This window comes from Podarcis tiliguerta (genome assembly GCF_965153285.1).
Source record: "Podarcis tiliguerta genome assembly, chromosome: 3".
Taxonomy (NCBI): domain Eukaryota; kingdom Metazoa; phylum Chordata; class Lepidosauria; order Squamata; family Lacertidae; genus Podarcis; species Podarcis tiliguerta.
Genome location: NC_139536.1, coordinates 58,355,963 through 58,500,141, shown reverse-complemented (window position 1 = coordinate 58,500,141; position 144,179 = coordinate 58,355,963). Strand labels below are relative to the sequence as shown.

Below are 144,179 nucleotides of genomic sequence, written 5' to 3'. Positions count from 1 at the left end.
GTTCCACAACTGTGGTTGCTACTGTATGGTAGGTGGGAAGCAGAGCAGAATTACACTATGAATTATGCCCACACTTGATATATAGTTGGTAAGAATATGGCGTGTGGTAATTAAGTGTATGTCTCATCCCATTAGAGGAATCATAAACTCAGCCATTGAAAATCAAGAGCCACCTCTTTCATTATTTCATTTTTTAAATTACGTTGTAGAACCATACTTTGTCTTTCACCATGGCCAGCCCAATACATTTTATTTTTTTTGCCTGAGGCAGAGCAACAAATGATTCCTCCTTCAAGTCAAGGTGCACAGGACACAAAAGCTGGTTAATTTTTCATGGCAACTGAGACATAAGGGCCTCTTTCTCCTCTCATGCAATAAACAGGGGTCACCCATGGGCACCAGTGAATCTGCCACTATCTCCTATGGCACCCACAAAAGGTATTCACAAAATATCACTTCACAAATTTCACAATACACAAGAAACTCTTTGCTCTTCCTGCTCAGTTCCTGTTTACAGACCCAGCCTTATCCTACACTGAACATGTTCAAATTTAATGGGATATCAGGAAAGAACACTCAACCGCAGCAAGAATATTGAGGGCCAGAAATGGAAACAGGAGGAATTACCTACGATAGAAGAATGGAGAACTAAAATGATGGATTATGCAGAACTGGATAGAATGACAGGAAGGATCCGGAATCGGCGAGATCAAAGATTTACAGAAGATTGGGAAAAGTTTATCCAATATATGCAAAAACTGAGTAATAATAAAATTACGTTTGTAAGCTTTAATGAAGCTCTGTGAGGGGAAAGGGTTAAAAGGGCAGAAATGTGTAAAAGGTAACAAAAGGAAGGAATGGCAGACAAATTGGGGGAAGTCAAAAAAGAGAAGTAAGATGTAATTAAGATGTATGGAATGTATAAATTTGTTTTTGTATTTGAAAACTAATAAAAATATAATATAAAAAAAGGAAAGAACACTCAACCTACCATTTTAAGTAGAGAAGTGGTGCAAAGGGCATATTGCACCTCTTGGTACTCATCACTTCAGCTCACAGTTAGAGGGAGTCATGTCATATCTATATGCATGGTCATGTAGATATATGACAAGGAAATGGTCACATAGTATCTTCCTCAGCTATATTTGCAACATTCACCTAATTAAAATGGGAAACTAAGCTGCATTTTGGATTCGTCTCTTTTCAATGGCATGTTATCAGGATATGAGCTATAATGACTTCTTCAAATGTTAACTTTAAAGTACAAGTAGACAGCCATGCTCCATACAACTATTTTTATGGGTGTGTTTTGTATAAGCAATCAGTCCTTTGTTTTGGTTGACAACTTCCATCCCAAGACATGTGCAAACCACCAGGGAATAGCTTCCTACAAAAGTGATTACTGCATCTAGTCCCCTGAGCTGTTGTATTATCTCTGTGCTTTTGCCTCTCCCCTTCTCATTTCAATTTTTATTACTGGTCAAATCCCTCTTCCCAAACATATTACATGAAATGTAATTGAAAATAAAATCAAAAGTCCAAAGTCAAGTGTTTCAAAAGGGCATTGCTCATCATAGCTAAAGGCTTCAGTTGTAGTTTCATATTTATGATAAGCAAAGGCAACAGGAAAATATAACCAATATTGAGGGGTGGGATGGAGTTGTATAGAATAAAAATAAGAGAGCCAACTGCTTTGCTCCTTTAGAATATGAAATAAATAAAGAACTACGAGAGCCAGTGTGGTGTAGTGGTTAAGAGCGGTAGACTTGTAATCTGGGGAACCGGGTTCGCGTCTCCGCTCCTCCACATGCAGCTGCTGGGTGACCTTGGGCCAGTCACACTTCTCTGAAGTCTCTCAGCCCCACTCACCTCACAGAGTGTTTGTTGTGGGGGAGGAAGGGAAAGGAGAATGTTAGCCGCTTTGAGACTCCTTCAGGTAGTGATAAAGCGGGATATCAAATCCAAACTCTTCTTCTTCTTCTTCAACCTTATTCAGACTTGCCTGTCTAACAACATAATCTTAACCATGTATACCTATGAACTCAGTGGAGCTTACTTCCATGCAAATGAGGTTAGGATTGCAGCCTTAGACCCATTAATCAACAGGAGTTATTTCAGAGAAATATTTGATTCATTTCTGTTCAAAGAGATCCTATGGCTCAGGTATGTCTAGATATGCAATCCTGAAAGTCCTGCTCTTAATCTGTGATCCTCACAGATGTTAGTGGACTACAACTCCCCTAATTGCAAACCATTGGCAAAGCTAGCTGGTGATGAGAAGAACTGGACTCTAAACAACATCTGGGGTGTCAGAAGTTCATCCCTCTTCTAAATAGTGATAGAAGAGAATTTTTTTCAGACTGTATTGAAAGTGAATTCAATGTAATTTTTTGAATTCAGCTATTGGATCACTGAATTTTGTGATTTTGGTTGAAAAAATCTCCAAATTTTGTGATTTTGTCTTGCAAAGATGCATATTATTTCTGGTCAAAATGCATATTTTAATAAAGAAGTCTGTACAAAATGTGTAGAGGAAACGTAATACAAAATATATACAAACTATGTATTGAGGGGGAGGGTGTACAATTTAAATGTGAATTTTTCATGCTTTTTTGTGAAAAATAGACAAGAAGACAACATGGAGTTATGAATGAATGCTTGAAAAGCTGACACAGAGCAGAAATAACCACGCCTAGTCCTAATTCTCTGACCAAACTGCGGGAGGCAGTGGAAGACAGGAGTGCCTGGCGTGCTCTGGTCCATGGGGTCACGAAGAGTCGGACACAACTAAACGACTAAACAACAACAGTCTAATTCCTGGGGTCTGTTATGGCTTCTGCCTTTAGCTACTCAATGGTCATGGAAAAATCATTCCACTTGCTCAGGGACCCCTTAATCCAGGATCAGCCACATCATTCAGAAGGGTTAACTTAAGTGACCTACTTCAGATGGTACTACGGGTAGGTAGGGAAATAGATGAATGGCAAGAACTGGGGTCTAGATGCAGCAGCAAGTTTTTCAAAGTATAGTCCTAAGTAAGAGGGAGGCACCATTTGGACTTCATTTCAGACAACAAAATGTATTGAGCCAACACTGTATTCTTACATCATAGGCTGCAGGGTTAAGCCGCAGTATGGAAACGAGATACCAGGGCTGATCCCTTTTGAGCTCTGGCACAGACTAAATCCTGCTTCTCAGTAACTACAATTAGGATCCATCTGCCAGCAAGTTGTGTAAACCGGCAATTAAAATTCACAGTGAACCTTCAGCTCTTCCAAAGTAAATAAACTCTCCACTCCAGTAGAAAGTAATGATAGCTAAAATTGTTGAAGAACTAGGATGACACCAATGATTAAGCCACAGACAAGTTGCATAATTATAGAAATCAATGACTGTAAATTATTATTTCAAAGATTGGCTTTGAAAAACACTCGTTTTGCAGCACAATAATCACCGTCTAATCTCAAATGCTCAGGCCTCTGTGCCATGAAAAGGTTGTTGCTGGCATTCCTTTCAAAGTTCTCTTCTTTCATTTTCTCCTTCTCTCTCTCTCTCTTTCATGCCAGTATATTAAGATTACTGAACAGGCTGCCTCTGAATTTTGAGGCTTGCCTCAGATAGATTGCGGTGCCATTCAAGTGAAAAGGTAAGTGATTTATGAAGGCATGAGGCCTCAATTCAAAAACACCACAAACCCTTAAAATCCTAATCAAACTGCAATCCAGATCAGTGGTGCAACTAGAAGCAGACAGGTGCACTTCCTAAAGCATCTGCTAAGAAAATGGCTCCAGGTTACCCAAGCAAGACATACTCCTGCTCCTTTGATATATTTCTCCTTGCACCATGCCGGCAAAAATTCAGATTTATCTGAACAAGAGATGTAGTGTTACTTGTGTGTTGTGGGTTTAACCCTGCATAGGTCTCTATTGTTATGTATTCAGTGGTCTGTGCCTGCCTGAGTTTGAGTATGGACTAAGGATTCTGAACACTTGTGGTCTGATTTGATACATGATGTCCAATCATAGAACATTTCAGGATTTGGACCACTGCCATTGGCCCTTGAACTCTGAGTCATGATTCACAGCTTGGAAGTTTAGACAGCCAATCATGTTGAGAGTGGGAATGGCCCAGGCTTTGAGGAATGTATATAAGCAGTTGCTTTGCCCCTGTTTCCCAGTTATGTAGTTCAATAAAGGTTCCCTGCTGTTATCTCTGTGTCTTGCCTCGTCGGAACCTACCTACACTTCATCTATGACGGTCACACAAGGTAAAATAAGGGGATACAGTTGAGGCTGCTCCACTAGGGCTACTGGAATACTGGCTTCCCAATAAGAATGTCAAGCAATTTAAAAATCTCAAATCAACACGCTGTTCCTCACACATTTTATACTTCATTGAATTTAAAGAGGCTTAGGAGGTCATTCTCCCCCTCCCCCCATCTGTTGTTGTCTGGCCAATCAGCTCTCTGCACCACTTCACCAATCCTAATCCAAAAGTATAACTATGGCAAAGAGAGCCCTCCCATGTGTCTCTGGCTCAAAAAGCCATGTGACTGATATTTCAATATTAGTCTGCTTTTCAACCCTATGTGGAAAGCTCCCACTCCATCCATTGTTAGAAGGGTTATCCAACAGTTAGGCAGGAAAATTGGATTGTGTTCCGTGCTTGTGTGCCCACTCGCAACCTGTTTAAACCCTATTTTAATTTTATGTTAAAGTAGGACACATATCGAGTTCACAATAACAGCCCTAATAAATATATATTTAGAACACAGTAGTCAAGTTCTCATATCCAGTTGATGGCAAATTCTAGCACTGCAATTCTATATCCACTTCCCTACTGACTCAATGTTATTTACATTTGATTAGACATGTATAGGATTGTGCTATTAAACTGCAGGTCTATGCATTGTGACTTTGAAATAAGCCACCTCAAACAGGCTGTGAGGTATTGCATCCCATTAACACAACATACCTGAAAGGAAGAGAGCTATATTTAAGGAACCTTCAGATCCTGATCTGATTCGGACCTGGGTTTGAAGTAGACAAGAATTTATGAGATTCTTATGGACCTATAAACTTTAAAAGCCTTCCAATATAAGTTTTTAGAATTGTTACTAATGGGATGTCTGTTCTTCTCTATTGGCCATCAGATGTTCAGCTCAGAACCTCTGAGACATCACTCAGGGCTTTTTAGCAGTTGTCACTTGGGACTTTACATCAGCCAGGGGATTTGATTCCATGTCTGTTCAAGTGCAACATTTTGTTTGGTACACAGCAAAAAGACAGGTATGTGGATGCCATAACCTGTCCCAGAAATCTCAAGTTCTTGGGCAAGAAACAAAGCAACCATCAGCTCACCTCAGTAAGCTCACCACAGGTGGTTGGGGCAGTTTCTTTCTCCAGCTTCTACAGCCTGGAATTATGAATGTTTTTTACAAGTAAGTTTTGCTGCATTCAGTGGAAGTGCTCACAAGTGAGAGCAGAATTCTAAACCCTTGTGCTTCAAAGAGCTTATATTTCATCTCTCCTGGCTCACTTGACTTCATTACATTCTCACTTAATATTTTGCATACTTTAAAATGCAGTGTCTGACAAGGCCTTTGGTGCAGAACAGGATCCCTGGGGGAACACTGAGCTTTGAAGTAATCTGGAGTGTTGGGCAGAGATTTTTGCCAGCCTATATTGCCAGACATGTCCTAGGGACCTACAATTGCCCAAATAACACTTATTCATCAGCATATGCATCACACTGTAGACATTATGCCATTTTTATTCTTTTTGTTTCCAACAGAATCTAATAAAACATATTGAAATATTATACCTAACCTAATTACATAACTGACATTGACATTAGACAGGTATCCCCACTACATTGTATTAGATTCCTGCTGAAACCCCTTTTTAGTTCAGCAAAACTACCAAGAAATATAATTTAGTTACCTGTATTTGTTTTTAAAGTTTTGCTGATTTTATGTGTATTTTAATTATCATTGGTCAAAGTGCATTTGGGTTGTTGTTTTTAAAAGGAGTTTTGTGGATTTTAGTTGTATTTCAGCTACAACTGTAGAATGTACACCACTAAGAGAGCTCTTTGATTAAGAAGTTTATAAATTTTATTTCAAAATAAATAAATAAGTAAATCCCACTGCAATGGATTAGCAGATATCTTATTCTCCAGTAGTGAATATTTGTCTCTCCAGGACCTAATTATTCCATTGAAGCTTTCAAAAGCCCTTTGAATACATATGTTGTTTTAATTAAATCTCACTAGACCTCAGAGCTAAGTTACTGTAACACGGACTTGATTACCGGTAGTTGAATTCCAAGTGTTTAAGACAAAGGCAAATTCCAGAAACGGTATGTTTAGAATGAACAAGGGGAGAACGGCTTGTCTCCTGCACCACTGATTTCTGGGCCAACCATGGAACTAGGCTCAAGATAAACAAGATAAATTAATGGGAGATCATTCCCCTAAGATGCTCTGGACAACAGAAGTGTCCAACAGGATAAATGAAGAAGAAATACAGAGAGGAGAGTGAAATAACACAAGGACGTGAAATAACAAGGTGAGGTGAAGTTTCAATCTCTGGAATTTCCAGCCTCCAATATATATGTCAGGTGCAGCAAACATGGTGCCTTCCAGTTGGACTCCCATCAGTCCTAACCAGGATGGTTAATGGTCAGGGATGATGGGAGGCGAGTCCAACAACATCTGGAGGAAACCACGTTGGCTACCCACATTGCACACTTTGTGCTGGCAATTGTGCTAGCAATTTTATAGTATAGCTGGACTACACTGAACTTTGGGTTTGAGACACAATCTAGCTAAGAAACAGAAAAGGAAACAGGGGTTGCAGACATCAGCAAGGAAGGACCAAAACCACAACTCATTACATTTTAATTTGCATTCAGATTTTCTATGAAAACAGCCCATTTTCTAGAGGCATCCTGTAACAATAGGATCTTCCATCAATGAATTCTGAGGAACAAGCTTGCAGCTTGCATCTAACTAAGGCAGCGCGGGGGGGGGGGGGATACAGTGTAAGTGGTCTTAGCTGGCAGTTTGCCAAGTAACAGCCACACTGGTACAGATGCTAAAGAGGTGGTTATGTATCTTCTGAGTTTTTCCATTAGGTCAGTTGGCATTAGAGACCGTTGCTTTCATGCAGGTTAGTGCAGTCAAAAAATAGCTAAGTCCTACAGGGGACATCATGTTTGAACTCATTGGTCCCTGTTTAAAAACCAATGAGATGTCGGATTATTTGACAATGGCTTTTGACTGGTTAAAGGGTTCTGATTGAAGAGAATAAAAAGGCAGACACTGCACTGTAAGGAGGACTCTGGAGTTGAGAGAAGCAGACAGAAGGAGAAGCTGATGCCCAAACAGGATGGACAGCTAAAAGGTCCTAATGGAAACGAGCTGAAATTGTGCTCTCCTTTTCATCAGTTCATTCCAGGTGGTATGGATACTATACTAGCTGTTGCTACCAGTAAGACATGCTGCGCTTGGCCCCCAAGTTAGTCTACCTGGGTGCTGACACAAAGGGGATATTTTCTCTTGTGCTTGAACGGCCACACCAGAGCAAGTGGAGGCTTGACTCCAGAAGGTAGAGTGTGGAAGAAGGAAAGGGGGCCCTGTTATATTAAAGAGGAAAAGCCCAGTTCTGCTTGAATGAGCATCATGTTCCCATCACCACCACTTTTAACTTCTAAAGGAGCGGGGCAGTCAGTCAACAGTAGTCTCCTTTTTCCCTTGAGGGAGTTGACCTGTGTCTTTTTTACTTCAGGTGGAAATCTTGTTGAAGCAGTCGATACACGTAGTTTGAATAATCTGACATTTAAGAGGCTTATTTTGGTTTCCTTAATTATGCTTGCTTTATCCAAAACTGTCCCTGAATTCACGGACTGTAGGTGGCTGGGGAACACAGTAGTATGAAAGGTTCTGTGAACTAATAAAGTAACCAACTGAATCTGAATATTCTGAATATCTGAATATTCTCTCTCTCTCTCTCTCTTTCTCACTAATACTCCAGTCTAAATGATGGAATTAACAAGAACATATGATGGATGGGAGATGAGTATGTTGTGATGTTGCCACTCCTAATGATGACTTCTAGAAGGAGTTGTTCAGATTATCATAAAGATGTGTTGATTTTTGAGGGTTTAAAAGGTGTGATAAGAGGGTTGTTTCTGCTTTCTTATTTTGTTTGCTTTACAAATGGAGGTTTGCTTTACATTTGCAGGTAAAGGAGATACAGAAAGGACCTTTTATTTATTAAATTGCTAGAACCCACTAGGGGTATATCTGATGGTGCCCCTCTGTGAAGAGGAGTCCTTCCATTTCTGGAAGGCTCTTTGATCTAGCAGGTCCCTCCATTAATGGAATGGAGGTTGCAGTTTCGCTGATTTCCCCCTAAAGAGCCCCAAACTACCTTCCATGCTGCTATGGAATGTCCCACAGCTCTCCAGAGCATATTTTCAAGTTGCACAGGGGACTAGGGAAATATACAAAAGTCATCTCCCTACCCCACACCTGGCTTTGGTTAGCAGAAGCCTCCACCGGCTAAAATAACTTTCCATGAATGGGAAAGATGTGGCACCACATAGCCCTCAACTGTCCTGATTTGGCCAGCCCAGCCCCAGAACATCTAAAGCCATCACAGCTTCTGAGTTTATCCCGGGGAACCCCAATTTCCTCCAGCCAGTGGACAGGGACCATGAAAGCAGTTCCTGGTGTGGCAGCAGCATTGGGAAGAAGGTTTGAGAGCTCCTTTCCAAAGCCTAGTTAGTGCTTACAAGGCTTTAGGAAGAACTTGGGTGGACTCTAGGACCTTGTCAGAGCCTTCAAGTCTCTTGCCCAAAGCTGTACAAGCCCTTCCTCTTGCTGCTTTCTTCACATGAGGGGAAATGACCCAGCCATCACACCACTCTCATGCCTGAATATTTTAAAATACTGTGTTGGACAAAATGCTTATTGTTTGCGATTGTATGTGGTAGATGGGGAGGGGAGCTTTGCCTAGATCCTTCAGGAAATCTAGCAAATTGATTGGAACTCTTCTCAATTTTTCCAATTCTAACAGGGAAACATAATAGGAACTTTATAAAGTTTTGCTTTGAAACTTCTGAGCGAGTTCCTTCTTTCCGCCCCAAGCCATCCCACTCAGCCTAAAATGCTGCAGATAGTTCATAAGAGCAGCCTATTGTCCATGAATTTTCCCTTTCACTCCTTTTAAAAAGAGGGTCCACTTTATTGCCTTGTGTGGGCTCCCTTCTGCTTTGGATATTCACTACCATTAACTTTGAAACCACTGAAAGAAAGTAGGTGTGGTAATTGACTCTCTCTCTCTGGGAAGAAAGGATACTTGAAGCTAATGGAGGGTCTGGTGGGGTCTGCTTTTCTTTGTAGCTTCTAAAATCCCTTTGTAGATGACTTCCTGCAAAATAAGTCTAAATGCAACTGCAGTGACGTTTACTCGTGCCCTATAAAAATATTTTGCCTCATTTTGCACATTCTCGCACCAACCCCCTCTCCCACCCCTCCTGACTTGTGTGTGTGTGTGTGGCTGTTTTCATCTGGCAAAATGAGCAAATCCAACTCTGTGTTGCTTTACCGGAGGTGAAAATTGCAACAGCAATCCCAAATGTATGTTATTTGACCAACACCAGAGCAGTTGTCGCCTCCTCTGTCTCAAGCACTAGGAACTAGACCCGTTCCCCCATCATGGGCAGCAAGAAATTTTGCAACACCATCTCCACAGATGGCCTTCCTCTGCCCTCTGCTCTCCTCTTCATTTGAATTTTCTTAGAGCTGCCTGGTCTGCAGTGCTTTACTGCCTGCACAGCCACACTGCCCAGCAGTGACCTCTACGGGGGGAGGGCCAGGGCTTTGCACGTGTGGATGAAGGAGAGGAGGAGAAAGGAGGCTGTGACTGCTCTCCCTTGGGTCTCCCTTCCCAAGTTCTCCCAAGTTCATTTCTGGAGCTGTGCAATGCCAAGCCTGGCAGCTCAAAGCAACCTTTCCCCAGAGACTGCCAGCCAACCAATCATTTTCAGCCCAGCATGCAGGGGAGTCCCCTGACTGAAAAGTTGCTGCTGCCACCCAGTATGCAGAGAGAGGGAGGCAGAGAGCCACTGCCACTGCTACTTCTGGGCCCACCTATGTGCAGCCCCCTAGACCAGGAGTATTTGTCAGTTTGCATTTTTTGGTGTAGGGAGCATTGATCTGATGTGCAGAGATCTTTCCTATTCTAATTGATTCAAGAGGGTTCTGGAAGCTTCTCTATGTGATACAAGCTAGTGCGAACTGAAAGCTTCTAGTCGCCAAGCAAGTTTCTATTCTGCCTAGAAAACAGGCAGAAGGTTCCTGATGTTTGGGTTATGCCTTCAGAGAAGCTGAGCAGCTGGTTTGGACTGGTTCTGTTACCTCTTTCACTCAAGGTCATGCTTATAATAATAGGCCAGAAGGAGCCTGAGTTTCAATTTTCTGTCTTTCTTTCCTTCTGGTGTGGTGTTCTGTGTATCGTATGCTTAAGTGCTAGGTTTTAGTCTTGTTCCAAGTTATTGTAAGTTTAGCTTAAATTTGCTGCAACTGGATTTCTTATGCACAGTGCCAGTCCTGAATGTATGGATTTGTGACCATTATGCTCATTTACCTTCAGTAGCAGCAGTAAACTCTGCTGGATAAAATACAATGGTCTCAGGTTTAGTTTTTGGGAATCCTGCAACGTATTTAAGTTTTTACTCTGCTAACTATACGTTGGAGTTCCACTCTGGGTCAATACAAGTTGTTGTTGTTGTTTAGTTGTTTGGTCGTTTAGTCGTGTCCGACTCTTCGTGACCCTATGGACCAGAGCACGCCAGGCACTTCTGTCCTCCACTGCCTCCCGCAGTTTGATCAAACTCATGCTGGTAGCTTCAAGAACACCATCCAACCATCTCGTCCTCTGTCGTCCCCTTCTCCTTGTGCCCTCCATCTTTCCCAACATCAGGGTCTTTTCCAGGGAGTCTTCTCTTCTCATGAGGTGGCCAAAGTATTGGAGCCTCAGCTTCACTATCTGTCCTTCCAGTGAGCACTCAGGGCTGATTTCCTTAAGAATGGATAGGTTTGATCTTCTTGCAGTCCATGGGACTCTCAAGAGTCTCCTCTAGCACCATAATTCAAAAGCATCAATTCTTCGATGATCAGCCTTCTTTATGGTCCAGCTCTCGCTTCCATACATTACTACTGGGAAAACCATGGCTTTAACTATACGCAATACAAGTAGAATTATATATTATATACTTGCTTGTTCCCTCCCCTCTAGCCAGCAAGCACTTGCACAATGCAGCTTCTGGGACTTCACTCCAGACCAAGTGCTCTTACAAGAGCCCTCTCATTTTCCCATTGTCAGCCTGTGCAGCTCCCAAGCTTTGCAGCCACTGCTTCGATAAGGCCCACTGCACTGCAGGGTCATTCTACAGCTGAATGGGCTGAAATGTGTGGCATGGCACCATGGCATACAATCCCAAACTTGATGTTTCATCGCATGCATGAAGGGACTCCTCTCAGAAGGTCACTCAAACCAACTAACAAAATCTTACTAAAACCATTTTGAGAAGGGGGGAGAGACAGAATGACAGCTTTAAAATCTGCAGTGTCTGGATGTTCCTATCTCCTTCCAAATGCCTGAACAAATAAAAGCGCCTGTAAGTTCAATCTGTACATGCTCAGGGAAGGGAACTGACAGATCTCCCCTGGGAGTCTAAAAGACAGTGGCCTGCCACATCAGTCATAAGCTCCACCAATTGTTTTCCAAGATTGCAGAAGAAGAATTCTCTGGAGGACTTGTTGATTTTATCTATAATTTGCCGAACTTTTTAAGGTGAGGTAAACATAAACAAATAAATAACACTTGTAGAAATTATAGCACGGCCTTTCTCCCTAAGGTAAGGAACCAACTAAATTTCTTAAGCAGCAGGCAAGGCAGAGCCACTTAAAATTCATCACAGCAGACCCAGGAACTATGGGATGTGTCTGATCAGATAGAGCCAAAATAAACACTATGTTTGCCTAAACCCATGATGAAACGTCTAAATAGCTTTCAATCCTGCTGGGAATTAGAGTACTCAAAGCAGTATGATGGAGGGGAAACCTCTTTATCAGCTTAGGCTGCTGTGCCTTTCCTGGACAGAGAAAGTCTGGCCAACGGTATCATAGCCCTGGTAAAATCCAGAGTTGGATCCTGTAATGTAGCAGTGGAGAACTAGATCCAGTCAACCTGTTCCTGATAAGCGGATTGGGCCCACCTACCTGTTAATATCTCAACATCAAGGAACCCATTTTTTTCTTTGTAGTGCATCAAGCCATACTAGAAAGGGAAACCCAAGCCCAGCCAAAGAGGGGATGAAGTTACCACCAATCAGCTGACTTTGTCCTTGTGGCTGCGATTCAAAATGAATCCAGAATTAATGTTGACTTTTTTGGCTGCAATTAACTGCTTATAATTTCACTGTAGAGTCCGTTTAGTAGTCTGGCTCTCAGGGTGCGCTAAAACTTGGATTTTCCATTATCGATCTTCTCAATTTTACTTCTCAATAGTCTGCATTCTTTATCAAAACATTAGCTCTTCACGGGCCCACCTGTGAGGCCTGGTGAGGTGACCACCTCAAGTGGCAGGATCCACAGCGGCAGCAGATCCCAGTGTAGATCTTTATTCCTCCCTTGTCCCTGATGTAGATCTTCCCTCGCCCCTTCTTCCCTGCAGGTGGGGAGCACCATTTGGTAGTTTGTCTCTTGTACTAAAATGTCCTGGGCTGGGCCTGCGTGCACCTGTGAACTGCTTCTCTCCCAATACTTTTGCATTACTACAGAGAGCCAAGAAACTAGCTGAAATCTGAAGGATTCCACTGCATGCATACACTGGTGAATAAAGTTTTAAAAAGAGACCCCAAATGCAAAAATAGGGGCAATGCTTTAGCAGGTTGGGTAGCAGAGATCAGGTTCTGTCTGTGGTGAGCAGGGACAGTTGACCCATTGGTAGTTCTCCTGTGATTTCCCTTCCCTGAAATAAAATGCTTAAATATGTCTACTGCTCTTCATACACAACAGCATGTGTCTCACCTACAGTCAATAGTTTTACTGATGAATCAGGATGTTCATTCAGCATATAGAGAGCAAGTGGGGAAAATTTCAGAATGACAAATGGTTGTGAATGACTCAGCTTTCCAAAACAGGAGACAGCAGATAACCTCAGCAAAAACCTCAGATAGAGCCAAAATATTTGCACACATTGTGCTTGCCTGTATGGGAAATTGAAATGCTGCTGGTCTGGATGGCTTTGTTACTTTGCTTTGTTGCTTGCTCAAAGGCATCATATATTGGTTTCCAGTGAATGGCATGGTTCTTCTGGCCGTACTGTTCCGTGAGATAACACAATTATCAAACTGAAAAAGTTGTCAGTGCTTCTTTCTGGGTCTGCATAAATGCGTGGGCCTGGGCATTACAGGAGAGGAGCTTTGATTGGATATAGTTCCTGATTCAGTTGGAAATGTACACAGGCACTTCAGCTCAAAAGTTCTGCCTCTGAAATCAATCTACCTTAGAATTTCTTGCTGAAGTGACTGCCAAAAAACATCTTAGCATGGGCTGATAAATAAGACACAAATATCACTTTTTCCCCTTTTACTGCACAGCTGTCAACTTTTTCCTTTTCTTGCGAGGAATCCTATTCGGAATAAGGGAAGGTCCCTTTAAAAAAGGAAAATGTTGACAGCTCTGCTGTACTGTTGTCATCTACAGATAAATCCTGAGGGGGGGGTATAATTAACTTAATAATGCTTTTTAATCAGGGTGGCAAAAATTATGATAAATCACAGTTTATATATGGCAAATGAGAAGGGAAGAAATTAAAACTCACTCAGTTCAGCCCCACCACAACCTTGAAGGCATTGGGGGGGCAGGGAATTTCTCCCTGAACCTCCTGCTCATATCCACACTCAAAAAACCATTATAGCTGCCTGATAACAAGAGTTCTTTTGGCAGATCACAAAGCTCTGGGTGGCTGACAAAATATTTGCAGGAATCCTTATTCTCAAGAACCTAAGTAGTTCTCTGAAATATAAAGCAGAGTTATATTAACAGTGAGTCTCTTACCTTAAAAAAAAAGTCAGCCCTCTGGTTTTAAAGTAATTGCTCCTGTTCCACACCCATCAATACTTCCGTTAAGTAAAATTAAGCATTTTCCCATTGGATCAATAGTTCCTATATGCTCTCTGCCTATGCTTCCAAATCCTTGTAATTACTTCTGCTTAATTTGTAGTGACTTGGGAGACAGCCAACAGATTCTTGTTGCCATAATCTTCAAAGCAAGTCAGGATATACGTACGACCTAACTGTTGCTTGTTATTGACCAGCACACAAGCAAACATATAGCAGGAGGAAAAGAAAGCTGACTGGACTGGCAGTTTTTATCTTAATTCAGCACTGCTGAAGAGATCACATCCTCTATCACACCTGAAGCTGTAAGCTAGTTTAGGGAGCCCAGGATATGCAATGTAGCATACACACCTCTGTCCTCTAAAAGGGAAAAATGGCTATGACAGGCTTAGGAGGAACAGCCAGGGAGCTGCTATCACTGCCACCCGAGGCGGTTGCCTCAGTTTGTCTAATAGCAGAGCCAGCTCTGTTAGTGCTGTTAAATTTGTATTATTGCAAATAATTGAGATAAATATAGGGTATATATGTGATAGATAAAAATGAATACTTAATTTTATTTCTTGCCCAAAATCTAAATTCCATTCCAGTCAAACGAACAACACTCAGGATTTCTTTTAATAAAAAAAGGTGATTATAGGTTTCATGAGCCTATTTAAAATCCTTTCTGAACTATGTCAACTATTCCCTGTGCAGGTCACTACCTAGATTGATTTTGTGTCTCACTGACACAGTGGTAAAATCTGCTAGAGAAATGTTTTTTTCCATCCCAGGCCAGTTCCCTTGCTGAATATAAAACACACATTCAGCTGAACTTTACAGCTTCCTTGAAAACACTTAAGACTTTAAACAAGACTGTTCTCAGAATTTGTGAGACTCTTAAATTATCAAGGGGGAAACTGACTTACCCATCTCTTGCGCTGCTATATGAGGAAAGTACCAAAAGCAGGGGATTACTGAACTATAAAGCCAGGAAGGAAATGAAGTTGATGGAGTCTGTCCTGCAGCATGCTGATGAGCTCCTCTGTACCAAACAGGGCTAAATGTTCAACAAGTAATACAGAAGTGTGTGTCCTTCACAGGTACATCCCTGGCCATATATTATCAGAGCTCGTAGAAAATTCCTTAAATATTCACAAGGTGATCCAACTCTCTTATTTTCTTTTTTCTTTTAGCATTTTCTGCCCCAACTGTCAGTTCTTTGAATTTTCAAGGCAGCTTATACTTTTCGAGAGCCAGTGTGGTGTAGTGGTTAAGAGCGGTAGTCATGTAATCTGGGGAACCGGGTTCGCGTCTCCGCTCCTCCACATGCAGCTGCTGGGTGACCTTGGGCCAGTCACACTTCTCTGAAGTCTCTCAGCCCCACTCACCTCACAGAGTGTTTGTTGTGGGGGAGGAAGGGAAAGGAGAATGTTAGCCGCTTTGAGACTACTTAAAGGGAGTGAAAGGCGGGATATCAAATCCAAACTCTTCTTTTAAAAAGGCTTTGGAACACTCTTAGACAGTGCTATTTTTCTAGAAAAAGAGGGGCCAGAACTCACCATGCACACCTCCCCCCGTTCTCTTAAAATGGCAATGGCACCTGAGAGGTGCCAGAACTGAGTTCCAGCAAGTTCCAGCTGAAAATAGCCCAACCCAGCACAGATAAACTTTGAGACCAGTTATTGCTCCCTTAGCATATTTTACAAAAAAAAATAAGCACCCTTGGTTTTGAGTGGTATCCAAATAATGCGCCCCATTAGCACAAGAATTCCCACTTACCCAAGAGAACTGTCCCCCTCTTTCTTCACATGCTCCCTAAATCTGTTCCAACCCTTTGGATAAGTTTTGAGGAGGACTTAGGGAGGAAAGAGAGGGGAAGTTCCATTGTGCAGGTGGAAATCCCTGTGCTGACAAGACATATTAATTGGATACCATCCTAAGTTTCGAAATGTGTGGTGCCAGGGTCAAATGACTTCGAAAATAATTAAGTTTCCCATGTGAAATTCATGAGAAACTCCACCTGTTGCTCTAACCAACATAGGCTGTACTACAGTATAGCAACTGAACAGAATGCAAGCTATATAAACATACCAAGGAAAATGTAATTTTTAATTTTAAAATACATACATGTTTATCCTGGTATTTTTCTGTCATAGAGTCCAGTGGTCACCCATCCAGGAGCAAGTCAGAACCAGGTCTACTTAGCTTCAGCCAGTTGGTGGCTTCTTTTTAGCCTTTGGAAAATATAACTGGGAGTAGAAAGCTAACCCTTGCACTTTTCCTTTTATCTGATGACTGTAACGATATAATTGTATAAGTGGGTGTTATAAATCAGATAATAAGGTTTGTGATCATACTGTGAAAGCTAAAGATAAGTTAATAATGTACTTGAGTTATAGCTATGTAGAAGGCAGGGCATCATAAACCAGAAAACACAAACATGCCAACAGAAAGCTCATTATAAATACAAAACAAATAGCTTTATAAAAATAGGACTTGTCAGCTGTTTTCACTGCTGCATGCAACTGAATTCCAAAAATCTGAATGACACCTTCTTGACTACCCTAGACTTCTTACCAGTATTGCAACTGGAGGATCAATTTATTATAAATATATCTAAATGCCACTCATTCATAAAAAAAATATCAAAGTGGTTCAGAACAACTTGACATCACTGGCGGAGGAACAGGGGTGCGGGGGGAGCGTACCGCCCCCGGCGGCATGATCCCAGTGGGCTGCCCCCCCCCCACGTGCGCTCGGTGCCACCCCCCTGTGGGTAGTGTGCCATGCCCCCAGTATGTGTGCCACGCCCCTGCGGGCGGCATACCATGCCCCCAGGATGCACTGCTCTCCACCGCCACCCTGCCGGAGCTTGAAGCTCCGCCACTGCTTTACATAAAACATATACAATGAAAACCATATTGAAAAGTTAGCTATTCCTTCAGAAGAAGTGCAACCCCATCCAGAACAGATATGTATCTCCCGAACATGGGACACACCCACCTAAAGAGCCTGTCTTCCCAGGACTGAAGCACAGGACTTATTGACTCTCATCCAGTCCGCCACTGCATACAAACACTGTTCCAGAGCCTTCACAGCCTTTTGCAATTCACGTGTTATGGAGAAGTAGAGCTGTGTGTCATCAACATACTGGAGACACCTTGCCCCAAAATTCATAATGGCCGCACCCAATTGTACTTTTACAATGCAGTTCAATCCCTGCTCATTCAGAAGAATGTCTTCTGATGTTCAACATGTTCACTCCCATGGAAGTTTGGCTGGATGGACACCATATTAGACCACAGGTTGGAAATCTATGGAGTCCCAGCCAGCATTTCCAATTGTCTGGCTTGATGAGAGTTGCAATCCATAAGCATTTGGAGGTCTACAGGTTTCCTACCCTGCCTTAAACACACAATACCCTCCCCCCTTTCTTTTTCTTGCTGGTTTTTTGGTAGCAGTGCCAAACATTTTTCCAATAGATACCTCACAAGGTCCACAATATATTTGAGCCAATAAGTGTAATAACTTCTTTCTCACGGAATTAACTCCCATTCTCAATGTTTTGGATGTCTGCCTGTATCCCAGATAATTTTATTGGACCACTAGTTTCAATTTCACCCATGACTTTTCTAAAACATATAAAGTCAGCACTTGCTATAACCATTAACGTACTAGTAAAATGAGGACAAAGGGGGCAGTTCTGGGCATTATTTTCCTAGACATGAATCATGGCATTTTAAAAGAAATCTCTAGTTTCATTACATTTTCAGTTTTCTTCCCTCTTTTCTAACCAAATTCAGCTCTGCATAGAGATAAGTGAAATGGTTGCAATATTTCCTATGCGCCACCTGTCCTTGGACAAACTACTTAAATTTTCCCAATAACTTATTTGGGTCCAACAATATTATTTTGTTCCAAGTCTTGGGACAACAAGACTTTCTTCTGATGGTGATTCTAAGAGAGACACTGCTGGAGACAGGAACATACTGGGCTCATGAGTTAAATACCACATTTGAGAGGCATACTAAATGAATTTTGCTTTCATGGTTTGGATTTAAACATTATCTTGTGGATAACTAGCAACTCTCCTATTTTTCCCCTCCATTTGCATGGGTTTCCTGCATAAACTATTTCTACTTGCTTCCTATACTGAGTCTGGCCTGCAACTTCACCACTTCTGTAGCTGCCCTGTTCTCAATAGCTAGGAAACAGAAATAAAACTGATTTTTAAAAAACCTAAGCAGTTATCCTAGTCTGAAAGATCAGATTTTCAAAAATGTTTCATTTGCTCTGTATAATATCAGCTACTTTATACAAAGGACTACTTTTTCACAAGTTTCAAGGTGGCTAACAATCAGATAATGCAAAACGTTTAATTCTTTTCATAAGCACAGGTTGCCTAAAACTTTGAGAAGAATGCATCCTTATGTGCAGTCTGTGATTGTAACAAAAGGTTCCGATTATCAGGCTGCATCCCTAGACACATCGACTGGAAAGAAAATCCTAATGAACTCCATTGAAATTTATTCTAAGTAAACTTGCCTATTATTTCATTTCACGTCAAGTGCATAGGGATTATTATTGTAGTTATATTTTAAAACTGCCCTTCAACCAGAGGTTCCTGTATACAAATATATTCCAATAAAATACATGTGAAAAATACAAGATATCCAGGATTTGAATTATTGTCTCACTTGAATCCTTATCTCAGCAGAGTAGCTGATGCCATACAGGGCAAATCAAGCATTTTTGAAGATGTGTGATTACATGATTCATACTATTTGGGATGTATGAAGGGATTGCAGACTTTGAATTAGCCTCTTCTAGGAGTTATGCCGGTTACATCCACATTTGCTTGATTGAGAAATTGGGTCCTTCCTTAAAGAGGGCGCGTGTTGCGGTGAGACCTGGCAACCAAACCCTGTGTTGTGGGTGGGTTTGATTGAATAGCCACAACACCCAATTGGTAGGTCCCTTGATGCTGGGTTTAATCAGGCCAATGGGATGCAAGCTAAATGGGTCAAGGGACCTATATATACCCATGCACGTGACCCAGAGCTTCCTCTTTCGGTGCGTGCATTGGAACACTCACCCACCTCTGCCTATATTTAGGGCTGTGCGCTTGACCTTGCTATGCTGTCATGTTTCATCTGTTGTTGGGACAGGGGCACGGCAGGAATTTTTGCCACTTGGCTGATTGGCTGGTGCCATTTGGGTTTCGCCTGCCACATAGCAAATTGACACAACTTGTAAGGTTGCAGATAGGCTCTGGTTCAGGTGATAGGGATGGGAGAACGCTCTCGCCATCCCTATGTGAAGGCTTTTCCATTAAAGGAATCCAGGGACTCGATGGTTTGGTCAACCCCTGTGAGGGGGTTGTGCCCGTGCCTGAGTCCAGGGGGGCATTTGGGGGCAGAGATTACCTGTTCCCGGCTTTCCACTTATCCAGGTGTTCAGCCTTGGCAGACCTATGCTGGTGCCCTGGGTCAGCACTACCTGCAACGGTGCAGGGAGCTAGTCGAACCAGAGCCTATGCAACCACTCACTTACTGTAATCAATAAAGCTGTGGCCTAAATTCTGCCAAAAACCAAACCAAAATTTGAGTCTTGTCTGAATTTATTTAAGGGGGAGGTATAAAGGTCTGAACATGCAAACAGAATGGCTGATCCTCGATTTTAAAAGATTAACATTCCAGAAGGGGCTGGAACTACAAATATCAGCAGCCCTGGTGGGAAAGTAATGCTATACACACCACAATCGGTCATGGAAGGCTCTGCTCAGACTGCACATAATTATTGGAAATTGAAAAGGGCAACTCATTTTTTGTGACTGCTCCATTCCATCATGACATCTCTGACCAGAATCGATACACCTTTACTGCAAGGTTTTAAAAATAATAGATGCCTAAGGCTCTGTTTCTACTGTGATGTACTTGGCTTGAGTGAGAAACCTACTCTGAAGTCCTGAGGCAATTTAAAAGTGATACTAACCCAATTTACTGTGGCATAAGATTTCATAAACTTCATCAAGTCTATGAGATGCATGAAATATTATTCTCAATTGGCCACACACACACACATGGTGGGGAGGAAATAAACTGTTGCAGATAGTGGGCCCCAAAAGCCATGAAATGCAAAAGGTACAATCTGTTGACATTTGGACATAGCTCAATGTCCATACGCAATAGCAGTAATTCTGTTACTGCCAGTCTTCCCAGCATAATATAACTAGGAAACTTGTGTTCTTGCCCATTACTGCCCTTCAATTAGAAGAATCATAATGTTACAGGGCAAGGTAGAAACTGAAGGTTACATATTCCAACACCATAGGCTTTGTCTCATGGAGAACCATTCAAATTTGTAGTCTCCCTGTCCTCCTTTGGATTAGGTCATCTGAGAGGTGGGGAGGTTAAAAGGCGGGGCATTTTTTAAAAAACTAGAATTGCTCCTTATTTTGCAGATTAAAGAAGGGTGCTAGGTCAGAAAAAGCTGGAAGACAATTTATCTATATTGTAGTGTGTCAGACACAGAAAATGGATGAAACAAAAATAACCCATACCTGTGGCACGTTCAGGGCACATATTTGCTTTGATAATATGTATATAGCCAAATTGTTCAAGCAAGCAAACTTATCACATGATACAAGGGCAGCTTAAACAGTCGTGGTTTTTGCTCTTCACCTACAGAGAAAATTCCTCACTTTCTTCCTACTACAAAAATGGATTCCTTTAATATTTGGTACATAGAAAGCGGGTTTGTACCAAGTCTGGGTTCAGCTGAGTCAATATTGTCTGCATTGGCTTTCAGCATCTTTCCAGGTTTTCGGATAGTGATCTTTCCCAGCCCCGCCTGGAGATCTTTAGCAGGCAAAAACCATGACTCTGCCACTAAGTTGTGTTATTTACAAGTGAAGTACCAGAGTTCTGACCCTATGTATTGTTGTAATGAGACAACAGCAGCTTAGAAATAAGAATCTGAAACAAAGCTTTCAGATTTTAAGGAACTGGTTTTATTTTGCCACTATCACATCACTGCTTTGTCCTTTTGGTGCAGTCTGAAGATGTACTGAAAGTTCAACTATATTTGCTAGTTAAATCATTCTAAAATGCTGCAAGTTTGGCTTAAACAAGATTGTCGCATGGAGAAAAATGCCACTCAGCTAGAAACGAAATTGATGATGATGAGACAGGAAATGTATTTCCTTGCTATTTGCCCACTATTGAAAAGTGAGTAATTTTAAGAATGACATAATGAAGATAGAAAGGAAAAGGAACACATGTTCACTTGACAGTTCGGGGAGGCATGCAGATGATTTGGTAGACATTTCTGTCTGAAAGAGTTTGATCATGTTATCAGTGCTAACAGGTCTGTTACAAGAGTGCCAGGCTGCCTTGAAGTGAAATTGAAATGAGCCGTGAATTCCATCTCATTTGGATTTTATTTTTATTTTTTTAATTCTTTTTCATTTGTGATTTGTTATATCGCAAGCCTGCAGGGAAGCCCAGCCACTTGCATAGCAGCCAACATTTGTCAGATTAAGACTGATATACCCCTCCTATCCTATGTGTGAGAATAGTTCCTCCATATAAAATGGAGAGTAAGTGGTATGAACACCGCTCTCTCTGGCCCCATCTGCACATTTAACACAGGCCTAGGAACTGAAGTTTGTTAAGGGTGCTGAGGGTTATTAGGAGACAGCCCTATTCGCCTCACAGAACTACAATTCCCAGAGTTCTCAGAGAAGAGGGATTGTTAAATGGCTCTGGGAATTGTAGCTCTGTGAGAGGAATAGGGCTCTCTGCTGATAACCCTCAGCACCCTTAACAAACTTCCCAGGATTCTTTGGGGGAAGCCATAATTGTTTAAAGTAGCATGATACTGCTTTAAATGCATAGTGCAGATGGGGATACAGTGGTACCTCTGGTTGCAAACAGGATCCATTCCGGAGCCCAGTTCGCAACATGAGCAGAATGCAACCTGTGTCTGCGCATGCGTGGGTTGCGATTCACCACGTCTGCGCATGCGCAAGCAGCGAAACCCGGAAGTAACCCTTTCCGGTACTTCCAGGTCGCTGCGGGACGCAACCTGAAATCATACAACCTGAAGCAAACGTAACAAGACATATGACTGTATATTAATTTATATGTACATATTTATAAATAAATTTCCACTGCCTTGTGGATGTCATCCAGCAATGACCTATGCTCGGTTATGGAGAAGTATTCTGTGGTGACGTTCTTCTTTTTCCTTCTATGTTGCCAAATATCTAGTGGGCAGACAAGAAAGAAGGGTTTGATTGTTGAATGTTATATGCTTACCTATAAACCAATAACATGTGTGTGTGTGTGTGTGTGTGTGTGTGTGTATTTCTAATACCAAAGCATCACAGATAGCAAGCAATATGTAGCAGCCTGATGAGGAAATGTACTTATGGGTGGATCTTGAAGAAACCATTTCAAGTTTCATGTATGCTTTCAGCTATAGCCTATACATGCCCAGTATTAAAATACTAAAATTAATATTAGAGTTTTAAATATGTTGCTGCTGCAGCATTTAAATTAATGGTGAATCAGTAAATTAGGTTGCTCATGATATGAGAAGTTTGAGAGCAAATGTGCAAGTGGCAACACATCAGTTTAACCAGTGCTTTTTTTCTGGGGGTACGCAGGGGTACGCATACCCCTAAACATTTTGTGAATTTAATGGGAGAAGAAACAATTTTTTAAAAAAATAGTTTCTTCTCTAGCACGGTGAATTGTCAGTTCCATTGCTACCCCCGATGGCGGCCTCATTTCCTGTCATGGTGTTTCCTGAGTCTCAGACGGAAATGAGCATTTAATGTGTAAAGTAGGAGTTGGAATCTAGCACTGTGATTGGTCAGTTTCGCTGTTAACACCTCTGATGGTGGCTTCATTTCCTTTCGCTGTGTTTCCTGAGTCTCAGATGGAAGCAAACCTTTAATGTGTGAAGTAGTGTGGAATGTGGGTGTGTGATAATATGAGGTAATATAAGGTAATGCATGTTCTTTGTACTTTTGTCCAATTACTGTATTTATTTTCCCCAATTTGAACTATAAAATTGTGATTTTCTTGAGTCAAAACAACCCTAAACATTTTTTTTTAGAAAAGAAGTACTGAGTTTAACTGTCACAAAGTACGTGTATCAGCTTCCACAAGCCTGAAGACACCACCTGTATTTGGCTGTTATGCTGTGCTAATGGAACGGCATGAGAGGACTGCCACAATCTGATTTCAACCTGGTTGGTACAACATTTTGTAAACCACTGTATAAGGGCCATACCCCCTGAAAAGTGGATTAAGCCTTTTAAAATCAACAAGCTTTCATAATGGTTTTTTGACCGAACAGAGAGAATTGTATTTAATAAGTTCTAACTAATAACTTTCAGGTAACATATGTTTTATTCAAACAACATAAACAAATTTCTAAACATTCAGTGATAAAATAAAAGTATGTAACCCTCGTTCATGAAAGATTCTTCCTTATCTGTTCTTAAGTATGTAAATAAGTCTATCATGAACAAATTTAAATTCTAACACATGGAACAGATTTTCTGTGAAGTAGGAAGTACACTTATCACTGCAAGGAAAGTGTCTTCCAAATGATAAGATTGTATTTGTTTCACTGGGCTATCTTGCAGCAAATCTAACAGCACAGAGCAAACAATCCATTGTGGATGAAAACTCATTATATCTAACCCAGTTCCTGAAATAGAAGCAGATTGGTGCTAACTAATATTCAAGTGTCATTTAATCTTCCATTGCTCTGAAGAAAAGCATCAACTTCTAACTTACCTGAATTAATAGCATTACTGGAAAGGAAATTCAGTACAGACAATGCATTTTAAGAAAGCGACATCCAATATAAGCATGGTTACTTTTTCAGAACTCCTTTTATACTCTTTAAAATCCTATTTATTTTATGTAAATCTATAATTTCATTTGGCAGAAAAATATGTAAATGGCATCTGCCTCTGGACCACAGAATGAAGGTAGATATGAAAGACAGCTCTAGTTAAAATGAGGTCGCAAGTTTATTCTATTTTGTTTCTCCTACAAATGGCAACGTTCAGTTCATAAGATGTCCATAGGAAGCCCACAACCAGGGCTTGAGTTCAACAGCATTCTTCCCACTTTCAATTCCCAGCAACTGATGTTTGCCTCTGACAGTGGAGGTACAACACAGTAATCTAGAATCCACCGACATGCTTCCCGGATTCTAGTGGTCAATAGTAACAAAATCTAGTTATGCCTTAAAGGAGAGATGTCCTGAGAGTTGTAGTCCAAAACATTTGGAGAGTCATAGAATCATAGAATCATAGAGTTGGAAGAGACCACAAGGGCCATCAAGTCCAACCCCCTGCCAAGCAGGAAACACCATCAGAGCACTCCTGGCATATGGTTGTCAAGCCTCTGCTTAAAGACCTCCAAAGAAGGAGACTCCACCACACTCCTTGGCAGCAAATTCCACTGTCAAACAGCTCTTACTGTCAGGAAGTTCTTCCTAATGTTTAGGTGGAATCTTCTTTCTTGTAGTTTGGATCCATTGCTCCATGTCCGCTTCTCTGGAGCAGCAGAAAACAGCCTTTCTCCCTCCTCTATATGACATCATTTTATATATTTGAACATGGCTATCATATCACCCCTTAACCTCCTCTTCTCCAGGCTAAACATGCCCAGCTCCCTTAGCCGTTCCTCATAAGGCATCGTTTCCAGGCCTTTGACCATTTTGGTTGCCCTCCTCTGGACACGTTCCAGTTTGTCAGTATCCTTCTTGAGAATTAGGTTGGCAAAGGCTTCCTTAAAGACTAATTTATTATGGCAAGAGCATTCATGGATTCAGCCCTGCTGCTCCTGGCTGGAAGGTGGGATTGGATCCTAAATTCCTGGGAAGAAAACTTTGCTCATGAGATGCGGAGAGAGGCTGAAAGGAGGGGAGTGTGATTTTCACTAGCTTCTTCTTCCTGCTGAAGCTCTCAGGGGAACAACATTTACCCTAAAATAATACAGCTGATGGGTTTTTTAAAATGCCACGTTATAGCAAGCAGTTCTTAAAACAAAAGCTGCACAAATTCATCTTTCACCTAAGAAGAACTTGGACATGCATTCAAGTAAGCAAGAGTCTGTGCATACCAGAGTACAAAGGTCCCTGGAACAACAGAAGCTGGTGATGAATATAAGTTTCTCAGTTATTTGTTTCTGACTCTGCTGTATAATATCTACATTAACCGAGCATGAATGAAACCCAAGCAGAATTTCAATTTGGTTTTACAAAAGAAGACAGAGACACGTTTGATCTGTCTGGAAAGTAGGAAAGCCATTGCAAAAGTTCTTGTTGCACTCTAAAAAGTGATTTGTGCTGATGGCAATACGTATCTTTGTGTCATGTCAAGAATGAACTAGACCAGAGGCTTCCTTTGTTTCTTATTCCATTTTGTGATATCAGAGACAAACATATCAATGTGGCTGGGGAAAGACATTTAAGGTCAAATAATTCACACTGCCAGAGGAAGTAACAAGAATACAAATTGAAGCAGCATAAAACTCTGAAATTATATTTTTGTTCCATGTGTTCGTTCCCCTTCCATATACAACACCCAGGGTAGAAATGCAACAGAGCAGAAATCTATAGCTGGGAATAGTGGGAGAAGATTAGCTAATATGAAATTTACATCTGCTGCGATTCAAGAAATAAGCTACACCAAGTGCTGCCAAAATTATTCCTGACATATTTCTGAGCACATAACTCCACATACATATGTTGTAGTATAAATGTACATCAGTGTGACCCCAGTCAGTCCAGTGGTATCCAATGCTAGCCTTACTCAGAGAAGATCCATTGAAATATGCATTACCATCATCCAGGCCCAGGCAGAGATGTCGGAGATTGAGGGGGACAGCCAGGTACACTTGCCCTGGGCCTCAGAGGGCTTTGCCAGCTGGGGAGCTTCACCAGGGGCCGACTGTCAGTGGGTGCACATCAGTCGAACATGTGAAAAATTGTCACTGCCTGTACTTACCTGAGAGTAAGTCCCATTGAACTCAGAGTAACTCTGAGTTACTCTGAGTTAGACCAATAGACCGACATTGGATTGCTCTATGAATTATTTAGAAGTTTTCTAACATGCATTCCAGGGGAAAAAATCCATGGCAGCTAACATTTTTTAAAGAAACGACTCAAAATAGGGAACATTAAGGAGAGATGTAGGCCCCGGGGAAGCCTAAGCTACCTCTGCTTCGCAAGGGTAGCACTATGGTATTCTATATAATAGCAATTTAATGATCTCGCCTGGGAGAAGATAGAGCCTAAAGATGATGGCTGCTGTCTGTGTAATTACGTTGGTGCTGGCAGTATTGGTGTCCTACCCCATTTAGAGGGTTGCCAGTTGATAAATGAGTTAACTGACCCATATTTATTTAAAAAATAACATGAGTTTTGGATTCACGGTAAAGCATGATAATAATTGGCAGTGTACCTTTAAGAGAAGACTGCTTGATTAACTCACAAAGTGTCCCTACCCCAGGGAACCTCAGGGCCAGGGAATAAAAGCATCCCCTCTCCCTGGCCACTTTGGCTCTCTTTGAGTGCTTTTTCCTGACTGAAATGTGTCTTTAACTCTGATAGTGACTCTTATTTATTGCTGTCATTCATTCATTCATTCATTCTTGCTTGCTTGCCAAAATGAAGGACAGAGAGGGCTATGTGAGTGTGCATAGGAAATAACCACTATACAAAGATAAAATCCAGCTTCATTGCTCTGCTCCCTTTTGCCTTTGATACCACCCACCACTGTCATGTGACCCCCTAAAATGTTGCCCAGAAGGAGATGTGGCCCTCAGCAGACCAAAAAATGTTCCCCATCCCTGCCCTGGCTGATAGGGGACAACTGAGCACCAGCACGTATGTAATACTGCGTAATAAATAAATGTGCATTAACTCTGATATGTTTTCATAGAGCGCAAAACCTCTGAAGCACAGAGGTAATGCTATTCCACCCAGAACCTATTATGTTCCCTGAGGTATCTGTGCTGTAAAATAAAGCTGTAAAACTAAAGATCTGTTGCTTCCAGGCATCAAAGTGAACTGCTTTCTGAAGGGCAAAGATGTAATATGCCAAAGGAAAACAGGGAAAAGGTAAGAGATGTTGAGATAAAAAGCAAGCTCTCTGAGGAATAAAATAGGAATGCTACAGTAGTTCCTGGATAAAATAGTTTACAGAGGGCTGCCCAGGTATGAGAGATTATTGTTTGGATGTCAGTAGAAGGTGGCTGGCAGAAGGTGTCCTAAGCCCCCTGAAAAGCCTCACCTGATGGTCAGGAGACCTTTCTGGATAGGGTAGACTGTGACACAGGGGGTTGAGGGCTACTGGGAAAAATGGGCATACTTTCAATGAGCAAGCCTCTGGGACTGAGAGGAGCAAAGAGTGCTGAAGAGGCACCTTCTGACATCTCCCTTCCACCAGAACCTCTCTGGTTCCAAGTCCTGTCCAAGTCTTATTTGTTTCAGAGCCTGACTGAGTGTTCTTCCTTCCTTCCTTCCTTCCTTCCTTCCTTCCTTCCTTCCTTTCATCATTTTTTTATTAAAAGTTTTCAACATAAAATACGATAGAAGTCAAAGTAATCTAAAGAGAAGGAAAGAATAAAGAAAGAGGAATAGAAAGTATTGAAGAAAAAAGAGGATAAATGAGGGAAGAACAGAAAAGGGTAAAAGGGACTTCCAACTATCCATCTGTCAATTATATATACATCAAACCACTGAGCCTCTTGGGCTTGCCGATCAGAAGGTCAGTGGTTCGAATCCTCGCAACACGGTGAGCTCCTGTTGCTCTGTCCCAGCTCCTGCCAACCTGACAGTTCAAAAGCACACCAGTGCAAGTAGATAAATAGATACTGCTGTGGCGAGGAGATAGATGGCATTTCTGTGCACTCTGGTTTCTGTCACTATGTCCCTTTGTGCCAGAAGCAGTTTAGTCATGCTGGCTACATGACCTGGAAAGCTGTCTGTGGACAAACGCCAGCTCCCTTGGCCTGAAAGCAAGATGAGTGTCACAACCCCATAGTCGCCTTTGACTGGACTTAATTGTCCAGGGGTCCTTTACCTTTACCTAGTTTTTCAGAATAGTCAAATGTTGAATGTACATGGGTTGTTCATGGCATGTCTGGGCAGAGGAGACTCAGAATCCAATTTACTCTTGGGCTCTGCCCTGACAGAAGGTTGCATCAGGAGCTACTCTACGGCAAGAGGTATCTGACTAGAGATGTCTGATGTCACAGAGGTGGACCATTCCTGCTTGGACCAGCCTCTGGATCCAGGTCTTCTGTGCTGGTCCCGGGGGTAAGGTACCTTGGGTGTAGCAAAGTCCACACGAAGAGGGGCAAGGTCCGAGGCAGAGTGCCGGGCGGTGAACAGGAACGCTGGAACAGGAGGCTGTGCAGGGAACAGGAACACCGGATGGTCGGGAACAGGAGGCCGAGCAGGGAACAGGAGTACCGGATAGTCAGGAACAGGAGGCCGAGCAGGGATCAAGAACGCAGGAAGGTCCGAAGCCAACAACGACGTTGCTCCCGCAACCTGGGGCCGGGCTGACTGGGCTTTTATCCTCTTCTAAGGCCAGGGGCGGTCCCGGCCCCCAGGAGCCCCGCCTCCTCTGGCCTTAAGGCGAGCACTCCTCCTGGGGGCAACCAGTTCCCTTCGCCTCTCTGCTCTAAACCTCTGCAGATCAGGAGAGGCCGAAGGGTTACTGGGCCCTGGAGGAGGCTCACCTGTGGCCACTGAGTCGTCAAGCCTCTCTGGGGCCAGAAGGGCTTCACCTGGGGCCAGCTCCTGATGCACTGCCACAGGTGCAGGCTCTTCAGCATCTAGGCCTGGCCCCAGTTCAGCCGGCCCTGGAGGCGGGGACTCCTGTGCAGGCCGGGATTCCTCTGTTTCATCCTCCGAATCGGAATCCCAGGCCATCACACCATCCCCCCTCCCAGGCCCCCCCCTCAACCGAGGGTCCGGACCCGGCTTGCCGGGGTACGTCGCATGGAACTCTCGGAGGCAGGCAGGTGCGTGGACGTTGGCCGCTGGTTCCCAGGAACGGTCCTCCGGTCCGTACCCCTTCCAGTCAATGAGATACTGCAGCTTCCCCCTGCGGTATCGGGAGTCCAGGATGCGTTCCACCTCGTACTCAGGCTCTCCCCGAACCAACACTGGCTGCGGTCGGGGACGGTTCGGGTGGAACTCGTCGGGTGGGGCCACCGGACTCAAAAGGGACCTGTGGAAGACCGGGTGAACCTTCAGGGTTGCGGGTAACCGGAGACGAAATGCCACAGGAGAGACTTGGTCTACGATAGGGAACGGGCCGGTGAAGCGGGCGTCCAACTTCCGCGAAGGTCGAGAGGGGTGGAGGTGGCGAGTGGAGAGCCAAACCAGGTCACCGACGCGAAGTTCCGGCCCCACCTGGCGGTGGCGGTCGGCCTGGGCCTTGTACGCTTCCTTGGCCTGATGCAGTTGCTCCACCAAAAGCTGTTGCTGGGACTGGAGCTCTTGAAGCCACTCCGTCACCGCCGGGACTGCGGATGTCGGCAGCACCTCTGGAAACAGCCGTGGATGATAACCATAACTGGCCTGGAACGGGGTCTGCTGGGTGGACGCATTCACCGCGTTATTGTAGGCGAACTCCGCCAATGCCAGGTGGTCGACCCAGTCATCCTGCTGGTAGCTGCAGTAACACCGGAGGTACTGCTCCAGCACCGCGTTCGCCCGTTCCGTCTGGCCATCGGTCTGTGGGTGGTAGGCTGACGAGAGGCAGACCTCCGTCCCGAGGGTCTGGTGTAGTGCTTGCCAGAACCGGGATGTGAACTGAACGCCCCGGTCGGACACCACGCGCTCAGGTAGGCCATGCAGGCGGAAGACATGCTGAAGGTACAGCTGAGCAGTTTCCTTGGCTGTGGGTACAGATGGACAGGGAGCGCAGTGCACCATCTTGGTGAAATGGTCGGAGAAAACCAGAAGGCAGGTACAGCCACGAGACGGGGGTAAGTCCACTACAAAGTCCAACGAAACCGTGTGCCAAGGGTGCGGTGGAACTGGCAATGGCTGAAGTAGGCCGGGGGGTCGCCCGGTAGGTCCCTTGGCGCGCCGGCAGACATCACAACCAGCAACGTAGCGAGCCACGTCAGCCTTCAGGCGGGGCCACCAAAACTCTCGACTGACCAGATGGGTGGTCCGATACCGTCCAAAGTGCCCCGCTGCTGGGGCATCATGGGCCATCCGGAGAACCTCCAGCCGTAGTGGCCCTGGCGGGATGTACAAACGACCGTGGTGCAGCAGAAGGCCCTGATGCAGGACCAGCCCCGGATACTGTGGGTTGGACCCTTCAGCCAGCTCCCGGAGTCGTTCCCGGGCCCAAGCGTCGACCCGCTGCTGTTCCCGCACCCGAACCTGCAGTGGCTGCGCCTCCTGGGTGGCCAGGAATGCAGCCGGAGGTAGGATCGTGGTGGGTTCTGCTTGCTGTACCGTGTCTGCGTTGTCGTCAGGTTTCCGGGACAGGGCATCCGCCTTCTGATTCTGAGAGCTAGGGATGTAGCGGATCCGGAACTGGAACCGGGAAAAGAACAACGCCCACCGGATCTGTCTTTGGTTCAGCTTGCGGGTGGTCTGGAGGTACTCCAGGTTCCGGTGGTCGGTTCTCACCTCCACCGGATGTCGTGCCCCCTCAAGATGGTGGCGCCAGACCTCAAAGGCTACCTTGATGGCCAGTAGTTCCCGCTCCCACACAGTATAGTTACGCTCCGCTGGTAGGAGCTGGCGGGAATAGAAGGCACAGGGTAAGAGTGGCGCTTCAGGACCAATCTGTTGAGACAAGACGGCACCGAGAGCCGTACTGGAAGCGTCGGTCTCCACCACAAAGGGTCGAGAGGGGTCAGGATGTTGTAAGATTGGTGCCCTCTGGAAACAGGCCTTCAACCCCTGAAACGCCTCCTCTGCCTCCTTGTCCCAGGAAAACGGCGTCTTTGGGCGCAGTAGCCGGGTCAACGGGGTGGTGCGATGAGCATAATCAGCGATGAAGGTCCGGTAGTAATTGGCGAACCCCAGGAAACGCTGTAGGTCCTTGCGGTTCCGGGGTGCCGCCCATTCTTGAACCGCTGTCACCTTCCCCGGGTCCATTTGCACCCCATCTGGAGAGAGCCGGTGACCAAGGAAGTCCACAGTCCGCTGATGGAACTCGCACTTGCTGAGCTTTGCGTACAAACGGTGCTCACGCAAGCGCTGCAGCACGGTCCGGACATGTCCCTCATGGCGAGCCGGGTCACGGGAGTAAATCAGTATGTCATCCAAATACACCACCACGTACTTGTCTAACAGGTCCTGAAACACGTGGTTGATGTAGCGTTGAAACACAGCAGGCGCGTTGCACAAACCGAAAGGCATAACCAAATATTCGAACTGCCCGTACCGGGTCCCAAACGCTGTCTTCCACTCATCCCCGGCTCGGATCCGAATCAAGTTGTAGGCCCCCCGGAGGTCCAGCTTGGTGAACACCTGTGCCCCTTGCACCCGCTCCAGCAGCTCCGAGATAAGGGGCAAGGGGTACCGGTCTGGGACGGTAATTTTGTTCAGGGCTCGGTAATCATGGCAAGGGCGGAGTTCCCCACATTTCTTCTTAACAAAAAGCACCGGCGCCGCGGTGGGCGAGGTGGAAGGCCTAATGAACCCACGCTCCAGGTTCTTGCGCAAGAAGTCCTGCAAAGCCTCGCGCTCTGGCTCTGTTAGGGAATATAAGCGACTCACTGGTAAAGGCGCTCCGGGTTGGAGGTCTATGCCGCAGTCAAAAGGCCGATGCGGCGGCAGCTGGTCTGCCCCCCGTTCCTCGAACACGTCCTGGTAGTCCTGGTACACGGCTGGGAGCGTGGGTGCTGCCTCCTCTGAGGGCGCGGCCGCCAGCGTTCCGGATTGAGCATGGGAACATGGGTCTGGGAAGTGCACGGTCCGTTTGACCCAGTCAATCTGAACGTTGTGGGCCTCCAGCCAGTCCATCCCGAGCACCAGGGGGAAGCGGGGCATAGAGGCAATGTCCAAAGTTCGCAACTCCCGGTGCTGCTGGAGACACAGGACCAGAGGCTGGGTCTCCTGAGTAACGGCACCTGAACGCAGAAGTCGTCCGTCAATCGCTTCCACCTGGACCGGTACTGGCTTGTTCCGAAGTGGCACCTGATGATGGGCGGCAAAAGCAGCGTCCATATAGGAGCGGGTTGCCCCTGAATCTACCAAAGCATGGGTGAGGATCCAGGGCCCACCTGGAGGGTATAAACGTACCGGAACCATAAGATGTTGCAAGTCCATTGGTGCGGGCCCATTCTGTACGGTTTGGGACCCCCGGTAGCTAGGGCCATCAGCTACTGGGGTTGGCGGTTTCCCTGCGGCTGGCGTTTCTCAGGGCAGGACCGAGCGAAGTGTCCACTTCCGCCACAGTAAAGACAGAGATTTCCATCCCGACGCCGCGCCTTCTCTGCGGGGGAAAGGCGTGGCCGCACTGCCCCGAGCTGCATAGGCTCCTCCGTTAAATCAGTTGTGACCGTGGGGCTGCCGGAAAAAGCTGGTGCCGTGAACTGGAAGTGTCGGCGACCCCGGGCCTGACGACGATCCTCCAACCGGTCGCCTATTTGTAGACTCCGTTGAATGAGAGTGTCCAGCGTGGTGGGGCGTTCCATTGTGGCCAACTGGTCCAGTACCTCGTCCGAAAGCCCTTCGAGATACTGGTCCCGCAGTGCCGAGTCATTCCAGGTCAAGTCCTGTGCCAACAGCCGGAACTCCGTGGTATATGTGGCCACCGTGGACTTGCCCTGTTTCAAATGCCGAATCGCCCGGTTGGCTTGACTCTCTTTCTGGGGGTTGCCGAACGCAGCCTCCAAACGATTGCAAAACCCCGTATAGTCTGCCAGCAAGGGGGAGTCTTGCCTGAGTAGCGGCAACGCCCACTTGGCCGCCTGGTCCTTTAACAAACTAATCAAAAAGTGCACCTTGGTACGGTCGTCAGGAAAGTTCCGGGCTCGCCCCTGAATATACAGTTTGGCCTGGGCCAGGAACATGGGAAAGCTGGCCGGGGCTCCATCAAATTTCTCAGGCAAAGCCACTGGGTACTTGCCCGGAGCCGGGGCGTCGGCCCCAGAAGCCGGTAGGGCTTCCAAGCGTTGCTGAAGTGCCTCAACCGCGTCACTGAGCTGCTGCACGGTGTGAGACAAGGCCTGGTTCTCCTGGGCCAAAGCCACCAGTGCAGCCGCCTGTTCAGCCATGGCCTCTGGCTCTTCCCGAACGCACCCCGACGAAGGGGGAGTGCGGGAGGTGGCGGGAGCAAACTGTGCTGGTCCCGGGGGTAAGGTACCTTGGGTGTAGCAAAGTCCACACGAAGAGGGGCAAGGTCCGAGGCAGAGTGCCGGGCGGTGAACAGGAACGCTGGAACAGGAGGCTGTGCAGGGAACAGGAACACCGGATGGTCGGGAACAGGAGGCCGAGCAGGGAACAGGAGTACCGGATAGTCAGGAACAGGAGGCCGAGCAGGGATCAAGAACGCAGGAAGGTCCGAAGCCAACAACGACGTTGCTCCCGCAACCTGGGGCCGGGCTGACTGGGCTTTTATCCTCTTCTAAGGCCAGGGGCGGTCCCGGCCCCCAGGAGCCCCGCCTCCTCTGGCCTTAAGGCGAGCACTCCTCCTGGGGGCAACCAGTTCCCTTCGCCTCTCTGCTCTAAACCTCTGCAGATCAGGAGAGGCCGAAGGGTTACTGGGCCCTGGAGGAGGCTCACCTGTGGCCACTGAGTCGTCAAGCCTCTCTGGGGCCAGAAGGGCTTCACCTGGGGCCAGCTCCTGATGCACTGCCACAGGTGCAGGCTCTTCAGCATCTAGGCCTGGCCCCAGTTCAGCCGGCCCTGGAGGCGGGGACTCCTGTGCAGGCCGGGATTCCTCTGTTTCATCCTCCGAATCGGAATCCCAGGCCATCACATCTTCATTCCCAAGACTACTGGTCTCTTTTTTGGGTTCAGACACTTCTTTAGGTCCACCTCCCCCATCCAGCTAGGACCTTCCTCACAGTTTCCAGCTCCAATTCCTTAGGTCCACCTCCCCCATCTAGCTAGGACCCTCCTCACAGTTTTCCAGCTCCGACTCCCTGAGCTCTTCGCATTCGTCCCAGGAATCCAACCATCCCTTCTATGACAGCTCCATGGAACTCCTAACATCACTACCCCACCTTGATTCTGTATCCTGACCAAGCGCTAGGAGGCAAAGAATGAGTTGTGCATATTTTATATAAACCCAACCAATCAGAGGTTGGAGGAGGCAAACATGGTGGCCATTCTCATTTTTTTATCATTTCTTTTCTTATTGACTACAAAAGAGGATATTCATTGACATTCCTGAAAAAGGCATTTCCTTTACAGCTCTTTGGATAACAACTTCATCTCTAGAACAGCAGAGGCCCTACAGCTCGGAACTCAAAATGAAAAGCCCATATAACCGATGCTGTTCATAGATACTGCATTGTTATGAAATTAGATCTACATTTTGTTTGGGGTAAACATGAAATAATCTACCATACAATTCTTCTTTTATTTTAGTATTAATAAAAACAAGGGCTCAAACACTGAACTGCGACAGCTGATTTCCTGATAAAACCTTTGTGGTGTTTCGTTGGAATGAAAATGTCCTATCTATAGACATTCAGCAAAGATATTGGTATATTTATCAGGGAACACCATCTCAAAACACTGGCTTATTGGCTGATAATGCCAATATTCAGAAGAAGAGACATGAGAGCTGAGGAGTCCTGATGAAGTGGTATGTATCAGTTCTGACTGGGGCTTCCCCATTCACCTCTGTCTCAGGGAATGCTCCATTTCCCCATTGTGTTCTGCTTGCCAGAGACTGAAATGAATGGGCAAGTGTCTACTGACAGAGTGGCATGTGTGAATTGAAGTCTCATGAAGCTTTGGACATGACTCTTCACACTTGGGGCCAAACCTTGGGGCTTTAATGTGCCTTTGCATCTAATGTGCATGTTTTAAAAACAATTATGAAGCACCCATGGAGGGAGGGCAGGCTAATAACTATCCGGATTGCAGCATCAAAGCAGCAGGGATTTAACCCCTTCCTGCCCCACTGACATCTTGAGGAATTTTTCTGCTGCTACTTGTATTATAGGATGGAATCCCCCCCCCATTAGCATCTTATATGCTTGCTACTTGCATTTTCTTAAAGCACATTAAATGCAAAGCCACGTTTAATATTGCACCTAGTTTGCCCTCAGGCATTTAGGTATCTAAAGCAGCCAGCTATGTAGTATATTGGTAGAAGGGCAAGTTAGTTAGCCATTGGCTGGCAAGGAGACTGGATGGTTATCCCATCTGATCCACAAACCAGGAGAATGCAGGGCTGGCTGTGGTGATATATCCCAGCTTGAATAGCCTGCACATCTTGAATTGGATGAGATGTGTCATAGAATGTGTCGTAGATAAAGAAAGAAAAATACACTTGGGAACAGCAATTGCTGGAAAATATAAGCAAACTAGCTTCCCACCATTTCGGGAGGCAGGGGATATACTGACATTTCTACCTCCTTTGCAATTATGACTCTGCTTGGTGAATGTTCCTATGCTGTTCATTCAATACTGCATCAATTTGCTGAATAGTTTATTTAGGAACAAATTAATTGCATCAGAGATGGTTCCAAACAACTCCCGCTGAATGTCAGGCCATGTCATTTTCTATCACAACTCAAAATATTCAAAGTGACCTCAGTTTACTTATAGTGAAAAGGATTGATTTTCTTTTTAGGTTAGAAAAAAAAATATTGCAAAACACAGAAATAATTATGTGTATTTTCCTGAAAATCCGAGACACATCATGTGACCGTCTGTGACTGAATTGCTTGGGGATATCTGAAAAATGTATGTGATGTACAAACAACGCTAGTGGGGTTTCAAGAGGCACTGTAAAAGTTGAGATGTATTGTTAAAAGAAATAGAAGGGGGAGGGAAGACAAATGGCAATACAAATGAAGGGAATGTGTACTGAAGAGATAAATACGGATGATTGCCAGAGAAGCTGAAGGAAATCCAAAAAGAGATAATTTGTTAAAATTTGGATAAAAATGTACAACTGTATTGGGAAATTAATAACAAATTATTTTTTAAAAAAAGAATTGCTTGGGGATAGGACGGGATGGATGGGAGTACAATGACCTGAATTGTGCTTTTCTTATTGCACTTAGGTTGTGGGACTCTCTCTCTCTCTTTCTCCCTAGAAAGGTTCTTTTGGCTATCTCCAGGTGAGCAACTTACAGCAGTGCAATCCTGCACTGACAACTGAGGAGAGTGATGAAATGCCGGGTGGAGTCAGAGAAGGCGACAGGTGTAGAGTGTCTGTTGAGAATTTCATTTAAAAGAGAGAGATGGGCAGTGCAGGGAGAGAGGAAGAAAAGGATTTTAAAAAATAAAATAACTATAAAAAGAGGAGCTGGGTATGGTATGCAAAGAGAAGTTAGTAAAGCTATTTCTTACTCTTTGTCAATTGGCTCTTTGTTCTGATGGTGTTTTCTATAATTTTTTTAAAAATGTTTAATGTTATTAAATTAATGAAGGTGTTCTGGATCAATTCTTGAAATGAACCCATGACCCTTGTGTTGATATACACATTTGATTATCAAGAGAGAAAGTCCAATGCTCTCTGGAACTTGGTAGGTGCTGATAGCAGATTATTGAGCATTGTTCATGGAAATCTGGGCTCAGTGGAACAGATGAGTGACCAACCTGATGTCCTCCGCGGTCTTTTGGGGTAGTCCTGAAATGCCACACTTATATGTGTCCACTCAGAATCACAGAGTTCGAAGGGGCCCTATGAGTCATCTAGTCCAACCCCCTGCAATGCAGGAATCTTAGCTAGAACATACATAACAGATGATCATCTAACCTCTGCTTAAAAACCTCCAAGGAAGGAGATTCCACCACCTCTCATAGGAGTCTGTTCCACTGTCAAACAGCTCTTACTGTCAGAAAGTTCTTTCTGATGTTTAGTCAGAAACTCCTTTCTTGTAACTTGAATCCATTGGTTCAGGTCCTACCCACTGGAGCAGGAGAAAGAAAGCTGTCTCCATATTCCATGTGACAGACCTTTAGATATTTGAAGATTGCTATTATATCTCATCTCAGTCTCCTCTTTTCCATGCTTAACATACCCAACTCCCTTAACCATTCCTCATAAGGCTTGGTTTCCAGCCCTTAATCATCTTGGTCTTGACCTCCTCTGCACATGTTCCAGCTTGTCAATATCCTTCTCTGTCTGAGAAAGCCTCTTTCTGAAATCCTGGAAGCTGCCACTTTCCCTAGTCAGTGGATGGATGTTTAGTTTGCTGCTGTCCTGTCCTTGCATGTCAACTTTCCCAACCTGATGCCCTCCAGACATAGCTGGAGAAAGTTGCTCATCCACCACCCCTCTGTTGGTGCTTAAGGCAGCAAAGACTTTAGTATGCCAGGGTGTCTTCTCTGAACCTTCCAAATGAGATATTAACCTCTATTTGCTTTGACATTTTGCCCCCCAACCTTCTCCAGAAATGACCTCCTTCTCATCTAAACCTGGCTAAGAACATTGCTCTATTCCAAGACTCACAAATTCCAGGAGGGAGAAATTCTCCAGCAGTCTCTCCTAATCTGAATTTGCTTGCAGGAATTTGGAATTGGGGAAGGACCATAGGTCAGCGGTGGAGCATCGGCTTTGCATGCAGAAGCCCTCAGGTTCAATCTCTGATGGCATATCCAGGTAAGGTTGGGAGAGAGCCCTGTGTCTGAAATCCTGGAGACATGCTGCCAGTCAGGGCAAACAATAATGAGTTAAGTAGACCAGTGGTCTCACTCAGCCAGTTTAAGACATTAAGAATTATAATCCAGAATGCAGCGGCCAGACTGGTGACTGGGAGCAGCCGCCGAGACCATATAACACCGGTCTTGAAAGACCTACACTGGCTCCCAGTACGTTTCCGAGCACAATTCAAAGTGTTGGTGCTGACCTTTAAAGCCCTAAACGGCCTCGGTCCAGTATACCTGAAGGAGCGTCTCCACCCCCATCGCTCTACCCGGACACTGAGGTCCAGCACTGAGGGCCTTCTGGCGGTTCCCTCACTGCGAGAAGCCAAGTTACAGGGAACCAGGCAGAGGGCCTTCTCGGTAGTGGCGCCCTCCCTGTGGAACGCCCTCCCACCAGATGTCAAAGAGAACAACAACTACCAGACTTTTAGAAGACATCTGAAGGCAGCCCTGTTTAGGGAAGCTTTTAATGTTTGATGTATCACAGTATTTTAATATTCTTTTGGAAGCCGCCCAGAGTGGCTGGGGAAACCCAGCCAGATGGGCGGGGTATAAATAATAAATTATTATTATTATTATTATTATTAATTATAATGAAAGCAATAGCTGTAGTAGTTGCTGTTTGGGGATTTAAATTGGTGAGCCTCCTTGGAAACAATTTTGATGCAAGAGACAGGACGAACACATTTTAATAGCCAAAACTATAATAATTAGCCACACAAAATTCTGCAAAACCCCACGGTACAGTTCTTCCATAAAACATATAAAATCACTGCAGATTTCAGGCAGAGAAATGTTTGCACCCTTTGCTGATTTTGTTTTCAGAAATTCTGCCATTCTTGCTGCAGAACTGGGGTTAAAAAGGTAAAGGTAAAGGGACCCCTGACCATTAGGTCCAGTCGTGGCCGACTCTGGGGTTGTGATGCTCATCTCGCTTTATTGGCCGAGGGAGCCGGCATACAGCTTCTGGGTCATGTGGCCAGCATGACTAAGCCACTTCTGGCGAACCAGAGCAGCGCACAGAAACGCCGTTTACCTTCCCGCCAGAGCGGTACCTATTTATCTACTTGCACTTTGACGTGTTTTGAACTGCTAGGTTCGCAGGAGCAGGGACCGAGCAACGGGAGCTCACCCCGTTGCGGGGATTCGAATCGCCGACCTTCTGATCAGCAAGTCCTAGGCTCTGTGGTTTAACCCACAGCGGCACCCGCATCCCTTAGAACTGGGGTTACTTTTGTGCAAAACTTTCTTCAGCTCAAAGGCGACCAAGGGCTGAGCCCTTGACCCTAAAAGGCTTAGTCCCAAGCAAGAGCATAGTAAGGACTGCAGCCTCTCCCGATGCTGGAGAGAACATATGTGGCCCCATCATTCACTGGAACTTGCGTTCTCAGCTGCATCAGAGGATTATTATTAAAAGCTCGCAGTGACAGGAAAAGTGTTGTGTTCTCAAGGCATTGCTGTTATCTGGCATACTCCCAAGCAGATACTACTAAATGAAAGGCAGGAAGATATTTATTTTTTTAAGTTTATATAAAATTTAATCTTGACACGAAGGAAAGTGAAACATTTGGTATTCCTCTGTGATGAGAACTTGTTTGGAATCCAAAAGTAGCTTGTAATTGGTTTTTGAACGTTGCTTTCTTATTTAGGCCACTCCATTTTCCTCCCATCTCCTTTCCTTTCCCCTCTCAGTGACCTTCTGTCATCTTGCATCCATTTTCAACCATCTCTGGGAATCTTCAAAGGTTTGAGCCTGGCAGTGCTGTAGCTATTAGTACAGAGACTGTGTCCTCAATTTATCAAGCGAGTAGAGCTTTGTAGCTCAGGGTTAAAAATGTTTCACTTGACTTTACTTCGACACCAACTACAATAAGGGAGTCCTACCAGCATAAATCTGAGCAGCTTGTTCAGTAAAAGCTGCAGCCACTGCCTTGTTCTATTACTCTAAGCCAGCCTCCTCCAACCTGGTGCTTTCCGGACGTCGCTGTGCTCCCAGCTCCCATAAGGCCAAGCCAACATGGCCTATGGTCAGGGATGATAGAAGTTGTAGTCCAACAACATCAGGAGGTTTCGGAGTTGGGAAAGGCTGCTCTGAGGATTGCAGAGTGAATAGGCTTTAAGTCTGTAAGTGTAGATTTATTTTTAAGGGGTCTGTGTGAAAGAGGAAGAGAGTCAGAGGTAAACTTGGGGAAGTATCCAAAGATGAAGAACTGTGCAAGACAAAACCAAAACAATTTTCTTCCAGGCTTCTGTGAGGGGTTCTCTTTTGGCCATGCTTAAGGATTGCAAGCACCAGCTTCTTTTGTATGTCTGTAATGATGGGACGCGGGTGGCGCTGTGGGTTAAACCACAGAGCCTAGGGCTTGCCAATCAGAAGGTCAGCGGTTCAAATCCCTGCAACAAGGGGTGAGCTCCTGTTGCTCAGTCCCTGCTCCTGCCAACCTAGCAGTTCAAAAGCACGTCAAAGTGCAAGTAGATAAATAGGTACCGCTCCAGTGGGAAGGTAAACGGCATTTCTGTGCGCTGCTCTGGTTCGCCAGAAGCAGCTTAGTCATGCTGGCCACATGACCCAGAAGCTGTATGCCGGCTCCCTCGGCCAATAAAGCGAGATGAGCGCCGCAACCCCAGAGTCGGCCACGACTGGACCTAATGGTCAGGGATCCCTTTACCTTTACCCTAATGATGGTAAGAAGGGGTGGCCAGCTCACAGGCCATACCTGTCCCCAAAGTGGTTTCCTGTGCCCTCAACAAACTCATTCAAATGTGTTGTGACTTCTTTTTTAATATTCCCTATTCCCTGATGGCATACCAAGTAGTTCCACAGGCTTCGGGGAGGGGGACCCTTAGCACTCAAAATGCCCCCATGAGCAATAAATTCTGAAAGGTTGCCTGCCTTGTTCAAGAGGGCTTCTGAGTGCCTGGAAACCTTTGGTAAGCAAGCTTTTTGTAACTTGGAAAGACGCAAGACCAAACTGCGAGAGACAATGGAAGACAGGAGTGCCTGGCGTGCTCTGGTCCATGGGGTCACGAAGAGTCGGACACGACTAAACGACTAAACAACAACAGGACGCAAGAAAGATCATATCATTCATCAGAGCCAACCTTTGGGCAGCAGTGGCAGGGTAGGATGTGCTTTTAGATCAGTAAATTATTCCATCATAGTGTTGGACTGAGAAAGGTTTAAACACCTCCACCATACTCAGAACTATGGCGGATGTGTACATGCCTATTTTTGTGTCCATGCACACAGCAGGTGCACCCAAGAGCATTTATGTCTTCATCTGCCCTGTTCATCACCACTAACACACAGCCCTTGGTGTGTTGAAGTCAGGCCAGAAATGGTTAGCCAGCTCTGATTTTAACCCATTTTTTCTTATTTTACTTTACACATTTTTAAGATATCTCAGACGTTTATTACAGGTTTTTAAAAAATCTGTTCCCTCATCCTCCTGAAACTTTTAGAGGGAAATAATTCTACATTTTCACTGAGCTCTACCCACATAGCTTAAGATAAGCTCGCTAGTCTCTAAAGTGCTCCCTCCCCACACTGGTTGCACACTGGGGGAGAGGGGCAAGAATCATATGAACTAGACTCCTTGAGGGAAAAGCTCAGAGCAAAGGGAACATAAGGTACAACTCTTTTTGGCTTGTATACAGTTTAGTAGTAGTAGTAATAATAATAATAATAATAATAATAATAATAATAATTTATTTAGACTTCACCCATCTGCTGAATTTCCCCAGACACTCTGGGCGGCTCCCAATCAAATATTAAAAACACAATACAGCATTAAACATTAAAAACTCCCCTAAATAGGGCCACCTTCAGTTGTCTTTTAAAAGTAAAATAGTTGTTTATTGCCTTGACATCTGCTGGGAGGGTGTTCCACAGGGCAGGCGCCACTACCGAGAAGGCCCTCTGCCTGCTTCCCTGTAACCTTACTTCTCGCAATGAGGGAACCGCCAAAAGGCCCTCAGCACTGGACCTCAGTGTCCGGGCTGAACAATGGGGGTGGAGACACTCCTTCAGGTATATAGGTCCCAGGCCGTTTGGGGCTTTAAAGGTCAGCACCAACACTTTCAATTGTGCTCGGAAACGTACTGGGAGCACATTTTTATACAGGAAGGAGGATTTATATATTTTGAGTCAATTGTGGGCACACCAAGCTGAGCAATAGCAGTTTTACTCAAGGGATATATATTTTTGTAGATTTAATTATAATCCATCCTCTCCATCAAGCATCTGGATAGCTAATTGTCTTCGCATACAAGAATATTGATACATAAAAACACCCACTCGGAAATAATAATACCCAAATGTAAAACCATTTGTATTTTAGGTATATTGCCTAGAGATAAAACATTGCCTGCAGTCACATTTAATGCTGAACCATAGCATGGTGCTACTTGCACAAACAGCCTCAGGCTTTTTCCTCCTAAAGCACTGCTGCAAAAATGAGATTGGGAGGTTTTCGCTTCAATTTCCAACAAACCGTGGTTACTCATTATGTTCAGACTCTGGAAAAGTGGGCTTATGGTCCTTTAGGAGCAAGGAGAGGGCTTTTAAACAACTGAGGAGTAAAGTGAGAGAAATATCTGGACTTTGAACTGTTGAGTTGTACTCTAGTTTTATATTCTAAACAGGCTATATGAGGAGGCCTCGTAGACCAGAACTGGCCCAGTAGCTGATGTTGTGAAAAGGGTATTTTGCCTAAATGCCAGCACAAACAGAATTTATATAGCTTCCTCCTGCACTGTGATATGAACAGCACAACAACCTGTTGGCTGTCCAACTCAATAATGTTCTGGAAGAATATTGGGCATGGCAGTTCTAGCTTTCTTCCCATAAGAAGAAACTCCCCACACCCAATTTTCAGGCAAAAGCAATAATAGCTGCAGAACAAGATAGAAGAAAAGAAGAAGAGTTTGGATTTGATATCCCGCTTTATACTACCCTAAAGGAGTCTGAAAGCGGCTAACAATCTCCTTTCCCTTCCTTCCCCACAACAAACACTCTGTGAGGTGAATGAGGCTGAGAGACTTCAGAGAAGTGTGACTGGCCCAAGGTCACCCAGCAGCTGCATGTGGAGGAGCGGAGACGCGAACCCGGTTCACCAGTCCACCACTCTTAACCACTACACCACACTGGCTCTCCAGATATTGTTATCTGGAAATTTCCTCTTATTAGCAGCAAGCCTTCGGGTCGCATGCTTGGTGTCTCTGGTGGCAGCAGAATCATACCCCTGACCTGTACCCTGTTTGAACCCTTGCATGTTCTTTGGAAAGAGAGACTTCTAATCTGTGAATATATTTCTAAGATCAACATAGCTTGATTCCTCAAAGGGAATATTATGACATCGCTACCATCTGTACATCTTTTTATTGCATTGTATTAGCTGCTAAGTGAAAATTAATAACTGATAGTAGCATAATTTGGGGCTTAAGGCCCTGTCATTAGGAATGTGCTCAAGTGTGTGTAATATGCCTATTGTATGTGTTCCAAAGATTTCTAGGAGCCGGCAGCCAAAAATTCATCTTTCTCCTTTTTCACAAAATGAGCCAAGATTCAGCTGTGGGGCAAACATTATTATGACATCTGTTTCTTATCTTGTAGCAAACAATACCATTTTATGAGATTATTGTAGAAGGTCCTTCAAAAGAGAAGTGTTTGTATTCTTTGAGTATAAGGTATAAGGCATAACTATAAACCGAAGGAACTTGCTATGCTTATCTCAGTGCATGATAAGCAAAAAATTATAAATAATGATGCATACACATTGTGCATTTAAACCCACTCCCCACTCCCCCGAAAAAGAATAATGGAAACTGTAGTTTGTTAAGAGTGCTGGGAATTGTAGCTCTGTTGAGGGTAAACTACAGTTCCCAAGATTCTTTTTCAGGGGAGGGATGAGCTTAAATGTATGGTGTACATGCAACCAAAAACAGAGTGATGGTTTATGGTGATTAATTCAGTATTTAGATAGCAGTTCTGAATTTAAGTTTAGATATTATTGCTCCAAACAAAAAATGACTCCAGCTGCAATACAGTGCTCGTTTTCCTGGGAGTAAGTCTTGTTGAATACCGTAAAACTTACTTCCAAGTAACCATGCACAAGATTGGACGATCAGTATCACAAAACCTATTTTACGAATGCACCTAAGGATCTGCACATGTGGCAGCTTGCAGGTGCTGTCAGCTCTGATGACACTGATTCTCTGTTGAGAAATAAAGAGATGGATTCAACCTCTCCATTCTCCAAAAAGGAACAAGAAAAAAAGATAGGTGCCGTCAAAGTTAACATGCACATTCATCTGTTGGGATATATGCAGTGGGAATTCAGCCGTGGGAGTCTTGCACCAATGTGAGCACTGGGTCTTAAATGAGTTTTTCCCACCATGCAGCATGTTATATTGGTGAATGCAGAACAAATCCATCAAGAAAACACATGCTCAAGGGACTGACTGCATCTGCAGGATGTCCTGACCTACAAAGATAGAGGAGCTACCTGCAAAATTAACTTCATAAAGTATTCTTAACAGTTGAATATAGCACTTTGGGTTCTAATCACATGCAAGTTTTCAGATCAAACCAAACTCCATAATGCCATGTGTCATTTGAAGTTTTATTTTATTTGCCAGAAAACTTTTAAAACTTGGACTGAGCTATCAACCATGGAATCATGAAGCTAAAATACAGATTAAATTATCTGCAAATTTAGAAAGGGGAACTATTAAGTCATTTATTATAATAAATGTTGCATGGTTGCTCTTAAGAGCTGATCATTTGAGGAAATCAACATTATCTCTTTAAGATGTTAGCAACTGCCCAAATAGGCCTGTTAGATTTATGACCGAGAGAGGTTCTAAAAGAATTTCGGAAAGAATAATGTATCTAGTAAGATTGATTGCATGAATCATTTCTGCTGGAGGCTTTGGGAGACTCAGAATAATTCAGTTTTCCTCAAAGACTGGAGCTTCCACTGTTTCCTTCTTCCATGAAAAAATCAAGTGAGAGGAAATTAATGTGCCTTTTTCAGTATTTTAATTTTAATACAGGCAATATTGTTGAATATGCATTCCCTACAATATATAGGAAGACATTCCCCTGTTTACTTAGGGCACTTTCCACCCCAGCTTGAAAATAAACACCATTGCTGGAAATATAATTCTGCATCTTTTGCTTTTCCAGAGAAATTGTGCATCTCAGAAGTATACCCCATTAACTTCAGTGGGGCTTAATCCCAGGTAAGTGTCTAACAGAACAGCAGCCTTAATCAATGAAGGAACTGTTTTAAAAAATGGGTGATGTGGCAGTTGTCCCAAGGCACTCAAAGAAGTATAGCCAGCTGAAAGCTAAAGAGAGTGCATTGTACCACTGTGAGTGGAGCAGGGCTTTAAAAAAAAAGTCAAAGCCAAGAAAAAATGGGAAACCCTTAGGCACCGCATAAGGTTAAGTAGGGTAAGCAGCAACCTTGATCCCCAAAAATGGAGAATTTTACTACTGTATTCTGTTATTATTCATTTATGGTATTTATACCCAACCCTTGGGGGGGGGGGAGGCTTTTAGAAAGGGTTACAAAAATTAGTTCTAAGGTGGTACCTGGTATGAGGCTCAAAATCTAAATGTAGAAAAGGGAATGGGCAGGGAGAATGGAATGCAGACTCAAACAGAAGTTGCCAGTGTTTGTGATTATTCTGGCTGTGCTTGTTTTGACAAAGAGCAGCTCCTCCCTGAAGCACTTTCTTGCCCCCTCCCATCAATAAGACCCATCAACATCCAGGCCAGGAGGACATTTTCTCTCCCCACCCCACCCCATGAATTTGTTGGAGGGTTTCGTTTGGGCCCTTCCACCCAGCAAATGGTCAGAAATGGAATTTTGCCTGAATGTTATTATGAAACTTACTAGATGCTTGCTACCTAAAAGATCTTCAAGCGACTCACATTTAAAATCATAACCATAAACGCAGTATGCCATGATGTACATCATACCTCTGATAATAAGATGCAGTGACAGGCACCTATGCTTTTGGTCTTTTTCTAAGTACATTCCTAAATGTGGGTGTTAAGTTGTGGGTGAACATATCAGATGACACAGCGATTTTTCAAACAGCTCATGTTTATTCACAGGCCCAGAACAGAACTGGACTGAAGGGTTCAGCCAACCTGCTTATATAGCGTTCAACTACAAAGCAACAGCAACAGCTTTCTGTAACTATCCAATCACTGAACGTCACTTTCAATTCCTTATATGCATAAGCGGACCTGAGTGAAAACTATCTACAGTATCCCCCTGCTGGCCCAGGGTGAGAACTTCAGTACATAACAGTGGGACAAAATTATATCTCTTGATAGTCATGAGCATTGATGTAATAATAGTAATAATAATAATAATAATAATAATAATAATAATAATAATAATAATTTATTTGTACCCCGCCCTCCCCGGCCAGAGCCAGGCACAGGGCGGCTAACATCATAAAACTAACACAGTATACAAAGAACATAATAACATAATAACAGGCAATCAATTAATTAAAATACATCTTAAAATTATTTCAGAGCAATTTAAAATCTGGACAGATGGCAGTCCACAGGTAAAATTAAGAGTGGTTAATATTCTCCAGGGCCAACTGTTACCACTGGTCTTATAAAGGACCTGTGAGCTAGCTAGGAGGCCTCTTTAATGCTTGTTCTTATACAGAAAGAAAAGAATCAGACTGAACCCCGAACAAAAGCCTGGCGGAACAGCTCCGTCTTGCAGGCCCTGCGGAAAGATGTCAAATCCCGCTGGACCCTGGTCTCTTGTGAGATAGCATTCCACCAGGCCAGGGCCAGGGCCAAAAAGGCCCTGGCTCTGGTTGAGGCCAGTCTAATCTCCCTGGGGCCTGGGATCTTCAGGGTGTTATTATTTGCAGACCTTAAGGTCCTCCATGGGGCATACCAGGAGAAGTGGTCCAGTAGGTACGAGGGTCTAGGCCATATAGGGCTTTAAAGGTTAAAACCAGCACCTTAAACCTGATCCTGTACTCCACCGGGAGCCAGTGCAGCTGGTATAGCACCGGAAGAATGTGCTCCTGAGGACCCAGTGCCATTTCTTCCTTTAATTTGTGTTTTTATTGATAGATGGCTGGCTAGCTCTTATATAATATTATTCTGAAATCAGAAACAGTTAGGCTTCCCTTGTCCTGGGAAAGGTGAAAAAGCTGTAATTGGATTTTGTGGGGGAACAGTACAGAAGAATTAGAGCCTTTGATGAGCCATGGAGAATAAATCAAGGAGTTTTACAGATCCTCATCAAGAGTCGCTGCAGTCTTTCTTTCCCAACAAGCTTATTAGTTCCATACTGTGACTTCCTTTCTAGTCTCAATAAATGTCAACTGACTGAGGCACAGAAAGGATTGACATGTTGTTCTCTGTTACTCAATTATGTGGATGGCTGTTGTTAGCTAGAGAGGCATTCAGCCCATGAATGAGAACCTGGAATTCTAACTGCTTAGCCAAACACTCAGTGACCATCCTTTTAAAGCTGGAGAACGCATTAGTTTCCCATGAAGAGGCCATGGAAAATAGCCACCCTGCAGTGACTCATCCCCCTTCCTGTTACAACATGTTTAAGGAAGGTCTAAAGTTACAAAATGGAGCCATCAGACCAGGAAGCCCTCTTTATATGTAACAAGCACACAGAGAATAGGGGAGTACAACTACACTCCCTGCCATCCTTGCTGCTACTGTTTATGTGTGTTCAGCATAAATTCTGAAATAACTTGGTCCTATACAGTCTGTGTGATTGCAGTCTCTGTCTGTGCAAGATGGGGGGGGGGGGACAAGGGCCATGATCCCACACTGAGATAGACCAGCATTTGTCCACAGAAAGCTTCTTTCAGTGGCAGAGCTTCATGCTCCAGCACCAGGAGGCGGAGAGCAGGAGGGGTCATGGCACATTGCCTGCAGGGGCGTGGTGCCCAGCGTGGGCAGGGGGACAGTCGCGATGGCACCCCACCGGGATCGCGCTGCCCCCACACCCCTCTTCCTCCACCAGTGGGTTCTTTTAGAAGTTATACTGAATGCCCATGAGGGCAGAGGAAAGACAGTGAAACTAATCCTACCTCACCCATTTTTTGATCTCCATCATAATGTGCACAAAGTGTTGTTGGTTCCACACATCTTGCCTGATGTTTACAGCAGAATGTTTTGCTCCCATCCAGCCGAAAACAGTTGCTCAGACCTCCAAGGACCAACCATCTGTCCCCTCCTGTGTAGACAATCCTTAGTTACAGCTGGGGATATACAGATATTCCTGCGCAACAAGCCCCATCCGCACTATATATTTAAAGCAGTATTATACCACTTTCAACGGTCGTGGCTTCCCACAAAGAATCCTGGGAACTGTAACTTATTAAGGGTGCTGAAAGCTGCACATCTTTCACATTGCTACCATTTCCAGGGTGGTTTAACTATCAGTCCCTCTTTCCAGGGAGCATAATGTGAAATCAATTTGGTAAAATGAAGAAAATTGCATTATGCTGCAGCAAATGCAGGGGCATGTATAAAACTTGGTAAATGCTGAGAACTTTTATGAATGTCTTTAAAAAGCTCCAGAGTTGGACTGATCATCTACTTGTGGTTCTTGTAATTTGTGGGTTTGTGTTCATTAAGTGGACATTATGTAGGTATAAAATATAAATGAACACTTTTAGAACATGTTATGGAAGCCAAGTGATTATTCATCTGGGACTGGAAGCACATGTAAATATTAACTGTCATGGACTGGTTGGATGCAGAGGAAGGGAAGAAGGCTCAGAGCCAGGGGGTCAGTTGTGGGACTGTTCTGCCCCAGCTATTCACAGGTACAGTGGTACCTCTGGTTAATAACTTAATTCGTTCCAGAGGTCCGTTCTTAACCTGAAACTGTTCTTAACCTGAGGTACCACTTTAGTTAATGGGGCCTCCTGCTGCTGCCGCGCCGCCAGAGCATGATTTCTGTTCTCATCCTGAAGTAAAGTTCTTAATCCGAGGTACTATTTCTGGGTTAGCGGAGTCTGTAACCTAAAGCGTATGTAACCTGAAACATCTGTAACCCGAGGTACCACTGTACAGCGAATGGTAACACTCAAGTACCATAAAAACAAAATGTAGAAAATACCTCAAGAGAAACTGAATGAACATGTTGCTTGGTATTTGCCTCCTTTTTTAAACAATAGGGAGGAATTTAAAATGCCCCATCAAACTTAATAAGCATATCATGGCATATATGCTTTGTTGCTTCTAAAAACACCTCAAGACTTCAGACTTTTCATTTAGTTTTCAGGGGAATGTATTCTGGAATTTACCTGATGTTGGTCCAAGAAGCCCATTAATGTCCTTAATTTTAAGGAACACAAAACCATGTCCTGCTAATGAGCACTTATAATACTAAATACCCATCATGGAGAACAATGTGCTTGAGGCTAAATAATACTTTTTTCAGTTCTTCAGCGGGGGGGGGGGGTGCTTTTTAATTATGGTGCTGGAGGAGACTCTTGAGAGTCCCATGGAGTACAAGAAGATCAAATGCATCCATTCTTAAGGAAATCAGCCCTGAGTGCTCACTGGAAGGACAGATCGTGAAGCTGAGGCTCCAATACTTTGGCCACCTCATGAGAGGAGAAGACTCCCTGGAAAAGATCCTGATGTTGGGAAAGATGGAGGGCACAAGGAGAAGGGGACGACAGAGGACAAGATGGTTGGACAGTGTTCTCGAAGCTACAAACATAAGTTTGACGGGACCGTGGGAGGCAGTGGAAGACAGGAGTTCCTGGCGTGCTCTGGTCCATGGGGTTACGAAGAGTCGGACACAACTAAACAATAACACAAAATAATACTTTATTGCAAACCTCCTTCTGTGACATTATTATTAAAGTCAGGAATATGAGGCTTCTTTACAAGCTAGGCTTGTGACACATTGAATATCCCTTCTATAACTTAGACCTCATCTGCAGTATACATTTAAAGCATATCATTACAGCCGTGCCTTCCACCAAAGAATGCTGGGAATTGTTGTTTGACCCTGTTGATTGGTCCATCTACCTGAGCTACATACAAGCTGTAGACTTTGTACATGTGACATGCATTCAGGTCTGCTTATGCTTAGCCTTAGTGCAGTATTGCTTAAGGTCAGGAACAAGGCCAGTGTACATCATCTCACATGTTGAGAATCTGTGGGTTTACACAGGACAAATTGCCTGTGCATTTTGTAGAGGGATAGGAACACAAGGAGAGCCAGTGTGGTGTAGTGGTTAAGAGCGATAGACCCGTAATCTGGGGAACCGGGTTTGCGTCTCCGCTCCTCCACATGCAGCTGCTGGGTGACCTTGGGCCAGTCACACTTCTCTGAAGTCTCTCAGCCCCACTCACCTCACAGAGTGTTTGTTGTGGGGGAGGAAGGGAAAGGAGAATGTTAGCCGCTTTGAGACTCCTTCGGGTAGTGATAAAGCGGGATATCAAATCCAAACTCTTCTTCTTCCTCTTCTTCTTTATATCAAGCCAGCCCATTGATCCATCTAGTTCACTGTTGTCTACCACAGACAAGCAGCATCTCTCCAGGATTTTTCTCCCCATCTCTATCTGGAGAAGTCAGGGGTTGAACTTGAGAACCTTGACATGAAAAACATGTGCTCTGCCATGGAATTAGGTCTCCTCTCCACAGTCTTTGTTCTAATGCTATCTTGAGCAATATTTCTGCTTCAAATATCCAAGTAATATCTGCTCAGCACTCTCCCACATTTCTCCCCTAATCATAACAGATTTACTTTCTAGTAGGATGTTCAAATTCAAATTGCTTTTTCACAATTGAAATTATTTCAAATACATTAGGGCTGTGCCGAGATTTCATCTTGAATCTTAATGAGCCCCCTTACCTGTGTCTTCAGTAATCCTCCCAATACAGGACTTTTATTCTACTGAGGCTTGTGGGAAGTCAAAATATTAATGGAAAGTTGTTTTGAGATTCAATGAGATCAGCTGGAGCATATTTAAATAGCCCAGAAGCTAGTTATCTCATTTTATTGGAATTACATTTTAAACAATGTTTTTTTCTAAATCAGGGTTTCCCAAACTTGGGTCTCCAGTTGTTTTTGGACTACAACTCTCATCATCCCTGACCATGGGTCCTGCTAGCTAGGGACTCCCCTCCCCCCAGCACCCTCTCTGCCTCCTCCTCCTCCAGACCCTCTTCCTTTCCTTCCCTCTCCCTTCTGCTGGGATCCCTCTCCCATTCTCTCCCTTTCTTTGCTTCTCAGACTCCCTCTCCCTCTGAGGGCTTCCTTAGCACCTTCAGGCAGCTCAGTTTGGAGCGAGAGGAAGGGAGATGCAGGCAGGTCTCTCCTTGGAAAAGCAGTGCCAGGGCTGTGTGAGCATCCAAGAGCCCTTATACTACCTTCTCAAAGTCAGGCAGGCTTTGGGAAGGTGGCAGGGTCCACCCCCCCACCCCCCAAAAAATGCTCAACAACTGTCTGGATTTTCAGTTTTGGAAATATGGCAACCCTAGGTTTAGTGCTACAAGTGGCAGTTGAGACTGTTCTACCCACACGGTTCCTGTGGTGATAATAAGAGCAAAACTGTTCCATTAGTGAGTACGTGAAGCTGGGGGTGGGGTCTATAACACCACAGAGACCATTTTGAACCCTGCTGTGATAAACATTGTATTTTTAGTAACATTTGTTTTTTCCACACTTAGTCATCCATATAGGCGCAAAACTGGATCCTACTAGTGATTTGCCCGGTTTTGGGGACTTCTTTTGTTTTATTTTTTCACAGTTAATTTGAGCAAATTTCCTTCTTCTTTTTTTTTAAGACTTACAGGCATTAGCGTTAGCAAACAAGTTAAAAGGAAAGTATGTAATCAAATTGCTTTGCTAATCTGTGTGATTCTCATCACTTGGTTTGGCTCCTGCCACAAAATGAATGACAAACAGAAGAGCATCAGCTGTTGCCTTGTTAATTAAAAGAGCATCGTTGTAAAAGCTATTTTAAAATATGTTAAACTAAAGCGAGCTTATATTACCAAATGTAGAAAACCTCATGAATCTAATGTAATGTGAAGTGATTAACCATGCTATGTAGGAAGATTTGTTTGGTTGCTGCTGTGAGACTAGGGTCCCAATCCGTAAATCCTCATAGGCAACAGAAGGTTGTACATGGGGTCTTGGTCATAAGGTATCTCCACTCCAACCACACAGGCAACACTTGGTACATTGTGCCGTCAATTTATTCAATGTATATTCAGCTCAGGATGGGCAAATTGACAATTTCAGCTTCCATTGGTTTATCGTTTATCCAATCTTAAATTCAGTTCTCCACTTTTCCATTTCAGTTTGTGAATATTTTTTTTTTTAAGTCCTCATGAAAATTCAACAGCATTTTACTGTGAATTTCTCCTAATAGACACATTTTGGTAAATCAATTTTCTCTAATGCATTTTCTCTATTATATTCACTAATATATGAATTTCTATGCACACTTTGTCCTAGTTATATGCATTCATGTACACAGTACTTGGTTGAAGAAATGATTTGCAAAATTCAATGAAGAAGTGAGTTTCAAAGGATGGCTGGGTATTCTTTCTAATTAGGGAGGTTCACCTCAAATTGTGAACTGAATTGCATTTCTTCCCCATCCCTATATTCTGCTGAAGCTACTGCTAAATGTAGCTCTAACCCTGGAGAGGTTTCACTCAGGAAACTGCAGTAGCTCAGTGCAGGACCATTTACCAGTAGTTTGTTTCTTTTTTCCTTTGTACTTGAAAAAGTGCAGATAGTAACTGCTTCTGTTTTCCTGACAGATGGAGTACAGTAGCATTCTCCTCCTTATTCTCTCATTAAATTCAAGGAAATATAAGATAGCCATTTCCTCTCAGCCTTGGTACAAGCAGAGAGCAACATGTTCATTTCATGCCATCATTGATATATTTTAGGCCTCTATTAAAATCCATCTTTTTCATTCATGCTTTACTTTTAATTGTCTTCAAGATCCCCCCCCCCCCTTTAGGTTTCAGAGCAGTTTTTACTGGGTTCAGTCCAGACTTTCAATGAGCAGTCCAGTCAATCTGTTCCTACTATAGGCCAGGATCTGGAAGGCACTCAGTTGACCTCACCAAAGCAAGCATCATGTCCATGTCCTCAGACTGCAACACTGAAACTGATCCCACATCAGTACCCGTTATTCATACCCTCCGAGCATTTTCATTCAGCCCCCCCAACCTACTTTCAGTAACCCATTAAATTAAAATAGCTGTAGCTTACTACTTATTGTAGCATTAGAAATAATGATAAGCAAATTGCAGTCACAAGCCTTTTATATCCCTTGCCTTCTCCGAAAGGATAATTCAAAGAACCTGGAACAACTCAAAGCATGACCAAAAGCTGTTTTGACAGAAAATTAATTTATCTCAATCGCATTCTGCTAGGCTGAGTGTTTTGTTCTTAGTTAAATCATCAGTGACAGAAGACTGAATTTTGTTTGAGTTGCCAGAACTCATAAAACTCTATATTCCTTTATTCAGCCATTGTCTAAAAGACAACAGAAAGATAAGGGAAATATGATTTATAGCATAGATTCAATTATGAATCCGGCTCCATTTCACTAGCACTTGCTTGATTCCGTGAGTTGATTGCTTTGCTCAAATGGAATTTTTCATAACAATTAGGGTTTCTTGAGAAGACATCCTAGACTAAGATGTAAAATATAAACTACTCATGTGTATAACCTGCTAGCAGAGGATTATTTCATTTGATTTCATTTTTTAAAAATAAGTTTTTTGTGCATTATATGATTTACAAAATGCTTGAAACTGTTGTGATCTCAGAAATTGTGTGTATAATGGAACAGAAGAACTAGCTGCATCAGCTTGGGCTGTTCTTGTGAATCATTTAGCTGCTAATGATTCTGTTAGCATAATTATACAATGAAGAGAGGCTGCAAATGCATCATGCAAATAAAAATACAGTAATGTGTAAAGATTACAGTTATTTGGCCTTCTAATTAAATTTCCCTCTTGGCCTTCCTGTCATAATTTCCTGTCATTTGATGGCCCATTAAGAGGCATGGATACAGTCAGCAAAGCTATGCACCCTTGTCAGTCTAATCACTTTCTATGCAACCTGCCTGTTCTGATGGAATTATTCTGAAAAGATGTACTCTGAATCCTATTTAGACATGTTGTGCTGCACATACTGAGCCAAAACCTCCCGCTGACATCCCAGCACTTTTGTCTGAAGCTCTAACAGCAATCACACTGACCCTTTGATCTTTCAAACAAATTTTCAACTCACCCAAAATCAATTCTGTTGGCATAAACGTGAAGGTCGTTTCTACTCTTTCATATTTTATGGGATCTTGCATTATATAACATGTAGTTTTTGTGCCTCAGTGATAAGAATTGGATCTGCATTTGATCTTCGCCTAGGCAGGCTACCTCCTACTGTTTCATTGAAAGGATGTTATCAGAGAAGTATGTGTTCTGTGCTTTTTAAAAAAAAATAAATAGCCTGTGGTGTTTGAACACTTCCCAATGTTGTTCCACACTGGGCTAGGGAACCTCTGCCCTGTGTCAAATGTGGACTTTCAAATCTGACTCTCAGGCCTTTCCTCATACCATACCCTCTGCATCCTCATTGAATGTGGGAATGTGTCTTTGAGCTTGTCCGTGTGAATGATAAAAGAGGGTGATGGAGAAAGAGAGAGTGCATTGAAATGTCTTATTTTTGCCTGATGGGAATGTAGCCTACTGGACAAAGCTAAGAGTCACATCTATTGTTCTGCCTGTGTTTGCCTATTGTTTTCATCGAGCAGTGGCATGTGTTTCCTGGCATGTGACTCACTAGAGAATGTGGCTTTCAGGCTGAAAAAACTTCCTCAGCCCTTCTGATGGCTTCACACCATGAAAAACAAGTAATGTACAATTTTAATAAAAATTGTATCGACTTACTTTTTGCTCTGATTGAAAAAAAATGGCGGTTAAGGTGTGGAATGCAGAGGTTTCATATCTGTTGGTGTGGCATGTCTGTATGGGGGGCATCTCCCCCACACTCTCACTCACTCTGTGTTTCTTCTGCTGTCCTCCACCAAGCTTAATATCAAATCTGAGCACTTCCTTGGGCAAAAGTCTCTGAGTATCCTCTTCTCTTTCTAGGAAGAGGAAGCAGGTGAGATCTTCAGACTGATAGCTCCTGGTGGCTATTCGGTTTGCCTACACAGTGATGGCTAACCATTTTGAATGCATTCAGTGGTGATAAAATAGGTCTTAAATGATGAACATAACAGCATGGTAGGCATACAAGAACAAAGATGTGGATGAAAGACAAATAGTGTGAGCAAAGCATTGTATATGGTTTACAAATTCAAGAGATTAGCAAAAACTCAGTGTTTTTAAATCTTATCAGCAAGGCTCAGGGGGAAACATTAGCAGCCTGGTATCTTACGCTAAGGCAGCAGCCAGTCTACAAAATCCCTGGGAGCTTGTGAGTGCAAACTGTTTGTCAGTCAGGGACTGGGCTACCTACTAATTGGAGAAAATCTGGTGCTTTAAATGGTTTTTGAGGGGTAGGGAATTCAGCATGGTCATCACCCTAGAAACAAACAAAAAGATCAATGGCATATTGATTGCTAGACCTGATCAGTTGTCGTTTTGGCAACCACATTAAGGGAAAAATAAGACCTATTTAGGAGATGCTGTAAATTACATGTCATGAGGAAATGAAATGCTCAGTCACCCTCTGATGTCTTGAATTTGCAACCAGATCTTTAATGTGCATTTCCTCCCAGCATCTGTGTGAGCTTGCTGTGTGAAACTGCCTTTCTCAGTTCCATCATGAAAGGCTAAAATTACTCCTCCGGGAGAAACTCCTTGATCATCAACAAATGCAATTACAAACACATCCCCATTTTTCTTGTGCCAAATGATTACCATGACGTATTTACACTTATACCTCTTGCTCCGCAGATGCTACAGCACCTGCCTAATTGCACCCACACACACACACACACTCCAAAGGGATGTGTTATTGTACTCTTTAGACTGAATAATAAGGAATCGAGTAGAACCGCATTACAGCAGTGGACTCAATCTCCTGTATCACACATTCATCTCACAGTCATCACAGAGGTACAAATCCCAGAGGCCTGTGGAAAACAAACGCCTTTCATTTTTGTGGGAAGCATTCTACTGTATGTGCCCTGCATAGCTGTATACTATGTATGCAGAATGAGAATGGATTTTGGTTTAAAGGACATGAACCACAATCTAATAAATGCTTATGGGGTCAGATCCTTTAATGCACAAATGGAACTCTCCCATATGGGAGGGACTGCCCTTTCCATTTCAATGGGAAGCAGTAAAACAACAGCACAGAAAGAGGCACCTGTGTCTGTTAGAATCATCAGCATGAGCTCCCAATGTGTAAGAGCTGCTTGTGCAGGGATTGCAATCAGGACTCCGAACTGCAGCAGGGAATGTGAATCATCTGCAATGTCACATAGGATTCTAGACACCATAAACACGCTTCACTGTGAAATTGATGCATGCACAGTGAGGCCTATCATCATGGAGGGCTGATCATACCTTTTCCTGTTCTAAAAAGTTCAGTTCTTGGCAGCCTTGCTGGTACAATGTTGAATACTCCTTAGCGGTTACAACCTTGGCTCCAGGCATGACAAGCCAAAGCTCAGCCCACCTGTCATCTAGCAAATCTCCCAGAGGCAAAATGTCGATGAGATCTATTTTGCCAAGACTCACAGAGCTGGGAAAGTTAAATCTGACAGCTTGCAATCATCTCTGTGCATTGTGTGCATTGGGCTGCTGGGCAGTGGGGAGCGAGAGCATGATCTGAATCCTCTTGCATATATGGACTGCAAGGATCCAATGTACTGCATAAATCTACTCAAGCCCCAAATGAACAAACCCATGGGCATGTCCTTGGTATAAGTGTGTACATGCTCATTAGTTAATGTTGAATTTGTTATTGGAGGCAAGCAAGCAAATCGGGTAATCTGGTCTCAGAGTGTCGTTTCCAGAAAAACTAAAAAACTGTGAAGGTAAGAGGAACTCCCACTTCAATCTCGGTTTCTTTTACCACTGCACATGACTTGCCAAAAGAAAAGAATTAATGTCCCCTTTGCCCAGAAGATGCATCTGGCTGCATGAGGTTGGTTTACAAGCCCAGGCACAGTTAACAGGCTTCAGTAATTAGTAGGTTGATCTCCTTCCATTTAGACTTGCTAATACCATACACCAGAGAGCTTGGCGGGATTAATTAAAAATGTTACTGGGCTTTCACACAGCCTGATTTCCATGCAGTCTTGAAGAATTTTCTGCCATTCTCACTAACGATGATGCAGCTAGCGGCTATATAGGTGCTATAGAAATGGACATGGCTAGTGCAAGGGGTTTTCTAGAAGGCAGCAGCCTATGCTTTGGACATGAATCTGAAATCAGGGCAATGGGCAAAGGGGAAGAGAAGAGGGAGAGCCATTCTTACTTATCTATGCATTGAGACCAGATGGAAACTGAGGTGATGGGCTGAATCTGTACAGTTCAGATGAAGCCTCATATATAACCGCACACATTGCCTAAGGGCAATGTTGTATCTGGAGCTGATTCCAAGATTAAAATCTGAAGCCCCTTTCAATGGGGATGGATGGGTCTGTCTTTCTCTAGCCACTTCCACATGTGTTCATTCATCATCATTCTGTCATGTGCTGTTCCCACCTTAATCTGCATTTTTTTTTTGGGGGGGGGGAGTCTGCATGAACATTTATGTTTTCACAAAATACACATTTCTATATATTTTTTCAATCTTAAAATATACATTTTAAAATGTACTCGGTGTGTTTTTGAGCTGATAACATTGCAGAATTTGGAGAGGTGCAAAAGCTGAAAAGGTAACTTATGTGATGATCCACATATTAGTCTGGGTGGTTGGTTCACACCAGAATAAGGAAAAAAAATGAATTCATCAAGCCTCCTTATATTCCACATCACAACAAAAAGTATGCATGAAGAGTCTCTCCTGCACATACAAAACCCTGAATTTATTTGCCCACCCTATGCTGTGTTTTAACTTGTGAATATTATTGGCATGGAAATAACATTTTCAGGAATACAAAATGTGCCTCAAAAGCCTTTTCTGAGTTGCAACCAGGGTTTTCCCTTCTCTGCTGCTGCTTTGATACCATTTTTCAGGGTTTCTTCTCCTTCGCTGTTTATTCTCAACCTGTCAAGAATCATAGAACGAATGTGATATCATGATGCTACCTATTCAAATCTGTCCAGCTACATAAAGTTGTATCCAATGCTACTCAGAGTATTCCATCATTCCATCTCTGAAGTTTATGGACATGACTAACTTGGGTCCATTAATTTCAATGGGTCTCCTCTGAATGATACCACATAGGCACTTCAGAGTGAGAGCATGAAACTTTGTCCTCACCCTGAATGGGTTAATGCTTTTCTCCCTGTGTATAGTGCCCCAAAATTCACTTTTCACGGAGTGGGAAAGCTTTGATCAGAATTCCATCATTTCATCTGAGCCCTGTGTACGCCCCATGTTGCACTCAACATTTCTTGCATACAGAAACATACTTGTGTACGTGCCACATCACAGTGTTCTACATCCCATCATATGTGGAGCAGCATACCAGCCTTCTACTTTCTTCCTTTATGTTGTTATGTTTATCAAAATTCAGTAAAAGATTATTGCTCTCTGTTGTTAAACGAGAAATTCCCCTCCCTCCCTCCCTCCCGCTCACTGGTAGCTAACAAACCATTGTAGTATTTTGGTTTCTTGCTGAGTTATTGTCTTGATGTCACAAACGATTGTGGCTTTTCATGTGAAGACAATGGAAAAAATCCATAAAGCTGTTCTTTGGGCAAATATAATTGAGCATTGTATTGAAAAATGATACTAAGGTTGAGACACAAATGAACAAAAGCCAAAGGAAAATTAAGCCAAGGCATTCTGTATTTACCAGCAACATCTGCAGCTGTACATTGTGACAGAAACATTACCCTTAATCTTTCATCCCTCTTGTTCACAACTGAAAGAATAAGGGGAAGCACAACAGATTCTGTAATCATTTGGTTATTTCTTCTTTTTCCCCCACTGTGTTCCATTGTTTTCCATTGCTCACACTGTGGAAAAGGTGACTGTGATGGTCCAGTCTGTCTACTGTTGTCTTAGACTTTCATGAGCCCATTTGGGTGTTCTGTTCCCTTGTGGGACTGACACACAAGCAGAGAGAGTGGGGGTTGCACACACTAAGCTTTGTCACTGGAGCATGGGAAGGCTATTGATTCTTCCCCTGACCCATCCCTGGCCTGCTCAGTTCCTTTTTGCCTCTGACACCACTGAAGCTTTGACATCAGGAGGGCAAGGGTCCCTGAAAAGGTCCCTGCAGTGATAGGGAGGGGGCCCATGAGGTCAGTTCACATTCTCTGAAAGTCAACCTCTGTCTTATGGCTCCTAGGACATCTTCTCAAGGCCAACAGAAGTGCAGCCTAAATGACTTGGGGGGGGGGGGAGAGAGAAATATCTTCCGTTTATCTAATCAGAGGAAATAGATAATAAGAAAATAGAACAAGGTGAGATGACATGTCAAGAGGAAATGTACGGCCACAGACATAGAAATAAAAATAAGGTATTTCAAGAGAGAGTATAGAATCATAGTACATGGGAGTTCTATGTGCTTCTATCCTGGCAGCACTTATTTGCAAACCCATACAGATAGAATGTTGTTATCAGACCCAATATATTTCATTACTGAGATGAACAGCACCATGGGAGTGATGGCATCTAGGTAAAGGTAAATGTAAAGGACCCCTGGACGGTTAAATCCAGTCAAAGGCAATTATGGGGTGTGGTGCTCATCTCACTGCAGGCTGAGGGAGCTGGCATTTGTCCACAGACAGTTTTCTGGGTCTTGTGGCCAGCAGGACTAAACCCCTTCTGGTGCAACGGAACACCATGACGGAAACCAGAGCACACAGAAATGCCACTTACCTTCCCACCACAGCGGTATCTATTTATCTGCTTGCCTTGTCCAAACACAGTTGATCTTCACAAGTACATCATCACCATAATATTGTAGGACAGGTTATGATAAGATACACCATGTGATTTGTGGTCTTGCACACAGAGGAACTTCACATTGTATTTTGTGTAAGAGAAAATTCTTCATTTTTACAAAACATTATCTATTAATGCCATTGAACAGAACAGGGCACCTATGGATTCAAAAGCTTTGCATGTTAGTCGAAAATGGATGTATAAAGCTGCTTTGAAAGAAGTATATGCCTCATTCAGACATGATGCTTCTTAATATAGTTGTTGGGGTTGTTGTGTGTTTATGTGTTTTGATTTTTCTTAAGGCAAATCATCTGGAATTGTGCTTATTATATGTCTGTATATGTTGATAAGGTTTTTGAATTTTCAATGTAAATCCAAGATCTGTGAATAGTAAGTGATATATAAATGGGGATTGTTGAATATATTGGCTAGCTTAATATGCTATGATTATGATATTGTAGTCCTCACTTTCATAGAATCATAGGATTGTAGAGTTGGAAGGGACCAGAAGGGTCATCTAGTCCAAGCCCCTGCAATGTGGGGACGAACCCACAGTCCTGAGAGTAAGAGTCTCATGCTCTACTGGCTGAGCTATTTCATATCAGGGCACTTAACATGCCCGTTTCTGTCTTGCACTGCTTGTTTTCATCCTGTTGACTTAATTTCTAAAGGAGAAAGCTCACAGTCCCCTCCCCCACCACTCTGAATTTCATGTACTCCATTGGTGGGTATGGCTCACTTCAAATATTCTGTGGTGCTCTGTTGTCCTTGGTCAGATGTTATTGTTTTTGCAAGCATTCTGCTTCTGCCAAGCACTTTGTGCTCTTTCATTTGTTTCCAGTCACGGCTTTCTTCCTCTGCTCTTGAATAATTATTGCTCCTCAGGCATGGGAGTCCAAAGTCATGGGGAATGAGCTGTAATGCTTTGCTGCAGCTTATGTCTGCCCTGCGTTGTTCTGTGCTTGATTTCTGGGCTAGTTGCACTCCTATCTCATAGCCAGTAAGTGAATGGTAAAAACGGGGGCTCTGTAGAACTAAGCAATGGATATGGTATGCTTTTACTTCCGATCCATGCTTTTTGTAAGCACAAGTTGTCATCTCCATCTGAGGATAATGAATTATTTGCCTCTTTCCCTGCACATTTTTAAAACTTGGTTCTAAGTAGCTATGTTAATAGGCTGGCATGGCTGCATAATTATAATTGTCTGGTCTTGATGCAACACAGCTTCCAATTAGCTGCCTCAGGACAACATACTGACTCATGCTAATGCTAACAGATCATGCTTAGATCACTTGATCTCAATTTTCCTGAATCTTACAGTGTCCTTTCCTATGGTGGTATTAGGAAAGAATAGGATTCTGCTCCAAATCTAAGCTAATGATAAATCCTAAATTCTGCCCTTTATCTCAGACTCATTCATTTGTTCATTTTTTAAAAATGCATTTTGCACTTACCTTTTCTAAAGATCTTCCAGTGATCCAATTTTCTTTCCTAATTATACTCCCAATAAGACAAATATTTCAAATGATTTCTTTGCTTTTCATTCCACATAAATATATCATGATCTATTCTGTATTAAACTTTGACATAGATTTTTGCTGTTTTTCACCATGAAATGAAATAGCCTCTGCTGTGATTTACACTGCTATTCTCAGTTGTTGAGCACTTTTCAATTTTAGAGCTATTGATTTAATCATAAATACATATAATCCTCCACATAGTAGCAAAGTTAGTGATCAGACAAAAATCACAGACAAAAGGTCTCAGAAAAATTAGTTCCCCTCTTTTTCCAGATTGTAATCTGTGCTGTATTATTTTAATATATTTGCTAATAAATTCTATGCTGCTCTCAAAATTAACACAGAGGAATAGCAAATGAAGTGGTACCCATTCCTTCAATTACAAAACTTTGGAAGTTGTTGTTAGTCTTAAACACCTGAAATAATTGTGCTTAGCATTTCAATAAAGTGATTCCCAGAGAAGTGGAATGTCTCTATCTGAAGTTTCCAGATCTAGGTTTATGCAAGATATAAGAGGGTAATGACACAGTTGAATATGTCAAGCAGTCTAAAGGTTGACCCATGCAATTGTAGTGTTAAGATGCCAAGCTTCTCTCTCCAAGGGAAATGATGAAACATTTGGTCGCTTCCTGTGTGCTCACAAAAATCAGTGTGGAAGTAAAGGTTTTAGTCAACTTATCCAAAACCATATGTGAAGACATTATCTAGTTGATGGCTGATACAATTTGAGAAGCAATACTGAGCAACATCAAACAGGCAAGTTATTTTAGTTTATCAGTCGATTCAACTCCTGATGTTTCCTGTGTTGATCAACTGACTATCATTGTTAGATATATTTCTCCTAGTGATGGATTACCAGTTGAATAGTTTCTGAGGTGTTTTTTTTAACTGAAAGATCACACTGGTGAAAGCATGACTGAGCTGCTTCAGTGACCTTGAAACAGATGTCAGTAAATGTAGAGGAAAACCATATGGCAATAGAGCAAATATGGCTGGAAAGTATGGCAGCAGTCAACAAAAACATTCTGGAAAGGAACAAGTTAGCAAAGTTTATTCCATGGCTGGACATTCGCTAAATCTAGTTGAATGTACGACAGTTGACTCGTGCCTGGATGCAGTGATCCCCCCCCACACACACACACACAATAAATGAGCTTTATTGATTTTCCTCAGCTTTTATAGATAGTTGGGCAGTGCTAAAAAAATTCTTGTCTCTTGAGTCAAAAGTTCCTAAACACGTATCAGACACAAGATGGGAGGCTCAAACCAAAGCTAATGCAGCTATTAGCAGAAGTTATGCTTACGTTGTTGAAACCCTCAGCCATACTGCGATGAAATGGAAAAAGGAGATACTAGATGATAGGCTGAAAATCTTCTGCAGAAAATGAAAGAATTGTGGGATGTAAAGGTGCAGTCAAGTGCAACATTCCAACAGAGGACTAACGGCCTCCATGTTCTAACCGGTTGCTGTGACAACCAGTTTGTCGGTTGCTGGTAGTTTTGAAAGATAACTGCTCAGTTGCAGTCGCCTCAGGACCAACAAGTTTATTTGCTTGTTATGTAACCTAAGCCTGCCTTCAGGTACAGTTCTGTAAACCTGAATGAATCTGAGAGTAAAACAGTTTTATAGTAACATGAATCAGATTTGTGTGTGTATTCTTTAAGAGGGATTCAAAAGGCTTTTTAACCAAGAAGGCATCTGACAGCATCTTTATTAGTAGAACTCAGACGAGTCAGCAACAAGCTAATCCCTGCATAAGCTTATAAAGGGGATTGTTTTACTCTGCTAAAGTAAACCTTCCCACAATAATTTGAGCTTATTTTCATGCTTCACCTTTGAACATATCTGCCAGACCTATTTCGCAAAGTTAGCAAGGCATTCCAAGGTTTGCAAGTTTCATGGAGCATATGTGCAAATATTTACAGCTATTGCAATTTGTATCAAACACTCAAGCTAATTTTGATGAAATTGAACAGCGAGCATCCAAAGGAGCTTGAAAGAAACTGTTCTGACTTTGTATATAGTGTAATGTTATAATATAGCTATGATTCCCCTGTGTATGTTCTCCCACCCTCCTTAAGCATCACTTCATAGAGCACTTGGCCAAATTGCTTCCCACCTTCCTTTAAACGCCACTCCAGCACCATTTAATGGAAAACCACTCTGTGAAGTTCCTGCTGCTCTCCTTTCAATGCCACTCCTTCCTCAGCAGCTTGCCTGGACTCACTTATCACCTCCCTTACTTGCTCGCTTGCCTGCTGTTCTGTCACCATGCATCAAGTTGATATTACAGCATGACGACCATTTTTCTTACAGAAATATAGTATATGGAGAAAAAGTAGATAACTACTGTATTGTCAAATGGCTAATAAATGAATTGTGACCCTGAGAATCCTATCATTCAGAGCTGATAGGATTTGCTGCCTCCCAGGCTGGTGGCCATCACTGCTGCTTGAAGGAACAGGTACCATCCTTTGACTCTGTGCTGTGTGGTGAAGTCCTTTCTTTTATCTGCCCTGGATCTTCCAACACTCTGCTTCGTTGGATGTCCACGAGTCCTAGTGTTATGAAAGGGGGAAACTTTTCTCTAGTCACTTACTCCATGCCATGCATAATTTTATAAACTTCTGTCTTCTCGCCTCTTACTTGCCTTTCCTCTGAACTAAAAAGTCCTGAATTCTGCAACCTTTCTTCATAGCGGAAGAAAGCTCCATTCCCTTGGTCGTCCATTTATGAACCTTTTCCAACTATACGATACAGATTGATTCCCCCTCCCGTCTCTTTATTCCATGTGCTGCTCTGAGGATTCTGCTGACACTCCCCTTCAGCCAATTTTGGGGCACTCAATTTTGGGGGAGAAAAGGGAAGCCTCGTTGCACAAGCAGAAGTCCTTGCTCAGGGCTTCCACTGACGGTGAACCCCATTAGGTGAACCCCACACACTGACCAATTGGCAGGTTCAGCAGCCAGTCTGGTCAGCTTCTGCACATGGAACAGGAGGTGATGTTTCAGGCAGCAAAATGCATTGGGCCAGCCCTAGCACTAGTACTAGTGATGTCTGAAGGTGTGCAGATTTTAATTGTTGTTAGGACTAGATTTTAATCATTTGAGGCAAGCTCCCAAAATCTGTGGACTCAGCTACATTGGCCAGGGAAAAGTTCTTTATATACATGGTTTATGCACTATAACACTGTGTGTCATTTGCCCGTTCATTTAGAAACTGTCTGTACAGCAGGGAGAGAAAGGGTTAAAAATGTAGACCAATAGGGAAGCCGGAGGCGGAGCCTACCTGTTTATAAAAGGGCTTAGCCCGAGGTTTGAGTTAGTTGATGGTGGGTAGTTGGTTGGTTTTAGTGGGTTGGTTGGTTGGGAAAGGCAGTTGGAAAAGCGGTTGGCAGGCAGTTGGAAATAGAGAGACAGTTAGTGCAGTGGCTTCTTGTGTGAGGGGAGATAGAAGAGATAGAGACAGGATAAAGTAAGACTAAGAAGGTAAAGAGTAACAACGTTTGGAATGCAGTTAAAGTTAGTTTGTGTCTCCAGTAAACTACACTCTTCTTTGTTACCTTGAGAACCTGACTGAGACTAAGTGATTTTACCGGGGAGGACCTGGTTGGTGGCAGTGGATTAGTGGTGTATGGGTCAAAAGTCCATGAGACAACTGGGAGCTCCATATGAACGCCACACACTGTGACACAGATGGCGCTGTGGAGTTCTGTTTTTGCCAACCTCCTACAAAGTTTAGATAGGGCTTCCTAAAATAACAACTTTCGGGGTGTCCTGATTTTTGAAATATGGCAACCCTAGTTTACAACGCATTTAACTGAAACGTTTCTTTGATGTGTCTAGATCCAGCATTGCCCCACCTCCTGCATTGGTGCATTAGAGGCTAAGCAAAAAGAGATCAGCTCTCCCTGCCTCTTTCCATGAACATTGCTGTTGCTGCCATTGTTGGATAAGGGAAAGGAGTTTGCATGGTCTGAGGGGCTCCATTATGATCATTTCTCCTCTGAGAGGAGACCTGGAAACTTATAACTGGACCCAAGCATCCAGCATCTCTAGCTGCAGCAGGTTTATCACATTGTCTTCAGTGGGCCATGCAGCTCAACCCTATGCATGTTTACTCATTTACTCAGAAGTAAGTCCCACTTTGTTCAAGACAGTGCATAGGATTTCAGCCTTAAGCGCAACTAAATCTTTCCAGATTGGGGATTATTAAGTGTGTGTGTGTGTGTGTGTGTTTTGTAGCAAACTTGCTAATAGAAAACAGTCCGTCCATGCTTAATTTATTATTATTAGTACATAGAGTCAGCTCACAAATAAATCTGAACATTGACAAACTTTACTGAACCACAAGCTACAGTGATGGGGAAAGACAAGACACCATTTTATACCAACACAACAATTAAAAACTTTCCATAGAACTTCAGGGCAATTCACAGATGTCACGCAGCATGGAAAACCCATTTATTTTGCTCACATTGAACTTGGGAAAAGATGTTTGCAGTTCAATGCAGTCAAGATGTGCTCATTTCCTGTCCACAAGGAGCTTTAAGCGCACAGCTGTGACAATGTTGGTTGCTGTTGTGTTTTTGTCTACTGCCAAGATCTGAGGGTCACACCTTTTCAGTCTCTTCTACCCTCATCATACTTTGCACCCCTTTAGCTCATGCTCTATCCATCCATGGGAAGAACTTTGCTCATGCTGATCAGGCCACAGAAAATGAAAGAAGTAATAAATGTCAATCATTAAAGCTGGCCATTCTTTCCTATTAAAGATGCTGCTTTGACCAAGAAACACTCTGGCCAGAAATGTTTGGCAACATCCCAACTCTGAAATGACATGTGTGTAATTGACCTCAAAAATGCTGCTGTTTACAACTGAAATCCTCTGTGTGTTTTATACACATAAAGGGGCTTTGTGAGGAGAAAATGAACTGGGGTGTTGCTAGGCCCACACTGATGCTATGCTCCTCCACTGGCCCCATCCCTCCATTGATGCCATACCCCTCCAGCAGTCCCACCTCAACACTGTATCCCCCTACTGACTCCAGCCCCTTGTGCTGAGTGGAGGTTAGAGGAAAAGGAGTCGAGATCAATGGAGTTGCTAGTGAGATAGAGGCTACCAGAAGAGGTGGCATAAATGCAGAGGAATTTGACAAAGATAATGAAGAGACAAAGGTAGTGGGGCAGATTCAGAGGACTTGGCAAGCCCTAAAAAGTGAGATGGGTGGATTTAGGGCTGAGAGGTGAGATAAATTGCCTTAGCACAAAAGCTGCTTTTGGCCGGGACATTGTGCAATTTTGTCCACTGGAGATATTGCAAAACATTGCTATAGATGGGATCCTGTGGTGAGAAGAGCTCTAATTTCAATCGGTGTGCTGAGTCCACCAAGTGTCTTTGAGAAGAAGAGACTTTCTAGTGTTCTGGGGTTGCCTGATAGTTTCAGCACGCTAAGAATGGTTACATGCCACAATCCTTTCTGACCAACAGCATATGGTACTATTCATCTAAGAGATGGGGAGGAACACCAAGAAGGGATTTGACATTGCTTAAAATGGAACACAGAGGAAGAGGCATTTAAAGTTTTAAGGCCTTAAAAAGAGCCGCAGACTTTCTGAAAAATGACGCACGTATGAAATGACCTGCGTCGCAACAGAGGAGCCTGTCTGTCAGAGTTAGGTACACTTAACAGCGTTGTTCTCAATGAATTATTTATAACCATCCATTTATTCATTCGTTCATTGTTAAATGACCACAGATGTTCACTGCTCTCTGGTGCAAAACATAATGCAGTAAAACAAATAAAACGTGTGATGGTATCAGATGAGGTTGGAAGGACAAGGAGCTGGCAAGCCAGAGAAATGAAGCAAAGTGAAATAATGAGTGGTGTGGATTTTTTGTAAGCTGAGGTGTTGCACAACTCATTGTAGCCGTCAGGCAATCCAGCCTTCTGGCAAAATGATCAAACTGCTTCACCTGTTGTCCACTGCAATGCCTGTTGGATACACCTAAAATCTTAGTATGTGCAGTGGGTGAGAAGAATTAGCCTTGATGATGACAGTTGGCAGCCGGTTAACACTGTGCCCCATAGGCAGAATCAAGAGCCAATAATCCTAGGGCATGTTCCTAATTTATCAGTGCTACCTAACCTAACCGTGCATAATATGTAGCTGTTCCGTTTGCATATATAGGCACTGATTCATCTCTAATCCTGCTTTGTTCTACATGTCTTGTGACCTGAATCAGGATGTATTTTCCCATCCTCATTAGATATGTGTATTACGTTCAATGGTGACTGGAGAAGCATAGCTATGCGAAGCCACAAATTGATATACATGCACATTAACAGAGTATACATATCTTATTTTCTGGATTGAAAGGATAATCTTTTGTGAGAAGATATTAAACCCAGCCAGGGTTTCCAAAGCGTCCCCACCTTCAAGTTATCATTTAAGTAAATCAGTACTTTTTCATTTCTTAAAAAACAACCTATCATGCATGTTTCTTTTTATAGTGTGCATTTTTCTTATTTTATGTTCAGCAATTCCAACCAACCAAATACCTTTTTAAGTGAGGAATAGTATTCCTAATTCCTACAAAACCAACATGAATATAAATTTTAAAACAATCATCCCTGTATCAGGGACCGCTCATCAATTTTCTGTTTTAAGGAATTTTAATTGGCAACAAAAATATATAGCTTAAATCCAGCTCATTCCAAGCTCATTCATTGCACTGGTTAAATCACAATGCTATATCTTGTTTGGGGCTGTGTCCATTCAGTAGTGTTGTCATGGTAACAGTGTTCCTGGCATTCTCCATTGAAGTCATTCGAATGGCCGAGGAACTGTGCAGGTAGCTGGCAGATCTCTGTGGACGAGGCATCATGCGACAGCAAAGCTGACTGTTGAAATGGCGCCTGAAGCTCTCGCTGAGGAAGTAGAGGGCAAATGGGTTTACGCAAGAATTGCAGAAGCTGAGCACTCGGGCTACCAGCGTAACAACCATATGGCCAAGTGATGGGTCGATCTTCATGTAGTTAAAGGACCGGTACATGTATAGGACATGGGTAGGCAACCAGCATACTGCAAAAAGCCCAACGAAGACCAGCACAATTTTGGCCAGGCGCTTTCGTGTTTCCATCTAAAAAGATGAAATGAGAAGAAATAATCAGTCACAGTACAATGTTATGCTCCACATGAGCTTTCACAATGCATTCAGAGTAAAGTGAGTAGCATCAGAAGCCAATGAAACCCATTTGCATTAATAAATTCTAAGATGTTTTCAGGTACAGATACATTAAGCTGCATATTCTACTTTGTATCATCCTACTGTACAGTCATACCTTGGTTCTTGAACGGAATCCATTCCGGAAGTCCTTTTGACTTCCAGAAAGTTTGAAAACCAAGGCGTGGCTTCTGATTGGCTGCAGGAGCTTCCGGCACTCAATTGGAAGCCACAGAAGCCATGTCAGATGTTCGGCTTCCAAAAAAATGTTCTCAAACTGGAACACTTAGTTCCAGGTTTGCGGCGTTTGGGAGCCAAAACAGACGAGTACCAAGGCGTTCAAGGACTGTATCTTTAATTTCACCAACTACCTGTTAAAAGGGAGCATGGGGCATCCTTTGATGCAGTTCTTCCACCCATCCCAAAAAGGTCAAAGCACACCTTCTGCCAAACTTCTGTTAGAGCAGACATTTTCAACCTTGGGTCCCCAGATGTTGTTGAACCACAACTCCCATCACCCCCAAGAATGGTCATGGATGATGCAAGTTGAGAGTCCAACATCTTGGAACCCAAAAATGAAGAAGTCTGCATTAGAGGACACGCACGGAGGCATAATTAGACAAGAATCGCTGTGTATGCAGCACTGGACCATCCAACAATTGTTTATAGACTGATGAGAACTCAGTAGAGGGACAAAGGTAAAGAAATAACCCTTTTCTGAGGGTTTCTTGCCATTTACAGGATAGTTCTCCATTGGCCTAAATAGGTCCAAAAAAGTGAAGTCCTGCAATTTTTTTATTGTGAAATAGTGCAGCACATTCTACTAATAAATATAGTCTTATATTTGTTCACAAATATGAGAATTTTATAAAAATTTCATGCAAATTGTATTTGTCCAAATACATTATTCCACAGCAGTTCCTCTTGGTACAAGACACATTGATTTGGGTGGACTTTACTTCTAATGAAGAGTGCTCAAAGCAGTAGCCTATAATAGCTGTGTGCAAATTATCTACAGTCCACTGGTTTGTGATCTATTTCCAATGCTTCCCTTAGGGCTGTATAAATTGCCTACTCCATCTGTTTTCATTTTCATTTCCATGAAACCAATCACCATTACTAAACCAATATCTACTCCTCTCATTAAACATGTAATTCAGACTTGTAAAAAGCAACAACTATTGTGTCTCTTATTAGCTGGAGTAGGGAAAAGTACAGCAGAGAAATCTGAAACACAATCAGTAATGTGCTCCAAACCAGAATATAACTGGAATCCAGGGGGTCCCTGACATCTAGGAGCCGTGCTAGACCTTTGCAGAGGCCTCTTGATGTTGACACAGAATATTATTTCATTGCTGTGCAGGGCCTAGGCACTAGGGGGATCATGTTATACCCAGGCAAATCCTGCAATGGAATCTGCGGGAACCCGTGAAAATCCACTACAGGTTCAGACTAGTCTAAATTACAAAGTCCAGCAAGAATTCTGCCTTGAGCAAATATTTTTATCCTTCTTTCATTGCCATTCAGCAGACAGTCAATGTGGTACAGTATTTCTCAAGCCAAGTTGGTGGTGGAGAGGGACTTGGCTCTCAGGGGTAATATATGAGCAACAATATAAGTAGGAATGCCTTAGTAACCACTTAGTACTTTGAAATAATAAGTGGCCTGGCTTGCATGACCATAAGAGGTTCTAGCTGACATATGGGCCACTTACCTGTCTTTTAGATTGTGCACTGTTTTCTCCAGGCAGATTATGTGCACTCTTAATTAAAGTCCTTGCAATATGGTAATAGTAAACACTAATGATGGTGAGCGGGATAAGGAGGTATACCAAAAGTATCATCACTGAATGGATCCTTGGGTGCAAATCATCCTTCAAGGGATACCGTATGCATTCTGTGAAACTGACGTTATCCGCGTCGTTGATGTTTGCTACTTCAGAGAATACTGCTTCAGGAACTGCTAGCAGAATGGATATTATCCAGATGGCAATAGCTTTGATACAGGTCCACAGGACTGCGTTGGGTGCCTGAATATCCATTGGATTGACAATTGCTTTGTACCTAAAAGCGTATGAGGGAAAATTAGAGTCAATTCTTTTTCAAAGAATGCAGCTTTTATTGAAAGGAGATGGCTTCCTGCAGTTAACAAATAGGAGCCTCGTATGTCCATTCAAGAGACCTGACGAGACATTCCCCATCTGCTTCTGTATTGCAGGAAGCGGGCAGAATTGGAAGCAGAGAAAGAACCAGGGAAGAATGCAACAAATGAACAAGTGACTGGCTACAGAAAAGACATGTAGTCATCACATTTAGCAATGTATAGAAGGGTCTAATTGACTGGATATAAGGGGGATGCGGGTGGTTCCCCCGCACAGGGCGCCAAGTGAAAGGGGCACAAGTTTGAGAAGATCCATCATTAAGAAAACTCATTTGGTGGTTCCAAATTTCAGCCTCAGACAGGGTGCCATGCTACCAAAATTACCAAGGTCTATGCCTTTGTGAAGTAATAATATAGGAGGACAAAGGAAGCTCAGACCATTGGTCCACCAGTTCAGCATTGTCTGCACTAACTGGCAGCAGCTCTCAGGTGGGGATCTCTCCCAGTAGAACCTGGAGAGGCCAAGGACTGAACGAGGGACCTTCTGCCTGCAAAGCAGGGGCTCTACCACTGAGCTACAACCCTTCCCCTGGAAACTATGAACATGTGCAGAGTGCCACCTCTTCACCACTGAGTATCTTCTGACAGCCTTCCCACATTTGGGAGTGGGGGAGAAGATGTCGACATCATGGAACACAACGTTCAACTAGCCCTGATCTCCTGCTTATCCATTTTATTTTATAAATTAATCCTTTTTAAATTAAATACAAACATTAGAACTAGTTTCCCTTTAGCACAGCTAACGCCAATAGTACAGTTGGCATTTGACTCACTTCAGGATGTTGAAATAATGCCATCGCAACCCTTCATGAAAATTCATTACATGGAGGACTAACCCCAGTTGATCCGTAAATTGGTCCCTAAGGACATGCATTTCAGCTTCACATAACAGAGACAAGCTCCCCCGCCCTCTGCAATTATTTCTACCCCAGTCTGGCAAGTGTAATGAAAACTATTTGTCTTCAGCCCTCGAGCAGCAAGTGCCTTCAAGCTTTCTTTTCTTTTTCTTCCTCACATTTTTTATTTGCTTTTAAACAAACACAAATACACTTTTAAACACTTTCCCAGCGGTAACAGATATGACTAATGATATCCAGGAATTTGGAGCTGGAGATTTGTTCCTTTTATTAACCATTGTGCTAACCGATAAGCATGTTGATTAGATTAGGAAATCCCCTTAGTAAGTCTAAATCCCCATGTAAATCTAGACAGCCCTTTGCAGAGCGTTGTGGGAGAGAGGAAAAAATGCAGGCTCCAAAATCTCACATGCTCACAAGAGAGATGCTCTGGTGCCATACAAGGGCAAATAAGAACTCTGTCAAGAGTTGTATGCATGTGCAGCTTACAGACCAAAGCTTATGTTAGCAGTGTTACTATTTAATGTTCATGAACAGAAGACCATGGGGGTTAACTTGTTTGGTGCTGAAACCCTTCCTTGGAGTATATTACAGGCTAGAGAGGAAACTATCAAATGCAAATAATCATCCTAAATACTGAGGGATGTACAAAATGCTCCTGCTTATCCAAGAGCACCACTTAGGAATAGCAGGGGAGACTTAAATTTCTGGCTAACGTGCTGGTTCTAAGGCAAGGCGACAATATGCATGCCACAGGCACAAATGCCATTTTATTACACAAAGGGACTGGACTGTTTGATCTGTGGTGAATGTTTGAGCACTGCAGAGTCTGTACATATGGGGGGGGGAGTAGCCATAAAAGATGTTCTTATGTCTTCAGTTATTACTCTTACGTCTTCAGTTATTAGGGCTGTGTTCAGCCCTAATTCAGCCAAGGCCCTAAACTTGAGACAAACTGGGCTTATTTGGAGGGAACTGTGCCATGTTCAAGGCTGGTTGAGGCAGTGTTTTGCTCCTCATAAAATGTGCATGCTCTTTCAGGGCTTGGAGTGGAATTCAAGGGTCCATGGTTGCCGGCTTTGTTCAGTCCCATTCTTCCTTATTTCTCTCCCTCCCTCACTACAAACCAACAAGCCCATAGCCATCCAGGGCTGTCATGTGGCAGGGCATCAAGCAGGGAGGAGAAGCAGGCATAAACGAAAAGAATACAGAGAAACCAGAAGAAAGAGAAGCCTACTGGATGGCTGCATCTTTGTGCAGAAATGGGGGGGGGGGTGCCTTTCCTGCCAGACCTCTCCTTCCCACCCTCTCTATAGAGTATCAGATCCCTCAGAATGCTGGTGTAACCCCTCCAGACCTTTTCCATATCCTATTTTAATTGTATACTAAAATAGCATTTATAAAAACCCTTTAAAATCCATTAGCCTTGCCCCCTAATTGCTTCAGGGACAGATCTGGGATGGGTGGCTCCCAGTGCGGTGAAAGGCAAAATGGCCTGATCCAGGGGCCACAGATGGGGGCCACAGGGTGCATCAGGGGTCTGTGCACAGCCCTATTCATTATATCTAAAGGCCAAATGAAACAGGTAGTTATTCAGTTTTAGCCCTGGAATGTATGCTTTCTGCCCCGCCCAAATAGTTGGGGGGTGTAGCAAGCTGGGTCAAGTCTGTGGGAAAGGGGAGGGTGTCTTTAACTTGTAGGGGCTCCTGCACCAGCTAAAAATATAAACGACATAACCATGAGCCTTTCAGTCCTGCAGAGAATCTTGTCACCAAAGAAAGGATTCCCCACACACAGACTGAAAACTGAAATGAAGCCCTTACAGAAAAGCCTGTGCTTGCTGTAGGAAGCCCAGTCAGGCAGTTTTCTTTACACTGTTGCAAGCAGGTCACAGAAAAGGTCTGCTGTGTTCTGGAGATGACAGTGTAATCTGCAGGGTGAGTGGCAAAAGACGAAGGGCTCATCAGCCACCCCACACAGCCCCTGGAAGCACCCCCTGCATAGCAGCCACAATATGTTACTGTTCCTTCGCATGACTGGCATGGCTACTTCAAAGCTGGGAAGCTAAACAAGTTCCTTACAGTGCCCTGAAGCAGACACGGTACATTGCAGACCAGGAAGTGAAAATGTTTCGGCATATCAGTGTTCCCCAGTGTGGCTGCTTCTCCGAATGCCATTAAAAAGTTTGATATAGTTGGCTGTGTACACGGGCTCTTCCAATTGCATAGAGACGAATCAAGCGTCTTGAAGCAGACATGCTCAGATAAGCAAGATCAATGCCTATCTCCTAGAGACATAATTACTAGCAAAGAAGGTCAGCTCCGCATATCAGTTGCTTGCAAGCACAAATAGCTGAAAGGTGAGGCCAGTCATGGTGGAAATGCTGGTTTTCCAACCTTGTAATATGATTGATGCCATGGGACCATGCGACATGTTTCCTCTCTGGGCGTTGAAAGGGGCTGTGGCAGGTACAAGAATTTAAAAGGAGGAATGAGATAAAGTCTCCCTGTGATATTGCAGAATGCTGACGGCTAGGGCTGCGATAGTAAACAGGCTTGCCAAAGCAAATTGGTGGGGAGATTTCAGAGCCGTAGCCTGGATACATAGAGTGCCAGAATAAATGAAATGTGCAAAATAACTCTGTTCTTCAGTGGAGATGAACTATTACCTATCTTTATTGAAAGATGCTTGCTGTCTCCTTTTCATTCCCTTTTCTTCTTTCTGCTCACTCAGAAAGTGCAATACTCATTCACAGTGAAAGAGATAATGCCACATAATATGTTTAGTATGTCGAGTATCTTAACAAGTGGAAACTGCAACAGAATTGCATTTGAGATTCCAGCCGGCCATGCAAGAGGTTCCATTCAAGTCCCTCCCCCACCCAATGTTTCTATCCTACCAATAGCAGTCAGTGAACATTCCATGCCCACTGAGCATGCTCAGTCCTTAGTGAACTGTTTAGGGGCTTCCTCCAACTTTTCCCAAACATGTTTTTTTGTGTTTGTGTGTGTGTGTGTTTGTACTTCTGCAGACCTCAGGATTCCCCCAAGCCTGCTGATAGACCTCCCTCTTGTTTGTGAGTGTTGCCGTTTTAGTTATATGGGGGAGTTTTGATAGGTAAGTGTGTGGCTCCATTAAACAAATCCCTTACTAATGACATCCGGATTGGAGAATGGATGGTCAGTTTTCAGGATACTTTACTTAGAGTAGTTCTATAAACTCTGGAGGTTAATTTCTAAGTATACCCATTTTTACAAGCAAATACATTTTCCGACAGGACACTTTTGAAGAACAGGGAAATTGCAGGGAAGGAATGCAACCCTACTACCAGCACAAATAAACGATTTATATGTTCATAGATAATATGAAAGGGTTCATGTGAAATGGCTAGAGAAGTGGTTAGGTTCAATCAGTATTCATTTTTTGTGTGGAACTTCGTGCCTTTCCATTTCTCAATGAAATTGGCATTCAGATGGAGGCACATTTTTGATGAGTCATGGCTATGAATTCTAAATAGCATGGAAACAAGAGTGTAAGAATGTTTTCCCAAAAGGCTTGCAACACAGAAAATGTCCAGGACTAATTAATTAATAAGGAAGTGGGAAAGGAACATGTAAAGAATAATTAGGTCTATATATAAGTGAAAGTTGGGACGCGGGTGGCGCTGTGGGTAAAACCTCAGCGCCTAGGACTTGCCGATCGTATGGTCGGCGGTTCAAATCCCTGCGGCGGGGTGAGCTCCCGTCTTTCGGTCCCAGCTCCTGCCCACCTAGCAGTTCGAAAGCACTCCTAAGTGCAAGTAGATAAATAGGTACCGCTTTATAGCGGGAAGGTAAACAGTGTTTCCATGTGCTGCGCTGGTGCTGGCTCGCCAGAGCAGCTTCGTCACGCTGGCCACGTGACCCGGAAGTGTCTGCGGACAGCGCTGGCCCCCGGCCTCTTAAGTGAGATGGGCGCACAACCCTAGAGTCGGACACGACTGGCCCGTACGGGCAGGGGTACCTTTACCTTTACCTATAAGTGAAAGTTAACAAAACAAAACAAAATGTATTTTGGATCTCATTTTGTTTGGAACATCATGTGAATGCCACTCAGCAAAAATGCCTGTCCAGCTGACTGACAATTTCAAACTCCTATTGACAAAATGATTCTGTAGAGTTAGACAAAATCCTAGAAACTTGCCACCTGTTAAAACCTTGTTTGGATTGACATTGGTTCTCCATTTTACAAAAAAAAAAAAAAAAGTGTCCAAGAAAGGAAAGTATGAGATACTGTATTGAGCTCTGTGAACTAAGGAGAAAGGAGAAACTGGGCCTAGTATGGAAATAAAAAAATACCCCTGACTTTATTCTACTCCCCATGTGACAGTTCATAGAATCAAAGAACTGTAGAGTTGGAAGGAATCCCAAGGGTCATCTAGTCCAACCCCCTGCAATGCTGGAAACTCAGCTAAAGCATCCATGGCAGATGGCTAGTTAAATATGAAAAGCAGTTTCTGGGAGCAGGGAGAGGGGAGAGTGCTCTTTAATCAGGTTGTGCTTGTGTACTTATATAGGCATAAAGCTGGCCAGTATGAGAAGAAGGTGGACTAGGTGTGCTATTGGCTTGATCCAGCAGGATTAACATGAGCCAACAGTGTGACGCGGCAGCTAAAAAAGCCAATGCAATGATGGGCTGCATCAATAGGAGTATAGCATCTAGATCAAGGGAAGTTATAGTGCCACTGTATTCTGCTCTGGTCAGACCTCACCTGGAGTACTGTGTCCAGTTCTGGGCACCACAGTTCAAGAAGGACACTGACAAACTGGAACGTGTCCAGAGGAGGGCAACCAAAATGGTCAAAGGCCTGGAAACGATGCCTTATGAGGAACGGCTAAGGGAGCTGGGCATGTTTAGCCTGGAGAAGAGGAGGTTAAGGGGGGATATGATAGCCATGTTCAAATATATAAAAGGATGTCACATAGAGGAGGGAGAAAGGTTGTTTTCTGCTGCTCCAGAGAAGCGGACACGGAGCAATGGATGCAAACTACAAGAAAGAAGATTCCACCTAAACATTAGGAAGAACTTCCTGACAGTAAGAGCTGCTCGACAGTGGAATTTGCTGCCAAGGAGTGTGGTGGAGTCTCCTTCTTTGGAGGTCTTTAAGCAGAGGCTTGACAACCATATGTCAGGAGTGCTCTGATGGTGTTTCCTGCTTGGCAGGGGGTTGGACTCGATGGCCCTTGTGGTCTCTTCCAACTCTATGATTCTATGATTCTATGATTCTATGATTCATCTTACGTCCTTCAGCCTTGCTGGGTATTGCACAGCAACAAAATACCTCTGGGAGGACCACTTCCTGCTTTATGCTGTATACAGAGAAGCTGGACCGCTTGGCATCTTGCAGGATCATCAACCATAAGAGCCTTCTGGGCTGCCTGGCAGTACTACAACTAGGAGGTGCAGTGTGTTGTGGAGGCTTCAGTCCTTTCTGGAGGTAAAAGCCCAGAAAGTAGTAGTGGGGAACTACTGTTCCATTTCAACACCAATGATGTTAAGGGCACCACAGTTCCATATCTTCATATTATTTTTTTGTTCTGAACTACATTGGATCCTTAGAGTGAAGACCAGGTAAGAAATCTTAGTAAGAAGAACTGTGATAAGGATAATACACAAAACTTTTGAGAGGCCATCCAGAGCAGTGTTTCCCAATCTTTCCCCCCTTCCGACCTTGTCTCCTTCTTATGGCCCCCCATGGGCATAGCCAAGAGGGGGCAGGAGGGCACATGTCCCCCAAATAAGAAAAAAAAAATAAATACAGATCAATACAAATCTGAGGTTCTGCCCCCCCCCCTAACAAAAGCCTGCCACCCTAACAAAAATCCTGGCTATGTCCATGCCCCCCACTGGTAGAAAGGTAGGCTGCTTAGAAACCTCCTGGGAAGGAGAGTCCAGAACTTCCTGAGTAAAATCCATCTTTCATGTATCATAAAGTAAACAACGCTTATTTCACCTCAGTTATTTGACCCAGAGGGGGAAATCTACAGATACAGTCTAAAAGGCGCACAGATACAGTCTAGACAGACTACAGTCTAAAATGTCTAGACAGATACAGTCTAAAAGGGAGTTCTGTATATATGGGAGAATTTTAAAAAGCAAGTGGTCCTCACTGCCCTGGTGCAAAAAGATCTTGTCATCTAGAGGAGTCCTGGCTGCCTAGATAAAATACTATAGCCCTCCGCACCCTTACCTGGGAGTAAGACCCACTGAACTCAGTGCAACATTCTTCTGAGTAGACACTTAGTTATTTACAAGATCCAAGTCAGCAGCACCAGACGACCCCGCTTGGCTAGGCGCTGGGGTGGATATCACCCTGCACCCTGCAGAGCTGGGCTGATGCTGCCAATGGGCCCTGCACCCCTCAGCAACATCCAAAGGCCCTGATCCACTAGATGCTGGGGTGGATTGCACCCTGCGCCTTGCAGAGTCAGGCCCACCGGGCCCAGCACTGGTGGCAGCAACAAGCAGCTCCCGCTCACCCAGCCCTACCGATTGCCACTCCACCACCGCACTTGCTTGACCTGGGGGTTCTGGGTCACATTGGTCAAAATGGGAGCCTCAACAATTGCCTTCTCCTGCCAGAAACAAACCAGGACTGCTTCAAGAAAACCCACGTGGCAAAAAGGAGGCCGTGGTGGGCCGCTCCCTTACTCACTTGTGATTGGCCAAGCAGATAGCCAGCCAATCAGGATTTAAATATATATATGTATGATTTCCCCTCTTCACTTCTCACTTCCCTCTGTGACCCCCTAGCCTCATGCTGTGGCCCCCATTTATGCATTTTTCACCTGTGCCCCCCTTGAAATATCAGGGGGGGCAGGGAGCCATATGGCCCCCAGTTGTGAAACTCTGATCCAGAAGTTTTAGGTATCATCAGCTTGACATCAATACCAGGAAAGATCCTTGAGGTCTGTGAGCACTTAGAAAAGGATGCTGTGATCACTATGACTTAGCATGGGTTTCTCAAAAACAAGTCATGTCAGATGAATCTCATTTCTTTCTTTTTTTTTTAAGAGTGGATCAGGGGAATGCTGTGAACATAGGGTATCTTGATTTCAGTTAGGCTTTTGACAAAGTCCCCCATGATATTATTGCAGAGAAGCTGGTAAAATGTGGACTGGATAAGGCAATCGTTAGGTGGATTTGTAGCTGGCTGGCTGACCAAACCCAAAGAGTGCTTGTGTATAGTTCCTCATCATCCTGGAAAAAAACCTGACAAGTAGAGTGCAGCACATTTCTGTCCTGGACCTGTTGCTGTTAAATGTCTTTATAAATGACTATGATAAAGGAATTGAAGGCTGCATCTCCATCCTCTTGAAAACTGCCAGCTCAGCTTACCCTTAGGATCAGTTTAAGGTTGACAGAAAACCAAGGGCGGGAGACAGCTTCCCCAAAATAAAAGGACTGGTTCCTTTTTCCATGTTGCCATATACTATGAATATGGTGATCCTTCACTTACCCAGAAGAGAGCATGTGGCTGTCAAAAATAGAGCATCCAGGGGAACAAGAAAATTTGACTCTTCTTGGTTTCCATTCATAGCTTTTGTAAAGATGGGTGTGCAGGGCATTTGGCCTCCTACAACGCAGGAGTCATTTTGGTATAGTAACACTTGGTTTCTGTGATAATGGCAATTTATAAATGACCTCTCGCTCTTTTTTGAAGGAAAACCACTAACTCACAATGTAGTGTGCATGGTATATATTGTGCATGATATTTTATTTTGCCTTTCAAAGTTCAGTTCTATGGTTTGCTGCTTTGGAAAATACTTTTTTCTTTCAAAGGAAGTAGCCCCACAGTGTCTTCAAATATATGCTGCAACCTCTTTTGCTACCTAAGCTACAGTTGTTCGGCTTCAATAAGAAAGCAAGTTGGTGCCAGCATTGTTGATGAACCCTACTTGATGTACATGTAGCAAAATGCTTGCTTGGTCATTGCTGCTCTTCGCCACTCTCCCTTGAGTCTATGTATATTATTAATTTTGCCAACCTCATAGGGAGTGAGATTCTTCTTTGCATTTAGGCAGTTGCATAAAGTCCTGAACACTAATGATTATTAACAACCTGGTTCGCTTTTTATATAAATGGGGAAGGATGGTTTATATCTCAGTCCTTTGAGTATCACACAGAATTCATTTCTGGTCATTAATTTTGGCTCACACTGTGTTTAGTTCAGATCAAGAGTGGAAGATTCCATTCCCAGTACATTGAAGAGCCAAATATTTCATAGCATTGGGAGGGAGCCTGGGGGTCAGCTAGCCCAATATTCAGTGATGGATTGACAGAGCAAGATGCACCTGCAGCATCCCTGACAGGTTAAATGCTTCCAGTGCAGGTAAGCCTGTTCCCCTGCCAAACAGTTTGTACCATTAGGACATTTCTCCTCGGTGCTGAGCCTATATCTTATTCCCTGTGATTTCTAATGATGGATTTCAGTTCTGCCCTTTTGAATGACAGGGGATAAATCTGTTCCGTCTCATGCATGACAGCCTTCAAAATATTTGAAGACAGCTTCCCTTCAGGATAAACATTCCCAGCTCTTTAAAGTGTTCCTCAAAGGACTTGATTCTGGACCTCTCACAGTCCTTTGGACACACTCCAATTTGTCAATGTCCTTCTTAAAAGGTGGCACCCATAACTGAACGCAGCACTCCAGATTTGAAAGAAGGGTAAGATCCTTCCTAAGTTATTTGTGTCCTGCAGTCTGTTTACACCTGCATCCAGTCAGATACCTCTGGGATGCTCACAAGCAGGGCACAAAGGCTCCTGTTTCTCCCCTGTAACACCTGGGATTCAAAAGTGCACTTCCTCTAACTAGGGAAGCTCCATTTAGATATTGTGACTGATAGCCGTGTTTCTCCATGCAGTTGTCAAGAGTCAGTGTGGTGCAATGTTTAGGGTGTTGGACTACGACCTGGAAGATCAGGATTTGAATCCCCACTCAGCCATGAAGCTCACTGGGTGACCTCAAGCTAGTCACTATCTCTAAGCCTAACCTGCCTTGCAGGGTTGTTGTAAGGAGAAAAGGGGGAAGGAAGAACCATATACACCACCTTAATATTCTTGGAGGGAAAGGTAGTATATAAATGAAGAATGAAATAAAATAAGCCCTCTTTAATGCCAGGTGAGTGAGCAAGCCCCATCCTTTGTCTCAGCAATTTCCACACATTATTTATGTGTGATATGGAGACGTTTGTGTGTGTGTGTGTGTGTGTGTGTGTGTGTGTGTTAAGAGATGCTTCATCTCCAAAGAAAAAATTAAGAATGGATTGCTACAACATAATCACAGCCACACAGGAGCAGCGGTTCATTCCCATCGTCTGTATTTGATTAGTGGTCCAGAGAAGGACACTGCAGACCATGGACAGCCAGCAGGGTGCATTTCTGATGCTGAGGGTTTTGAATGCCCATCAGCCTCAGGCAGTGGGACCAGTGATGGATGGGAATTCTGGAGAGCCCACCTGCTGCACAGGGCCAAGTTCACCTCCTACACATGTGATGGGACCCCTTCCCCTTGCAGTCAAGACATGACCCAGTGCACTGAGCCTTTAGGGAGGCAGAACTCTAATCCAGCCCTTCTTGGTGGGTAACCTTACATCTGAGCCAACAGACTAAGTTTGAAGTCCTGCTCCGATGGCCATCTCAGCAGAGCATACGTGCCTTTAACAAGGGCCAGAAATTCGCCTAAGAAAGCGTTTTCCTTTACCAGAGACAGGAAAATTATTCACCCATTGGACTGGCTCTCGTGGAACTATGAAAGACAGGATACGCCGACCAGGACAAACGGAGATTCATAGAATTGTGGAGTTGGAAAGGACCCAAAGGATCTTCTAGTCCAGCCCTCTGCAGGAGTAGCCTAGGTGTGGGTTAAATGTGAAAGAATCTCTCTCTTCCTTTCCTCCCCTTCAGTCTTTTGTGGCTGGCAGTGACTTTCTTCCTCTCTGTGTCTCTCTGTACGGTTCTGCCAAAATAAATTCCAGCATTGCAGGGAGTTGGACTCGGTGTCTTTCGTGGTCCCTTCCAACTCTACAGTTCTTTCTGTCTCTCTTCTCTCCCTCTCCCTCTCTTCCCAGGTGTCTCCTCTCCCGCCTGCCCCTCGCCTCGTCTTACCTGTCGGCGCTGAGGGCAGTGAGCGTGAAGACGGAGACGCCCACCGAGGTGAGCTGAATGGCCGGCAGCAGCTTGCAGCCCACCTCGCCGAAGAGCCAGTCCTCGAGGAAGAAGCGCGAGGCGTCGACGGGCACGCAGGTGAGCAGCAGCAGCAGGTCGCCGGCGGCCAAGCTGGAGATGAAGATGTTGGGCACGCTGCGCACAGCGCTCCTGCCCACGAAGATCTTCAGCAGGGTGGCGTTGCCCAGCAAGCCCACCGCCATGATCAGCAGGTACAGCGAGGGCACCACGCAGCGGATGATGAAGAGCGCCCGGGCTTGCTGCGACGAGGGCAGCCGCTCTGACTCCTGGTCCACAGCCGGGTCCGCCTCGCCGCTGCCGTTGCCCTCCGCCGTCAGGTTGCCCCAGGCGGACGCGCTGCTGCCCAGCCCCGTCCAGCTGAACGACATAGCCTCGCCCGTCGAAGGATCGGGGCTCTCTCCGGGTGCCCAGACTTTTGCGCCTTCCCGCACCCCCAGACGGACAGGCACAGGATGATGCGCTCAAAGGCAAACCTGTCTCTTCTTCCAAAGGAGTGCCCAGGTTTTGGACAACCCAGACGACCGTCGGGGCAAGCTTTCCTGGGATGCTTCTGCAGAAGGAAGTCCCCCCGGAGTCCCAAAGGCTTTCTGTTCAAGTAAGTGCTGTTTAGGTAGGATCTGAGTCAAGAAATCGGTATCCAGTCTGTTGGGTCTTCTGCGAGGTGAAGCAGGTGAAAAGAGTCCGCGATTCTGCTGGGCGATGCTGGCGGCTCCTCTTTCTAGGAAAGCCTGGACGGCTCTGCTCGTCTCTCCAGAGCGTGGAGCAGCTGAGGTTGGACAGCTCCTGCTGGGCAGAAGCCGGGTTCTATTTTCCCTGCTTTCCGCGCAACACCAGCCCTTTATACGCGCGAGGGTCCGCCTCCGCAAGGAGGAGCAAACAGTTAGAGAAAAGCCACCAACTTGGTCTCTTGGCGCTGAATGGAGGGGGCGGCTCTCCTCCTTTGCGTAGCACCCAAGTTAAAGACAGAGGCTTTCCCCGCGCAGTGGCGTAGCGTGGGGGGTGCAGGGGGGGCCGGCCGCACCGGGCGCAACATCTGGGGGGGGGGGCGCTCGCACTCGCAGCTCTCTGCCCGAGTGCTAAAATCCACGGGTTAGGGGGCGCAAATTACTTGCTTTGCCCCGGGTGCTGACAACCCACGCTACGCCACTGTCCCCGCGACAGGGGCGGGGGAAGTAACCACAAGAGGCTGCGGCCCCAAAAGGTTATCCAAGCTGCTGGACTTGCCTGGTCGAGTTTATGAGTTCAGGCGTAACGGCACGTCTAAGGCTACAGCCCTTCTAGGCTCACTTTCCTGGGAGTAAGCCCTAGTGAACTCAGCAGACGTGGACAGCATGGCGCTTCCAGGCTCCGATCCTATGCATACTGCCTTGGAATTGACTTCTGAGTCAGTCTGCATAGGACTGGGCTGCAAAGCTCTGTAGGAATGTTCCTTGAAACCCCAAACTGGCAGACACAAGAGTGCCGGGGTGACAGAGAGCGCCAGGCGGAAGGCGGCGCTTTTTAGCCTGAAGGTTCAAATGTCCGGGGGCGGCCAAGGAAATAGAGCTGTCCGTCTCTTGGTGCTGAAAATTACTCCGGAGTCGCTCCCCGTCTTAGCTTTAAACTACAGGGACATCATAGAACCATAGAATTGGAAGGGACCCCGAGGGACATCTCGGCTTCACTCCTGAATATGCTTTTGGAGAAAACATGGCTAGGATCAAGCTGCGAGCCATCTGCATGACACTATAAACCGAGATCTTGTCGTTTTCCTTTCCGTTCCTGGACAGCATTTTTTCCAGACTTCGCGCGGTGTGTGTGAGCAAAGTTCTTGGTCTTGCCAGCTGCAAGACTAATGCTGTGCGACCACAAGCAGCATAAGGGGCTGGTCATCACGTTTCGTAAACATACATAGGCGCAATCCTACACATTCCTGTTCCGAAGTATATCCCATTAAGTTCAATGGGGCCTTGCTCCCAGATGAATGAATGGCTTTAGGATGTATTAAAGCGTCTTCTCCCCCCCTCCCCCCCCCCCGTTCTCTGCAGACAGGAACAGATTTGTCATAATGAAATACACACGGATTTGATTTCCACACATTCAAACGATCAATAACTTTCACCCTGTGTGTTTTTGTTTGTTACGGGTGATGGAGATAAGACATTGTTTCCAACAGAAAGAACTGGGCCGCTGAAGTTGTGTGTCTTACCTGGGAGTTAGACACATTGGACTCAATGGGACTTACTTCTGAGTTAATATCCCTTAGGATTGCTTGGTCAGTTCGTAGCGCTGTCCAAAAGCTCCAGCAAAGGACTTGCCGTTTTGTCCCGCTCTGGCGCCAGAGCTGTCGAAATGGCGAGAGAGCAGAATAACAGGGAGGGAAGAAGAGCGGGCAGAACCCCCAAGCCAAGAAAATGACTTTAATTACATCCCCGTTTTGATTACTCTCTTCTGCTTACTAGGTGTACCCCGGCGGCTGCCAAAAATCGCGAACGAAAGTTCTATAATATTCACCCATCCCAGCGATGCCACATCCCCGTGCAGTGTTATTTTTAAGCCAAGAGAAAATTCACTTCCAAAGGGCATCCCTGGTCAGGAGGACGGAGGCTTCAGTCCCACCTCAACCCACATCCTCCTAAGTACGATTTGGAGGGGTCTCGCGTTGCCGTCGGCATTGTTGCTGCATTGCGCGTATGGGCACCAGATACTTTTCCACCCCCAAGGAGCCGCAAGGAGCCATTTGAACATCACACAGTCGTGCGAGGCAAAGGAGATTGAGAGACGCCGATTCCCTGGGAGACGCGGGCCTCGCTCTCGCTGCAGTGCAGCACAGGACTTGCCCCGCCTCTCATGTAGTTAAGGTTAAAGCAAACGCCGGGCCCCGTGGCCCTCCAGATGTTGTTAGGCTGCAGCCTGCCTGGCCAATGGGCAGGGGAGATGCGAGTCAGAGTCCGAACACCTGGAGGGCCGCGAAGTCCCCACCTTTTCCATCACAGTGTGTTGCTGCCAGGGTTTAAATCACCAGGACTTCGGGACTTCTCCCAGAATTTGGGTTGTGTGGAGAGGAGACTGTGCATGCTCCGAGGCAGTCTTTCTTTCTTTCTTTCTTTCTTTCTTTCTTTCTTTCTTTCTTTCTTTCTTTCTTTCTTTCTCTTCCTTCCTCCCTCCCTCCCTCCCTCCCTCCCTCTTCTACTTTTTTTTACTGTCAAAGGAGCAGGATCCCTGGCATCGGGACGGGGGGGGGGGCGGGGGAGGCAGAGATGAACTGCAGCGGAGGTATCTCGATATCTCACTATAGCAACTCAGGAGAGTGAAGTAAGTGAGCCAAGCACCACACCTGAGGTTAGAGAGGCCACTGGGGATATGAGGCCACAAGGAAGCCAATCCAGTCGGGTGGGGGCAATGTCGTGTTGCAATGAAAAGGAAGATGTAGTAGGGGGTTAATCCTACACTGAGAGGGGCGGGGAGCGTCACGCACAAAATCACACCTTACCAACTATGGAAGCGTCTGCATCTTGTTGTATATTCTTATACAATAAGAAAGCCATCCTGGAACCCCACGGCGAAAGATAGACAGACAGACAGACAGACAGACAGACAGACAGGTGATAGCTACAGATAGATATAGAGATAGATAGATATAGATAGATGATAGATAGATAGATAGATGATAGATAGAGATAGATGATAGATAGATAGATAGATAGATGATAGATAGATAGATAGATAGATAGATAGATACTTCTGTTTTCTCCTTTGCTGCTATTTTTTATTGCTACTTGTTGGCCTTTCCCTGGTTTTGCGCTGACCTTTGGTTTTAAGCCAATAAATTACTGAAGTGAAGTGGTGCATTAATCGGCTGGCACTCTCTTCGAAGAGACGCTGCTGCCTGGGACGCAGCTCACAGAAATTCGTCCTTTACTGTTGGGGAACCGAGAGGCGGGAGCTTGCCTGAGGCCTCAGGGTGCCTCTCGGCAGGGTCCCGCAGGGTCCTTCCTCCTCCTTTGAGCAAACTCCCCTTGCCCAGGGATGCTGCTCTCCTTAGAGAAAAGCTACACACCCAACCTCTACTAACGCGTCTTCATTCTATCCAGTGACCATTGACTTATCATCATCAGAGTGACTGGAAGAGGTCAAAGACTTCGAACCTCCGCCTACCCATTTCGAACCTATAATCGTTGCTAGATTTTAACACCCAACTTAATGGGTCCCCACGGAGCCCTGGGTCGTAGGAAGCCCTCCTTTGTTCTTCCCTGGGCGCTCGCACACCCGCTGCCTTCCTTCCAGACGTTGCTGAACTAGAACTCCCCTCCTCAGCCTGCGTGGCTCACAGGTTTGCTGGGATTTCTAGTTCGTCTATATCTGAAGGGAGCCCGGCTGGCGAAGGCTGTCCTAACAGATCCCTTTGGGCGCTTGATCCCCCCCCCCCTTTCGTGCCCATCTGGAATTGAGGAGCTGGCTGTTGATGAAAGCGTCCTGAGAGACGCGAGCTTCCTTCTTGACTCGTCTGGGTCCGGCTGCGCAACTATGAGCGTCCCGGGAGAGCCGAAGCCCCGCGCTGGGCGGCGGGATCCTCCGAGCTGGACGGCTGCCAGGCTGGATCTCCCTCCTCCCTCTCCGGCTCGCTCCCTCTGGGCGGGGGATAGCCGCCCCTGGAGCTCTCCGCTCGGGCAGGAGCGCATTTCCCCTCCAGGATGATCGCGACGCGCCTCCCCGGACGGTCGCCGCGGAGCAGCAGGCAGGCGCCTGGATGGGGCCCCCCAACAATGCCACGCCGGGGCTGCGGCTGGTGCGTATCTCGTCCCCTTGTCCTACCTTCGCTTCCAGGGGCGGAAGGGGAAAGGGAAGGAGCCCGGGGAGGGAAGCTGGACTGGGCGGACTCCCCCCCGACAGAGAGCAAAGAGGGCTCAGGAGAGTTTGCCGTGAGGTCCTGTGTGAGCTGAGGCCTCGATGGAGGGAGGGAAGACCAAGATCTGAGCAGGGTCAATGTAGGTAAGGGAGCTAAGGCGACGTTTATTATTTATTTGTTTATTTATACCCTGCCCATCTGGCTGGGTTTCCCCAGCCACTCCTGGCGGCTCCCAACTGAATAATAAAAATAAAAAATAATAATAATGCAACAGAACATCAAACATTAAAAACTTCCCTAAACAGGGCTGCCTTCAGATGTCTTCTAAAAGTCAGATAGTTGTTTGTTTCCTTGACATCTTATGGGAGGGCATTCCACAGGAAGGGTGCTGCTACCAAGAAGGCCCTCTGCCTGTTTGGCCTTCCCACCAGGTTTCAGGAAAGTTGTCCTATCAAAGCAGCCTACAAGTAATCTTCAGTGGTGTATTCGGTTTGGTAATGAGGGGAGGTGGTCATAGATCTCAAGAACCATGTTGAGGTTTACAGAACATGATGCCACCTGGGAGGTGGAGGAGATGTTTGAAAAGGAATCATGGCAAGTCACAGAGGGCTGGGAGAATTGCCGTATTTTTTGCTCTATAAGACTCACTTTTTCCCTCCTAAAAAGTAAGGGGAAATGTGTGTGCATCTTATGGAGCGAATGCAAGCTGCGCAGCTATCCCAGAAGCCAGAACGGCAAGACGGATTGCTGCTTTCACTATGCAGCGATCCCTCTTGCTGTTCTGGCTTCTGAGATTCAGAATATTTTTTTTCTTGTTTTCCTCCTCCAAAAACTAGGTGCGTCTTGTGGTCTGGTGCGTCTTATAGAGCGAAAAATACGGTAGTTTCCCTGTTGCTTGAAATTCATTTCAAACTACAATCCTGATGGCATCCCACATTACTAATCTTTCATATGATAAGTTGCCTGTAATGGGGTAGGTGGGGAGGAAGCTAAAACATTTAATATTAATAATAACAATTCAATACTACTGCTACTTCTACCACCAATACTAGCTGAGACGTTTTCATCCTCAAACTTAATTTTACCCTGAATGTGTTGCAAGGCAAATGTAGTTTCTGGAGGCTTTTTTCTTCTGTCTTCTGGAGCGCTTCCAAATGACTCTGTCTGTTCAGCCAGCATTTGCCAGTGCACATGGGGTGCTTTCAGGAACAGTGCGGGTGGCACCAGCCCAAAATAAAGTCTGCTTGAAAATTAAATAGTGACTCTCCCGGGCTATCTCTTTCTCAGGGCACTGCACTAGCTCCTGCTGTTTCTGCTATGTTACATTAACGGTGGGCAAAGCAGGCATCTGGACAGGCCCTAGGAGCCAAGTCAGGAGGGTCATGTGTTTCTAGCACAACAAGGGGATTCCGTGGCCAGTTGCATGTTCTCCATCCTATTGTGTCGCCGGCTGCTAGTTTATGGGCTTTGGGCGGAGGTTTTTGCTGACAACGTTCAGTGGGGATTATTGGGCAGGCCACATGTACACAGCCTTTGTTTGGGCCTTTTCTTCTCCCTCCCTGAAAGTGTAAGGTTAATTGGGGCCCCAGAGATAAAAAAAAATTATAATTGTGCAGTGACAAGAGTTTTTCATAGGAAAGGTCAGGAGAGAGTAATAGCATCAGAATGAGCCTGAGGACAGCAAATTGGCAATGAGGCGTAGGGATTATACCACAATTGCACTAGGAGAACATCTTACAAGACATGTCTTTAAATTACATCAAGAACTTCTATGAAGGATGTGTAAGTATGGATGGGCTAAGAAGTGCTAGAGGAAGAATAATAATCTCATTACGAGGACAGGTTTTCAGGGTTGCTCGCAAACCATTTATGAACTACAGAGGTTCAAAACAACATCCCCAGCATACAAAACGGCATTTTTCTTCAGAGAAAGCATGTTTTATGACTAGCATTTTCCTCTTGCTCTGCAGCACGTCTTACAAAGGCTGCATATAAGCTGACATTACTTTTAAGACTAAATAAGAGTTGATTTTAATGATACCATTGTATTTGTTGCATCGGCAAGTGATCAGAACTGTATGTGAAACACCCTATGGGAACCTGTATGGCTGGTCTGTATGTGTGGAACAACTAGATGTATGAAGGTTGCCAGTTTCTGAAGTTGCATACTGGAATTAGAAATTGATGGATCTATTACATAGGTGTTGTCCCTGGTGTGATGAGTCACAGGTTACTGGAGGGGGAGAGGAAGCTTTATAAAATAATCCCTTAGATGAAATCTCTGTGAAGGGAGCCTTCTATAGCATGGTCGTACATGTGTTGGCCAGGGTCCAAAAAAAGCCTCCCAATAGGCATCTGATGCAGTCAGAGAGGGACTGTGATTGGAAGAGAAAATCAGTTGACATTTACTGCAAAAGGGGCTCTTCAGACCTCACCTCTTATGTGGAAATGCCCCCTTCAAATCAATGCTGGCCTTATATTGACTTGAGTCAATGAAACTGACAGTGTGTTTACTCACTGACTCAGTTATCCAGTACAACACAGCTTTCAGATTAATGTTTGGTGAAGGGTGTGCAGAAAGTGTCTGCAATTCTGAACAAAATATATTATATAGATATACATTATTAAGATACATCTTGAATACTACTAATGCTTTTGATTCCTCCCTGCTCCCCGTTCTTTCCTACTTAACCTCCATGTGATTCTTTACAGCTTAGGCCTCCAACAGTGGTCGGTCAATTCCACACACTCTTCTTTGGCTCAGTCCGAATGTTTTTCCTTGGTGTTTTGGGTTTTGCTGTCTACGGCAATGAAGCCTTACACTTCAGCTGTGAGCCAGACAAGAGGGACATTAATCTATTCTGTTACAACCAATTCAGACCTATAACCCCACCGGTAAGTCTTCTTTTCTCTTGTAAAAGGTAGGATGTAGCCTATGACAGTAGTCAAAATGTCCCTGAAAGATTTAAGGGCACCAAATGAAGTTGTAGGCTGAGATGGGAGCATTTTGAGCAGTGCTACTTCAGACTGCAGGCAGAGAGCATAAGTGGTGACATGCTAGACCAGCATAAAGGCCTATCCAGTCCAACTTCCTGTTCTCAGAATGGCCAATCAGAATGCCCATAAGCAGAACATGAATGCAAGAGCAGATTCCCATTTGTGATCACCAGCAACTGGTATTCAGAGGCATATTGCCTTCAGCATTGGAGCCACTGACGGCCTTACCATCTACACATTTGTCTTAAGTCTCTTTTAAATCTGTCCAACTTTGTGACCATCAGTGCATCTGGGAGTAGCAAATTCCGTAATTTGTCCATCCTGAAATTCTCAACTTTCAATTTAGTTTTCTGAATGCTCCTGAGTAGGAAGAATAGGAATTAGCAGGGGTACACACCTGTTATGTCTGCTGAAACTGACCCTTTCCTTGCACTGTTCTCTACATCTTAGCTCAGATGTTTACATATCCTCTGTTAGAGGCAGATTTAGGGCAGTACAAGTGCGGGAGCACTGGACACACAGCCCAAAAGGACCCTTCTCAAGGAGACTGATCAGCACTTCCCTGGCTCTGGGAAGGAGGAGTGCAAGCTCTGACGGGGTCCTAGAGTCCTCCTGCCTCCTTCCCAAAGCTGGGCAAGTGCTTGTTGTTAGTATAATACCATCCATGTGCACTGCACTTTCCAAAAATCAGAAGACAAATCCATGCTCCAAAGAGCTTACAATCAAGAAAACAACACAAAAGAAGCTAAGGGACATAGGAGCTGCCTTATACTAAATCAGAAAATTGGTCTACCTAGCTCAGTATTGTTGACATTGACTGGCAGAGACCTTCCAGTGTTTCAGGGAGCGAATCTTCCCCAGCCCTTCCTGGACATGCCAGGAATTGAAACTTTGAGGCAGGCATAGGCAAACTTGGCCCTCCAGATGTTTTGGGACTACAACTCCCATCATCCCTAGCTAACAGGACCAGTGGTCAGGGATGATGGGAGTTGTAGTCCCAAAACATCTGGAGGGCCAAGTTTGCCTATGCCTGTTTTGAGGTATTCACTCTGCCTCAAATGAAGGTCACTGAAGTGGAGGCAAAGCCAAGCATGGAAAAGTAAATTAATAGAAGAAACTGGTATATGAAAGCAACAAATGAAGTATTTATACGAACAAAATCAATCATGCAAGTGCTAAAATATACTGCATTAAAACTGACTCACAGAGCAACCCACCACTATGCCAGAACATCTGCCATATTCTGTAGCCTCTCAGTTGACTTATCATGAATATAGGATTGTGCCCTTAGTTTTTAGGAAGCTTAACAGTGACTCTTTAATGAGAAGGTGTGGTGGTGACTTATCAACCACTGCCAATGTTCCCAGCAACATGAGGTCCTCGGAGACTATAGGGTGTGTTATTTGGTACACACTTCATTCCATAGGCAACAGAAGTGGTTCAAAAAGTATTGCCAGCTGCCCTTGCCTGAATTAAATATCTGCCCCGGAACATGACACAGAATCTTCTGCAACACATGGAAGGGAGTTTCCAAAGGTAGAAAGTCAGAAAACTAACAATTTCCTTTTGGGTTTTATCATTAAATTGATAAACATCAAATACTAATGAACCAGTGGAAAGGAAAAAGTTAATGAACTGTGAAGCTAACCTTTGGAGCAAAGGATAACAGTGATTTTTCATATGAATGCTATTTTTAAAGTAGTATTTTAAGATTATCTATGTCCTCTGATAAACAAAAGCAGTCACACGACATTCTGGTTGATGTCTGTTATCAGGTAGCACAATATAGTGATAAATGATTTGACAGCCAAGTTTCTGCTACACTTTAGGTATTCTGGGCTTTACAGCTAGTGACCGTACTGGTACCTGGAGCCATTTTCCACCTTTATGCTGCATGTAAAAGCATCGCTCAGGAAGATATCCTCCAAAGACCTGCCTACACCGTTTTTTATATTCTTTCTGTTCTGTTAAGGATCATCCTTGAAGTTGTGGCCTTTTGGCTTCAGAGTCAGCTCTTTGGTTTCCAAGTGAATCCACTCTACAGATGTGATGCAGGAGCCCTTGATAAAAAGTATAATATTACCAGATGCATGGTACCAGAACACTTTGAAAAGACTATCTTCCTTATTGCTATGTACACATTTACTGTGATTACTATCATGTTGTGTATTGCAGAGATTTTTGAGATCTTGTGTAGAAGGTTGGGCTTCTTGAATAGTCAGTAACTTCAGTGTTATAATGAATTATTTCTATTTGTTTATCATAACATTTTTTGTACAAAGAGCAGAGTTATCCATTTGAAACAAAATTAACTTTCTTTAACAAAGTCAAGTTGCATCTTAAAAATATGTATTTAAATATCAGCAAACTTCTACAGGGAATTCTTCGTTATGACTTTTTTTTACTCATAAATTTTACATACCGTATTTTTCCATCTATAAGACACCCCCATGTATAAGACGCCCCTATGTATAAGACACCCCCTATTTTGGGGGACTCCGAGTTAAGAAAACGGGGGAAGATGGCTCCCGTGTATAAGATGCCCTCGAATTTTTGACATTATTTTTTAGGGGGGAAACCTAGTCTTATACACGGAAAAATATGGTGTATATATCACACACACAGAGAGAGAGAGAGTATGCAGCACCTTAACCCAGAAATAAACCCTGCTGGGCTTACTCCCTTGTCTAAGTCTGCAATCCTAAGAATACTTATCTGGAACTAAGTGTCATGGAACTCAGTAGGATTTGCTCCCAAGTAAACATGTATAATATTGTGAGTGTGGATGTTTCGGACGTGGATGTATGTGGATGTAATTGTACCCTTGAGGTCTCCCCCTGGCTACCATGAAGCCTCTGAACTGCACCCCTCCATATGCCCTCTTGGCCATGCGGTGGTGAGGAGGGTTACCCTTTTTCCCCTTGAAAAATCATAGAGATGAAGGAGGAAGTTGGAAGAGTGACACTCTTTCCCACTTCCCCTTTTAGCTCTATGTGCTTTTAACGGTTTAGATTCATTTGACTGGAAGTGGCCAGAGGGAGGGGCGTGCATGACACTTACTAAAAAATCTAAATGTGCCCTGAAAGGGTTGGCAATCTGTGGCTTTGGATCACACAGTGAAAATCAGACGTCTATAACCTGACTGATTCTGGAAAAGCAAAGTAGAACACATTCTTTTACATGGATTAAGGCAAATTAGTGAGAGGCGAAATCTATTTAAAATATATGAAATCCATATTAGCTAACATCCTGTGTTTTCTACAATTAAGGGGAAATCCCATGTTTTGCATGTGACCATTTAAGCTGGGGTGGCCACAGTGACCCATGGTCAGTCTTCTGGGGACTGCATGCAAAAAAGAGAGTGACCAAAGTGTAAAAGTGGATGTGGCCAATTTTTAGGAGATATTTTGGAGGTCTCGGGAAAGGGTCACAAAAAGCTTCTGACAATAAAGTATCAAAGCAGAGCACCTGTGGAATTGGTCAGTAAAAAACTAAATTAAAATATTTTTAGTGGGAAATTGTGAGGCCTTGGGAGCCCTAAAACTTTTAGCAACACAGTACCCCAGAGAGTGACCTAGGCGAACAGTAAGTAAAAATAAAACTAATTAGTACAGGCCAAGGAGGGGGTCATGAACATTTTTGGCATCATGGTAACCCAGGGGAGCAGTCAAAAACTTTTTTTGTTAACCCCCAAGTCAAACGAACTAACAATTAATACTCATAATGACAGAACAATAAACAAACCAGAAGCATTTTGTGTTGCTCTAACCATCAGTGATGAATATTGAGACTTCACTGTATAATAATTGCTTTAATTATGTGTTGTTTCTGTACAAAGTAATCTTATCTGCGCTATTTACCACTTGTAATGTGCCTTTAAAACCACAATTCTGAGACAGATCGCTAACCTTATTCAATTTTTCATGCCTTAACACTTGCTTAACTTTAATATAAGACTCTGATAAATGTTCTCCACTCCAAATGTTTCATATTCCTTGCTTGTATAGTAACTTGCCAGAGATATTTTATGCACAGAAAATTATCTATGGTGGGGAGAAAGAGACCTTATGCAGTATTTCCTGCAATTTTAGATAAGCAGAAATAATGGCATAGCACCCGTTTGTGTTTTATATCAGCATAGGTTATCAGCCTGATGGACAGAGCAATGTAATACTGTCATGCCAAATGTTCTAGTTTCAAATAAGGTTAAACACCTCTGCCACATGTGACCTTGGGCAATTCACTGGACATGCTAATTTTCCATTCTGTTTCTTGATTTATTACTGTCATCAAGAGTTTTTGAAGTGTTCACAGAGAAGGGTTGCTACTTACAATACTGAGAGCCACAGAATTCTCAAGCAAAAGCCTTTGGGCCTTACCTGAATACAGTTCAGCAGTAATTAAGGAATTTTTTTAATCACCTGCAAAGTAAATAATCTCAAAATGATTCTTTTATGGGCCAAATGTTAAATTTAGGGCCTTTCTGTGTGGTCGGAAAAAGCATCTCCCAAATTCATTGTGTCCTGTGTGTGGTATTCCTACAAGCCTAATCCATGTATACTAAGTGCAATTATTGCCACAAACTGGAGGGAGCATCACAGACAGCACTTGTAAGATTTGCCATCTAATATGGAATTTACAGAATAAGCGAAGTTCAGTCTTCAAGTCACCTTGAATTAAAGAGGGACCATAGCTGAAATATGTTACATTGCAGACTAAAAAAATAACCATGATATACAATGTAATTTGTTCCGCCCCCGCCCCCCCTTTCCTACAAATAGACAGCAAACCTTGGAAGAAATCTGAGGACAAACCAAAAAATTGCCATGCTCAGCTGTACCCATGCACAACCTGGATACAACCAGGTCAGTTGTGCATCATCTGGCAGTCAGTGTTCAATTTAAGAATACATCCATAGCTTTAAGCCAAACGCACAACCTTTCTTGAATGAGGCACTTGCATGCTTGCTCTAAGTGCATCTTCAGCATGAGATGTAACTCTCACGTCTTCCAGCCCCTGTTGTATCTTCTGCTTGTTCAGTTATCAATTCTAAACTTCTCCATGTGCAGCTCTGCTTCTGATTTCAGTTTTTTTTAATGCAGTGTTCATAGGACAAAGTGCATGCACACAGGAGCTATGAACAATATGCAGTCATCTTCCCAGTATCTGCACTAACATGGTGTCTTTCTATAAGCCAACAGACAAACAATTGTAAACATATTTACAGGGAGTATAAAAGGTAGTCGTTGGTTTGCATAAGCAAGCAAGATAGGCAGTGGTTGGAAGGAAGGTAACAGAGAAAGCTGGACTTGGTAGCATCTCCAAATCCCACACACAAGGCGTAGGGCAGTGATGGCCAAACTTGGCCCGCCAGCTGTTTTGGGACTACAACTTCCATCATCCCTAGCTAACAGGACCAATGGTCAGCGATGATGGGAATGGCGTAGGGGGTCCCTGTCCTCTTTACAATCTATGTACATAACTTAGAATTTAAAATAAAAGATAAGAAAGGGACTTTAAAAGAAAGGGATTTGAAAGTTAGCTTATTTTGCAAACTCAGGGGAAATTCCCAGAAGTTATTATCAGTAGCTGAAACATTATTTATACAAAGGGCTCAGAGTAGCACTTTTTCCAAACCCTATAGGTTAGATTATGAGACAGATTATGATATGCCCAAAGTCATGCAATGAACTTCAGAGACAAGTGGGGATTTGAACACAAGTTTCAAGCTGCTGCCCCGTACTGGCTCCTGTCTGACATCTGAATAATCTGTAAGGGTAACCCTTTAACCCACAATTACAAAATCAGCTCCACTGTTTTTAGTTGGTACAAAAGGAGTGCAAGATTGATATCTAGTGATCTTTCCTGTATAGATAAAAATATAGCATTTGTGATCCTATGTTCTAATTCAGTTTATACTATAGTTGAATATTTTGTGTTTCTACATGGATAAGAGTCACATTTTATGCAAGTACCATGTTAAGTAATTTAGGCTTAGAATAATAAAAATGTAGAGTTGGAAGAAATCCTGAGGATCCTCTAGTCCAGCCCCCATCAATGCAGGAGTCTCAACATGTGGTTCCCCCATCGAATTTGAAACCAAAGTGGGCTCTGCTTAGGTTTGCAAATGTGGCAGCAGTTTTATTGCTGCACCACAGGGGTGGTTTGTCAACTCTTTTAAAACCAGCTTGATCTGAAGACATGAACAGGGGTAATGCTATGAAAAGCACCACTGGGTAATTTCTCCAGATTGCATTCTTATTAAAGTGACAGGAAGTGGACAGCTGTTGTTTCTGGATTACCTGACAATCCTACTTTAAATGGTTTGATGTATTTTGTTAAATTGCTATGTGTGTATTATTGTATCATATATCCATCCATGTTTGTACGTGTACACAAAAGCTGCTTTATTTTCAATTTAATGTATGATCTCAGGTACAATAAAACTTTTTATGCATAACTGTATGGTGTGAGTGAATATATTAAACGAAATCTATTTCTGTACTGCATATTCCAATGAAAATAAGAATGTGAAGTATGAAAATGTCAAAATCCATCCTGATTTCTGCACATGGTTGAAAAAGTTGCATGAAAAGCAGCATGTGTGCTTTCACGGAGGCACAGTAGCCCTGCCCCTATCTTGCAAAACCAAACAACCAAAAGCCACAGGAGCTTAATGGTGTGAAAAGAAAACATAAGAAGTGCTTAAAAGCACTTCTTTTTTCTTAAAAGCACTTTTTCTTTCTTTCTTTTTGCTTTGTAGTGCTGCCATTTTTGTCCTGGCAGAGCTTCTGCCAGAAAAAGGTGTGTGATGGGCAGGTTTTCAGTAGGTAAAAAGTTTATCATTACTGCATAGAAAAACTACACCAGCTGAATTTCCGCCAGTTCGTCAGAAAAAGGTGGTCAACTCTGACAACGTACTCCACTCTTGGGTGGCATTTCTCATGGCTACCCTCCCACCTGCTGCAATCCAACTGCACTGCAGCAGTCTCGTCATCTTCACCCCTTTACACTTATTATTATTTAACATTTGTAATAAAGTGTCTAATATTTGCTGAGTGCTGTACATCTTTTAAAAGATAAGAGAGTCCCTGCCCCCAGGTTCCCACTCTAATATGGTACAAAAGGGAAAAGAAGAAGGGAAGAAGAAAGAGGAAAACAGGCATTGGAGCAGCTGCTTCTTTACTAGCCAATACTTGGGCCAAGCTGGTCTATCCCAGGAGTCAGCAAACTTTTTTAGCAGGGGGCCAGTTCACTGTCCCTCAGACCTTGTGGGGGACCGGACTATATTTTGAAGGTGGGGGAAAGAACGAATTCCTATGCCACAAATAACTCAGAGATGCATTTTTAAATAAAAGAACACATTCTACTCATGTAAAAACATCAGGCAGGCCCCACAAATAACCCAGAGATGCACTTTAAATAAAAGGACACATTCTACTCATGTAAAAACACGCTGATTCCCGGACTGTCCGCAGGCCGGATTCAGAAGGCGATTGGGCCGGATCCGGCCCCCGGGCCTTAGGTTGCCTACCCATGGTCTATCCACATGCCTTGATGTTCTTCCTGGGAGGCAGGCAGTGCAGCCTTGTAATGGCCCCTGGTGTCCTGGCTCATGACAGAGCCCCAAGTGCATTAGCACTATTTCTCCTGTGAGCTTCAGCTAGCAACCGAAACAACTGATGGGTAAGATGGAGGGTGCCCATTAGCTCACATGGCTTTAAAAGGCCAGCAAAATTAGGAACAACAGAAGCTGTCTTATACAGAGTCAAACTCTTGGTTCATCTAGATCAGTATTGTCTACACACCGACTGGCAGTGGCTCTCTGGGATTTCAGGCAGGGGTCTCTCCCAACCCTGCCTGGAGACTGAACCTGGGACCAAAATTTTGTTTGCCACTGGGTTATGGCCCTTCACCAGATCTGACCCACGAAGTTCCCCACTTATGCAAGTAGTTAAAGGGAAACGTTTATTGGATAAAGTTTCCTTTAGATGAGCGCACATTCAGAGACTTATAGTATTTTGGAAACATGTACAAAATACACAGAGAAAGCATAAATGCAGGCAAAGAAAGACATCTTGAAGGCAGATGATCCTGAGAGGGGGGCAGTAACACACCCACACCCTGGTGCTTCATGTCCACACCTTTGAGGGAAATAATGTTTTTTTCAAATGCCCTTTAAAGGCATAGTGTGTGCACGCATATCAAGCAAATGTGCTTGTTGGAATGGGCTTAGCCATTTACAGTCGCGGTGTTGGGATTCAGTCGTGCCTTTGGCAGAAATTTCAGGCAGTATTTCAGTAAGTAAACTGCTGAGAAGACATCTGGCCATTAAGCGATATATTACTTTCATAGTTACAGCTTTCCCCACTGCTGTATCTCAAGGATAGGGAAAATGCTGTGCCTGTTACTTTCTGTCAGCCTGTCACGAACTTTAACGTGCCCTGGATCCTCTCCTATAACATTTCAGCATAGAGTGTTTTCCAAGACGAGAACGCGAAGGAGAACCTGGCAGTTACCCCTATGTCGTGTCATTAAAACAATCAGGTATAAAAAATATGTCAGCGAGAGAATTTAAGCCGTCCCTCTTCCGCCGCACTTTCTCTTCTGATAGCATTGAACGTAATCATTCAAAGCGCTGCAACAAAAAAGCAGCGCAAGCGCCTCTTTAGACTTTCACGTTCCTTTTTCCGTCTTCTCGACCCCGCAAATGGTGACTCCCGTCAAGCGCCTAAGGGGAACCGGACGTTTCTCCAGAAGCTCCTCCTGCAGCCCCTTTGCTTTGCTCCAGCTCGCCCGCTCGCGAGATGTCGCTGCAGCCACGCCGCGGGTCTCGCGCTGTTCCGCCCCAGTCCGCATGCGCGAAGCGGGGCCGGGCCCGCTCCTTGTGTCGCCGCGCCGGAAGCGGAACTGACTGGGCTTTACAAAGGTTGATTAGTAGTAACGGCGGCGGCGGCGCTGGTGGTTTTCGCTAGCGAGCTACCTGCTTTGGGTTGAGTCCATAGCGCTATGGCGGCCTCGGGCCTCCCGCCGCTCCCCCCGCAGTTCAAGCCCATCCAGCACTTCCTGAGAACCGCGCAGGAACTCGACAAGCGGGAGCCTGTGGTGGCCTATTATTGTAAGTGGAGGGGCCTCAAACGGCCCTGTGGGGCCCCGCCCACTTCGAACCTCGCAGCCTCTGCGGGAGGGGCCTTGGGGGGAGTCACGCCTCCCCGCCCATCCTGCCGTCTAAATGTGCGTGCTCCTGGGCGACCTGCTGCCGCGGGGGGGGGGGGGCGCACCGCGACATCCTGAGTGAAGAAGCTTCTGGTTCAAGGTCCACCCACAATTCACAACCCCAGACAAGCCTCCAGTCTCCCAGCTGCAGTGCCGGGTTTACATACCTACATAGCTTACATACAGTATAAGCTAAACAAACTATAGCTTAGGGCCCCACTCTCTTGGAGGCGGCCCCAAATTATTTCATTGTATAGCAAGTTTCTAGAGACTAGATGATGAGGCTTTGTAAATTGTGTTTCTTAAGGAACTTTTGTTATTGCCAATTGCCAATGTGTTTGCATTATCAAGTTTGTTTTGAATCAAAAATCATTTTAAGTTGTTGTTTAGTCGTTTAGTAGTGTCCAACTCTTCATGACCCCATGGACCAGAGCACGCCAGGCACTTCTGTCTTCCACTGCCTCTCGCATTTTAAGTTAGAGCTTAATAATTATTTCACTATTAATATACTTCTCAATTGTATTTCACTATTAATATACTTCTTCTTAATTGTATTTCAGTTCAACAATTACTTTGATAAAATACATATTTTATACATTTGTGCAAATGGCTTTAAATACCTATTAGGTCCATAAATTACCTTATAGCATATCTTCAACTCAAAAAAAAAAGCGACAATTTGTTGTTGACAAAGAACAGCTGGGCATATAAAGGGCCCCATTACCTCCAGTACCTTAGGGCTTCATCAAACCTAAATCGGGTCCTGGGTGGGAATCAACAGTTGTCTTTCTTCCTCCCCTCCCTTTCAGGGCTGATGCAGATATAATTGGGGACACACACACTTTGAACACTCTTAAAGTGCCATACAAGTGTTAAAACGCAAAGTGGTTGTGTGCTTCCCATTGTGTGTTTGTGAGTACAGTCCTACCTTGGGTGTCCAGCCGTTTGAAAACCAAAGTACGGCTTCCGATTGGCTGCAGGAGCTTTATTCACTCAGGCCTTTCGTAACTAAGCTGTGCCTTTGTGGTAGTGCTCAAAACGGACTTCTCCTTTTTATTGTGTCATTAGATAAGAATAGTAGAGTTTTTGTGTGGTACACTGTTTTAAAATTGTCTGGGTTTTAATTGTTTTTGTGTATATTTTATCTTAAGTCACTTTGAGATTTCGTATAAAGCAACTAGCAAATGTAATAAATAATAATAATAATTAACAAGCATCTCAAATTGGGGCCGGATGGAAACTGGCAACCATTCTAGATCTTTTTAAAACTGCTTTAATGTGCATCTAGCCAGTGGTTCCTCTTTGTGTCCTTGCCACTGCATTCTGCACCAGTTTCCAGACATGTCTTCATGGGTAGCCCCATGTGGAGTGCATGGGCTATATGAGAACATGAACCAGGAAGTTATCTAGGGTGTGAATAACTGTGGCCAGCCTTTCCTTGTCCAGGAACAGCCACAGCTGGAGCTGGAGCCACCTATACCTCCAGTGACAGTACTGGAGCCAGGGGCACCCCCAAACTACACTTGATGAACCCAGGACACTGGTATGTCCTTTAGATCTCGGCCTTTACACAAAAGTTTACTTTCTGGGCTTTTTCTTTGAAGATGTGAGTTTCTGAGGCTTTGCTTGATAATACCATAATCTGCATACTATCTCAGAGCCAAGATAGTAAAAACTTCCTTTGTTTTTTGATAGTTGGTTGATTCTATTTTCAACTTCAATCCCCTCCCACCCACCCCATTTGCTCAACTGGAAAAATACGTTTGAGTGCCTTAGAGTTTAGCAGCTCTTTCTCTAACAGGTGTATCTGTTAGCATATATGTTATTTCCCCCCAAAATTGAGTACACGCACCAGTACAATCTTACATTGTTATAATACATTTCATGGTCTTAAAACAGTAAAGTAAGCTTTGGTTCAAGAAAAAAGCAAGTATTGCATATGCATTGTCTTTTACTGGGGAGGGGGGGGACTTGGCCTGGAAAAAATGAGTTCTTCTTTTCATTACTTCAAATTTTCTGGAAACTACATCTCTATCCCTGCCCAGCATTTCAGTACATTTTCTAAGATCAGCACATTCTTCATATTTCTACTTCTTTGGTATGTTGATAGACGTATACTTTGTTTTGAGTGGCTGCTCCAGAACTGTAGAACTTGGTTCCATTGCATACTTAACTATAGTTACACTGCTCTTCAGATTATATTTATAGTGGAATTCTTTATGTGTCTCCTTTGAAGTTGAGTTTGACAAGGATTACTCACTTGAGTAGGTATGGGGTTTCAGTAGCTATAATGGTTAGGGCTGTATGGGAAAGGAGGTGGTATTGTGCTATGCTACTCATTGTGTTCAATGTTATATACTTTTCACTTTTTAATAGATTATATGAGAGTTCACTGTGCTAGGAATTTTTTTCTAAAGCAAATTTTGTTCAGAACACTACATGATAGAAGAAAAATGAGCTGGTCAAAGAATGTGGAAATGTAAAAATACAATTTTCATACTAATCCATTATATCCCTGTGACTTGTTTAAGTGCTGTGCAGATTGATTTTTAGAGCTACTGAATTGATAACAATATATTTCCATTGTTTTATACTCAGGTCACAATTCATGTGATTAATTACTGTTGTTCAGAACTAGTGAAGTGGCTATCAGAAGATGAGCAAATAGAAAAAAAGAGTGCCTTTACCCTGAAACCAGTTGTGGAAGTTTTTGCTGCTGGACAAGCGGGACTGAACTGGAGAACCATGCAGCCTGAGTGGTGGTTGCTGGGAGGGGGCAATTATAGCCAAGCTTTGCCTTTTTCATAGCTGCCACCCACAAAATCAACATTTTCATTGAGCAGCAACCCAAAGATCTTTTTCCTGCTTAGACTCCATTATTCTGTGGCCACATTCACACTGTACGCTTAAAGCATTTTGATAGCACTGTAGTTTTGTTAAGGTTGCAGAGAATTGCTAGGAGACCCCTATTTCCTCACAGAGCTGCAATTCTCAGAATGGTTTAATGATCAGTCCCTCTTCACAGGGAACAATGGGAATTGTAGCTTTGTGATAAGTGTTTTCTGGAAAATCTTCAGTCAGAGCAATTTGCACAGGAAAATGTACATTTTGGCTTTGGAAAATGTTATAATGTCCTAGATAGTGATCTAGCTTAGGATGCTTATTTTACTTTTATTTAGTAAACATAGCTGTACTCCCTGACACTGCCAAGCTTTTGTAATTAGCATCCATTCATTGTTGCTAATGAACTTATTAAACTGGTGTTTTTTTCTGTGGAAAAAGAAAGCACTTGGCTTAATGCAGGCATGTCCAAAGTCCATGTCGGGGGCCTAATCTGGCCCGCCGGTCGGTTTAATCGGCCTTACGCGTGTTCACTTCATCAAATCTGGCCATCTTTGAAAAAAGTTTAGACACCCCTAGCTTAATGTAAGTGCTGCAAGAGCAGACTTCTGATTTTTCGAGTGACTGTGTATCATTTTTCAGATCATGAGGCATTACTGTCAGTAGTTGTGGTTTACCCTGTGCATTCTCTTGGGTTCAGCATGGAGAATAGAAGTTGTAGGAATGATGGAGAGCTGAAGATAGTTGCTTTTTGAAGTATAGTTAAATTCTGTCCGCCTTATCAATTGCAATAGAAGACTTGCAAAACTTCATTTATAGCAGCACATATAACTCATTTTTTTCAAATGTGTTGTAAAACAAGCTGCTGTATTCAGAGAACAGCATGTTCTTAGTTCATAGTTCATAACTCGCAAACTGCATATGCAAGTTATTTGATGCAGTTTCAAACACTACCCTGTCCCTCAACAGCATATAATTAATTGGGGCCAGGGCAGACATTGGCAGACTGGTACCTACAGTCATAGAATGGTGGGACATGAAGCGAATTCCAGTTTCTCTCAGAGATCATTGTGCCACCTTCCTTGCACTGCCTGTGAAAGGACAATTTGATCTCTTTGTGCCACATCTGCTCCACATTCTTTCAGTATATATTTATAGAGATGTGCAGGTCACCCAGAATAAGTGATGGTGAACTTCAGCCCTTGAATTAATTGCCAGGGAGATTAAAAAATTATTGTTTAGTGCTTAATTAGATAAAGTAACAGGATATAGAGAAAACCCATTGTGCGCAGAAAGGGCTTGTGTTCACATATTGGGTGGGGGTGCTCATTGTTGGGGCGTCACTTGATCTCCATCCCTCAAGAATGTAGGGGGACGGATCTGGGAGAAACAAATGAAATCCCCTGTGAGTTTCAAGGTACCCTGTGTCCTGAAGGCATTACGTTTTGTTTCCTAGCCTCTGGAACTGACTCCAGTGATGTAGAGTGTGAATGTAGAAAGAGGCATTGTAATGGTCTGAACTTACTGCATAACTTGTATTAGATGTTTTGGAGAGGGACATCCACAAGGGAGATCGTCAGGAGGCACTGTCATTTTTGGCAATTTTTTGTGCAATGTAGTTCACCCTAAAAGTCAGTGTGGAGTTGATAAGTTGATGACTTCAGGGTTTAAGTTACAGTGAGTTGTGAAAATGTTTCTCTGCACCCCGGCAGGGCAGAAAATGCTCCAGGAACAAGTGTGCATCAGATTTGTTTCATTATTCATTACTTATGTTTATTCTCTAGAATAATGTTTGCTCATTTGGGAAATAAACTGTTTTAAGAACTTGTCAGCCAACTGTTAAAAGATAAAATCTACCCAGATTGTTGTGATTTCTCTCAGACTTTCTTTTAGTGTTCAGTGTGTGTAAACTCTTTAGCAGCAGTTGGAACAGCTTTCCACACGTAGGCAGTATCAGCACATTATTAAAGCAGCACATAGATCTTGAGATCTTAGTTCTTAAAAATCAAATTTTATGACATTGGCCAAACCTAGATTGCTTGCTAGGATCATGACTGCTGTGCCACTTGTTCCAAAGCACTCCCAATATGAGGATTTCAATGAAGGGTATGTTTTGGAAGCTGCAAATAGTTGTCAAAGCGAATCTGTGGCTAACACGTACTAATGTTAATAAATTCATTAAAAAATATTGCCATGACAAAACAAGGGTTTGACAATGTTTGTTGTATAACATTTCTTTTTAACCCGCTGGTCACTAATGCAGAGCATACTAGTTAAGATGTTTAATCTTGCCACTTCAGTGCTTGAGTAGCAAATTGAGATATATATTGTTTGCTTTTGAACATGTGCTTGCCAAGTGTTCATGTCTCTCGCAATATTGGAACACAGTCAAGTGAAACACAGTTGAATGACTAGATTGATAAACATTCTGTAACCTTTGTTTTAACATTAAATGAAGCCAAGAATGGTCTGAGAGCAAGCAAGCACAGTATATGCTGGCTATAAGATTATTATTATTATTATTATTATTATTATTATTATTATTTCCTAAGTAATAAGCATGTGTATTTTAAAGCTTTTTTCAATTTTCAGTGTTTTGATTTTGTACAGTACGTTGTTTTGTATGCAAGCACTTCTTAATTGTTGGGGTGGTGTTTTTTTTCAAAACAAAAAACAAAATCATGTTTTGTAACCATTACTTGAAATGCTATTGTTTTGGAATGTTTAAAAGGAATGGCTTGGGAACAGGTACCTTAAAGGTAACTCTCGCCTGCTCTCAGATGAACCCGTCTTGACTTCAAGATCACATCAAAGATGCTGCTTTAAGTCCAAACCCCACCCCAGCAGCTGAAGTAAGGCAGTGATGAGAGACAAGGCCTTTTCAATTGATGGCATACCTTAGGAATTCACTTACCTGGTGCCATCTTTATTTTCTTTTGAGTGCCAGGTGACAATCATATTTACTAAGGCTTTATTGTCTAATGCTGGAATTTTAAACTACAGTAGACGCTCGGGTTGCGAATGTGATCCGTGCGGGATGCACATTCACAACCTACGTCTGTGCACGCGCGGGTTGCGATTCGGTGCTTCTGCGCATGCGTGACCACCGAAACCCAGAAGTAACTCGTTCCGGTACTTCCGGGTTTCGGTGGTCCGCAACCTGAAAAAACACAACCTGAAGCAGCTGTTAACCCGAGGTATAACTGTTCTCTCTGTGATTTATTATATCTTTTTATCAGTTTGTGACTTCTCTAAACTGCTTTGAGAACTACAGCTGAAGAGTCGTTAACGGATAAACTTAAGTAGAAATAAAAACTGATTTCTTAAAATGGTTTAAAATTTAATGTTAAGTTTTAGATCCATTGTATAAGTACTGTGTTCTACTCAGGCTACTTTTTATACATCGGAGTCCAGAGCAGCTCCTTTTTCTATGGTATTTTATTATTTATTATTATTATTGCTTCTAGGAAACGTGGCTGAATGCAAGAGTTTGTCTTTAAGTTGCCAAAGCATATTTTTTAGAAAAACATGCTGGTTTGAAATCAGTCTTCCTGATTTTACTTCGTAAATACAAAGTAGGTTTTGTAAAGTATTTTAAAGTTGAAACACCCGTGGTTTTAGCTTATATTTTCTGAGGCACTGCGTATATTCATCATCCCTGGGCATAATTTCATTTCTTTACATCATCCCTGAGCATAATTTCATTTCTTGTTCAAAATCATGCCAGCGGAAACTGTCACTCCAGTCATTTGCCACTATCTTGAAGAGTTTCTTCAGCAGCAGCTGAACAAAGATGAGTGGTGGTAGCACTACAGATAGTAGTACCATGTGAGGTATGGAACATACTTCAGTCACCTGCTTTGGCCACTTTGGAGTGCTCTGAATTGAGAAGAGAGGGTGATAAATACTCCTTGAGAAAGCTAGGCAGCTCAATATACTGCGCAGTGTTGCCTGCCCTCTTTTTGTCCTACTCTCACTGACTGCTTCACTTGCTCCCCCCTCCATTTCTTTTTCCACTTTGTCCTACTCAGGATGTTTCAGCTAACCTTCCAGAAGTAGGGCATTCCATAAATTTGGAACATCTACTGAGAACATGGCTGGGATACAAATAGCTTCATTAGATATGCTCTAGGATTCGGGCATTTCCACTGGGGTTTTGATTTGTTCCCTTGAGCAAACAGCAGGCTGTCACACAAACTGTTTTGGAAGATCCTTCCAGCTTCAGAAGTTTGCCATGCGACATGACACACAACGGATGGGTTGAGAAGAGCTTTTGTGTTGAGAAATATATGCTGAAAGCCCATGGGGAAGCAAAACTAGTTGCACGGTTGTTTGGATTAAGGTCCCTGTTTTGCTTTTAAATCTCACTGAGATACAGTGGTATCTCTGGTTAAGAACTTAATTCATTCTGGAGGTCTCTTCTTAACCTGAAACTGTTCTTAACCTGAAGCATCACTTTAGCTAATGGGGCCTCCCGCAGCCGCCGTGCAATTTCTGTTCTCATCCTGAAGCAAAGTTCTTAACCAGAGGTAATATTTCTGGGTTAGTGGAGTCTGTAACCTGAAGCGTATGTAACCTGAAGCGTATGTAACCCGAGGTACCACTGTAGTGATTAGTGACATTCATTAAGCTTTATTTTTTACAGGCCGTTTGTATGCTATGCAGACAGGTATGAAGATTGATAGTAAAAACCCAGAGTGTCGCAAATTTTTATGCAAGCTCATGGATCAACTTGAAGCTGTAAGTAGTTTGGTTGCTGTATTGTTAATTTTTGGCACTTGTATATAAAGAAGATTTCACGGAGAATAAATTGACCATAATGCTAATGAATGTTCCACAAGAACACACATAACAAATGCAGTGCACAACTAAATGGCCTAATATAGCATTGTATGTTCATAGTATTATTTACTGCAGTAAGGCTTAAATTTGACTGCTAGATATCTCACATAGTTCCTGTATTGTTACATTCTGGCTCAGTTTCGATTATCCTACAAACCATCGTTTGGAGTATTGATGCTTCAATATTACAAGAAAGTCTCATTGAAACCAGTGAGACTTGATTCAGAGTTAGTATGGGGCTGTGGGAGTGTGTGCTGCCTCCTTTGCATCCTTGATAAACAAGGGAAGAGGCAAGGGATGAATATGAAGTACATGAGGCCATGACATGTTCCCAATCCTTAATTCAAAGAAACAGAATGTGATCTAAACTGCCCACTGTGTGCTGCCAGTTTATAGATGTATGGCCTCTAAATTTTGTTTCTGTACTGCTTGCAAAATAGACTGCCCTCCCAATGTTTTCTGTACACTCTTGGCAGCTCAGGAAATATAAGGGTAGTCTAATATCCTTGGTTTTTGTTTTGTAAGACGAAACTAAGGTTTCTTTAAATGCCAACAGTAAGTCTATTCAGGAGCCCTAAATCCACCTGTTGTAACTGTAACAGTGTTATTTACTTTGCTGATTTTATTAGGAAACCTGAAGCTTCTTGTACTCTGTAACATCTTTGAAATGAGGTCTTTGAATCGCAATGCACTGCTTGACTAAGCATTACCGTAAATCTTCAGGTCACTAGAGCAGTTAGGTTGAATCAGGGACTCTCATTTCATTAGCTCTTTATTCATATTAAATGTTGCAATCTGAATTACAGGAGGCAACTATTGAGTCCTATTGACCTTCCCTGCCTGTCACACAGGTTATGAGTTATATAGTGTTGACTCTTTATACAAAGTTTTATTAAGTGTGGGTTAGGGAGGCAAAAGTGTCGTAGAACTTTTAGAAATCTGAACTGTGGCAGCTTAGCCACAGTCTGACTCTGTGGCACAGTATGTTGTTGTTTGAAAATCCTGAATATGTTTTGCTTCCTTTTTTTTTAAGGTTCCTAGTTTTCATGGTTATGGATAAAGTTTAAAAACATTACGCAATAAAAAAAACCCAGAGTGGGGATGAATGGTGATGACTGGTACTTGGTGACTGCATGGTGCCTATCCTTTACAAGCACTGCTTCCTTTGTAGCATGTGCTTCATTCCTTAGTTTGCAATGTATAAAGGTAAAGGTAAAGGTACCCCTGCCCGTACGGGCCAGTCTTGACAGACTCTAGGGTTGTGCGCCCATCTCACTCAAGAGGCCAGGGGCCAGCGCTGTCCGAAGACACTTCCAGGTCACGTGGCCAGCGTGACATCGCTGCTCTGGCGAGCCAGAGCCGCACACGGAAACGCCGTTTACCTTCCCGCTAGTAAGCGGTCCCTATTTATCTACTTGCACCCGAGAGTGCTTTCGAACTGCTAGGTTGGCAGGCGCTGCGACTGAACAGCGGGAGCGCACCCCGCCGCGGGGATTCGAACCGCCGACCTTTCGATCGGCAAGCCCTAGGTGCTGAGGCTTTAACCCACAGCGCCACCCGCGTCCTTGCAATGTATATTCAGTTTCTAAAAATATATTCCCCAACACTCCACATGCCCCCCACCGAATAGATTGCACAAATAAAAATATTTGCTTAATGCTGTGAGGAGCTCTCCCACATAAGAAATTTGGAATGAGTGTGTGTTACACGTCACCACTAAGTTTCTGCCAATAACACTTGATAATGTTGTTCTACATGGTTAGCAACTCTTAAAAGAGTTGCAGCAAGTACCAGAAGTCTCTTCTTGGTGGCCTCCCCGTGTCAGGAGTAATTTGTTCAAATAGTGGCAGAAATATAGCCAGATCAAATGGGGGGTGAGGGGTTATTGTAATTTTTTGTGCTTTTATCTTGTATTTTTATCTTGTGAACTGCCCTGAGATCTTCAGATGAAGGGTGGTATATGAATTTAAATAGATAGATAGATAGATAGATAGATAGATAGATAGATAGATATGGCATGGGGCTCAGTTAGCTATAAGAACAATAAGTGAGAAAAGGGCAACAAGTTTAATGGTTCTCACTGAGCTAAGAGACCCGTGTGTGTGTTGTGAGTAGGTCAGGGATCAAATAGTAGAAAGCTTTCCCAAGGAAAAAAGAATAGTTTTCTATAAACAGAAAACTAGCATGTCAAGGAATCATCTAGGCTAGAACTCTTAACACCTTCCTTTCTTTGTGGAGGGATTTTTCTGTACGGAAGAGCATTCAGATATGCACCTCTCTGAGGTGGTATAGCCAATTTACCAATTTACTGGATGCTAAATCAAGGACTAATAGGAAATCTCTATATTGGCACCCTCCACAGCACAGGGAAGCAGAGAGAACATGCAAACATATGGCTAACTTGTATTGACAGGAAAGGTGTTTAGAGAACAGAGTTAGTCTTATTTTCTCATTGAAGACATACAGTAGCATGAGTGAATCCGAGAGTGCTTGCAGCTGTGTTGGTGGCTTCAGGCTATACCTTTGAGAATTAAGAATCTAGAATATGCCCTTGCAGTTTCATTTCTCTGGCCTAGTAAATAACCAAATATGTCTTTAAATTTTCTCAGACAAAGAAGCAGTTGGGTGATAATGAAGCTATTACTCAGGAAATAGTTGGCTGTGCCCATGTGGAGAATTATGCACTGAAAATGTTTCTTTATGCAGATAATGAAGACCGAGCTGGGCAATTTCACAAGTAAGTGGGGGGAAAGAGCCAATGTATACGGTAACACCTAATTGAAATAAATATAAAATTGAAGTAAAGTAGTAAAAAGGGACCCCTGACAATTAGGTCCAGTCGTGGCCAACTCTGGGGTTGCGGCGCTCATCTCGCTTTATTGGCCGAGGGAGCCGGCGTACAGCTTCCGGGTCATGTGGCCAGCAGGACTAAGCCGCTTCTGGCAAACCAGAGCAGTGCACGGAAACGCTGTATACCTTCACGCCAGAGCGGTACCTATTTATCTACTTGCACTTTGATGTGCTTTCAGACTGCTAGGTTGGCAGGAGCAGGGACCAAGCAACGGGAGCTCACCCCGTCGCGGGGATTTGAACCGCCGACCTTCTGATCGGCAAGTACTAGGCACTGTGGTTTAACCCACAGTGCCAAGCAAAGTAATCTTGCAGTTAAATATAAAACAATTGACCACCGTATGCTCATTTATTTATATGATGCAGAAGATCTGGTGGTCTGAATGATCAAGGTTGCAGAACAAGGTTGTAAGCATTGGGGAGTGGGGTGGCCATCTGTTGTCCTCTGTGGTAAAATAATGCCTTCTTTCACATGCAAATATCTAAAAAAGATTCATTTTTGTTTTGTTTTTAATCTTACTGAGAAACTCAAATTGTTTTCCCCCCCAGAAATATGATCAAGTCTTTTTATACCGCAAGTCTTCTAATAGATGTCCTGACTGTGTTTGGAGAACTAACAGATGAGGTAAGTTACACGGTTAAGCAGTATATGTCATTAATTGCATGAAATAGAGAAACAGATTTTTGTTTCTAGTCCAGCTAAACTTAGTCGTGACTAAATCCCATTCAGAGCAATAGGACTTCAGTTAGCTGTGACTAACTTGTTCCATTTGTTTCTGTTGCACATAGTCACAAGGTAGTTTTTTCTGTATTGTTGCTTTTCTGTGTTAGAATATAGTCCAGGATCCATAATTATTTTGCCTCGGGTTCAGGAATGCCAGTAGGATTTTTGACTTTGAAGAGCAGATCTTTGGATTACAAAATGCCTTTGGAAGTTTTCTGAGTTACACACAAGTTTGCTATATGACTTTGGGAGCAGCAGTTTGAGAAACAGAAGCCATGCAGTCCACTTGGCTGCACAGAACTTGCACAGTTCTTAGGATCCCAGATTACTATTTTCTTCACAGAATAGCAGCTGCTAATTGCAGTTTTTACAGTAGCTTTGAATAGAACTGAAAGGTAGCAGAGTTTAGCATTCAGAGTTAGCGGCATTCAGATGGTTTAAAGTGAGGGAAAGAAGAAAACCAGCATTCTGCACACTTCTCGTTTGGTATATAAAATTGGAGGAACTGACAGAATTAAGGAACTAAATGAAATGGATCAAAATGAAATTTTTAGTTCTTCATGATACTATTTTGCTTTTTCAAAAGAAATTAAAAATCTTAAGTAGGTGGCTGAGAATCCAGTTATCTTTGAAAAATATAACTATGATCAACTAAACCGAGATCTCAATTCATACTAGCTTTGATTTTAAGCCAAAGACCCTCATTTCTCTAACCAGGTATAATTTTATATTTATTTGGGTGTTTTAGCCCTGAAGGACTCAAGGCAACAGGGGCGGGGGCAGGGTATTTAGGAAAGGGTCTTGTATTCTGTATTGTCAAGGCAGTTAATAGTTTTGGTTATCTTTTTATCATGTTAAATGTACTCAGCTTTTTGAAATGAGCCATCATTTATACATTTGTTTATCTATTGCATTTGTGAATTTTCCTGCCATCTTGCAGAGCCCAGGGCAATATATAAAGAATAGAACAGCAAGATACATCTAATAAATAAACATAAATAACCAAATAGAACTAGAATATATCCATACGATCAGGGCAGTAAAAACACACATAATACCTAACAGCTGTAGATTGGTTTAACCCATCTGACTTCATTTGTAAAAACTTAGGTAAACAGAAATTACTTCAGCTGATGTCTAGTCAAAGCAAGGAGGAAGGCCTTCCAAATAAACGTTAAAATTGTACAGGCGTTTTGATTGTCCTGTAGTTGATTTTACACTAGTTATATGTGAAAATGAATTGTAATGGAGTGGAATGCACTTCTTAATAGCTATTGGATCACTGAGAAATATATCTCATTAGTCCTCTCAAGGGACAATACAGACATAAAATATACTTGTGATTCAGGAACTGGGAACAAACAGTGGGATCTTGCGCTGGGACTAGAGGGCCTTATATCTAACCTGGACTAGCATTATTGGCAAGAAATGAAATTTGCATAAGAAAAGAAAGGGCCAAAGTGCAGTAGTGTGTTCAACAGTATGGCTCCACTATTGGTTGCCCCAGGGAATAGTTGGGGGAGTATTAGAAAGAGAAACTAAGATACTTCTTTTTACTGCCAGCTACTTCTGTTCCCCCATTAAAAACTGCTTGTCTTCAGAAGAATTAGACCCGTAAAGCTTTAAATATGTTAGGAGAAATGTAATGAGTGTATTTTAAAAGAATATGCCATAGACATTCACTGCCGTTAAGCCTGTAAGCCTGTTACTTATATCAGAAACAGGATCATTTCATAACCATTGGTCACCATTAGGACTAGTCTCTAGAAGGTCCCATTTGAGACACTAACTCTTAAAAAGTTGATGAAGATCCAGATATCATATATTGCACAATAAGCCTTGGGTACTTAAGGTAAAAGGCTGTTACTGCCTTGTGCAAAGTGATAGATTTAGTTGATGAAAGGGCCTAGAGATCCAGGAAAAACCTGGCAGCTAAGTAGATTGTATGTTAAGAATGGAAGATGTGTCAGATCATGCTCTAGGCATTTTTTTAAAAACAAAACAAAACAATTTTTTTTAGCCACACTTTTGCTGGAAGATCTCAGTGATTGTAAAGGAAGGTTTGGAGACTTGCATGCAACTTCTGCCTATTAAGCGACCAATCCCTGGTTTTAAATAACTGGGGTAAATATAATTTGAGCAACTTCTCAAGGCAGATTTCTTATTTAAACAAAGACTCTTTATTTTGGCTGAACAGGATTAGAGTTAAGTATGCCTAATAAAAGGGAGAAAATGGAAACCATCATGAAGACTACTTTAAAATAAAGATGTGTGCCAGCTCCCTAGTTAATTTCTCTTGCTTACACATGTTCACCAGGAGGTTTAGTCGGAGGCATGCTGGAACAGATAAATTCTAAACAAGATGTTCCATTTTCTGGCATGTCCTTCGGAAAATAAATTTGAAGGAATTGTGCAAAATGGTCAAAATTAAGAGGCCCGGATGGAAAAATATGTCAGAAATGTTGAAAGCCTTGTGCAGAAGTATAAAATTCATAAAGTTGGTGTAGGCGAATTTCAAAGCTAGTCAAAGGGGTTCTGGAATGACTATAAAATTAGTTAAACCCATGTTAAAGTAATTCACATCCCAGAAGCAGGATACATGAACTTGTTATAATTTATGAAAAAGGCCTGCAGCTCTGTGATTGAAGAGCCTTTTTTTAAAAAAATGAAAATCCTAACATATCTTTACAAAAACCAGAGTAAGAAATAAAAATGGTTAGCATAACTACATTGTAATAATTTCCCGCTAGAAAATGTTTTGGTGGTAGAATACTGCCTATTGCAGCTAATTTATAGTACATGCTTGTAAAATAGCTAAATCGTAAAGTTATTTTGCACATTCAGAAAATATGTATCAGTAAACTAGTCTCTTCATTCAGTGCCTCCCTGAGGTTAGAGGGATAATTCCCATTGAGATTCAAAGTCATGACCTTCCCTCCTCAGCAGCTACAAATGTTCCAAGGAGCAAATAACCCAGCATCCGTAAGAACTAGACTGCATTCCTGTTATTGTGACTGTTTCCTGTTAAGACGTATTTTGGAAAGAACCAGCTCATGGAGAGTAGAAATTAGAGAAAACTAATAAGCTTCGGTATTAAGTGCTACAGAACAGCGAGAGAAAAGAGAGGGAAGGTTCAGAAATGTTTTGCTTGTGTCCAGTGTCTGTTGATTATTGGATAACTAGCAGTATGTTGCAAGCCCTAAAGTGCTGAACTAAAAAACAACTATATAGCCAGAAGCAATTAGTAGTTGCTGAAGGTATTAATGGGGGGGGGGGGATGCAGGGAAGCCCATCTCAGGAGCTCATTCTATTGTGCTTTATCAAAGCAATACCTATTTCAGCTTCGTAAGTGTTGAATCAGAGTGTGAAACAAGCCAACCAACCTATGGCAGTCATTTAAGAAAAAGTACTTCACAAGTATGTTGTTATTTAAGAGACTTGGACCTAGAGAGGAACCAGTGGAAGGGGTATAGAAAAAGGTGTTTTTTCTCATGCTGGCAGCCTCCACCCCAAAAAGCCTCTCCTAGGAGTCAAGAAACAGTTCCTGAATGGGGTAGGCTTGATGCAAAAGGAGGGGACGATAACTGAAAATGGGGCAAAGGCACCTTCCCTAAGTGGGAGCCTCTTTAAATAAAAACATGTGAAGTTACGATTTTCAAACAAGTCCTGTAGGCTGTTTCTCATTTGGACTGAAGATTTGGGAGGCTGAAGAACATATTGTCTTGATAAAGAATGAAGCCCTGAAATTGGTGTCCATGCATTTTTTTCCCCAGTCACACTTTTAGCAACTCACAATTCTAGCTAGTTCTTTCCCAGCACTTTAGATCCCCCCCCCCAGCCACCTTCTGCCAGTTCTTCTCTGGCTCCAAGCCAATAAGCGCAACAATATTGCTAAAAGCAACAATTGCATTGACAAGTAAAAACACTGAAGGATGTTCCAGATGTTTATGTGGAAGGCACCAAGGACTTTGTACATACATGCTCAACACTTGGTGACTGAAAGAACTATTGTACATCAAGCCCCACAATCAGATATCTTTGATCACCAAGGCTGCAATCATTTTTAGTGAAATCAGTATGGACATACAATCAGTGAGTTATCGAGTTGTTGAAGCATCATGGGATATAAATACAAGATGGACCAGTCTATTTCATCTTTTCATGGCTTGTATTATGCTGTCACTTACAGATTGCATGCTTTAGAACAAATCTGTAGGCTCAGTAGTCTATAGGTTTGTTCTAAAACATGCAATCTGTTTTGGCAGGCATTAATACCAAAGTTATTTCTTAAGAAAACATAGCAGAACATAGCCTCTTCACATCCAGATCCTAGCACTTAAATTCTAGCAAGTTATTAAGCACCCTGCATGGACTTTAACCCTAAAACTCATTTTATAATTTTTATATAAGGAAGTATTTTATGCAGTAAATTGCTGTTTTAGCCACAGAAAATGTCTCAATAAAACAGGCCCATGCTAGATTAGAAAATCAAGAAGCAATCAACAAAGACCAAAGTTATAAAGTTTCTGGTTTTATAAAATGTGCTTTGACATTTGTTTTGAAATGTAGGAAAAATACACTATCCAGGAAACACTAGGTACAGAGAAATCCAATTGGCAGCCATTTCTAAGTTATACTGGATTGAGCCTTTGACTGCGAGTCTAAATAGGAAACATTGAGATAATGGGATCCAACCGCCCCCTGCTCAATACAGAATCTGCAGTGCAGGAGGCATCTACAGCATCCCTGACAGTCCGCCCAGTGTTCAACACTCAATCAGTTTTTAATGTCTTACAAGAAGGAAGGAGAGAAATGATTTTCCGAAGCTCTTTGCTGTATTGTATTTCTGTATTTTTGCATTCTGGTGTTTGCTGTTTTGTGATGTTATGTTCATATTGCATAGAATTGGTTATCTCGTGGATGGCAGAGGTGTCCAGGCAAGTAATGCTGGTTCCCTTGCAGCTCAGAGACAGGGAACACCTCCCCTCCTATTTAGGCTCAGTATGTTTCCTGTATCAGTTTGGAGCACTTCGTGCTAGTTACCTCTTTATCCTAACAGAATATTTTTCTGATTACAGTGGTGCCCCGCAAGACGAAATTAATTCGTTCCGCGAGTCTCTTCGTCTAGCGGTTTTTTCGTCTTGCGAAGCAACCCAATTAGCGGTTTAGCGGCTATTAAAGGCTTAAGGGATTAGCGGATTAGCTGCTAAAAGGCTATTAGCGGTTTAGCGGCTTAGAAAAAGGGGGTGGGGAGCGAAAAAAAATCTCAAAACTCGCAAGACATTTTCGTCTTGCGAAGCAAGCCCATAGGGAAATTCGTCCTGCGAAGCGCATTGAAAAACGGAAAACCCTTTCGTCTAGCGGGTTTTCCGTCTTGCGAGGCATTCGTCTTGCGGGGCACCACTGTATTTGCTCTCTCAGTCCTCCTCCCCTGTTATATTCTCTTTCATTGTTTAACAGTTGTCAAACAAATAAACCATTTTTGCCCTCCCTGTCTTTTCTCTCCCCACTCCTGGCAGACAAAAATGGCTTTTTAAATGCCTACAGCCCTTGCTTCACAATCCAAAGCACCACCTATTAAACTAAAGGCCTAGCAAGGGTGTGGGCCATACTCAGTAGCCACAGTGAGTTCCCAGTCACTGGAATCTTCTGCCTCTGCCGTGGCCGCCATTTTTATCCATAAACAACCCTGAGGAGGAAACTTCCCAAGGCACCTGTGAAGGTGCTTTCTTGGTGACCAGCAATGGCCCTATTGCTGACAACACGGCTGTGGTCCCTTGCTCCATAGTCTGCCCCCACCCCTCCATAGTAGCCCAGCTCTATGAGAATATCTGCTTCCTGTGCAAGGGCCTTGCTTCGGGCACAGTAGCCACAGTCTCCATCTGAAAACAGGAACTGTTATTCTCAAATGAGGAACCTGTAGAAGGTCTTCTGTTGAATGTGGGTGTTTCCTTTCCGAGCTCCAAGCACTACCCGCTTGGAGACTCCTGGTAATCTTTGAACAAGTACCATTTATGGTAAGAACAACTATTCCTTTTTATGTTTCCTTTAACACTTTTGCCAGAAAGTTGGAATATAAAATGCCTTAAATTAATTAAAGAAAGAAAAAGCCATTTCTGTGGAAAACATGAATAAGAAGGTCTATCAGAAGGATTTGTACCGGTGGGTTCTAGCAAAGTGGTATAACTCTAAATATTTAGAATTTAAAACTTTCTTTTCCTTGTATTATTTTGCAGCTCCAAGCTTCCACATGCTAAGAAATCAAATAATTTAATAATAAATGTCTTGCTTTATTTTGTAGAATGTTCAACACAGAAAATATGCCAGGTGGAAGGCAGCATATATTCATAACTGTCTAAAGAATGGAGAAACACCACAATCTGGACCTACTGGAATGGAAGGGGAATGTGAGTAACTATTTTGTGATATCGAATATTGCTTATAGTTTTGATTTATCTTTAAAGTAAACATCTTACATTTAAATGATGCAAGAAGTTCAAGCAGTAATTCTGCATAATTATTCAATGTAAAGTCAGTCAGTCCCACTTACACACAGTCAGTTTAGGTCAGTAGATGCAAAGGTGCTAATATGACTGAGAAGTATTAATCTTCCACTTCATTTTCTTTTATTGCATATGCTGGGCAATGCAGAAGAGGAGGGTTGCCATCCTTTCCTCTCTTGTTAATGATTGCATCTGTTTAGACTCTAGTTGGCCCTAGTTACATTATCTTGGCTGGTTTCATTGATTTTCTTGGCTTGAGAGAAAACTGCTGAGTGTTTTGCACATTTAATTTTAATAGCATTAAAAATATTCTGCTAGAATTATTAGATGGTTGTCTTTGCTGCCTTGAAAAACATTTTTGACCATAGACCTGTGTCTGAATGTTTACTCCTTTTTTTAAAAAAATAGCATTGATATTTAAAATACTCTAGATTACCTGTTTTCTTTTTTGCTGTTGTGTTTATGTGCTATTTTTACTTTATCTGTAGGATAACAACTGGTAAAATCATATTTAAAGGCTGTTCATATACAGTAGTTCCAGAAGGTTTAGGGTCTCTTTAGTGCCAAAGTTCGTATGGAAATGTATTTGTACTCCAAAATACCCAAAGAACGTCTCATAATTCTTGCTTTGTGCATTTGGGAAAGAAAAGCAGCATTGTTTAAGTCTACTGGAGGACTTCCCCCATTCCTTTCTGCTTGCTCACTTTCTTCTCTCTTCTGCAAGTGGAAAAAGTCAGTCTTGAAACAGAATGAAACCAACTTTCTGTATCTTGACAAAATTCCATGTTTTCTAAAAGTGTTATTCTCCCTGTAATTCTTGAAAACCATATTGTAAATATTTGCACTGTGACATGTCATTCTGTATCTGGTTTTGTTCTGGGACTTACTGAAGCACTTCTCTATGCCCTAGCATAGCATCTTATTCCCTGGGGATATATGTTCAATTAAAATAATCATAGTGATATTAGTCTTTCATTGTGCAGTGTTAAAGAGTGTTCTTGGTGCAGATGATGAATGTTGATCCTCTGTACCTCAAGTCATCTGTTAGCCTAAACTTTGCCTTCACACTCTTCTACATGTAAGGGAGCATATAATCTTCCAGGGCGGTTCTTTTGTTTATCCTCCCAGTGATCTTTTAAAGCTGTTTAGGCTAGAATACATTGATTTGCAGGCAATGGTATGAAATATGTATAAATTTGCAAGTAATTTCACTACTGTTTAATGGGGTGGGGGAAATCAACATGCCTCTGTTCTTTACCTACAAGATGATGAAAATGAAGAGGTTGGGTCCCCTGCTCCATTGAACCCAGGATCTCAGTCACCTTCTGCGTTTGAATCAAGTGATGTGCCCACAAGCAACTACACGGGCATACAAATCCCACCCGGTGCGCATGCTCCAGCTAACACTCCCGCTGAAGTGCCTCATAGCACAGGTAATGTTCTTTACATATGTTCAGACCCATTAGTCTCATTTTTTAGATTTTGTCAAATGTGTAATACAGTCGTGCCTTGGAAGTCGAACAGCTTAGTTCCTGAACATTTTGGCTCCTGAACTTCACAAACCGGGAAGTGACTGTTCCGGTTTGCGAACTTTGCCTTGGAAGCCGAACATCCGACGGGGCTTCTGCAGCTTCCAGTTGGCTGCAGGACCTTCCTGCAGCAGCCAATCAGAAGCCATGCTTTGGTTTTCGAACATTTTGGAAGTCAAACGGACTTCTGGAATGGATTCCTTTAGACTTCCAAGGTACGACTGTAATTTACAGCTTAAGTGAAGTTGAGCAGTATAAAATTAAAAGAGCAATGATATTATATAAAACAATATACGACGCCATATTAGTTATAGATGTTCTTCACAATTTTTTTTTCAATTCAACTTTATGTTACTGGTCTATAATACTTTTCTTGCTTGCCTATTAATCCTCTGCCATAAAATAAAATTAGGTTATCAATTAAGCAAAGGTAACCACAAGAACAATCAGGCAAAAAGTTTGTATGCATTTGGGGTGTGGCATACTGACACTTGAATTGCATGGTTTGGATCCAAAGACCTGCACAACTATTTCTGCACACGTATTTTTTGAACAGCAGCTACTCATGCTACACAGAAAGCTGCAACTCAGTAGACTTTTAAGAAATGGTTTGTGATAGGACAAGAGGTTTTCCTGTTCATAGAGGAAAAACTCACAAACCCTACTGGCCACACCCAAGACTTTAGCCATGCTTAAAGAAAGTAACTCTTTGCATCTTGGCCTACAAGTCCTATTTTTTCTTTTTCTTTTATACATATGAAAGGAAAGGTTTGGCAACAGAGATGTGGATTTTCTTGGGGGAAATGTAATCGGAAGGTTTGCAGTAGCCAAAAGCAAGGTTAAATTAAACACTGGTACGTCTGAAAAAATAAAATAACATCATCTTGACTTTGTATGTTTAAACAAATTTAGGGATGGAAAATTTGAAATGCCCATATATAAACACTAACGCACACTTACTTAGGAGTAAGCACAGCTGAGAAGTGGGATTTCTTCTGAGTAAATATTCTTGGGCTCACACTATTAGCATTGTGAGTTGGTAAGAAGGTTGTTGTGGCTTTTTAGAACATTCACGTAGGTTTTAACAAAGAGGATCTCTTAATTTCTTTCCAATTTTCTTTCAACACAGTAAAGTGGTCTCAGACCAGGTATTTCTGACCCTTATGGAGCCAAAGGAAGCCTGCTCAGATGGTACTTAGTTCTATAAACTTGTTCAACACAGAATGTCGTGTGCACCTACCATGTGTTATTTTTATGAATCCCAGAAGGCTGGTATGAAGATATCTACATGGGGCTATTATTCCAAAATGGTCTGGAGCATAATATCCTCACAGAGAATCTGTGAAATCAAATAGGAAGACAAATGATTTGCAAATGTTGATATAAATATACAAATCTCTTTTTTGTTACAGGTGTAACAAGCAGTACAATTCAACCCACACCTCAGAATATTCCCATAGTAGATCCTTCGCTTTATAATGTCCAACCTACAGGTAAGCCCCACCCGCCATGATCTGCATAATTCAAAAAGGATTGGGTGCAGCCTGCATTAAAACAGAGTTTCGTACCTAAAGCTAGAAGCACATCTATTTACTTGAAAGCAAGTTTTGCTGAGTCCAATGAAATCTACTCACAAGTAAGAGTATTTAAGATTATAACCATCATTATACTCTTGAATCAGGAATTCAAGTTACGTTTGCAGAGTAGCAAAAGTCTTGCCCATGTAACTGAAAATACTCCTTGGACTAGACATTCTAGCTTGTGCCTGAGAGGTAATGAAAGTGGCCTTGCGGGAATAATAATATGTGAAAGCAATTTTTAAAAGAAATTTAACCACCCCCCCGCCACTGTAGACCTTGGATATTCGGTAATTTTACAGCTAACTGAGGAGTATGTTTTCAAATACTTTCTCAGAACAAGCCTCTGTGACCTGTGGACTATAAAAATGAGGAGAGGATGAAGGGCGCCAGCACTGAAAAATTGGCTGAGGCTAAAATTCTTCCTTTAACCACTGTTAAGTATAGGTTAAAGGCTGCCCTTTGTACAGGCATCAGAATTGGCCTATCAACTTTGCATTGTCTCCCTGCTAGTTCATACTAAATGTTTAATTTGCCAAGTTATTAACCAGAATCCGACTGTTGATACTGTGTTGTCATTATATTTGTTTGACTAGGAAACTAGGGCTGGTGAAATTATGTGCCGCAGAGTTTCTCTACTAACCTTTCTCCAAGAACAGCCATTCTGTGGGTGTGGCATAAAGCTGCCCAGCAATAATGTGCTGATAAAATAATGCATTGGCAGACAGATGTGATTTGGGGCCTAGGGTTGTCTAGCTATACAAGAACTACTGCTGCAATCATTTTTGTAATTGGCATGCAATCCCTTGCACTTTAATTCCATATACATATACTGTTACATGCTGAGTTCTACAATCTGAACCCCACTCCATAATCTCCCATTCACCAATAGGAAGTAGTTTTTATTTCTCCTTGTGCAAAGCACCTTCAGCAATATACCCTTGTGTGTTCTTATTCAATGTGATAATGCAGTAATTATTGCTATTGTACCATCAATGCTCACAGTGCTTTTACACAACACAAAAGGCATGTCCCTGCCCATAAAGTTTACAGGCTATAATTTGATACAGAGGAACAGAAAGGGAGGAAAGTAAAGACAGGGGTAAGCAGGAAAAGAATGCCTTATTTCAGTTACATGTACTTAGACTTGGTTACAGTAGAGTATTTATGGGGTTGTGCTAACGGCATCACTGAACAGATGGGATTTGAAAGAACACTCAAAGTGTCCTGGGATGGAGTTCCAAGCAGAAGAGGCAGCAAAAGGAGGGCAGGGTCATTTGAGGGTGATGGAGCTGGAGTGAAGTTCACAGGCATGGATGTATATGGACTATACAAACATAATGTGTACCTGGAAAATCAGGAACTGGGTTTGCAAAAGGGCATTGGATATCAGGTATTAATCTGGATTTGTGCATCTACCACTTGAGAAATGCACGCAATTATCTTAATGGATCAGATGGCGTAGGTTGTAGCTTCAAAAGCTTATGTCCCAGCAATTTAAAAAATAATAATAATTGAGGTACCACATGACTCTGTTTGCAGCCACAGATAAATGTAACTACTGTTTTGGAATAAAAGTATGCTTTTCAAGCAAATTCTGTAATCTCAGAGGAGCAAGTGTGAAGCCAGTTTTTAAACAGATACAAGTTTTGTCAGACACCAGTTTTCATTTTAAAAAGCTTTCCTTCCTTGTTAGCCTAATTTCTTTATCCCCGATCTAAATGCATTTTCAGTTTCCATATCAGGCCCTTAACTGCCTAGCTGAAAGATTCATATTTGGTGGAAGTTAACTCTGCACTGTCACATTTCAAGTAATGAATATAACTACTATACCAATATTATCCTTGGATTTGAAGAGAGTCTGGCTTCTTTCAGGCTACATAAAGCACAGCTTCACCCATGTGTCAATATTTTTGGTATTTCAGAATTTAGTCCTTTCAAATAATGCAGATTTAAAAGCAGCTAGCATGTAAGCTAACTTTCTAAATGTTCATTTTTTTGAAATAACTCCAGTTTTCTCTCCCTTTCATTTACAAATATTATAAACCCTTTCCTGAAATGTTGCTATAATGGTATCTGAAGTGGGCCTCAATAATAATAAATAAGGCCTGTTGCCAACAGAACATGTAATAGAGTAGGTACTGTAAAAATAAGATTAGATTGGTTAATTTAGGCTTTGTTCCAGAAAATCAGTTGAATACTGGACTGATGCCTTGGCTGTTTTCTAAAAGAATGATTTTCAAGTTGCTTTTGGCATCATAATATGAAAAAACAAAATGTCCTCAAGATGGTCTTTGGGGTAATTTGTTCTTGCTGTGTTTTTCAAAAGGAGGAGAGGTCACTATTGACTAAATGTTAAATGTGAACTTGAACAGTCATCAGTTTGTGCACGTCACAGTTGGAACTGTGTTAGTATTTTAAATTAGGAAAGTAATATAAGTCCTGTGTATTCAGCATTGAACTTGGTCTATTTGACAGTGATTGAGTATTTTACACGGTAATTAGTGTAACATTTAATGCTCTGATAGAATTTGCCCTATGATTCAATTTGCCCTATGGCCTTAATGTGTGGATTCTGAATTTGGCTAACCCACCCTACGATGACCTGGGGAAATCCTGTTCCACCCTGGATCCTGTCCCAAATTAGTTCAAGTGTGGGGCTAATGTTTGTTTAGGGTTTTCAAAAACCCTAATTCAACATTCATGCATCAATTTAATGGGGTGCTCTTTCTCAAAGCAGCATCCTTGACCAGGCAGGGCAGATGCCTCCATTGAACAGCTGTTCTAAAGCTGAATCGTAGACAACACTCCAGACAAGCTTCTCTCAATCTTGGGTCCCCAGATGTTCTTGAACTACAACTCCCATCATCCCTGACCACTGACCATGCTGGCTAGCAATGATGGGAGTTGTAGTCCAACAACATCTAGAGACCCAAGCTTCAGAAAGGCTGCTCTGAACAAACTTCACAAGCAAGTCTGCAGTCCCAAACACACTTAACTACTGAGTACCAGAGCAACCCAACCAACCCTCCCAGTCAAGGGAGTGGTGAGTGAGTTTGAATTAAACAGAGGTATATCTCCTCCCAGCCCTGCTGGCATCTACCAGCCACTATCTACAGGGTGACACCAGTGTGGCACACACTGGCACACACCTTTCCCTTCTGCCAGCAGAACGCTGAGGCAGAAAACAGTGCCACCTGTGGGATCCCTGCTGGCAGCAACCAGCAACAAGCCCCGAAACAGAGTATACGAAGCATAGGGAGCCAGCCAGGGATCCATTGGATCCTGAGCCTTTCCTGCTGTTATCAGGTAACAGCATCGGGCCCAATCACTGCACCAACTCCAGGCTGGCATGCCTACTCTTCCCCACCTCAGCCATTTTGCACAGCCATTGTTCCACCACTCTGTTCAGTCCCACCAGGCAGTATTCAGGATTAGGAATGCCCCCTAAACCTCAAGTGGACTCATTGGACTTGTATCTGAGTAAACATGCCTAGGATTGTGATGTTTAGCAAAATACAGCAAGTAGTGAAATAAGAAACACCAGTTTTGAAAGGCAGCTGGCCTAAGTAGACAACAGGCCAATTCTTCGAGCACCATATGCATCGTGGATTTTTGAAATATTTACCAATATTTGTCTGTGGCCAAACAAAAGATGGTGAATTGACATATATTTAACCGGTCAGTTTGTTGGCATGATTAGTTTGGTGGTGGGCATAGCTTTAAATTGTAAACTGTATGTATAAAATATTCTACCACATTTGAAGCAGTTTCCTGGGTGTAGTGTGTACATACAAATACTATTTATTTTTTATAAAACATTTTGACCTGCCTTTAAGCGCAACACAGATCCTCCAAGGCAAATAGCATTCATAAATTAAACACAGTACAATAAAAACACATGTGTACATAATACTGGAGACTTGCAGCTAGAACATACTGCTTCTGGTTCTTTATGTTCTGTCATAACCTCTTAAGATTGACTGGGATTGCTGCCTTAAATTTTCAAAATATGTGCCAGTTTTGAACTAAGGGCATACAGAGAGGTGCTGAGTCATCCTCTCAGGGGGCGTTCTTCAATATGAGTAGAATATTCTTTCCCTTGGAGACTTACCAAAGCTCAAATATGAGGATCTTCCAAAAGCTGTGTGAGATACTCTTTCAGCTGGTGGCTAGGACTAGGGCAATATAACTGCTGAAATTCAGGATTTGTAAAGGTGTTTTAACATGCTATTACTCATCTTAAGCCTTTGGAATGAGGCAAGCTACAAATCAAATAAAACTCTAGTGGGTTAGTGTAAGGAATAAATCTTAAACTTCCAGGAGCAACAGCTGAAGGGGCTGCTGGAAGCTGTTTTCCAGTGCAGAGGAGGAGGTCCATTGATGGTGGCCTCCTCTGTTTAGTGGGAAGTGTTGTCTCTGTATCTGTGGTGGTGCTGCATAGACAGAGGGCCCAAAATGGAGCATTTCTCCTGGGCTGCATCTTGGGAGGCCTTGGTCCACCAGTCCAAAGCTTCCTTGTTCCCCAAAAGTACTGTAGTCCTGGGACAGGCATAGTTATTTTCCCTCCCATTAACATTGAAGGGAGGAATTTTAAAAGGCTGAATGGGGGAAAACAAACGACAGAAAATCCACACACATCTTTTGGCATGAGTTGGTCGAGCTTCAGAAGTGCCAATTTCTCTACCTTCAAATCTACCACCACCTTAAGATTGTTCTGTAAATCAATATGCAGAATATACTACACCATACCCTCTTGGTCTCCCTGACCGCAGAACATCATAAAAGATAAACAGATTTTTCCCTCCGCCTACTCAAACTCCATTGGTTTGTTTGCCTTTGTTCCTGTTAATGCAGCCTCAGACATGGCAGCATTTGTTGGCATTCTGCTGGCAGATTTGTGAACATTTTGTGTTGTTGTAGTAGCTCAGCTAATAGTTAAGTTAGGGGATCTGTGATCCAAAGTCAGGAATCTGCTGTTTCTTACTTTAGCTTATTTATGTAGGCTTGTTTCTTTGCCACTAACCACTTAATATGCCATCTTCATTCAGGCAAGCATCAGCCCAAGGCGACTTACTTAACAATGACGCAAACAAAATGAAGCAAACTTTTTTAAAAAAATGGCTAAATACCACTCTGACAAAACAGGCCAAAGGATTTATTCCACCTTTCCTCTTACCTTCTGCTTTGTATCGTACTCTGTTGAGACATGAACAATAACAAACTTTCACAAGTTTGCTCTAAGTCTGGAGAACTTGTCTCATTTTATTACAAGTGAGCACCTCCCTGACATTTTCTTTTAATACAAATAGGCAGAAGTATATCATTCTATATTAAATTGCTCTTGCATTAAGTACCTACATATTTGACACTGTTTAACCTGAGGACAGAAATGTGACGGTGTGCATATCTTGCCTCAAGGAATGGGTGTATCTTGTAACAGGGGATGTTCCCGTATCTAGACAAATTACACAAAGGCGGCATGAATGGCCTTAGTTGTGTTCCAGGCTGGAGCGGGAGGGAAGGAAATGTAAGGTTAACGCATGAGACATTGTCCTTGTTTTTGTGCACATTGTAACATGATTACCCTTAACTGAGTGGCGTTTTTAAAAGCTTTCCTTAGTGGCTTCAGATAAAGGGCAAATCTCTCTCAAAGTATTGGCTTACTCATAAAGAGTATCAGACAACTTTAGCATTCACCATTGATATTTCCAAAGCATTTCAAGTGGTTAAGTAAATATGTGCATAATGTAGTGGCCTTGATTCTTAATCCTCTCTCTTGATTTTCACAGGGGAAATTCGTTTGAGTCCCGAAGACTTTGCCAAGGCCCAGAAATATTGCAAATATGCTGGCAGTGCTTTGCAATATGAGGATGTGAGCACTGCTGTGCAAAATCTACAGAAAGCCCTCAAGTTACTGACTACAGGCACAGAATGATGCCTTTGTCCGCCGGATTCATGACTTGCGCTTCGAAAACTTGAACAGTCCATTACTCCTACCTTCTTCCTGTCGGGGAAACACGGTTGCACAAAAGCTTTTGATTTCTGTGACAAGAAAACAAAATCTGTGTCTCTGTTATCAGATCTTTCTGTAGTCTAGTCTGGAACTACAGCCTGTCTTCATTTATTGGCAGAGAAACAAGAACCATCTGGGGACAGTGGTTTGAGCACGAGTTGCCAAATTCTAGGCATTTCTTGTCCAATGTTGCAGAATGCCCCGACATTTGAGCTACTCATAAAAAATACATTTACTTTTTATTTATTTTAAAATGAAAAAGGGGAGTTAGTGCGTTTGGAATTTGTCTGAAGTATAAAATAAAATAATTTGGAAATGCAGAAGGGTTTTAAAGTTCAGGTGATAATTTTGGAGCATTATACCATAAGATCGTGATATGCCAAAAAGAGGCAGAAGGAGGCTTTTTTGAGGACTAGAAAGGTGTTGGGAGCTTTAAAGATACTTGAGGCAAAAGCATCTTAATGCTGTGTGATTCCAGCACTCATCAAAGCTCTATGCTGTACTTTGTTTCTGGTTTCTTTCCCCTTTGTATGGTTTATTTCATGTATGAAGATAAAAGGAATCAAAGGAAAGATGTGTCTGAAGTCCAAAAGCCGGCTGCATCCTGAACTTTGAGACTATTTGTGTTCTGAATCTTAGAAAGAGGCCATTGCTATAACGAAGTATCTGGATTTGCTGTTTTTGGGTTTGGGGGTATTTTTATTTGCATCTGTAGCCAGATGGGGAAATTGCTACATAAATTTAAGTTTTCAACTAATAGTAGATTGTAGACTCCATTAAAACATCTTGCACCCTTTACAATGTGGTGTTGAATTACTCATATAATGTTAACAGGTGTCTATGCTTGTTTAATAAGGAATAAAAGCCTTTTAGTATCAAATGCACTAAATCGCTAGTCTTAGTTTTAGTCCTGCGTATTTTCTACATAATGGGATAGGGAGTGCATCAGATTCAGCTGGGGCTCAAGTCAGATCAGGTGTACTCAGAGGGCCTTGGATGAGTCAGGTACACACAGCCACAGATCAGCGTGAATTGGATTGGATGGCCCAAAGCTTTCTTTAGTTGCCAGGTGGGACATTGGGCAGGCAAGTTGGGAAATCACACAAAAGGCAACCCACTTGATCAGTGGCTGCATCTTCCCAAGAGACTAGGCGTGTCACCATCGCTCTCCTCCATGCCTGATGCACCACCCCATAGGATCCACTCAATGGCTGTTGAATGGAGGCATCAACCCTTGATCATTTTGCTTGATCCAGGTTCAGATTACCAGGTTCAGACTTAGAAGCTTAATAACTTTTTGAAAGGAATAATCGGCTCAAGACTAGAACTGCAGTCTTGCATGGACTCCTGCTTGGAAGCAAGGTATTGAGTTAAATCTATCAGCGTATATTATACTAGACATTCCCAATATATTCAGACATTTATATTCCACAAGGTATTTAGGCTCCATTAAACTAGAACCAATCCATAATATGTTCGAACTCAGCAATCATTTGCACGTGCAGGAAGAACACCCATGTGCTGGGAGGGAGCAGGCTTGTCCATTTCTTTTATCCATCACTTGCCCAAGCAAAAAGAAGAAGAAAAATTCGTGGAGGATAAGGCTATCAATGGCTATTAACCCTGATGGTTATGTTCTGCCACCACTGTTGGAGGCAGTATTCTTCTGAATACCAGTTGCTGGAAACCCAGGTGTGAGGATAGATGCTGGACTAGATGAGCCACTGGCCTGATCCAGCACGCAATTCTTACTTTTAAAAAAAGCCTCAGCTGATGAGCACATGTGTGTGTGTGCACAGTGACAATGCAAACTTAGGTACTTATCATATTAAAGCCCTTTGCCTTCTTTAAGGATGGATGGTGGGAAGATGAGAGAGTCTGCCACTTCTACTAGTCACTAGTCTACTAGCTGCTGCCTGCCCTCTTACAGGTGATACAAGTAATAAAGGGTCCCCTTGTGATATACCAGTGGTTCAGTGCTCGGATGTTGTTCCAATAATCCAACGTTTTGTCGCTAAATATCTAAAAAATTAAAAATACATTGATTTTCCTCATTTTGATTTTTAATTTTAATTTTCCTTATTCTACTTGTTAGTTCAGCGGAATTCTGTTACAATAGATTTTGTCGGCTCGATGACCAAGATATTTAGTGATAAAACGTAGGATTACCGGAACGACATCCGAGCACTGAACCACTGGTATATCATAAGTGGACTCTTTATTACTGTGTTTGCAATTGTTCAAGATCTATTTTGGAAAGAGAATAAATGAGAACTGAACCACTGACATATAACAAGTAAACTCTTTATTTACTGTGTTTGCTATTGTTTAAGATAAAACTGATTTGGAAAAGAAGCTACTTCTGCCATTTTTATGGATGTTTATTTACAGACAGTTGCCTTGTGTCTATTGCAGTAGACATTGTATTACCATCCTGTTTATTGTTTTATTGCTTACAGGAGAAGCAGTGCAAAGCACCATTCAAAACAGTCTCCCTGCCCCTTTAAAGGAGGGGGAAAGCTGCTTCAAATGGGCCCTTTGATGCTTTAATATAGTTCCTGCTCTCCCGATGGAAGCATGTGGACTGCTTTAAAGAGCAGCCTCCCCACTCTTTAAGAGAGGAGAAGGGTTTGAAACACTTTGAATCTTTATGAATCCCCGTGCTTTTCAACAGAAGCATGGCAACTGCATTAAAGCACTTGGCCGCAGAGATCAAGAGCTTAAAAGAGGCAGAAAGAGGCTTGCAAAAGCCTTTGTGAGTCTTCCCGCTTCAAGTGGAGCACAAAGGGTTTTTTTAACAAGTTTGCAGCCCTGCCCACCTTGGACATTTGGCCCATGAGGCAGATCCTGAAAAGAGCCTGTCCCATGGAGGCAAAAAGGTCCACCTGCCCCCTGCTTCAGAGAGTCAGGGAATCCTCAAGAGCAGCTTGAATGGAAGATGGCTGTTGAAATGAAAATGGAAGTTGTATGTAGTCCAATAATACCTGGAGGGCACTATGTTGTATACCCCTGCATTACGCAGTAAGGGGGTTGGACGCGATGGCCCTTGTGGTCTCTTCCAACTCTATGATTCTATGAATTCAACCTCAGAGAGCACTTCTCTTCACTCGCGCTGGGGTATTATTCATTACCCTAGCCATCATGCTCAGTGGCCAGGAATTATGGGAGTTATAGCCCCTGAACATTGAAAAAACACCATTTTGGCTGTTCCTGGCCTAATGCATAATTAAGGAATTGCGTTTCCCATCAAGGAATGACCTTGATTTTGTTATATATATATATATAAACACACACACACACATTGCTGCAATGATAAAGACCTGTGTTTTAATTGTTGCTGCACACACGCACATACACACGTAGGCACAGATAATCCGTTTCTTGGGTTCAGCTTTCCTGAACTGTAAGCATCTTTCAAAGAACTCACTTGGGAATCCTCTGTTCTCTTTGTGTGTGGAGGTTCAAGTTTTACTCAGCTTAGCAAAGCCAGGAGAAACGTCTGTAGTATTTTTCATCCAAATAAAACCTGGAACACTTGCAGATTCCAAAAATAGAGAGGACTACGTCCTCCAACTTTCTCTGGCGTTAGTTGAACATGGAAAACTCTCTAAAATGAAATGTTTTTGCCAGTGATATACAACTGCTTCTCGAGCACTTAAGTGCAGTAGCCAGTTGAAAGCTCTGTGGGAGTGCTGAAGGTTAGGGCTTGGCTCCTATCTCTTTTGCTCCGTTCACAGAAGCTTCCAGTCACAGAAGCAGAGCTGTGCTTACCGAAAAGATGCTTCTGCCCATGGAATCTTCCAGGGATTGTCATTTAAGACCTTGAACTCTGACCTTTTCAGTAGAACAGGCTTCTTTTTTTATTTAGCACCTTTTCCTTGAAAGTTCCACACTCCCCCCTGGCACTCACTTGGACTTTGGTTTAACCCGGAGTGGTACCCCCTACAGATTCATCTAGCTGTCCTCCAGTGGTGTTATCTTTGTACTCATGAATAGAAGAAACTCATGGAAGTGGGCAGGCTGAAGTTAGGGGATTAAGTCACCAGGCAGAAGCCAGTGGATGTGCCTGGATGATGCTATCAGATGGTAGCCACCTGCTTCCTTGTCTGGCCCCATTAATGTCTTTAACATGGAATGGGCACCAGGTGGTTGCGTCATTTGATTTCCTACCAAGTGCACAGGTGCTGCTTATTGCTGGGGGACTTGTCTAAATGGGTGCCGTTTGTTGGATGACACAAAATGCACACCTGTTTCAGGATGGAACAAAATATCTTGTGAACCAATTTCACTTGCCCATTATCTGTGAGCTATTCTGTTTGCACACAACAAACAGGAGAAAGAATTTGGAGCGGTTTATTTTCACTTCAAATGTCAAAACATTTTGGTTTTACTTCCTGATACTTAAACCCATAGCCTTGGCTTTCTGCATTCCAAAAAGCCATAGCAAAGCGGAGCTGTGAATTAAAGTCTGTATAGAGACTATAAAGAAAATCTCAATAGCAAGGTTGAAGACATTTGCTCCAAAATTTGCAGAGGTTTGAGGATTCCTGTTAGTGCTTTCCCTCATTCTCTCCGGTGCATGAAAACCCAGCACCAGATCTTGCAGTGCATTCTGCCCAGCTAATTTGCTATTCTGCTCCCTTAAAATTACAGGATGCAGGCTCCAATAATGTGAATAGGCTTGCACCTGTGGACATTAATTCCCAAGCTGTACCAAATTACATCTCTCTTGTGTGTTCCAGGTAGACAGTGCTGCAAATTTGATGGATTACCATGTGCTGAGATTCCTGCATTGTAGGGGGTTGGACTAGATGACCCTTGGGGTCCCTTCCCTTTACAGTTCTATGACTTTAAGATGCCCAAGTTCCAGGACTTTCCCTTAGTCCACTAATTCTCCCCCCCACCCTGATCAAGGGACCTGCACATGGATGTATTTAATTAGAGTGCAACAATTAAAAAGTGCATGTAAAAGCAATTTGCAGCAGCTTCTTACATACAGGTGCTCAATCCTGAGGAATGATCTCGGAATCTGCAAAAGAAAAGGTTTTATTCTCACAATGCGGAGTGCTCTGGACAGATGAAAGCGGCTGCCTCAGGCAACTGATTTTTAAGGTGTCACAAAAAAGGGCAGCAGGTTGCTAGCGATTTAATATATCATTATCGTACTTCAGGGAGGGAGAGAGCCACCTGCACAATTTATATTTTATTTATTAAATGCTTTATAAACCATATTTCAAGGCACAATTCCCCTCCTATGGTGGTGTACAAAATTCCTTAAAACATAGTATGCAATGATCATATGCACTGTAAATTTTCTGCCTTAGGTGATCTCATAGAGTGCTGTGTATGTGTTGCTCCGCCTCAGGCAGCAAAATGCCTTGAGCCAGCCCGAAGAGTTTCCCAGTAGAAAACTTTCCCTTTGTACAATCACATCATGCTAAAATATCAAACATGAAGCAGCTCTCCCTTAGGCAAGCCAGTCTGGATTTGGGTGATGGAGAGGTTCCTTCCTTATCCTCCTTGCATTGCATACAACCAATCTGAAATGATTCAGCAGAAGATTATGAAAAATGTGCAAGTGGCTTTGCTGCCCTGGGTGTTGTGTCATTCTTCATGCTTGCCAGGACTTAGAATCCCAGATTCATTGGCCGGAAAAGGGAAGACTGGAATAAGTTAAACGATTAGATTTTATGTTTATTGCTGTGGATCTCAGCAAAGACAAAATGCTGAAGTTTTACCTTTTAAAAATCCATCTCGTCTACTAATAGCAAATTCACTCCTGAGTGTGGATCACCACAGTCCATGCAAAAGAAGGAAGACCTTCATGGCTCAAATGGATCTTTAATCAGGAAGCTGGAGAAATGAAGAGTGAAAACAATGCAACAAACTGAAATAGTGGACTTCAGCAATGGCAATTTCTTGCTGGTAGTCACATTTTGAAGGTATCCTCTTAGTTAACCATGTGTACCAACAACAGGGGCCCCCCTAAGACCCGAGGAGCCTTAACTATATGCATACTTTGCAAGCCTATAACTCTTGTCTCTCCTGAAAACTTCCAAAGCAAAGATGGTTGTTAAAAGTGCCTAGCACTGCAATCAAAGTTCTCTCGCTGCCTAGCACTCATTTATTTAATCAAGAAACCAGGATCCTCTTCCTTCCTGCTCACTGGTTGCTTTTTTCTCCTTTGGTTTTTTTAATGAGATGCTCCATTTATTTTATACCATGTGGACTCTATAATAAGATGAAGATGTCCTGTAAATTGTTCAAAGTGTCAACTGAAATGCAGTTCTGTTCAGTATAGTGGCTATGTTTGTGTCTCGTCAGGAATAATAGAAAACAGAGGCTATATCCTTTGAAACTTCAGCATGATAAATGACACATAAGGACGAAAGAAGCATGGCACACATCCCAGAGCCTCACTCGTCCATGGTGTAACTTTACTAAATCCTATAGAAAAATAAAATTGGCTTTTGGGGGATAGAGATGCAGAACATCATAGACATGTTGCATCCAAATACTTTTACGCAGACAGCTATCAAGAGGAGTGTGGGCAGGAAGAAAGATGCAAATACTCCAAATATTTCATCTAAACTTATAAGCAGTAAAATTGAGCTTAGCAAAAAGGAGGCTTACAGGGCCTTCTCAGCAATGGCACCCAAGCACCCCCCCCTACTATTATCAGATGTTGAGCTGGCACCAACATTGGCTGTATTTCAGTGTCAGCTGAAGACCTTCTTCCGTCAGTAATAAGATCTTTGACTTCTGTTGAACAGTGGGGTTATTTTGCCAAAAGTATTTAGACAGATTGCTTTATTGCGATGTTGTGCTTTGATTTCTCTTTTCTTAAGCCTTGCTATTTCCCTGAGCACTTTAGAAGAAGGGTGGGATATAAATGGCTTAAATAAATTAATAGGATTGCCAATGTGTGCCCCTCACTGCCCTCTACAGCACATGCAAAAACCACCTTATTGACTGTTGGACCCACTGTTGGTCTCGTCCACTCAATGCACTGGACCCTATCTTTGCATGCAGGGGAAGTCCTCAGCTCGCTGAGGGTTTGAGACCCATTGGCTACTCGCACCTGGCTTAGCTGGCCAGTCAAAGCCATTTTCCAGGGTGTGGCCACAGTCACATACTGACAGCTTCCAAGAGCCACAGGTGAGAGCTGAGTGCACGTGGGGACCAACAGTGGACAAACTACTCCAGAAGCAGCATGATGTACTACCCCTCCCTTAACATCCCACAATCAGAGCAGATTGCAGCCCCCATCATGCCCTGCTCATCCGCTTCCCTGGGGCAGTGACTACTGTAGAATGTTGGACGAGATGGATCTTTCATCTGATACAACAAAGTAGCTCTTGTGTTTTGAAGTGTTAACATTTGACAGAAGTGAGTAACGGGAAAGAGAGGGAAGCCTTTTGGGTATCATAATTTGATTACACTTTGAGCAAGCTGCAAAGCATTCCTTTTTTGCTTCCAAGACTGGCCCGGAATATTAACAGCTTTCTCAATCTGGAAGTGGAACTGAGTTTATACCGCATTCCACTCAGAGTCTGTTAATAATAATTTGAATAATTACATCCATAAATAATGCTTTAAGATCACTCTCCAAAAAAAAACTGAACTATTGCAGGAAATGTTTTGGTACTTCTGAGAGAACTGCCCGAGACTCCATGTTTTAAACATGGGCAATAGATTTTGAGTATACAGGCTACTTAGATATTGTCTCTATGTGGACTCTGACAAATCAAACTTTTGACATTTCTGTTTTTCAAACTTACTGTACCAGGTAAAAGGACCTAGGTCAGAAGCAGTGGCGTAGCGTGGGTTGTCAGCACCCGGGGCAAGGAAAGTAATTTGCGCCCCCTAACTCGTGGATTTGCGCCCCCTAACCCTAACCCCCAGATGTTGCGCCCGATGCGGCCGGCACCCCCTGCACCCCCCACGCTACGCCACTGACTGCTGCCCAGATGACAGCCCCCCTCTCGGCCTCACTGATGAAGGTGTTCCAGGTGCCATCCAACCATGTTGGGGACTCCACTCGGTATTTGTGTAGTATTTACTCCTGAGCCTTTTCTTCTCTCATAGAATCACAGAGCTGGAAGGGACCCAAGGGTCATCTAGCCCAACCCCCTCAATGCAGGAATCTCAGCTAAAGCATTCATGACAGGTGGCCAACCGACCTGTTTAAAAACCTCCAAGGAAGGAAACTCCACCACTGGGAGATCTCTCCCAAGGCAACAGATGTTTAGGATAAGAGTTTTCTTTCTCCTAGGTGGGCTGCCTTTCCAGGTGGACACGCTCTTCTGCCCAACCAGAGGCTACTCAGGAGCAAACCACATGGAAGTTAGGGTCAATGTGGGGGGTCGGTGCCCCCTGGGACTGGTATGGCAGGAGGGAGACAAGCGGTAGGGGGGCGCCAGAGCCAAAGAGACTCCGCAGAACCAACTCAAACTAGTTTTGCCCTTCTCCGCTGAGTTCTCCGAGGGGGAAGGAAGACGCGGGCCGGCAGGCTGTAGCCGGCCGCCGGCGCCTGTCGAACCGGAGCCCCGATCGGTCCCGAGCATCGCGCCTCCTCCTGGACGGGCCCGCTCTCCTCCCGGCTTTGCTGCTCCACCTCCTCCTCCACCTCCTCCTCCCTGCTGCTGCTGCGCGGCTCTTTTCCCTCCCGCTTCCTTGAGGGGGGCCGGCCAAACGGAGACGACGATCCCTCACCCCAGCCAAGCCTCGATTGCTTGTCCCTTCCCTCTGGACTTGCGCCCCCCCAAATGGTGCGCCCGGTGCGGCTCGCACCCCTGGCACCCTCCACGCTACGCCACTGGTCAGAAGGCCTTATATTTGGGGGCAGAGGGGTGGTATCTAATCATAGCGTGTTTTTTACTTTATAACAGCTGCAAATTAGTTGTCATTTCAGCAGCAACTCCTGTAGAATGTTTTTCAAGACACAGAATTAACTGAATCCACTCATGGAAGTGTGCTTGGTGAATAACTCCTGAACACAATTTACTCCCTAATTCATGGTTCTGCTTTTCATGGATTGCCTCCCTTCCAGTGCAATATATGCCATCACCTGCCATCAATGTCCTTCTGCAGCCTATGTACGACAAACAGGACAGTGTCTATGCAGAATAGCATATAGACACAACACTGGCATCAGAAATGACAATACCCATAAGCCAGTAGGAGACCATTTTAACTTACCAGAACACCCTGCAGCTGACCTTACAGTGGTCCTCTTTCAACCAAAGAACTTCAAATGGAAACTCCAGCATGACGCTACTGATTTACAGTTTCTCAGGGAATTCAGCCCTGTCTGTGTATGGCTTGAATCAAGATTGAGGATTTTTATCAAGCTACATGGCTTATTTAACTTGGTGTTCATGTCAGTGCCAAAATGGATCCAGCCAATGTGACAGATCCTTATCTCTACCCCACCTACCCACACACCAAGTTTGACAAATGAGTGGGGACACCAACTTGCCAATCGCCACTTAGACATTTTATTACTACCAAGCCATTCAAAAGCATGCCAATGCAAGTGGATAAATAGGTACCAACTGCCAGAAGCGGTTTAGTCATGCTGGCCACATGACCCGGAAAGCTGTCTGTGGACAAACACCAGCTCCCTTGGCCTGAAAGCAAGATGAGCGCTGCAACCCCATAGTCACCTTTGACTGGGCTTAACTGACTAGGGGTCCTTCACCTTCACCTTTTTACTTTTTACTACCAAGCAGTATATGCATTTTGTTAAATATAAATAAAATAAGCAAGTTTATCAGCTGATTGTCAGGACTTCCTTTCACTGTGTATTGTAAGAACTGAAGATCAGCTAGGCATTGCCTAGAAACTCCCTTTCAGCCTTGCCACATCCTTACCTGTTATTTTGTTTATATAGTGGGTAGATGGGCATGGCTTCACCAAAACGGCCTTGAAGGCCAAATGGGGAGACTTGGTGGGCCAAATTGGGCCAAACTTTCCCACTGCTGATGTTGACAATAAAAAGCATGGAAAATAAAAATATATCACCCTGGGACACCAAAGCATAACACCAAGGAGAATTAGACAAATCAGTGGAGGACAAGACTATCAACAGCTATAAGCTATGATAGCTATGTTCTGCCTCCATTTTTGGAGCCAGTATGCCACTGAAAACCAGTATCTGGGGACCACAAGTGGGGAAAGTTCTGTTGTACTCATGTCCTGCTTGCAGGCTTCCAGCAGGCATTTGACTGGCTACTGTGAAATCAGGATACTGGACTAGATGGGCCATTGGTCTGATCCAGCAGACTCAACTTATGTTCTTAGGAGATGAGTAGAAATGGTGCCACCTTATAGAATCAGCCACCAAGAGAGCAGTAGAATCGCCTAGAAACTGTTAGCCAACCTCTAGCTTAGACCTGTGTAGAACGACACATGGTAGGTGGTCTCAAAAGTTGCTGAGAGACCCAGTAGGATTAACAGGATCATACAACACCCCTGTCTCTTTCCTAGCAAGGGTCATCTGATAGGGTGACCAGTGCAGTTTCTGCACAAAAACCAGCCCTGAACCTGATTGAAATGGATCCAGAAAATCAGTTTCATCCAAGAGTGCTGGATTTGGTCAGAAATGACCCACTTAAAATATATTGCCCAGGAAGATAATGTTAGTTGCTGAAACCTTCCAGGTCCAGGCTTTTGCAAACAAACGAACAAACAAAAAACCTTCACATGAATTTGTCCTGGAATGGAATGGATTGGTTCGTGCTGCCCATCTTTTGTAAAATAGATGGCTTCAAGTTTTCATGGAGAATCTGTTGGAAAGCAGAATGGAAAAAGCCACAAAATTTTGCACAATCCATTCATGTGGTAATTTGACTTGGCATAAAGTACCATAGCAGACGCCAAAGGAGGTAGAGTTGACAACAACAACAACAAAAATATTTGGCTGATGTGGAAAATGGGGACTAAGGAATTGCACGTCAAGCAGATGTACAAATATCTGGGAAAGCAATGGCTGCTGATCTTGGAAATTAATCCCATAGAAGGTCAGATAGCTTAGAAGAAAGGCTACTCACCCAGTATTGAAAACAGCTCGGATTCCATGTATTGCACACCTGATCTCATGGTGCCTTGAATGAGAGAAAGTGTACAATGCAAATGGGCTGGTCAAAATGAGAATGACAGCATCAGCATGAAACAAGTCAACCATGCTGCTGCTGCCTCCTTCCCAAGATGTGACACAGGGGCATTGTGCAAGCTGTGGAAAGGGAAGGGCCTGCTCAGAATGAAGGCCAAACTAGAAATGCCTAGTGACAGAAGAGAGACAACTGTAAACCACACAAGAAAGTTGGAGTTAACTATTTATTAGCACAAACAGGATCTGCAAAAGAGGGTCATGCCTAATGAGCACAGCAAGTCATTTCCAGCAGGCCTTGCCCCCATGAAGCAGGTGCTGAGATTGAAGGTCCCTGCCTCTCCACAGCTGCCCAAGTCCCCCCCTCCCCCAGGGTTTCTCCCAAGCAATTTGAGACTGCACCTGTGTGGAGCTAGCTTCTCCTGTGCCCTCTTCATGCCTCTCTTTGTTCTAGGAGACCAGAGGAGAGGAGAGCTTGTTCCAGCCAGACTCATCTCTGCCTCTTGGCCTCCCTCCTCTCCTGCTTCAGTTTCTGCCTCTGAATCTGGACTGCTCTCTCCACAGACTCCACCTCCTCACTAAGTCCTGTTACCTCTTCAGCTTCCAATACCTCCTCCCGGTCTTCTCTTCTGACCACTCATCATCATCCCACCACCAATCCCCTGGCTCTGAGCCTTCTTCCCTTGGGGGTTCCCCAGTAATATTGGGAGAAATAAAAGAGAAGAAAGGCAGAGGACTCTGTGTTCAGCTGAGCAAACTGGACTGCAATTTTGGGACTGACCCTAGGGTTCAACTCTGGATCATCTTCAGAGATGGGAATCTGGCCTCATGACTTGACTTCGAACCTTTCTCATTGCATCGGACCTGAATCTGTATTTGACCATTGGACTGTCCAACTCCTCTCTAGTGTTGCTCTTGGGACTGTATGTACTGTTGGGACTTGTCTCAGAGTACATCAGGGTTCAGTTCAATCTGCCAGACAGCTAGAAACTTTGTTAGCAGAAGTAACTCACTGCGAAAGCCCTGCAACTGCTTTCTTAACATCTGCTGCTTCCACAGTCCATTCTAGGCCAAGACATTCAGTTGCAGAGCGGCAGCTGGATTGTTAGAGAACCAAGGGGGAAGCACAGCTTTACCAGAAACCATTGTACTACTGTCTGTTTTATTATATATTGAATATATCATGTCACCCTGAGAATATAAGAGAAACCTACTGGGTCAAGCCAGTGGCCCATCTAGTCTAGCATCCTGTTCTCACAGTGACCAACCTACAGACCATGCCTATAGGAACCCCACAAGCAGGACTTGAACACAAGAGCCATTTCCCCTCCTGTGGTTTACAGCAACTGGGATTCAGAAGCAAACTTTGGGGGGGGGGGTTACAAATCTTCCAATATAAATAAATCAATAAATTGTTCTTAATGTCTTCTGGAAGCTTGAAAGTCTGCACGATGCTGACCAATGTCTCATATACATATAGCTTTGGCCAAACTGTTTTCTCCACTGTTGAATATGTCTGGAGTAAAAATGTTGCCCGCTGTAACAGTAGTAGCTGGAACTAATTTATGTTTTATGAATTCAACATAAAAAAAATCAAGCCCATATCCATATGCTGCTATAATTAAGTCTGTCTTTCATGGTGGTGGGAAGGGGGAATCTATTTCTTTGAGTCCATGCAAGATCACAGCAGGGGGGTGTTACCCGAACCCATCTTTTGCATTAGCCTCCCACAAGAATCCTACTTTCCATTTGGTCAAGCTGTAATCCTTATTTCATAGTGTTGCTCAATGCTGTTAGCTGCCTTGGTACCATATGGGGGAAAGTAGGGCAGAAACGCTGAACGGCTCTGAGAGACCTCCACTCTAGTCCCACCTTGAAGCAATTTTGTCTTGTTCCAAGGTGGAACATGACTTGGGACATTTGTTTTGGAACATTTCTGTCCCACTTTCCTCTAGGTAAGTCACAGTACCTTGAGTGCACTCTATTTGCATGCACCACCATGATTTTCATTGGTCGCATACAGGTTCCTTCCTCTTGGACAGACACAAACACAGACACACACAGAGAGAGGGGGAGGGAGGCAGGCAGACAGGCCTCAGTTTACACACATTTATCTGTACAGTCTAGTTAGCTGTTTAGCTTCCCTTCATTGTATTTCAGAGGCTATAGTCTTTCTCCCAGTTGCCTTTATATAATAGACCCAAAGCCCCAATTACCAATTTCCTTTCACTCCTAAAGCTTTTTCATGCCCTTTCTGAGAAACCGCTTGAGGAAAACAATTTGTTTTACTTGCTTGCATATTTTGTTTTACTCGATAAGAGTTTTTATTTTACTCTTTCCTTGAAAGCTGGTTTAAATGTTGCGCTAATGGTTTGTGGATTTGGGGGAGAGAGGTAGGATGGCAGTCGGCAGCATTACTTATATGCCCACAAAATCAAAAGATTCTTATAACCATATAATATAATATAATATAATATATTATAATATAATATAATATAATAATATAATAATAATAATACGTAGTAGCCTTTTAGTGGAATTGTTTCCCCTTCTTAATAAATTCTGCTGCTTTTGGTGGGGCCGAACAAAAATCAGTATGATGAATTGTCTCTGTGTTGCAAAAGTAGCTTTCCCTGCTTTTAAAGTCGGGGAACCAGAGGAAGTTGAAATGTCACATGGACAAATGTTGCTGTTGACAAAGTGCCACAATTGCCACCCCAGTGCAATTGTAGCATGGTGTGTTAATCTAGAGCAGGGCTGAGAAACCTGTGGCCCTCCAAATGTAGGACTACAACTCTCATCATCCCTAGCTAGCAGAAGAAGTAGTCAGGGATTGTGGGAGTTGTAGTCCAACAACTACTGGAGACCCAAGTCTGAGAAACACTCTAGGCTACCTAGTGGACAGAACGGAACTCTTTGGGGTGCTGCTGTTACTGCTACATTGCCACAATACCTCTATGCCTTGTGGAAGCTGTGACCCATCTGTTGCTTACCAAAGATTTCGGCAGATTCAATGTAAAACTGGGAGAATCATTTTGGCGACACTCAGCTGTATATTGCCAAACTCTGGCACCCAGGTCTTTGGCCATAACCTTTTATGTGATTGCATATCAAAGCTTTTATCCCTTGCCCTCCACATTATGCAGTTATGGCTAGTGACATTTGGTACCAGCAACCCCAGAGTCATTCGCGACTGGATTTAACTGTCAGAGGTCCTTTACCTTTACCTAGCTGAATTTTTAATTGGGGGGGGGGGATATTTCCAAATCTGAAAAATTCAGATTTTGAACCCAGCATAGGAGCCACCTCCCTTTGCCCTCCCCCCCAAAATATTTGAGGGGATTGTCCCCTCCAACGTTGATGGGCATTGCCATTCAAATGGTATACATGTGCCATGTCTTGGGATTATGTGAGGTAGAACTTACCTGTGTCCTCCCAATATTTTATTCAAGTTGGCACCCCTGGAACCAACTTGACCATATGCTCTATGGTTCTTATGCATATTTTATTCAAAGGTAATACCCCGTTGACTTAAGTGAGCCGTGCTTTTCCTTGCTTCAGCTTTAGATTTATAGGATGGCCTGTTAATTAGATACTGTCAAAAGTTGATCGTTCTGTCTGTTTCTGATGTTCAGATTGTGAGTGCTATTGCTTATTCAGCCAGAATAGTGAACAGAAAGAGGGAGAAAGGAATAGGATGCTGGGGTGTAGAAGTACAAAAAATATTGCCTGTGGGGCAGGGACTGAAGAGGAGGAACCAAAAATGACACAATTCAGTACCAGTTATGAGGGATGGTGGTAGAAAGGATAACCAGGGAGAACGAGGGTGAAATGGGAGAGACCAGCAATTTTTGACTCCACATCACAATGGACTGTTTTCTGTTCCAGCTTCTCATTTATAAGAACCTTGTCGCAAGCAACAATGCCTGTGTTCACTTTCTCCCTCCTTCGTCCCAATATGTTTTCCTTTTGTGCTGTACGCCCTTTTAGATTGTGAATATGAAAGTAAAGTCCATCTTATGAAACTGCCCTGAGAGCCTCTTTTGCCTTAAAAGCAGGGTGAAAATGAATTTTAAAAAATAAAGGTAAGTGTGCACAGCATTGTAGCCTTAAAGTGCAAGATTATGCATGTCTATTCAGAAATAAAATTCAGTTCCATAATTACTCCCAGAAAAGTGTGCACAGGATTGTGGTCTCAATATATAAACATATCAGTGGGGCATTGTAGAGTTTGATAGAGGAATGTGGAAACTAGAGGAAAGATGCATATTCTGCACTTGGTCCCAATGACCTTAATTAAATCATCAAAGGGATTCATCCAGGCAAAGTTAAGCACTTTAAAGTTCCCTTCACTTCTCCTGGAAATATTTATGCAGCTACTTAACCAATGGAAATCGCTAGGGCCTGCCACCTGATCTGAACCATGCTTATAGTTTGTCCCACTGATGTTAATAGTTTCCACCTCCCAAATCAGTACGCTGAGGGTTGCCACAGGAACTTAACTATGGCTTGTTTGCTCCCCAAATAAAGAAGTTGTTAAAAGATCCATCATGAAATGACTTCTGTTCGGGGAAAACACCTGACATCTTTTAAAAAAAAAAGATCATGGGGATGAAATAAACAGCAACTAGGCATTCTTGATTATTGAAGGGGGGGTATACAGGTTTCTTGGGAATTGGCAAGGGCCAGCCATGAACCACATGAGTTCTAAGAATAGTGTGGCATGTACTGCAGCAATGACCTATAATAAACACCGTATTTCCAAAGGAAACTGCAGTTATTAAATGTTGTGCCAGAAGGGTCAGCTGGTATGCATAAAGATGAACTGGAGGCGGGGGGGGGGGGGAGAGGAATTGCTGTGAACATTCTGCTTCCTTGTTTCTTTGACACACACACACACAGAGAGACACAAACACGCACACGTAACCACTTATTCTCAGAAATGTGGACATCTTCACATTAGGTTTTTTTTTTTGTTTTGTGGTTGAAAATATCACTTTCCCATGACCTTAAATAGCCTTCACAGGTTTTAAACCAATTTAACAACAACATGTTTTTCCACAGACTTGAAGATCCCCCTTCAGCATACTGAAGAGAAAGAGAAACACATGAGAAAACGGTGATATCCTCTCAGAGATGAAAATTAAATCTAAGATGTCTTGTGGGACAGCTGTGGGAATCTTGGTTTTTTGGGAAGTGGAGTGAGAAAAACCACTCAAACTATAAATCTAGCAAGCAACATCATTTTGTCTAGTTCAGCCATAAAAGAATATGAATCCATACTGCAGTTCAATTGTCTCAGTATTTCTTCTCTAACAGGTTGTTGAAGCACATGCACCACCTAAAGCCCACCTTTTCTTGGGCTGCCTATAAAATAATCACCTTCATTAATGCCATTACTAATGGCATCCAGATGTGAAGGATTCAGATAACGGGAGAAATTAAATTCACAGGCTCCACCCTCAATATTAAATTTTCTAAATTTTAGCAAAAGCATGTCTCTCCCCACACCACACTCCCACAGCCTTGTAGGCACAGCACTGGGGGGGGGGGGCAGCATCACAAGGTGTCAGGATCGGGCTCCCTTTGCTGCCCCTGTAATTTGAGCATTAACTGTGAGTAGATCTGGATAGATAAACTGAGTAAACAAAGTAGTGCAGAAGTGGAGTTGAGTCAGGAACACGGTTATAGGGCAGAGGCAGAGGGGCAGCTGCTCTTCCAGGCTACTTTTTGAGGGCCACATGCCAAAGGTTGGTGGGGCCAGAGGGAAAAGTGGGCAGGTCAATTGGTATAAATTTTACCTTGCACAATAGGCTACTTTCCACCAGTGGTGTAGCGTGGGTTGTCAGCACCCGGGGCAAGGCAAGTAATTTGCGCCCCCTAGAGTGAGTGAGCCAGGTAGGGGCAGAGAGCTGCAAGTGCGAGGGCGCCCCCCCCAGATGTTGCGCCCGGTGCGGCCGGCCCCCCTGCACCCCCCACGCTACGCCACTGCTTTCCACACCTGCCCACCTGCCCCTCTCTGTCCTTCATCCAAGTAAGCAAGGGGCTTTATCAGAGTTGAAGGACGCATTTCAGCCAGCTGAAAACACACAAGGAGGGTGTGAAGCAAGGCTGCTGAGGCAGGGAGCCTGGGGAGAGATCCAATGGACACACAGAGAAGCCTGAAGTGGGCAGTGTTTAATCCCTGGCCCTGAGATTAGCTACCCCTGCTATAGACAGACATGGAGGAGAGATCCAAGCAAGAAGGGCACACATGCCCTTGAAGAGAGGAGAGAAGAGCCAAACCATCACTTCCCCAGAAGCTGCCTAAAACAGTAGCTTGAGGAACCATTCCTAAAAGTTGGGGGACTAGCTCCTAATTGGCAGCAGTGGTAAAAGAGGCCTTGGTACCCACTTTATGTCTCAAACCCCTCTGGTGCAGGATTGACATTGGTATAGAAGCCTATAATTTGAAAGAGATGTTCAAGGAACAAAGAGGAAGGATTCAAACTCTCAGTCTTTGCCACACATCCCCAAATATGTTTCACACCAGGATCTTGAGGTTCCCAGCCTGCTGATTTTTCAAGGTTCCAATTAAATGTAGCATACAAAGGCTCGCATTTGCCTCCTGTCCCGCCGTGGAATGTATGTCCTGGGGGCGGAAATAAGACATTGCCGACTCCTTGGGAAAGTACAAATTATATAAGAAGCTTTGTCTGACGGTGGCAAGATGACCGGACCTTTGAAGAACTATGATTCTTCTTTGAAAAGGGAAGAGTTGGAGGAATAGAAAGACACACAGAGCATCTGTTGGAACAGGGTGGCATTGGGGCACGAGCAAAGCCTTCATTCAAACCAAAACAAAAGGGAGGGTAAGAAACATGGAAAAGATAATACTAGGGTGCCTCTCTTTACAATCACTGTACTGTGTCTCAGATAGTTGGTGAAAAAGGCTAGCAAAGGAGGACTATATATTGTAAAATTCAAAAATATGCATTAATTTTGACTGCTACCATACAGTGCTATTCAATAATAATAATAA

At 43.3% G+C, this 144,179-nt stretch overlaps 3 protein-coding genes and 2 long non-coding RNA genes across 6 annotated transcripts; 2 read left to right on the top strand and 3 right to left on the bottom strand.

The window, feature by feature from the left end:
• Positions 1-58,072: 58,072 nt before the first annotated feature.
• LOC310675064 lies at positions 58,073-63,185 on the bottom strand. Its single transcript, XR_014509911.1, has 2 exons — positions 62,955-63,185; positions 58,073-58,278 (listed from the first exon to the last, which is right to left on the bottom strand). It is a non-coding gene; the product is annotated as an uncharacterized lncRNA (long non-coding RNA).
• Positions 63,186-65,916: 2,731 nt separating this feature from the next.
• On the bottom strand, positions 65,917-82,918 carry NMBR (neuromedin B receptor). Its single transcript, XM_083435096.1, has 3 exons — positions 82,042-82,918; positions 70,593-70,941; positions 65,917-68,794 (listed from the first exon to the last, which is right to left on the bottom strand). Exons 1-3 carry the CDS (start codon positions 82,488-82,490, stop codon positions 68,396-68,398), a joined length of 1,197 nt encoding a protein of 398 aa, XP_083291222.1. The 5' UTR covers positions 82,491-82,918; the 3' UTR covers positions 65,917-68,395.
• A 3,881-nt stretch (positions 82,919-86,799) lies between these two features.
• GJE1 (gap junction protein epsilon 1) lies at positions 86,800-92,287 on the top strand. Its single transcript, XM_083432300.1, has 3 exons — positions 86,800-86,890; positions 89,663-89,845; positions 91,777-92,287. The coding sequence occupies exons 1-3, from the start codon at positions 86,852-86,854 to the stop codon at positions 92,170-92,172; spliced, it is 618 nt and encodes a 205-aa protein (XP_083288426.1). The 5' UTR covers positions 86,800-86,851; the 3' UTR covers positions 92,173-92,287.
• Positions 92,288-97,906: 5,619 nt separating this feature from the next.
• VTA1 (vesicle trafficking 1) lies at positions 97,907-126,925 on the top strand. 2 transcript variants are annotated; one of them, XM_083435119.1, is made up of 8 exons: positions 97,907-99,065; positions 106,650-106,744; positions 109,456-109,583; positions 110,246-110,321; positions 116,722-116,827; positions 118,189-118,356; positions 119,865-119,945; positions 125,822-126,925. In XM_083435119.1, exons 1-8 carry the CDS (start codon positions 98,957-98,959, stop codon positions 125,965-125,967), a joined length of 909 nt encoding a protein of 302 aa, XP_083291245.1. In that variant the 5' UTR covers positions 97,907-98,956; the 3' UTR covers positions 125,968-126,925. The 2 variants fall into 2 exon arrangements, with proteins under 2 accessions (XP_083291245.1, XP_083291246.1); XM_083435120.1 differs by having other exon boundaries at positions 98,804-98,876.
• LOC310675074 lies at positions 113,084-116,714 on the bottom strand. The gene is made up of 2 exons (XR_014509923.1): positions 115,822-116,714; positions 113,084-115,488 (listed from the first exon to the last, which is right to left on the bottom strand). It is a non-coding gene; the product is annotated as an uncharacterized lncRNA (long non-coding RNA).
• Positions 126,926-144,179: the final 17,254 nt, after the last annotated feature.

Coding starts and splice junctions, on each gene's coding strand:
- GJE1 (XM_083432300.1), top strand. CDS start 86,852: ATGGGGCCCCCCAACAATGCCACGCCGGGGCTGCGGCTG. Junction 86,891..89,662: donor CCACGCCGGGGCTGCGGCTG/GTGCGTATCTCG, acceptor GATTCTTTACAG/CTTAGGCCTCCAACAGTGGT. Junction 89,846..91,776: donor TCAGACCTATAACCCCACCG/GTAAGTCTTCTT, acceptor GCTACACTTTAG/GTATTCTGGGCTTTACAGCT.
- NMBR (XM_083435096.1), bottom strand. CDS start 82,490: ATGTCGTTCAGCTGGACGGGGCTGGGCAGCAGCGCGTCCGCCTGGGGC. Junction 70,942..82,041: donor ACTGCCCTCAGCGCCGACAG/GTAAGACGAGGC, acceptor ATACGCTTTTAG/GTACAAAGCAATTGTCAATC. Junction 68,795..70,592: donor GTGCACAATCTAAAAGACAG/GTAAGTGGCCCA, acceptor TCATCTTTTTAG/ATGGAAACACGAAAGCGCCT.
- VTA1 (XM_083435119.1), top strand. CDS start 98,957: ATGGCGGCCTCGGGCCTCCCGCCGCTCCCCCCGCAGTTCAAGCCCATC. Junction 99,066..106,649: donor GCCTGTGGTGGCCTATTATT/GTAAGTGGAGGG, acceptor TATTTTTTACAG/GCCGTTTGTATGCTATGCAG. Junction 119,946..125,821: donor TTATAATGTCCAACCTACAG/GTAAGCCCCACC, acceptor TGATTTTCACAG/GGGAAATTCGTTTGAGTCCC.